The sequence below is a fragment of the Xiphophorus maculatus genome, chromosome 21, assembly GCF_002775205.1.
Source record: "Xiphophorus maculatus strain JP 163 A chromosome 21, X_maculatus-5.0-male, whole genome shotgun sequence".
Classification (NCBI taxonomy): domain Eukaryota; kingdom Metazoa; phylum Chordata; class Actinopteri; order Cyprinodontiformes; family Poeciliidae; genus Xiphophorus; species Xiphophorus maculatus.
Genome location: NC_036463.1, coordinates 17,035,509 through 17,149,412, shown reverse-complemented (window position 1 = coordinate 17,149,412; position 113,904 = coordinate 17,035,509). Strand labels below are relative to the sequence as shown.

Here is a 113,904-nt window from a genome sequence, read left to right as displayed (position 1 = left end):
TATCAGAAGCGACTGTGTGGAGGCAAAGAAAAGTTGAGCCAAGAAAAGTGAAGAAGGCTGATGTCATCCAGCCATCTGTCAGGCCGGCGGTCCGCGGCTCAGCTGGAGGCGCTGGTGTGATTCCCGCCGACCGGGCCGAGGCGAGGCACGCCTGGTGGGCTTTCGGAGCAGCACCCCTCCTCGGCCTCGGTAGATCTCCGAGGCTCCGGGGGAAGGTAAGCCGGGCAGCAGATGGCCGGGGGAGACGGCAACCCCACACATGGGCACAAACACATTTTACACCTGATTCGGATCAGCTTTGCAGAGGAACACGCAGCAATAGTTCACCGCCTTGTGCCACGGACTGTGACTTCAACACGTGTTCTTCCCTGCTTTTCCACCTTTACTTTAATCAACCCAGTGTTTTTAGAAGTCAGGTTTACTTGGCTCATTATCGACGAGGCCGCGGCAACAGGGCGCACAAGTCTATCCCCACATTCGTTCACACTTATTAGCCAATCAGCTGGTGAGAAACAGCCCCCCTACCGGCTCTGGGTTATTTAAAGTCCTGTGGAGGGGAGCAGCCGCACAACGCTGTCGCTTCTCTCCCAATTTGGGCCCTAATGGCCACGAGGCGCTCAGTAGAGACGGGGCTGACCACAATGAAGCTGAGAGGCTTTTTGTTTCATTTCTTTATGACTTACCTGCGTGTTTCTTAAGCTGCTTCACATAGAATCAGAATCGTAACGTGGATTAGCCTTGGAGTTTTCAGAGTCTCAAAGGTTTCTTTAAAAATGTTCATTACTTAAAAATTATCCATTCATTTCTATTGCAGGTATGCCTAAAGAAACAGAGGATTTTTATTTTGATTTATTTAAAATACAAGGGGAATTTCCTAATGACTGCAGACATTAAACCAGCAGGGGATTTGCTGGTCCTGTAAAGGAAGATTTTGTTAATTAAATGCTGTTAATATTGTTGGTAATGTGTTTAAAATGAACTCAAATTTTGTCATGTTTGTTTTAAAGAGGCAAATCTGCACAGAACCTTTTTCATTACGAAATAAAAGCATGTATTTAGTATTTCTGGATGCAGCATTGATACAGGGTTTGTAAAAAGTTCACAAGTCTGTGTGAAAATCTATAGTTTGTCAAAAATAAAAATCTAACACTGCAAGGCAACCCGACCCACTAACCTGTTTACTTAAAGCTACCAGGATACAAAAATGAGGCAGAAATTAAATAAAGTTGAACATCTTTGAGATGCCCATTTCCATGGTTCATAAGTTCATCCACTAGTTACAAGTTAGCAAAAGTCATCCAAGAGCATGATGCTGCCACTGCAGTTTTCTGTGGCTCAGATGTATCCTGTTGTTTCTGTGCCAAACTGCAGTAGCTGCGACCTAAAACACCGCCGTGCCTCAGGAGAATTTGACATGGCAAAGTTGTTTATTTGGAAAACAAAAACCTTGCATGCCTGCTCTTTTAAAATAGAGCTTAAGAAAGCAAATTTTCTAAAACTCCTATGGTGACTTTTCAGGCTCCCTTCACAGTTTTCGTCTCGTCTTTTCTAAAAAAAAATTCAAGAATGAAATATTTTCAATGACCTCATCGTGACAGAAATGCATTGGGATGACTTGCAGCGGCGACTACAAGCAAGGCCTTCTCGTCCAACATTAGTGACTGATCTCGGATATGCACTTTATGCACCGACTATTAAACCCGTTGGAATGTTTCCCAACTTTGTTGCAGCTGAATTAAACTACAGATTAAGAATGAAATGTCACTGTAGTTCATGCCTGTGAAAGCTAATATATAGAATATATAAATTTGTATGTTCTTACAATATTTTTCTGAATGCACTTAAAAAAAAGACGTTTTTCCCCCATGAGCTGTCTGTACATTTTCAACATACCACCAGGTCTAAAAGTCACTTCCGAACTAATTTAAACACACAGTTTCACACAATTCACAGCAAAGAAGAAAACCGAAGCGTCAAGACATTAGAAGAAGCAGTGTATATCTTTATTCCGCTCTATGTACATCATTTACAGTATAATACAGCAACAATACAGGGTTCTGCTACACAGTCAGGATTGCACCGCTTTAGAGTCAGGCCTCAGTGGTTGGGTACCGTGGTTACGAGAGACAGCAGATACAGCATACATCTTTGGCTTTACTGGCGTAACAAAACACACACACACACACACGACACATGTGAACGCAAACGTCCATCACGACGGACCTGAAGGTGAAAGAAATTACAGGAGTCTACATGGTCACTCTGAAGTCCTTTCTGCACATGCAGAGATCATCTCCGATAATTGGCATGAAGTTCGTTTGAGGTCAAGTTAAAACCGGTCGACGCTTTGCGCAGAGGAACATCTCCGCGAGAGATTGGACGAGAGACGGGCGGGGAAGGAGGGGAGGGGAAAACGGAGACAGAGAGGTGACACGGAGAGACGGAGGCGGGAGCCGACGGAGAGATGAATGCGGCGGGGTCGCCGAGGTGAGGAGATGGTGTAATGATTAGATCACAGATACCCTTGAGCCTCCTACCAATCCCTCCTGCGCTCCAAAAAGGAAAAAAAAAGAGGAGAGGAAGGCCTGCAGCTTTAAATGGCCCTGCTGTCAGAGGTCAACTAGGCCGAGGAAGAGGAGGAGGAAGAGCGGGAGTGGATTACTGGAGTCTGTGATTAGAGAACCGGCTCCATTTTTTTCTTTTTTTTCAAAAGGAAGGTGTGATCTATCTATATAAGGAAGGTCTCCAATAGTTTTCCTGGCGATATTATTGGAGGAAGATTTTCAGAGTTAATAATCAACATAGCAGAAATTCATCAATTAAATTTTAAGCCAAAACAGAACTATGATTTACTGAGAAATTCAAACCTTCTGTTTTTTTTGCCTCCACAGTTTCCTCCTCCTCCTAATCATATGATGTCATCTCCAGACTTTAAGAGCTGCGCTTAGGATGCTTCCATCTGGTGGTCACTTATTAAAATTGTTGATTTGAAACCCATTTAAAAAAGAAGAAAATGAAGAACTCATTAAAGTGACTCGTTCTTGACGGAGAACAAAAAAAAAGAAAACATGATAAAAGCAGCGAGTGTCAGATGTGACAGGGTGTTATTCGTGACTTTCACACGTAATGGACCCATTAAGTCCACAAAACAGTCACAACCATTAACCGACACTGTGGCACAATACGAATTGGCGTCGACACAATGAAAATGTGACAGTGGGGTGGATTGGGTGGGAGATGAGGAGGGAAAGCATCGCCTCGGGGCTGATTTTCGAACGTGACAGCTGCCTTGATCTCGGTTAAATTTCAATCTGAGCTCCGAAACTTCATCTTCAAACGCACTTTCCTACATCTACACGTACAGCCGCTGGTGTGGCGGGCTGCTAGAGAGGCAGAACGCAAAGATCCAAATATGTCAGGAAAAGAAGTTATAGAGCAAAGTAAAAATAATAACTTTTTTTTTTCTCTTTAAATTCAACATAGTGTTCTGGTTGCCTGAACAGAAATTAGACCGACTCGTGATTGGTCGACTACCGCTTGACCTCCAGAGAGGATTGTAAATGATGTTGAAAATGGAAGAAAAGTACAAGTTTTGCTTGGAAAAGGCTTTCGTGTTGAAGATAAATTGGGACAATATAGGACAAATGTGCAAAGGTATTCACACCCATTCAACTATTCCACATGTAAAGTTCAACATGAAACTCTAAAACAGGATTTCCACACATCCTTAAAAAGTCTTAGTGGTAAGACTTTTTGAAATTAAGGCCTTAAAATGTTTTAAACTCATTGGAAAAATGCAAAGTTGGCAATAAAATAAAACTATTTTTAAAAATTTGTACTGTATGTAGTTTATTTTTTGTCTGACTTCTCAGGTTGAGCCGCATTCAGACGTCTTCATTGGGTTCTGTGACTCCAAGCCGTTGAGTCACAGAACCCAACCGCTAACTAGCTGCTAATTTGCCTGGGCTAGCTAGCTAGCTTTTTTTGTGTCCATCAGGTTCGAGAGTAAATTCATCTCCAACATCCATCTTTGCCACCGGCTCACTTCTGTTGCCCACACACGTTATGCTACATTCATTCTGTGCAAAAAAAGAAAGAAAAGCTCGGTAGTATTACTATATAAAATATGAATACTGTAATGTAATATGATATACCGGTAATATACAAAGTAGACTTTTTTTTTTAACATTTCTGTCAAGATACAAGTCTTAAATTTAAATTTGGTCTCCAAAAGTCTTACATGTGAGTTAGTGGAACCAACTCAAGATAAGGACCTGCAATTTTATTGAGGGATTTCAGAGTAAATGGGGCAAAACAAGTTTATTACTTTGTTTGCGATGTCTCAAAAATGTGGAGAAGTTCAAGGGGTGTGAACACCTTTGGCAGACAGCGGACAGCGAGTCAGCCGTTGCCCCTGGCGAGGACGAAGCTGAAGAAACCATTCGTGAGCGCGGGCCTTCCAGGCGGCTCGGCTGTCTCCTCCCGACAGGCCGCTAATGCCCGTAATAAGATAAACCCCCGGCGGACGGGCTCCTGTTGACAGAAGCCGCCACCGATAAGAGCAGGAGGATCGTTCACAGCCAGAACGACGAACAACACGAGAGGCCCGGCTTGTAGATAAAGCGTGAAGAAAATGGGAATAGCGGCGATCAATCGCTGGCAGCTGTGTGGCGACTCTATCCGACATCGTCGCCACCACCCCCGCTCGCGCCCCGCCTTTCCTGGAGCTTTTCGCTGGCCTCCAGTAAGACCTCGACGACGCCATGATCGCAATCTGAAGGAGGAAGGAGGGAGGTGCGAATGAATCCGAGCCGTCGAGTCGTCAATAACGGCCCGAGTTTGTAGAACAAACATATGAGCAAGGTCATAACTGGCTGGAATCCATCCAGAGTGAAATCAAAGCCAAACAAAACAAAAAAAGCAAGAAAGCAAAACTTCACATAGAGGGACTCCTTAGAGAGGCTGTAGTTGATGGCTTCCAAGTCTTCACTTGTGGGAGAAAGTGGGAGCTGAGACGGGCGGATGGCGGCAGGCTGGTGGGGAAGAAACGAAGTGACCGTCGTTTCCCCTCGACGGTCAGGCTGCTCCGCCGCACCGAGTCAAGCAGAAATGATGGGGCTTGTTTGCGTCCTGTAGCCCTTTCTCTTAGCCGAAGGCTGCTGGGGCGGTTTGAGGCAGCAGGGCGTCGTGTAGGAGAATCAAGCGACCGCGCCGCTCTGTCTTCTCTTTCTCTTTTTCCTTTTTCCAATCCAGCTCGTCGGTCGGCTCACTCCTCGCCCTCCTCCACGTACGTAGACGGAAACCAACCGACCTGAGGGAGAAAGGGAGGAGAATAAGTGACGGATTGAGAACCCCCTTCCTTTCATTCAGCTTTTAACACGAGCCAACAGGCTGATGGCCGTCACCACCGCGCCGGTGTTTTAAATTAAAACTCGAACCCAGCAGTAGAGAGGTGAAGCTGCTTAAGCCGCAGATAAATCAGAACCGCAAAAATCCAAAGATCAAAAGTCGATTTTGCAGAGCGAGATTGGCCATGCAGCCACTGACAAAGATACGGAATATCATTCTGAAAATTGCTTTCCTACGACGGCGCTAAGATGAGAAGCTACAATTTCATTCTGAGATCCTGTCATTTTTTTCCCCTCTCTCTTTCCTTCCTGTGAAACGGCCGGCGAGCTTCCTTGGCTGCTGCGTGAGCTAAAAAGGTAACATGGTTATTTCATGAATCATCATTTCTAACAATGATTCATAAAATACTGTACATGCAGTTGCTTCCAAAAGTATTCATTTTTCTCACATTTAATATGTCACAACTATAAACTCACGTGCATTTTACAGATTTTTTTTTTTTGAGACAACATAGAGCTGAAACGATAACTGTGAAACTCAACGAGTTTAAATACTTCGGATTTTGGAAGAATGCACCTTAAATATCGTGTTAACTCTTCAAAAGTCTAATATGATAAACTATTAGATCTTAAAAAAAAAAAAGAAGCAATTTATGACTTTTTGTTTAAAAGCTCAATATATCTATATTCTATGAGCAGATGCTTCTCAAGTCTGAATTATTGCATTTACAGCAAGCTCTGCCTTAGTAATGTGAAATTTATTACAGTTCATATGCTGCACTATAAAAAAGCAGAGATTTCAGAAGGGCACTCTTTTGTCCAGAAGAAAAAGGGGAGGTGCTCTAGCACCACCTAGTGTCTATCTGTGCCTACAGTTGACACTGTTGAGTAAAAACAACTAATTATCAACATGTTGTTTTGATCACATTTTAATCTGTCTTATAATTTACAGAAAAGCTTCTAAAATAGAGAGATGCATCTGTTTGTCGCAGCGAGTTCCACCAGCTGGTTTCCACTGCCTTTACTGGGACAAATGGCTCTCTTTAGGTTCCCTTCACTGTAAACACTCGACATCTGGCTGAGCGGAGGATTGAAACGCAAACACAGCAACACTTCTAGACACTCCGAGCTGAAATGCAGAGAGAGTCGGCACACATTGTGGGGGAGGAGGGGTTTGTTTCTGCATCCTGACCCTGACGTCTCTCGGTAACGTGTGTGGAGAGCTCTGCCGGGATTGGCTTTTACGGATTTAAGCGTAAACAACAACACACTAAAGAATGAGCCGTGAAATGTTTTCTGGGTCCTCGCAGAGTAAAATATTCACCAAAATATCTTCTCGAATCAATGCTAGAGTAAAGAGTTCATTAACGGGGAACTCGACAGTGAGTTTTAGAGACATTTAAACTTCATTAAGGACTCCAATTTAAAGCCCCAAATGCTGGATACAGAAAAAAAAACCCAAAAAACAACAAAAAAAACCAGCATGAACGCTCACGCAAGTCCAACTTTCTTCTCCTCTGGTTTATCAATCAGCGTTGCCGGGGCGACACTCACCCGGCCGTTGACCTCGCCCCGCCACCAGCCGTTGGCTCCGGACTTGGTGTAGATCTTCACCACGTCGCCCTCCTGCAGCGACAGCTCCCGGGTGTCTCTGGAGCTGAAGTCGTACCGCGCTATGGCCACGCCGATCACTTTGGGCGTCAGCACTTGGGGCGAAAAACAGAAAGAAATGAAGAAAAAAAAACCAACAACCACATTTCAGAACAGACGTTCAAACGTGCTGACATCTCCACAACAGGTATGAACAAACACGTACAGGCAGTCTGACTGATGTAGACGCAAAAGTGGAGACAAGCTTAAGATAAAGTCAAAGAACTGAAAAGATTCAAGAAAAACTTTTCCCCCCTTTACTGCCCCACCCCTGGGAAACGTGTTAATTGCTTTAAAATAAGTATTTTCATTAATAATTTTGTTGCAGCAGAGGAACACCTCATGAAAATAGAGGGAACAATCCAAGTACATTTGTGAATAAAAGAGCCAATCAAATTAAACAACTTTTGACACAATTAATGGAGATAACAGAAGCATTTCTATAATTTAGAATGAAAAAGAAATTAAAGGTGCCACAAGCTTTAGGTGATCAGACACATTTATTTAGAATTACTTTTAGCATTTTGCCATTTTTATGCTTCTACTAATATTTCATTTTTAATCCCTGAATCAACGGAAAGCACTTTGCTGCTGTACTCACTGTTGTACTGTGCTACATGAAGAAAATTTGACTGACTAAATAAATACATTTGATCAGTATTTAGTTCTTTATAATAATCTTAGACATTGTTACTAGATACATACCAATACTTGGTATCGGACTTGAAAACCTCCTTTAGAAAACACTATCTTGAGTTCTAATTAGTTTTCACAGACAAAGACCAGCTCCGGTGTTTTGACGTAGGGGTGTGTGTGTGCGTGTGTGTGTGAGAGAGAGAGAGAGAGAGAGAGAGAGAATAAATGTCTCCTGTTGAGGGGAAAACAGTGCGAGACACATGTGGAGCAGGTGGAGCTAGATACCAAAGCTCCATCCCACCCTGCCGCCTCTCCTCTTGTCCAGACCGCGCGCTCCGCCCGGGCTAAGCTGACAGGTTGAAATGGAATGTCAGACCTCTACAACCTGGCTGTGGGGATAGAATATCTAATATAGAGAAGCTCTGTGAACTTGGACACTTCCACCTTTTCTTTGACGGACGGACCCACAGGCGCACACAGACACTCACACACAGCTACATGAAAGCTAAATAAATAAATAAATAAAATGCCTCACATGCCAGGTCTTTTTCCTTTCTTTATTTTTTCCAAAAGCAATATAACGTGCAAAAACAAAGCACACGAACCTCACATACTGTACATGCAGTAGTCAAACGAACACGTAGGATGACGGGTGTGCACGCACGACGACGCGAGTGTCGAAGCGGTGCAACGGGAGGCCAGATGAAAGGGTGCAAAAGCCGAGGTTCGTGCGATGATGCGAAGGCGCCGGGCTGCGGGACAGCATGCTAAGCAGCCTTCGGCGGCGTTGAGAGGAGCGGAGAAGAGAGAGAGAGAGAAATGGAGTGAAGCTGTACCTGTACCTGACCAGAAGGGAGCAGAGGAAGGAGGCACAAAGCTGTAGCCGGCAGGAGTTACGAGAGAGAGGCCGCAGAGCAATGGAGCTATGGCGGGGCGGGGCCAGGCAGGAGGTGGGGAGGGGTGGGGGGTCGCAGAGATGCAGGGGAAAGGGGGGGGGGGTGAAGGGGTGGCAGAAAGAAAGAGAAGCAAAGGAGATAAATGAAACATGTTTTCAAAACACTCCAAACCTGGATTTTTCTATTTCAAATGCATGTTTGGTAGAAACTAGTGCATGCCCTTCACAGTATTTACTCTCTTTTTAACCCCGTGCACAGACTTTAGCCAGTCATCGACTGTTCAACTCAGATATTGGGAACCCGAATGCTTAACGTTGCACTGCTCTGTACGTGTGCTCGTGATTTCTCGTCGTTTTGCCTGATTTCAGCCCTTAAACACATGAAGCGGAGCGAAGACAAACTGTACAGAACGCCCACCAGAAGACATCCAGGAGGTGTTATAATTGAAAACCTTAAGGAAAGAATAGTGCAGATCCAGAACATTGAGGGCTGAGGGGGTAAAATGAAGTTCAAAGGCTGATCCCCGCTGAGCTCCTGTTGCTGCAGTTCATCCGGCTTTTATACCCGATTTATTGTACAATACCCGGCAATCTGTGGGCCCGTTTCTCTTTTAAAGGTCACGAGAGCCATTGTTAGACTATAATCTTTTTTGAAATGCCAGAAGATTACAAAATATCGAACTTGGACTTGGAAGTCAGTTAAAAATGTTCAATCGGACCAATTTTAAGTCAAAGAAATACACACGTATCTTCATTAGGAACAGCGTTTCTCATTTAAATCTAAGAACTTTAACGGATTTGTGATTAAAGTACTACACAGTTAGTGAAAAAAAAAAACTTGATAAAAACTTGCTTTTTCACCTGTAGTAATTTCAAGACAGTTACAGACAAACTCGTTAAATATAATTTCCATTGACAAAGGAGCTGACGGACAGCAGTGTACATACAGGCAACCAGTTTCAGGAGCAGAATCTCTCTTCAACAACTTTATTGTCTTTCTGCATCATGGGGTTAGTAGTTTTGTTACAGCAGCTCAATTTTCTCTGGCAGGAAAACCAATTACAAACCACATGGACTTTCTGATCATTTGGGCTGGGATTTTAACATAATAATTACAAATTATTATTATTTTACATACAAAAGACCTGAGCCAGAACCTTGGCACCGTATTTCTGGTACGCCCTTGAATCTGACGCACAAGCGACATCTGCTTCTCTTGACCCATTCTGGGTCGATTTTTTCCCTTCGATAAATGTACTGATGAGATGCCGGAAAAGACGATTGTTGTCTGCAAGTTGTTCCAAAAGGAAGTTGGCCAATCACAGAAGTTATTCAAGACTAAAATACAATCTCAAAACAAAATATTTAACAGCGGTACAGACGTCTCCCATGCTAATGTCCACAGAAGTTACATAAACAATCAGGTGTTCATTAAACACTTCAAGGCTAAATGGGTATAAAACGTCTCTGACCCAATCTGATGGCTGTATAACCTTAAAAAAGCTAATTAAAAGCAGATAATGTCTTTGTTGTTGAGATCATATGTCTATTTATTCAATAATTTAGCAGCAAAATAGAAACATCAGACTACTGGTCACTAATGATGAAACGACACAAACCCAAAGCAGCTCAGCACCACAGATAGCGACTGGATCATTTGATCAACTTCAATTGAGAGCCTGGAGCAACGAGCAACTGCAGAAGGTAGGTTTATTGTTGACGCGTTGAACCAGGTGGAGACGCAGTGACACGCTTGCAATTTGGCTTGTCAAAGTTAAATGCAAGAGTGAAAATAAAGCCAGTCATGTAGCATAAGATTTTATTCCATATTTTACACCTATTACATCACTAAAATCAGTCGGTCTTGTAAAGTTTTTAGCAATCATGAGGTCCACCGCCCTCCCACAAACCCCTGGGAGTTCTGCCCCTGTACCTATACACTGTACCAAAGGCTATATGGGCTTTAGCTATATAGCCAAAGGCTATATAGCAGAGTGGCAGAGCTTTATCTACGTAAAACTGTAATTCCCACTGCGGCAGATAAATGCCCCAACTTTGTGAAAAATGTTCCACTGTGAACAATGCAATAGGCGAGTTAACCGGCCCAAGTTATTGATATGCTGTAAGGAGAGCAGGGCTCTAGTGGTTTTTAAAATGAATTCTAATCAAGGCGCTTAGAGACAGCTCAGCAAGGGCTGATGATTTCGGGGTGCGAGCGATATGAAGAGGGATCACACAGCCGCCGAGACGCCAGCTGAATTTCACAGGCTTTATTTTTGAACAATCTGATTTGTGTGACTGCTGAGATTCAGCACACACATACACACACACACACACACACACACACATCATTTCGTGGGAGAGAGAGAGAGAGAGGGAAAGTGAAGATGAGTGTAAGAATCCAATCATGAGCCAAGAGTGCCCACACAGACTGCGAGCTGAAGCCGCTCCATGGCGTCCTGTTTGTTTATGTTCTAAGTTAACACTGACGGTGTCGCGTTATCAATCAGCTGTCACTCGCCGAAAGCCGTCCAAAGAGCGCAAGAGAAAGCGCGAGCGTTAATTAGGAAGTACTCCAGCGGCGCTCTGGGAATGACGGCAATCATAAACAGAAGTCATTTAAATGTGAAAGAGAGGAAATGAATTCTGCGCTGCAGGAGTGGGGAAGGGAGTGGGAGGGAGGGGCGGCCTGCCTTGTAAAGACGGAGGACTTTGGCAGAACAAAACAAAACCCATTTGGACCGGAGCGGCCTCCACTTGAAGCTTTGAAGCCGAGATTGAACCGCGGGAACGGAGAAACCCAGCAGCCGCGCGCAATCTGTTCGCATTTCCGACGCACCCCTGAACGCGACCGGCGGCGAGCGCGCAGCGGCACGCGGGCTTTCAGATGGGATCTTATTTACGGCTCGTCGTGATGTCAGATTTTTCATTACCCACTGATGGGCAGCTCACACAACGGGTTTGATGGCGTTTCTCAGATTGCGCGACATGAACATGGAAACAGCAGGCTCTGATAAGGCAAGCTGCTTCCTGCTCGTCGGTTCACTGGTAGCAATTCTTCCCTTTTTTCCGACCCAGAAAACATTCATCCAAGCTAATGAGACAGAAAATAAAAGTGACTTGACACGGAAAAGCGTCCCGAAAACGTCGCTCCTTGCGTGTCCGCGCCACGGGAACCTCCTTTTTTATTTCGTCTGATAATCACTCCTGAGGTGAAAGTCTGAGAATGCATTCGCCTCTAAACAGGGTCTCATTAAAATGCTGCGTTCACGCTCACACGCCAGCTACACCTGTTAACTTCCACATCGGCGACGGTGTCTCCTTTCATTCAGCTCGGGATAAATAAAAGCTTGCTGCTTAGAGAAAATCGGGGTTAGCCGCAGTAATGACACAGACGCAAGGGTTGCGGCGGCTGAATGCATAAATAATCAACAGCGGTTTTTTTTATGTTGTGCGTTTGGTACAGTTTGACGCGTCTGAAGTGCTCGCTTTTGTTCGGGGGGTGATGCTGGGTTCGTTCGCGAAAGGAACAAGCGTTTCTTTCTTGTGAAGATGGAAAGGGGAAAAAAAAAAGGAAATCCACCTCCTTAAATCATCAGCTCAGCCGCTGACAGACGGAACACAACAACCTTCAGTGATGCCGACAGTCTCTGGGCTGCTTGACGGAGTAAAACTGTTTGTAGAAACATCAGATGGTTCATGAACTTTACAAACACCCCTGTCTGTGCTTTATAGAGAGTCGTGCAACAAAAACAATATCCAGGAGCTCAGAGCTTATTCACATTGTGTTACTTTGCCACATTCAAACACTCCACTGTACTTTAACGGGGATTTTATGCCACACATCAGCAGAACGTAGTGAATGATTCCGCTATGCTAGTGGTGAAGTGGACAGTTGCAACTAAATATATATTTTAAAGAAAGAGTGGTGTCTACTGGTGCTCAGCTCACTTTAGATGGATGCCCGCTAAATAAAAATCCAGTGCACCCACTAAAGGGGTGAAGGTTTTACGGTGCATTCACACCAGCCATGTTTGGTCCAGTTTATTCGAACTCTGGTTCGTTTGTTTAGAAAGTCCAGTTCGTTTGAAGAGGTGTGAATTCAATCGAACTCTGAAGTCAACTCAGGTCTACCTAAAAACCTAAGTCTCAGCTCGGTTGAAGTGAACTCTGGTGCGGTTCGAATGCATATATGATATATGAAAGCCGAGTCACTCCAAAAGTCACTGTAGCGCCGGGCATTCTGGGTAAATATGAGCACAATGTGCGTGCGTGTCTTGCGCAAGGGGCAGAAATGGTTCACAGTCTTTTGCTGAAGACAGAAGAGAAATCTTACAATTGTTAATGTCTGATGCCACTGCGTTTTGTGAAGAAGTTATGCGCATTGTCTTCTTCTGTGGTTTTCTTGTCTCTTCAGTGGTTCTTGGTGTAGTGCCCCCACAGGCACTGGGGTGAACAGGTATTTCAATTAGTTTGGATCATTTGAAACGGTGTGACAGCCAACCGCAGCAGCTGAAAACGTAGCAAACGTTGCAATTGAACTGGGACTCCTGCACTTTCAGATGTGAAAACATCCTTAGTTTATGGCTGACTAAAGCCGGGAGAGACTGAGCCCAACAGAGCGGCTATATACAAATATACACCGCTCTATGCTGTGTTGGTCTATCACATCAAATACTAATAAAATACATCGAAGTCTGTGGCTGTAATGTGAAAAAGTTCAAAGGGTATAAATACCACTGCAATGCACCATCAAGACATGCTTCCAATCCAAAAGACTAAACAATATGATAGATTTAAGTAGTTGCACATATCAAATGACATAACGTTGGATTAGACATTTACGAATGAATGTTAATTTATTGAGATTATCCCGCTCCCATGAAACTAATTGATTTGATCTTCAGTAATCAGCCAGGGAGCGTTATCAAATCCAATACCATGCTCAGGGAATTCTCCCACCGCCGTCTGACAGCGAGTCAAAACCGATTAGCATCACAGGAGGCCGGGCTGCCGGTAACAGCGAATCGCTGTGAAGCTCTTAAAAAGCCGCCAAGGCGTTCCCATCTGAATGAAGGCAGCGTTTAGGAGGCAGCGCTATCTGCAGACAACCTATCGCGTGGGTAAGTGTTTTAACTTCTTCCCCCCCCCCACCCTTCGTCACCTGGCTTTGGTGCAAGGCGATTAAAGACGTCCTTGGTATTTATTCTTTCTCACAAGAATCTAAACATAACAGGGTCTGTTCCATTTTTAACGAGAATCAGGATGAAGCATCAAGTGAAATAATGTTTTTTTGTCATTTTCTAATCATAATTTATGAAGACAAACCTATACATGAACCATATTTTTTAGGTATATCAGGGCCAGCTGTCATTCAGTTGTGTATAATTCCTAAGCCAAACTGAAGAAAATAGAACAGCATAGAATGCTTTAGTTGTGGTTTATATTCAAGCGAAGCAGCAGTCATTGGTCTCTTTTCACATTGATAATTAGCATCTGTCAGCCCAAGCTGTGTAGTAACCAGCTACATTTAATCAACTGCATTTACTTAAGTAACATTTTTGAGAAAAAAAAACATTTTGTTGAGTTGAGTAATTTTATTATGAAGTATCGCTAGTCTTGGTAAAGTAATATTCCTGTAGCTTCTGGCCACTGTGGGAAATGAAGACCAACCTTGTTTTAACCAAACAGTCAACAGACACACAACTGCAGTTTCTGTTAAAGTGTCATACGTTTTACATTGAAAGAAATTGATTTGGAAAAATGTGTCTTTTTTCCTGATTTTGTTATTTTGTAACTATGATATCCATATGAATTATTTCCGTTTTGGTCTTTAAATGCCTCATATTTTGGTTCGTCTGATGATGTCAGTATTAGATATTAAATGGTTGCCGTTTGGAGTAGCCTTTTTACCAAATACTCTTTCACTCTTCTTGCTTTTTCTTGAGTAAAAATGTGCTGGAGATAGACGAGTGCAATTTTCGGGTACTCTGCCCACCTCTGCTGTCAGCACAAAAAACCAGCCGGTTTGCGGCAAACTATTTCTGGTATTGAGGTAATTCCACTGTCTTAAAAAAAGACAAATGGAAAAAATAATAATAATAATATTCCCACACGTGAACTGTCAGTCAGCTGTGTATTATGGCTGAACTGGGATAAATATCTTAACTACTTTAGCCTCAGTGATACTAATTTGTAGCAGCTGGATCTTGTTTTTTTTAAATAACTTTCATTTTAATGTCATGATACTGTGAAACGGTGATATTAACTTACTGTAAAGAGTATCACATTGGATCATTTGTGTGTTGTACTCACTGTTGCTGCCTGATCGGTTGAAGCGGTGCACGGCCGCGTTCTCCGGTTCCCGGTAGGGGAACTGCAGGGTGGTGTCCAGACTCTTAAAGCCTTCTCTCAGAGAGTGGTGTTTGTAGTACTCGATCAGCTCCTTTACGCAAAAGAGGCACACGGTCACATTTACAATCAACGTAAACAGAAGTAATATGCCCTTTAACTTTTTTGTTTTTACAGAAAACCCAGAGTCTACCATTAAAAAAAAAGGTCAGTTTCCACATCTCTAATTAGAGCCATCTTAGTGCATATTGTTAGACTAAAACCAGTTGTTGACACTTCATTACACGAACAGTATGGTAACGTTAATAAGAAAAAGAAAGAAAAAGTGAACAGAAGGAAAAGACTCACTAATATGCTCCTGAACTTCTTGTTCTCTGCAATGTAGTAGAAGCCCTCCTTGGTCAGGATCTTTATGTGCTTCACGTCGTTGTTGTACCTGTGGGCCATTGAATAAGTTATGAGTGTAATTTCCCTCTCTGATCACCGCCATCGATCGGTTGCCGGCCTCTGGCCCCGCGTGGAGAGCCCGGGCCATCCCTCTAATGCATCTGGGTCCCAGAAGTTTGTGACACTGTGAGAATGATGAGTGTCGGGTAAACGCTTCCCCAAGTCGCATGTTTGTGTTTGCATTAACAGTCTGATGGAATAGAAAGCTTTGTGCGCAAATAAACGACGTCGGTCATCCACTGTGTTGCTTTGTAAGCAACAATGTCGATGGTTTGACTTTGTCCCGCAATTTTGTTGAAAGATCCAGGTGATTTAATCGGCGGACTGTATTAGAGGTGTCCCACCACATACTGTACTCTGTTCTCTTTTATAAACAGGATTTAATCCAGCCTAATGAACTGTGCTGACGTCCAACGTCTTGTAAACTCAGATCGACTCGCACGCGGTCTCAAAGGCAACAAGATCGGATTCTCAGCAACGTTAACCCTCAACGACAATGTTGTGCATTACAGCTGCAGAAACAGAACCAAGGTTCTACCAGTGACAAGCGGTTACAACCTCAAACCTCAGTTTCTTCACCGCTTCCTGTAAGCCAATGAAGAAACATGCATCCACATTCAGGCAATAAAAGCAGTTAAAGTCCATCCAACTGACCAAATATATGGTTGGTATTTAAAATGCGAGTGTGTGACACTTTCAAGAGGTTTTTGGTGGAGGTGTTTAGTTTCTATGCTTCTATAATATGGAAAAAATCTTCCAGAAAACTGTTGAAACACTGATTTCCTCTAAATCAAGGCTAAAAACACACCTGTTCAAGTTTGTCTTTGATTAATAACAACTGGAACATTGATCTGATGTTTTTACTTGATTTTGTAAAAGTAATGCTTATTGCTCGTTTCATAATTGGTTCCTGTATGATGCTGTTATGGTGTAAAACGTGCCTTGACGCTAAAATGTGCTGTACAAATAAACCTGACTCTTTGCGATATTGCACACGCTGATGTTACGATGGCAATAAATCCAATTATAATGTGGCAAGACTTGAAGCTTTAGTTCAACATCCAATCAAATCTGAACTATTTCTGCAAAAGTGGTGCAGATCTGCACACTGAACAAGAGTCATAGCTGGAACTGCACCAGAAGGCGGATCGACAACGTTCTAAAGACGGAGGTTCTAAGATAAAATGGGACTGGAACATCAGTACGCTTTTAATTTAAAACCAAAGAGTCTGTTTCTGTGGCTCTTATGTCGAGTCATGATGATTGCGTTTGAGCTGAGCGAGGTGTCGACATGCTGCTCTGTGGTTAACCGCAGGCTTGGCCTGGAGAACGGCGATCGCCACGTCGCCCTTCGGACAAGGTGCAAATTAGTCTGTCAAGTTCTGCGGCGTGGATGAAAGCTACAGCTGGTCAATACTGTGGTTTGGCTAAATAAAAATAACAGTGCAACCACGGAGATGCGGAAAACCTGTCAACTAACAGCGGGTAAAAGAAAAAAAAAAAAAAGACAATAATCATCTTGGTCTTTGGAAAGACAGGCTGGCTAATCTGAACATCAACAGCGTTCCAGATAACTCAGCAACAGAGAACTCTCAAACAAATATCCAGTTCATGCGGAATGTTTTAAGTATGATCTGATTGCAGACTTACTTTATGCTGATGGCGTACTCTGTGAACTCTTTGCTGCGATGGCGGACCAGATAGGTGCTGTTGACCCTGTTGATGAGCTCTGCTTCTGCCTGAAATCTCTCTATCGGACCTGCAAACCTACAGCAGTAAAACAGAAAAAAAAAAAAACCTTTAATCATTTACCTTTAGCTCAATGGAGCGTTTGGCTGTCATCATCTAACATTCAATGCCTTGTAAATAGTATTCCTATTGTTTTTACCTTTTTACATTTAGTCATGTTGCGACGACAAGCTAGTGTTGGTCGTTCAGGATTTAAGTACCAGCTTTGCACATTAGGTGTTTGGCAAAGAAGCTCAAGATTAGTCCGACTGAAAGTCGGGGAGAAAAAGTCCAACTAGAAGTTGTAATAGTGTTTTGAAGTCATAATTACAAGAACAAGAGTCATAATTTCATATTCTTAAGTCATCACTATGAGTTTTCAAGTCATAATTAGCAGAATAAACATCATAATTATGAGATTTAAAGTTATAAATACAAGAAGAAAAGTCGTAGTTATAAGTTGAAGTCCAATGCAAGTCTTTAAGTCATAAATAAGTAAAAGTCTGAATTACGGGTTTGAAAAGTTGTCTCTTTCCGACAAATGAACCGTTTTTTACCTAAACCATTCAATTGTGGCAGTAATTGTGTGTTTTCTGTTGTAAACCCATCCTTCCATAAAAAATACCTGTCCTGTCTACAGATTCTCCCATCCACAATGCAAATGCATGCCACACTTTTCAGATTTTTACTTAAAAGAAAAAGGCTCTACTTCATTACAGCACGTAATGCAAAGCCTTTCTAAAATGTGCTGAAGTTTGTTTATGTAACATAACCAAAAAAGTTCAATAGTTTTGAAACCGCATATCATGGCTGGCAAATTCTCAAAAGCCAAAGGTATCCCTTACACATCTGCATGATGTAACGATTTTGTTCTCAGTCGCATAATGTAGGAATAAAGGCTTTTACATTTGAGCCTTCTAACAAACCCAAAGGACGGCAGCTGTTTGTGAACTCACCATAGCTGTGAGGAGTAATCGACAGGCTTCGGTACCTGCAGCAAGAGGGGAAAAAGCAGAGACGTGAGTCTGTGGCAGGTCAACACACACACGCGCGCGCACACACACCCCTTTGCTCCCATAAAACGACATAACTTCAGTTCTGTTTCCAACTTGACATGGTGCTGCTCCACAAGCAAAACTGCTCAATGCTCTCCTTATCTTTACGGCACCGAGATACGGCGATAAAACGGTTATCTGCAGCGGACCTCATGTTTCTGATGCAGCCTGAACCCGAGCAAATGGAAAGCAACAGTCCGTGTGTGGCGTACGCAAAACAAGCAGCTGCAAAGAAAGATATAAATCTGAGATAAGTCAATTTTACATTCACCAAAACGGTGTCTGCAAAAACTTTGGTTTTTACAGCAATGTGAAAAAATGAAGACACTTCTCATACATTTGTTTGTTTATTAAGAAAAATTCACAAATTGATGTCTACTCTTATGTTTTTTCTCTTCCAGAAAGAAAGTGATTTATTTAATTAACCCTGTTTGCCCTCTCAAAAGGCCAATAAGCTTAAAATGTTGTACCAAACATTCCACACTGGAACTAGAAGACATTTTAAATATACCAAATAAAACAAATAAACAAAACCATAAATAAAATGGATTATGCTGTCTCTCTAAACAAAGTTTCCCTTCAAAGAAATGGAGCGCTGCAATGGAAACTATCATTTTAATTTATCATTAGATTAATTACTTGTCGTGACAGGACTAGTCGACGCTTGTAGGGTTTTCCCAATTGCTTCACATGACTGTATTTCATCACATAACACGTCAAACATGCTAATCGTCCTTAAAACAGAAAAACCCAGTGGCCATCCCTCCCAGCAGTCCCTGGGAGGATTGCGGCCCGCTATGTGAATCGCTACCGGCAGGACTGGAAGTAAAAGCTTGCTTACACACGGACACGGCCGCACGGCGTCGCTTGGAAAGAAGCCAGCCTCTTTCGTCGACAGGATCCTGCCCTGAAAGCACGCAGAGATAATTGTGTTACATACATCTGGCTGGATCGTGTCTCCGTAACTCAAGAACAATTAGGCGACAGCACGAATGTACAGCTGCGGTTAGATGTGGCTGAAATGACTCCTGACGGGAAAAGAGGAAGAGGATGAGTTTTTTTATTCTTATTTTTAATTCCTCCCTTGGTGATAAAACTCAAAAGTTCATCGTCATGACGTGTGCGCAACGTAGAGACTTGTCTGTTGTAGCAGCTACATGCAGGTTTCTGCTCCCTCTGACAGACACGGACACTGTGAGTTGGTTCGATTTGACTTTGATTAACTGATAAGTATTTATAGATAATGGAAATTGCAGTCACAGAAATTACATTCAGTGTCAGAACTTTACATGCAGTCAAAATGGTATTTTTCCAACCGACTACTTGAATTGTTCTGACAAACAATAATGGATGCACAAGGCACAAAGCATACATTAAGCCTCGGTTATATTTGTTTAGAACAGCAAGTTAAACTTTCAAAAAGCTACATTTCTTTCAGGTCCTGGAATATTTCTGGCTGAATTTTTGGCCACTCGTCTTGGCAGAGCTCATTTAAATAAGCCGGTTTCATGTCATGGACTTTGTTTTTAGGTAAAGTCTGCTACTTTTTAATTGAATTGAAGTCACTGAAGCCTAATGATGAGCCACTTTATCCCTTTCAAAACCAGCTTAAAGCCTTTTTGGGATTATTGTCCAGATAGAACACCAAAGTTTTAAATAAAGATGTCAGACTCACGTGAAAGGAAATTTACAAACGACCCAGAGATTTGCCAAGTGAGAAACAAGTGAGTGAAATAATAATAACTCGCTCCAAAATTCTTCAACTTTGCCACATTTCAACATCGCTTAGACACAAATAAGGCTTTCAACAAATCAATGATGGCAAAGAGATATCAAAAAGTGAAAAATGGACTTTTATCCAATAATTTAAAACGTCTGCACCCATTTCTTATTTTACACTGAACTTGTTATTATTCCACCCTGGAAAAGAAAAAAAATGTTCACATTTATTAATAAAACACAAAAGAATAATGTGAAATTTATGCTGCTGATGAGTGGATGTCCAGAACTATATAATGTACAACTAAGAAAAAAATGTATATATAAAAAAAAAACTTCCATATTCAGAATGGAAAAAAATCATAATTTGTGGCTTGAAATGTGCAAACTTTCTTAGAAAAAAGAAAATATATCCCTAAGTGTGTGAAAATGTACAAATTTTCTGTTTCACTGGATCACTGAAACTGCATCCCAGGCAGGACCAGGCCACTGTGGCCTGAAACTATTCATGCACACTACTGAATAAAACCTAAACATATGCTTTAGAGGCCTTCCTTCCAGGAGTTCAGGAACGTTAAAGAGTTTTTCTTTTCCTTTTGGAGACACACAAGCATGTGATCTTTGTCCTTTGCATATATTGTCCACACATCAGGTTTCTTTGAATACAAAGAGTGTGCTTTTCTGTAAAAGCTGCAAAAGCAATAAGGAGTTTGGCAGCTGGAGCAGCAGCACATTCGAGACTTCTTTTCCTAACTAGATTTAGACGTTTTAGGGATTTCTAGGTTTAGATAAGAAGCCAGAGGCAGCTTATATTTTGCACTCCAGGAACAAGTGGGTTTTTTTTTAAGGGACATTACCAGAAACATGCATGCTAACCCCATTTAGTTGCCCTCCTTTTCCTATCTGTGCAACCTCAGGACATCTTATCAGCACAGCGGGAAACTCTGCCGTCTCTCTGCGTACTCGCTCTGATAATGATTTCAGTCACGACTGTCAAAACAAACTCATAATTGCTGCTGAAAAAAATCTAATTACACAAACCCTGGAAACAAAAACAGCCAAAGTTTTTCCACACAATTAACTGATTTGTATTTTTTTATTTATTTGTTTTTGCAAAATGTAGTGAGATTTGCCAAGACTTCACAATGTGATGCAATCCTAACCCAGGCCTAAAAAGCTACATTTTCAGCCATCATGTAGTTATGACTCTGCCTGACTTCCACGCGGGTCGGCGACTGCTGCGCTAGAAAATTCCCAGGAAGGAGCTTATCTTGCCAGATCTAGAAAAGTTCAAACCTGATTCGCCTCCGCCTAACAGTAAGTGTGTGCAATAAACAAACATATCCAGCGTCTGGGAATCCGACTTCCTGCTGAGAAGTGTAGTGCGTTGTTTTTAATTGTCTGCTGGGGCAACAACTGTGCCTTGGAAATTCATTTGTATTTGCTGCTTGTTAGCAGAAAGTGTCAAAGTGCTAGCGAGTCTCGTCAGAGAGAAGAAGCGGAGAGATGTCGTGACTTTTGTGAAAGGCTGAATTTATTTCAGCCCAAGAGAACGTCTCTTTAACAGGTTGAATATGTCAGGCTGGTTTCACCAACTCAAATTTAAGACTTTTTAAGATACGTTTTAATACCATTATCAATGGAATTTAAGACCTGTATTCCACACACACACACACAAAAAAACATTGCCAATAAATAAATTATATGGGTTGGCAACAAAAGTGATCCAATGACAAAGACGTATGTCGTCCATCCAACTGTCGATAAATTTGCATGTAAAAAAGCTAGCCAGCAAGAGCATGTTAGCAGCTAGTTTTAGCTATGTAGTCTGTAAATCGATCAGAACATTTTCTTTTCTACACTTGAACTGTATTTCCTTTGCACTCATTATTATACCATTGGTAGACAAATTCTATGTTTGTATAACTGATGAAAACAAACAAAAAAATTCTTTAAAAACAAAAAATTAGCAGCTAGCTATAGCCGCAACCACCGTATATCACAGAATGCAGTGAAGATGGCAGAACTCAAACCTTCGCGTACCAGTAAAGTCCAGCAAGGAAAAAAAAGTAAACTACATAGAATATGCGAGATTAAATACTCCTGTCACAGCACAATTTGCAAGGCTTTCAATTTTAAACATATATGAGTTTAAGACTTTTTAAAGATGTTTGGACACCCTGGATGTAAAACGCTGACAATTAAACTCAAACTTCACAGAAGAGTAAACACTATGCATTTTCAAATGAATTAGTATCTGGGGATGGTTCTGACAGTGGATAAAATGAGCAATCAGGACATGAGAGAGATATCTGACCTGCCACCACGGGCTGTGCAGGTCGGCGCATATTAACTCGATGATGTCTCCGGTCTGGATGGTGAGTGCCGGACCAGAGGCAGGACTCGGCACGCCAAAGTAGTTCCTGATGACCAGCATCTTGGGCAGACCTGCAAGATGAAGACGATTAGCCGCTGTGTGGGATCAGTGAGTAGCAAGAGAAACACAAGGGCTTTCTTAAGTTTGACGCATGTAGATGGAAGAAACGGGCCTCGTTGGCTAATATTGCTTGAATAATACTTATAAAAAACACTTTTGCTCATATTTTTCTTTTTTTAACAGAAAAATTGCTGGTGCTGACAGTTTAATGGTCTACACAAAGTTTATACGTGAGCCCAAGCAGTCAATTAATTATAAGCTAAGTTATTCATAAATCTCCTCGGTTGGAGGAGCCACTTCAAGCATTCGGCATGCTGAGGTGAGTAAAGATTTATCGGTGCAAAGCATGAGATTAAGAAATGTAATTGCGCTATTCGCACCTTAAGACAGGTGACCAAAACAAGTCAATTAATTGAATTGAAATGTTGGTAAGTTAAGATGTAATATTTAGGGTATGGCCAGTGTCTCACATGACCAGCCTTAATGGCCAAATTAGTGACTCCACCAGTGAGATTGTTCTGAGTACAACGTATTAAGCCTGATGTTTCCAGTCCATGCACAAAACAGACACGTTTTAGAAAAGCAAAACACCTGTAAAAAACGAGAAGTCCAGTCGCTTTCTGTTTAAGCACTAAATAACCGTGCAATTTTTCAATGTGTTTCAATATTGTGTGGCAAAAAAGGGGATTTTGAAACGTAACACCGCATATTTTTGTACCCCATCGAAACTACGAGATAAACTACTTGTTTATTTTTATCGTTTGACAATTTCCTCAGATTTACTCTGCGTACCCCTGACATATTTGCATACATATCATCTCCAGATAATTTTATTTGGGTTACATGAGCTTTCTGTGCTACTTATTGCTTATTCTCTTCCCCTCTTCATTATGCCAACTAAAATAAGCTAATCTAAGGCGGTGTGGCGGCGATATCGGGGTATGTTTGCTTTGTTGAAATCTTCATGGTTTTCAAGGTGGATGTAAACGACGGGAAGAAAGAGCGAGTGCACCCCGTGCATACACACACACACAGGCGCGGGAAAGCTCTTGCTTTTCAGTCTGCTGGTGTTACAAGTCAGGTGGACCTATGATTCATTTGAATATTAAAGATAAGAAGCATTGCACCGTGGTGCATGACTGGCTGTTCTGCTTTCAGACAAAAAGATAAGTGGGAGTGAGCTTTGCTTTCTCGCTAACAACATGTTCCTGACTCCTTGCTGTGCTGTCTGAAAGAAAGTCCAATTAAAAGTAATAAGAATACAGTTTGTTCTATTTGCAATAGTAATTTTTGTACAATTGCAGAGTATTAGTGCCGAATACACCAAGTTGAAAGATTTGAAATATTTAAAAAAGCTTTATTAAAATAGTGTTTCTTCACTTTGAATTACTGTATATCAGTTAAAATTTTTAACCAAAAAGATACAAAATTTGCCATTGTGAAACATCCACTCATGCCAGCCTCACGTCTTATATGCACAATGGGAAGACTTCTACATGTCTTAATTTTGCATTCTGGAAAAAATTGAGTTTGGCAAAAAAAAAAGAGAGAATAAAACAAGTCCTGGCATGATGAAAGCCAAATAAACGAGAAGTCGGCATGGTTGCACTGTGAGCTAGCACAGCTATATCTGGTGTGCTTTTCTTTCAGCATCTGCTCTGTGGCTGGCAGCCTGGCATGTGCCATCCTGCCTGAATGGGACTTCTAAAGACACGGGGGCCATGGAGAATCGAGACTCGGGGCCACGAATTCCATTCCCGTCCACACAAACCCGAGCCACATGTTAGCGCGCCGTTTGAAAATAGACAAAGAACAGAGGCGGCAAAGTATCATAAAACGTCGAGGTGTCGGGGCAATCTAATGCCTATTGATTTTAATGCATCTTCAGCCAGAAATCATTTTCTGCAGCATAATGGATGGAGGGGTGGAAAAAGAGCCTGGTTTAGAAGTGATTAAAGGCACTGAGTGAAATGCAGGCATGCACACAAGCACTGTGCACACACTGATGCTTTGTGTTAGTCATGTCCTTTTGCAGAAAGGCACAAAGTGGGAACCAGACTTAAAAAAAACAGTTAAACTACACAATTTAGATATGCTGACAAAAGATTTACAGGTTTGGTTTCTACTAAAAACTGGTTGATATCTAGCAGCAGAGGTGGTCTGGGGATTTATGAGACCCTCACAAGAAAATGTGGTGACTGGTACATCCTTGCTACATTAGGTTCCTAAATCAGGGTTTGTGCAGGTTTCACAAGCTCAAATTTATGACTTTTTAGACCTTTTTAAGACCATTGTGAATAAAATTTAAGACCTGTCCCCTGACAGACTTTACAGCCTTTTAGCCCCCATTGTGACGTATTGTAGCATCTAGTTTTGGCATCCAACTGGAGATGCCAAGACTGTAGTTGGCATCTGCAGCATGGGTAGCTAGCACGTTTTTGTTTTTTTGCCCATGCTAACTAGGTAGCATGGGTAACATAGCTAGCAAGGATATATGAACTAGTTATTCACCCTAAAAACCGGGAGTAGTAGCCTTAGCGAGTCACAGAACGCAAAGATGATGTTGATGAGCAACTCAAACGTTTGCGTGCGAGGAAAACAAACATAAAAAACACTACATAGAATATATGTGATTAAAAAGGTCTTGTCACAACAAAATTTAAGACCTGTGATTATTGTATTTAAAGTCAACTTATACATTTTTTAAATGAATTTAAGACACCTATAGTGCTTTATATTAGATACATCAATAGAGACTTTAGGATGCCAGTCACCCTGTCACATTTTTTATTTAGTTTCCACATTTCATTTTATTATTTATCCAAACAAAATCTGTTTCTTAACATAACTAACTGTTTAATTTTTGAGTCAGATTCCTGCTGATTCCCATAAGAAATGCAACTGAGAAACACGTAAGAGCTGTGTTCACAGAATTAGTACAGTCAGTGGGGGAAGCCTCAATAGAACAGAAATAGCTCTAATGTAGAGCTTTCCCATAACTCTTAGATATTCGCCAGGCTGTCAAAATGAGTTTGAAAGCTTAATACAATAACATAAGTTTGTTAAACTTTTGTTTGTTTTGCCCCTTTTATAATCTGCTCAGTCTTGCTTTCTCTCGCTTACTTGCAGCCTGAATGAGCCACATAAATGTCTCAACATGTACAAAATACGTTGTGCTCTTAAATAATAATTGTAGCATGTTACATCTCTGTGCATCTTCTTCATTTGAAATAACTCAAAACTGAAAGTGGCTCAGTATTAGTTTGTTTGTAAATATGTAATTTCCCTTAAATCGTTTTGTGAGCTCATCCTGACAGCGCATAGCTTGGTGCATAAATTTCTCTGTGCATGTATAACTCTGTTTATTTAATAACTAAATATTTTTATTTAATAATATATATAATAATATTAGACAACATAGGCGTTGAATCAGAGGCACAACTACTGATGATATGCTTTGAAAGCAACAGGTTTGAATCCTTTTTTGTTGCGTGCTAACAAGCACAAACAGTGCAACGTTGATAATTAACTCATTTTTAATGATCTTAAAAAAGATAATTTTTCTTATAGGGAACGGCCTGTGCTTAAAAACATTCCCTCGTAAGGGAAGGAACGTGCTGGAACGATGTGTGCAGAGTGGGAGGGTACCTTCGCTTTAACTCGCTTACCTGGATCTCGATGTTTGCTCTGCGGAAACACAAGAACACAAACACAACTCAGAACAAAGCAACCTCGCATGTTGATTCTCATCGCAAGCACACGGCATAAAACACAACATCGGATCAATTTTTCATTTGCCCTAAAAACCGGGATCAAAATCTTTAGCTGGGGTGCACGAGTCGAACACAAGTTATTAATATTTAAAAAGCTGGCCTGCTCTTACCCACAGTCCAATGTAGCAATTCTGCAACATGAACTGCTGCAGGAAGAGTCGCAGAGAGCAAAGCATCTTTATTCATCCAGTAAAGCTCACACTTTTGCATACTTCTCGTGTGCACAGGTTTTTGTTTTGTTTTGTTTTTTTTTCCTTTCCAGTTCCATAGCAGTTAAAGTGAGAATCAAACACTTCTCATTAGCGCAGCAGCTGACAGCGAGAAAGCAGAGTCTGATTTGCAGCACGCAGCAAGTTGAAAACGTTGTAAAGGTAAAAACATACAGCAGTTTCACAAGCAGCGACTCGGGTTAAAGCTACAGAAAACACTCAATTTCCTGGCGTCGGGTATTGCTGCAGTAACTGAAGTCAATTGGAGTCTCCTTGGCAAATAGCTGCAGAGGAGAGCAGCCTTCAAAGCTTTGCAGACACACACACACAAAAGCGCACGCTCGCAGATCGGCACGGACACACACACACGCAAAGCTCACCTGAGTTCTGACGGAGCCGGAATCTGAAAGAAGTTTGAGAACAGGCATAGTGAATGACGGGTTGGTGGGTGCACGCAAACACTTGCACACACTCATCGGCACAAGGCAACACTCCCTCATTAGTGGAAAAGGCGGACGCTCGCGTCTGACCGCGCTTCGCTTTGTTTTGTTGCGCTGCCGCTACCTGACAGCCGGGATAGAGGAGGTAACGAGGCAGAGGGAGGAGGAGAGGGGAGGGCAGACCTGTGGTTTTTGCTCCACCGCTTTCTTTCATTGGCTCCCTTAGGGACGGATTACCAACCTTCCTCCCCCAGACACACGCAACCACGGTCAGCACACACACACACACACGCACCTGAGGGCGTGTGTGTGTGTGTGCATACCTGCGCAGGAGACACACGCCAGCTGGCGAAGCGCCACCGATCTGAGCGCGACTTTGGCGCCATCGCGTACGCCTCCCTCGGCAGGCCTGTTGTTCCCTAAGCTTGAACCTTGACCTGCTGTGCAGACAAGCAGCGCCGGCGCTAATAAGAGAGACAAACGCAGGCTAACAAACCTTATCGCTCCGTGACACAAACAAGCCAATGTAGGCTTTTAATGCCATGTTGTTTGGCTCTGCGTGACGCAACGCCCCGCTGTCCAATCTGTGCTACGCAGTGAAATAATCCCGAGGCCAATAAGCAAAAAAGGCAACCAATCAAGTCAAATTCTGGGCAAATTTGCAGATACAGGAAAGTGTGCTGCAAACACATTCATGCTTCTTGGATGTTTTTTGGTTTTTTTGCATTTTGTCACTTTACAGCCACATTACTTAAGCGCATTTCATTGGGTTTTGATGTGATCGAGAGCCTCTGTGAAAAGCAAAAAAAAAAAAAAAATAAATAAACAGCTGCCACAGATTCTGGACTTTGTTTATTTAGAAAACAATGCATGTAAATTTGCTTTGTTTTTCTATTGTTTCTGTTTTCTGTTATCGTGTTAGTATGACATTCAAGTACTTTGTAGACACCTGCAAACTTGATCTAATTTCTGCGCCAGGTTTTAACAAAGACATTCTAAGGAAAAACCACAAAAGTGCCTATAGGTCAGAAGCTTGATGATTTTATCTTACTTGAATGTCAAAAATCAGTGTTGGTATCGGTATTGGTATTTACTTGCTATCGGATCAATACCAATACATGCATTATTGCACGCCTCCAAACAAATAATGCACTGTAAGAAGCTCAAAGTTTGAAATATTAACAAACCAAGGCCTTCACAGAAGAACTGGATTAATACCTTAATCACTAATTAGACGACTTGGGGATATTAAGAAACCGAGGGAAGCTGAATAAAAATGAACATTGCCGATTTTACTTATAAAAATGTATTTAAAAAAAACACGCATGAGTTTTCCTTCCACTTCCCAGTCGTTGACTGCTTTGTGTTGACCCATCACATAAAATCCCAGAAAAATCTACTGAAATTCGTGGCTGTGACGGAGCAAAATGTTAAAAAGTTCATAGGCTACGCAAACATTTGCAAGGAAAAGTTTCCGAAATAGTGAAAAATGCTTGGACGGGATCAGGTTCTCTGTCTGAGAAACCCGAAGTAATGAGAGGGCAAATTCAAACAAGCGTCTCGGCGCCTTCTGACCAACGGCGTTGCCCCAATCTCCTTCGGCAAACCACGGCACCCAAGGTGGGCCTGGCAGCGCCGTTATTGCCACTGCGCGCCTGATGGCGCCGTGACGGTCGCAGAAAGACAACTGGACACTTTAAGTAGCAATAAATAAATAAATAGTTTCAGTTTTCAGCTCTTCCTGTCACAGACACGCCGCCTCACGTAAAAACTCGCTCGGCGGACATGCTGAGCTGGGTTCTGAAGGCCTGTTTTTTCTTTTTGCTTTTTGTCTGAAGTGTTCCCTCCACCTCGCTCAAAGCTGTCATTGTGCCTGCACAGGGAGCTGAGTGACAGACACGCAGGGACGTCATGAAAAGTTTTAGAAAACTCCTCTGTAAAAGTGTTGTTAGGCATCGGGAGCTATATGCAGTGACAGAGAGTGACGTTCCCTTTAAAAAACAAACAAACACACACACACACAAAAACACCTAGGGAAGCAGAGAAGCTGCAGAATAAATATCTGTTACGCGCCAAAAAAACAATAAAATATTTGGACCTTAGATTAGAAAAAAAAAGGCAGGTATAAAGTTCTTATCTTTTTTTTAATCTTCACACTACAGTTTTACGTGGAATGTGTTACTGCTCTCATGTCCTGCAATAAAACTGCACTTCAGGTTATAAAATTCAGTTTAAGGGGCTCCCCCAGAACGTACGCAGGGATGTGAGAGGACGACTTACCTGTTTTTCCGCAGCAGCCAAAGCGTCCCAGGCATTCTTTGTGGGCACCTAAGCCACATTTGGAGCACAGGTAGCCCTGGTAAAAGACCCCCCTGCAGAGACAAGGGGAACAGCAGCAGATGATCATGCAGAAAGAGTAAACACCTTTCAGCACACTGAGGAGGGTAAGGCAGAGGAGGGTGAATGTAAGATTTAGCACCGTGCCGCGCTCTCTGTCAGGTTTAAGGAGACGGGCTGTGAAACAGCCTGGAAAGTTAATTCCTCTTGTTTACAGGTGCAGCACTGCGCTCGGTTAGCTCGCCGCGCCGCTCTGTCTGGTGCCATTTTTGGGCTGCGATTGAGCAGTCAGGCAGATTTCCTTGGGATAAAGCTCAAATTCTCACTTTGTTTGTTTGTGTTTTTTTTTTTTTTTTGGGGGGGGGGGGGGGGGGGTTCCCCCCGACAAATATGAATCTCGAAAGTGTGCGAATTCAGTTTCTGAGTTTACAAAAGCGCGTTTAGCCAGAGCTTTAGCGTCCTTCATCTCTCCTCAAAAAAAGAACTATTGCAAGCTTGGAATGTTGTTGGAAAACCACACTGCAAAAAACACACAATCTCACCAAATGTACAAGTAACCTTTTCGCAAGATATGAACTCTTTAAGTCAATAATTTCTTAATACTGATAAAAAAGTAATAGTTGACATTAAAAAGCGGACATTTTTCCTATGCTATAATTAAGAAAACGTGCTAGTGGAACAAGTATTTTATCAATGATAAGGGATTATTGACTTTAAATAAGCTCCTCTTGCTCAAACGTTGCTTGCAAGTTACTTTTGTTTTATTCCAAGTGGAATAAAAACGTTCACACTAGAAATAAGACCAAAAAAGATCTTGTTTTTGCAGCGCAAACCCTGTGTTAAGGGTTGGTGTTTGTTCACTAATGTTCCCCAACAAACCTCTGGAGCGTTCACGCATCAGTTAGCACTGTTAAACCGTCAGAGTAAAAACAGTGCAATGAACCCTTTTTGTTTTGCATAACAACTCCAGAAGCCCCCTAATAAATGACAAAAAGTAAGTCCTACGCTCGGGCTAATTATCTCTCTAATCTCTCTAAAAGAAAAGTTTAAATCGTCGTCTTTGAGCTGCTGCTTTGGAACAAAAAAGAACACGGCTTATGTGTTAAATTACAATGTTTTGCTCCGTCTGACCTTAATTAAGCACCATTTCTGGCCCCCGGCGATCCTTGGAAGCTTGCAAACACAAATATTTGTTGGTTTTATTTCCTAGAGAAAGTATTAATGGCTCGGTGGTTTTGTGAAATCGCTCCTAATATTGTGTGCAAGTCCAGCTTGTTTGTATAGCACATTTCAACAACAAGGTAGTTCAAAATGCTTTACATCATAAAAAAACAGTTGATTGTGAAACAAGCAAACGTTACATTTTGTCAAATGCCATTGGCAAGATCGATAATACACATTCCCTTATTTCAATCATAGAAATCATAGCCTGGAATAGGTTCTCGAGTGTCAAATTGTGCCTCTGTTCTGGACGGAGCTGTTAACTAGTTAACTAGTTTTGCTGACAACTTCCTCCATAAATACTTCCCTATAAGAAGTACAAATTCTTTTGCTTCTGTATTTAGCTCCGTGTCTTTTCTGGAAGAAGTCATTTACGGAACTGCTACTGCCAAAAGAAAAAAAAAAAAAAAGACTTCTCTCTACATCGATTTATTTTTCATAAAACAAACTTGGAGATGCTTTATGTGAAGGGGTGTGCATAAGACTGACATGACGCTGCCAAACATGACTTGACACCTGTTATGAACATGAAGGAGTCTTCATGAATGTTGTCATGGAGTGTCATTCGGTAAACAATGGCGCCGTTAATGCAAAATTGTTCTAACAGTTGCATCAAAAGTACACCAAAAGTGTCAGCTCTGAATTATTTGGTAAATAATTGCACTGTTAATGCAAAGTTGACACTTTAGTGGACTTTTAATGCAAGTTTTCAACGAAAATTTGCATTAAAAGTGCCATTATTTACCGAACAGTCATAAACATTCATGAAGACTCCTTCATGTTCATAAGAGGTGCTATGTCTGGTTTATGACAGTGTCATGTCCGTCTTACGCACACCCTTTCTGTTGCCAGATACTTCTAATTTGACTCTTCTGTGATTATTTGACCCATTGCTGAAATTAAGTAATTTCCCTATTTCTCAGCATACAGAGATAAAGTAACCAGGCAAAACTAGATGTCACAAAAAGGTGATAATTCTAGATATACAGCAATTTTTCTCTTAATAAAACGGAACCCGGATATGAGTTTTACTAATTGGCATTTTATGATGACAGTAACATCTTCTTGTAACTAAATTGAATTATTTGTATTGACATGAATTAAATTTATATCAAATTGATTACTATATATTTTGATATGAGTTGGAGAGGCTCGACTTGTGTTGTGCCTTGAGGTGAGATTTGTGAATTGACACTGTTATATGAAATAAAAATCCCATAAACAAACAGAATCAGAAGTACAGATTGCTATACTGACAAGGCACCGATGTTTCAAAAAGTCTAAAAAAAAAACGCACTCTGGGAAAAGTTGCGTTAAAAGCCCAGCGCTTGTAAACTCTGATGTTTTTCTCTGTCACCAAGGATTTTTAAGAACCACTCAAACTGAATTACCGCGAGCTTAAATCCACAGGAAAGTGTTCTTTTTCTTATCCAGGTCAAAATATGGGGTTACATTTAAAATCAGCCTGATGCTATAATAAGTCATAATCCAAATTTGGCTTGGAACTCACAAACACAACCTAACATTTCCCTCAGATTATTAATTCAAGTCAGGTGGAGAAACCAGAGCTCTTTGGAATATATGGAACTTTTTCCTGCAGCGTAATATGTCAGTAAATATACTAAAGGTTTTTGCAGCATTTTTTTTTTTTGAGCCACAACATATATTCTATTAGGGAATAATCTTTCTACTGCCTAACTTTCTACCCAAAACAAATAAGAGCAAAAGTGTGACTTGAGCCTGTCCTAAGAGCCTCTAAAACAGATTTAAGAGAGGCTCCGTCTGAAGAGGTGAGTGAATATTAAATCAGCTGTCAAAACAATGACTCTAAACTTTGTGATGTGGGTGGGGAATTCAGATGAACGCAGAAATAAAACACCGGAGGGAAGACTACTTGCGCATGGTGCGTTGCAAAAGAGTTCGTAGGCCTCGATCTTTTTCACATTTTGTCACATTGCAACCTCATTTAGGCCAACATATATTTGTGCGTTAATGGTAAGTGAAAGGAAACTGAAATGAATTAAATAAATTCATTTTTGTTCAATATTATACACAGACAAAGAAAACAAAAACAAAAAAAACATGAGAAAGTAAAGTTGGGACCACTCTGCACACATCGGACAACTTGTAGGACTGGAAATGATTTTGCTTCCAGGAGCGAGACGGCGATCGGTGGTTTATCATAAATACGCTTGGATCTAGACCATTCTGTTGTAGCTCTACCTTCTAGAACTGCTCTAGAAAATCCTTTAGCCTCGTCCATCTCCAGTCATCAATAGCCAGTTTCCATTCCCCCACTGGCAAAATAACCCGTCCCCTCAGCATGATGCTGCTACTACCATATTTCAATTCAAAATCAATTCTGAAGTACTTTATCCCTCTCAAATGGAAGTTAAATGTTGTAACTCATATCATCCAAGTATCTTTGAAGAATCGTTGCAGATTGCGATGATGTGGAAAGGAAGGGTCTCCGGTAGCAGTTGGTCTCGCAACCAGTCTGAAGACACCTCTGACTGAAGACTGTTGCTGTGTGGTAGTCTGACATGCTAACAGCTGAATGTCCAGACAGAAGAGACAATATTTCGACAGTGACATGTCTACGGTATAGGCAAACTCTGCTAATCCACCTCATTTGCTTTTGCTGTCCCTCCTTAAATCTGTCTGGGCATAGGGTTAGGAAGAAGGGCAACTTTGGAGTCTGAGATGTGATTCCTACCTATTGTAATAAATGGGAAAGATGGTTTCTTCTTCTCTTTCTGCTCTGTGGTTCAGCTCTGCACCCATTAAGTCTCTATTTTAACTTCTTTGCGTATCACTTCAGCTTTTCAGATGCTAACCAGCTGCTTCCAGTTGTAAAAACAACACCTCGTTGCCACGGGTTTTTTAACTAGCTAGTATGAAAAAAGTTATGGCTAAGAAAAGCTACAAGTATGCCGAACAGAAAAGAAAAGAAAACAGCCTCCCTCCGTCGCCTCCCTCTCTGTTACAGAGCAATAATCTCGTCCCCATTCTCCATCCGTCGCCTTGAAGAAGTGCTGGAGTGTGACAGACATTTTTTTTTCGCTGCCTGTCTTCTGTAGGTGAAACCACTCAGTCGTCCCTGCTGCGGGGAGAGACGGCCAGGCGCCGTCCTCTGGGTCGCCGATAGCATTCAGCGAACTCAAAAGGAGTTCTGTACAGGCGAAGCCGAGGAAGGAGAGGGAGAAAAAGGCGAAGCGGCGAATGGATTGTTGGGGTACACTGGAGAGGAACGGGGGAAGAGTCCAGGCCTTTCTTGGAGGTCTTGTGTGACAGCAGTTTTAAAGCGCCTTTATGCCTGACGATGTTTTGTGCCGCCCCGGCTTCGTCTTTTTTTTTGGTGTGCATGCGTGTGAAGAATGGCGAGCCTCTTACCTCAGCAGCATGTGGCAAGAGTTGCAGGAGGTGATCCTCTCGAAGGTGTGCATCCGGAACTCGTGGAAATTGTTGGTTGCGTTCTCAGGACGGATGTTTGATCTACAAAAAAAGGAGCAAAGGCATAAATGTTAAACCTCTCATAAAACTAGTCCGCTTTAGGAAGGCTCAAATTTATATATGTAGATATAAAATTAACTGAATGAACAAAAATAACTTTGTGCTTGTTAGGTCGGTTTGTTTCAGTGCTGCAAACTGTCAGGCTGCTGGATAAAGATGTCAAATTTGAAAGCAGAGAGCAACACTTTGTTTTTTTTTGTTTGTTTTGTTTTGCTTTTTTTCCTTTTACTTCTAATTGCGGCAGACAAACCCTTCCGCAGCTGCGGCAGCATTTCAACCGATACGCTTCTTTGAAGTGGGAAGGGGAGGATTGTGAGTAGACAGGCGAGGTCTGCTCCCAAAATGAACACAAGAGGCTTCCTCCGCCCCTGGGGACGAGGAAGCAAGTGTGTCTGTGCAGTGTGCAGAAAGGATAAAGACAAACAAAGGCAGAAGAAAGAAAGAAAGAAAGAATGAGAGTGAGTGAGTGAGAAGGAGAGAACAGAAATGCCCAGGTTTTCACGAATAAGAGTTTTTGCAGTTCCGGTATTCAGGCATGATCTGACCGCCTTACATATGTGCAGCTGCTTTCCTGGATGCTGGAATAATTAGTCAAACTGACCTTTTCTGTGGAAAATAGGACGAAGGCGGCCATGATGGAAAATGCTTTTAATGCACATAGTTGGCATTTTTATGACCAAGTTCTTTCAGCCTTCCCTTTTCTGTCAACTTGGCTTCTATTGCTGTGTAACGACACAGGTGCAACTAAACTTCAAAAACCAGCTGCCCCTTAAAAATGACCAACTACATTAAGACCATCTTTTATGAAATGGCAAGATATATTTTGTGAATATATCTTGCCATCCAGCTGTCGGCTGTGATAGCCTCATATTATTGCATTCAGAAGATGTATAGTCCAAGTTCCCGGTCAGAAAGACAACACAGACGACACGCAGGTTTTAATAAATCTCTTAAGATAGAAAATTAATATTAAATTTACAACTGAAAACATTTTAGCAGCAAATTAAAAGCTCAAATGAAGTTATTTTTGAAAAATACAGACTTAATATGAGTTTAATTTAATACAAAGATGAATTATTAAGCTGCATATGTTGTTTTTTGGGGTTTTTTTCTGTTTCTCCTGGCCACAATCCAGTTTAATAGGTGGTGGCAATGCACCACCACAGATGGTCTGCCAGCCACCGTAAAACAAAAGAAGAAGAAATGCAACATAATGCCTCCTGAAGCCAGGATTTCAACTGAATACTGGCAAGTAGCTCTGTATTTAGTATTCAACGTGGCTTCTAATGCTAGTAAAAGTGACGGGTGTCATTCATAAGTTAGCATTTTTGATGGTTTGCATCTTATTAAATTATGTGCTGAGAAATGTCTACATGTGGACATGAGTTTGAACACGTAGGATAGAGAGAAACATTGCTAGCTTGTGATGCAGTTAGCACTGACTTGGAACTAGAAGGTGCTCAACACAGGTGTTTGATTCCCATTTCTGAGCTCAAGCTAACTAATAAAGACTATTTCTCAACAACGTTCAGTTATAAAAGGATTTACAATAAGGGAAGTACAAAGTAATTGTTGACAACATGAGACAAACGTTACTGCCTAACTACTAATGACAGTAAATTTGGGTTATGGCTTCCAGCTTTTTATTAGCGCTATGCTAAGAGTTTTCTTTTTTTTTTGAGTCCGGACTGCATTGGATCATCTGTTCAAACTCTAAAATTGATTTAATATGAAATCACACTCAAATGATGAGAAAAAGTCAAGAACAAAGACTTTAATATACTAAAGGAATAAAATCTGGGCTGGTAATATTCTACACAGATTACACATTTTTAAACACAGTCTATGTCTTGTAATACATTTAAATTGGTCATTTTTTTCAGTACTGACAAAATATCTTATTGTCAAGACAACATTGTGTCTCCTTCAAAGAAGAAACATTAAACCGGTGTGATTTCTCTTTTAGTAACTTGCAATCCACGTATTATGTGACTAAATGCTCCAAACATGGACTGGTCTGAAAATGAAGAGCGTGAGAGAGAACATGTGATTGTTCTGTAACACCTCTCTGTTCCTGCAGCTTGTTAATTTAGCCTCACGAGCTAAATCATATAGCTCCTGTTTTCTCAGTCTCGCATCAACACGTCGGCTTCTTCATCCTCACTTCCTCTGGGTGCTTTTCTTGTTACTTATAAAATGTTATTTCGCTCATTTCGTTTTCCTGCACCTATTTTGAATGCAAGTAGACCTGTTTCATAGCTAGAAGTAGCAACAAGATAAACTGTTATTAACACGTACCTCAGTTATCAGCGAGGACTAGGATTTTACCTTTAATTTTTCCTTTTCTATTATTCTGTGTTTTTAGCTCAGTAACCTTATCAGATAGGTTAGAAACATACATTTTTCCCTTGGTACTTCTATTTCTCCCAGCGACTGTGTCAAAAGGATAGTCTGCTCTGCTATTGAATACAATAGAAGTGAATGGAAGCAGCTAAAAATCTTGCCCTCCATACATAATCATTTACAACAACTAATAAACTCTGTCATGTACAGTTAGTTTTCTCACAACATGCAGCTTGCCTCTAAAAAGACACTTCAAACTAAGCCTAAATGGCTAATTGTTGCTATCGAAGGGAAAGATTATTGATTTCATTAAATTAGCGAATCACATGGCTGTCAGCAGACGTTAGGATTTCTTCATTTTTCTACAAACTTACAGCAAGTGTAAGTAAGGAAACTAATCAACACTTCTCAAAACCTTACTTTTAAACCTATCTACTCTCTATTTAAAATATGCAAGCAAATGAGCTACCCAAGCCTAAACAAGAGTTGGAGAGATAATGTTAACGGCATTGGAAAAGAGCTAAACAAACACTGAAGAAAAGGAAGTTAGAATCAAGTATTCAGACCGAACGTAGACAAAGGAACAGTGAATATCTATCAACTGCATGAACATGCTGTTCACCCAGACATGGCTGCACAAATAATACTCCTACTTCTTTCTGTACATTCTGTCACGGGGACAATAATAGCGAGGGGGGGATTGCAGTGCTTGTCAACAACAGATGGCGTAATCCTGGGAAAGTTACCGACAAGGTGCATGTCTGCGCCTGGAATAATAAACTGTTGCCTGCTGGTTGTGTCTGTCAGTAGTATGTACAGACAGAGTTCACCTGTGTTACCTGCAAATGCAGGCTAATTTTGCTGTATTTGATCTGTTCAAAGTTAAGGCCGTCGTTTACGTCGGATTTGTTTTAGAAAGAAGGCCTAAGAACCATGGATTGGGCTTTTCTCTGGAAAACGGAACAATGTGGTGAACTGGATCTCCCTCGGCTCTACGACCGAAGTGCGGATTATTGTTTCCCTTCACCTATTGTTTACTTTTGGAATGAGTCACTTTTGTAGCGTTTGGATCCCGTCCAGGACAAGAACCGGTCGATGCGGTTCGACAACACGCAGCGAGAGATTCGTCTCTCTGAATGCAATGTTCAGTATGAGCGTGTCTCCCGGCCGACTCCCCTTTGTGTCACTTTCATTTTTGTCATCCTTTAATCACAACAGACCAGAATAACAGGGTGAGCAACGCGTTGTGCCGTGAGATCACCGCGTCGTCGCACTTGCACAGAAGGCACACTCACATGGCCATGCCGAACTGCTCCAGCCACTTCTTTTTCAGCTCTTTGGTCTTGAAGAAAAACTCAAAGCCGTTCTGGCCCTGGTTGTGAGTGAGGTAGAATCCGTAGGACCACTGCAACAGAAACAGACGAAAACAAAAACAAAAATGTTTGAGACAGGAGATGAAACAACGGCAGGCAAAACACACTGAGGGAGAGGAGGCAGAAAAGACAGATGGGGACAAAGAGATGCAAAATGAAGGAGGGATGCCTTGGGGAGAGCAAGCACAAAGACAGAGAAGGAGGAGAGCAAATGAAGTGATGCAGAGGTAGAGGGTGGGGAAAGTGTGAGTTAACTGTGGCGCATTGCTGCTGGGTTTCAGACGGCCTGCAAAGACCCAAGCAGCGAGCAGGTCTGCAATCGGCTACAATTATCCACTTTAAAGGCTAAATATCAGCCCGTTAGCTTCCGTGTCGACTCGGGCGTCCGCGTTTTTAGACGCCGTGGCGAAAGCAGGTGCTTTTGCGCGACGCGCTTCTCACGACTGCCGGTCGTGGTTTTAGAAACTCCTCGCACTCGGCTGTGAAGGTCAAGCTGCTCCAGGTTCACCGTGCGGTTAGGAAAGAGCAGCGGTGCATTTCCTCGACCGGATGGATAGAGGAAAGGAAAAAGCGCCGCTCCACGCTGGCAGTCCCAGTGGACGCCGTGGCCTATGATGTAGGGTGAGAGCGTCGTCCTGCCAATTTGTAAAGGAGAAAAACAATGTTGTTGTTTTTTTTTTTTTATGAGAGCTGTTTTATCTTTTTTGTTTTAAAGAGGTCTGCTGACTGCTATTAAAATGCTATTAGCCTTCATTATAAAGTCATGGGAAGACTAAGTAAACACCAGGATTCGATAGAATTTTTTTTTTCAGTGTTACTGAGGAACACAGTAGGGCTTCAGTTCCTTTCAAAGCTCTCTTTAGGTGCCACCACAGGATATCAATCAGGTTGAAGTGTGAACTTTGACTGGATCATCTCAACCTCGATTCGTTTCATAATCAGCCATTCTGTCATTTTCTGTAGAGTGTCATCCTCTCGTTTGTATGACAAAATATTGGACATGCTTTAATGTAATGAGAAAATATATCACACGGTGCTGAAGGCCTCTGGCTACAAGACAAGCCCAGATAATCACTCCTCCACCACTGTGCTCGACAACTAGGATGAGGGATTTAAGGGGTGTGTGATTTTCTCCAACCAAAGCTTTAAATGACCTTATAATTTTCCCAGATGGAAGATATTATTCTTAAATCTTATTTGTAAATCTATGTATTTATTTACCGTGTGTTTTACTTGCTAATTGCTAGCTTGCGGCTATTGTTTATGTACATGGAAACTCTTCCATTTATTTTATCTCAAAGGGTGGACCAGGATTCATTGAAATATTTAGTTTTGAATATTAAAGCCAGAATGATGGCCTTTACATGGTTTAACTTAGCTTAGATACAAATTAGCAACAATTTGGAGTTCTTTGTTAGCTTTGCTGATAATATTTAGCTAGTAGTTTTGCCAGCTTGATAGCAAGCTACCAAGCATTAGCATAAAGCTGTTTGTTTGTAGTGTTTGTAATGAAAGAAATGAAAAGTAGCAATAGCAAGGAGTTGATGAGAAAGGTTTTAGCTTGACGTTTTGCTAGCTAGCTGTTGAAGGAAGGCGTTCAGGATGTTCGCAGCCGTTCCTGTGACCCTCGACTACAAACTAATTTGAATACTTCCGGACTGATACCAAATGAAGCTGATGCATTTACTTTTAGGACATTTTCAAATTCTTATCTTTTTAACTGAAAAATGTTCCAACACAAAGCATTTTCCTCTTTGCAATACTAAGTTGGGTCTCAAAACACAGCAACTTTTTTAATGAAAACAGACTTGGGCATGCCCGCTTGTTAAACTTGGATAAATAGAGCAAGAGTTTTCCTAGAAACTTCTCATTTGTGCCGGCGAGTATGTACTAAGAACATAGACAAAACAAAACAGAAAATATTCCACCCAAAAAGTCAGGGAACTGAAAATCTTGCTTATTTTTTTTAAGGCAAAAACCTCCGAGACTCTCAACCGACAATAATTTATTTCTACTTTGCTTCATTTAAATATTTCATATTAAAGCTATTGCTAAGCAAGAGAAATTACAATAAAAGCATCTGTGTGGTTTTAATAGGAAAATGATATGACCTGATTACCTTTAACTTGGCATCTTTGGCTGAAATAATGCTTGATCTGAAAGCATTTAAACATACTTTATAAAAACAAAAAAAGAAAAGCTTAGGTTTTGTTGACTGTCTTTGGTCTCTGAATACTTTATGCAGAACCGTTTTACCTCCAGATAATCTGCATACAAACATTTCTTTTATGATGGAGGTTCTCATCTTCGCTACCTTCAAGCAGACGCGTTCATTTCCATCACGGCTAGTGCAAATATAGCACCGAAGAAAACGCGTTACATTCTTCATGTCGGAGGTGAACGACGCCGAAACGGCTGCAACCTTCATAAATGTAATCCTGTAAGCCCATATGGGCCTAAGCCCACTAATGTCTGCTATTACTGCATCATTATTACCCAAATCAATGTTTCCTGGCACGCCTTGGATATCATTCTTCATTATGATTGGCAATATTTTCCCCCAGTTGGCACTTTGTATTCACTGTGTGTACAAGAGTAGTCAGGCCCAAAGCGAGGTTTAATGATAGCACCATCTGGGAAGAGGCAGGCTGTTCCAGTCTGACACTGTTTCAGAAGGATGCGGAGGGAAAAAAAAAAAAAAATGAATAAGGGAATGTAAAACAAGAGCAGGAACAAGCATGTAGCAAATTATTTAGGACTGCTTTCTGTTAATTATTTTGTTGTTCCTGTTATGAGCCTGAAAGGTTTTTGCGTGTAGCTCATTTTCGGAGCACGCCGGGGGATTTACGGCACAGAAGGCGGCAGCGGGGTAGAGAGACTGTTACAGGTGCTTATAAGACCCTATAAAGAAGCATGCGAAGTTCATTTTCATTCAGTTTTATGAACCCGGGTGTATCTGACAAATGGTTATGGTCGTTCATTACGCAGAAATAGCTCCGCTAATTGGTTTGTCAGGACTCCAACGTGTTCTCCGAGCTTTGCTGACTCAGTCATAAAGAGGCAATAACGGGCCTGACGTCGCAGAGCTCGCCTCCATTACAGCGGACGACTCGTTAGGTGGGGCTTGTTTTATTCGTGTCATTTAACGGCATGTTAATAGAGCAATTTTGTTATTGTTTTATCTATTTTAGAAGCTAAACATTACAGCAGAATTGTAAAACGGACTACAGGGCTGCATCCTGCTGGGACAGCCTACACGGCGAGAAGCTGCTTGTGAGATTTAATACCATCCAAAGCTCTTCAGTAAATCACAGTTAAAGTGGGAGAGAGACTTCGTGAAGTACTGCAGTATAAAATTTAAAGCGAAGTCTCCCAGACATACGGTATTTTGTATTCAATACCCTTTGACCAATAGATCCATACAGAAGCATTCTTAATAATAAGTAGAACAAATGTGCAGATACAAACTGCAGGTTTTCAGGAACATGTTCAAAAAAATAATCACGTTTTTTACGGTTTTGAAAAGCTTTTAAAAGCTCTCCAAAGGGAAAGTCGCGGAAAGATTCGTCTGTCTGCTTTGCCAAAGTGTAACCGATTTACTATCTTAGAATTGGAATAAGTTTTCTCATCACCGTGTTTTACTTTTGCAATAAGCAAAGTGAGAGAAAGAGAGAGAAAAAAAACAACCTACAATTGATTGACAGAAAGATCTTGAGCCAAATTGAAAAGTAGACTGACTTGTTTCAGAGCAGATTTATGACAATTGCCTACAGGCTCTTGGCAACGTGTTCACACCTCTTGAACTTTTTTCCATATTTTGTCAAGTTGCAACCACAAACTTTTTTTGTGAGGTTGGGGCGCACTTATGTCCATTTCGCACATCTAATGTGACATTTTTGCCCATTTTTCTTTGCAAAGTGCTCCAACTCAGTGAGATTGACTGGAATATGAAATTACTTTAAAGGCAATTCATTGCACAGGATTTGATTTAGAGGTATTTCAATATTTGGTGCTGAATACATATTAACAGCCCCACTTTTCAGATTTTATTAGTAAAAAAGAAAATATTGAAAAACATGCATTGTTTTCCTGATGCTTTCCAACTCTGCATCGCATTGGGTTGGTCTAATATAAATCCCAGTAAAATAACCTAACTTTATGGTTGTAATGGGACAAAATGCAAATATGTTAGGGGTGTGAATAACTTTAGTAGGCTCTGTGTGCAGGTTAGAGAGCTGCACACCTTGCAGTGATGCAACATGCATTACACCTAATATGAGAGGCAAAACATAAACTCTCAATATGAATGCAGTGCAGCAAATTGGGTATCATTTCTCAAACTTTCATGACGTTCTAAGACAGCAGCGTGAACTATTGCGTCTTCGGCACCCAGACCTTCCTGTTCTCCTTGTCGGACGTCGGGTTGTTGGTGATCTTGAAGAGGTGCAGGTCAATCACTTCTTTCATCTCGTAGTTGTCCCCTCGGCGCTTGCAAACGATCACGGCAGCGTCGAACAGGAAGATGTGTCTGCGGAGGGAATCAAAGCGACGGCCAAATGAAAATCTGTCTCGCAGGTGGGTTTTGTGTGTGTTTTCTCTTGAGTCAGACTTGCATAAGCTCTGTAGTTATTTGACAAAACGATTACCCTGTATAGTTCATATTACATAATGCAGCCGATTGTATCCTAGAGCTTACAGAGTGGGAGGAAGATTCCCTTAATGACATTCATTTGCTACGGTGCAGTTCACCCAATTACATCAGTTAGCGGGGAATAACAGGTTTGGTTTCATCGACACTTCGTCCTGAGCTACTGCGTTCTGTGGAAGGCTTCCAGCAGCATCGCCCCTCCTTCTGTCTGGATTCACTTGACATCCTACCTGTCCTGCTTAGCTCGTTTGTCCACTGAGGTCACCCGCACCTCCCCATCGCCTTTGGGTCTCCCGTAGTTGCTCAAAGGCTGGTTCTGGGGAAGCAGATAAAGAGAAAGACAGATCACTTTTCGACTGGCGGTCCAAACCCAGAGCACTAAATCACCACCGCGGCATTATTTGGACTTACCAGGTTTTCAATGGATCTCTGGTACTGCTCTATTTCTCGCAACGTCTCATTGTCCCGTTTGACTTCGTTGACGTACTGAGCCAAATCCTGCACACACACACATCATCAAAAAGGCGATGAGTATACTTCAACTTTAGTCCACAAAGAAAAGTTTGGAAAGTTGCGTGGAGGATTTAATGTTCGTACATTTTTCCCACGGTAAAAGTTTTCAAACTTTTCCAGCACCAAACTTTGGAGATAAAAACAATACAAGGAAAAAAAGAAGACAGTTTCAATTCACTATTATATGAGATTACTTTTTTCCCAGAGTTTCCAGGGTAGTAACTAGTTACATTTACTCATTTACATTTACTTGAGTAACATTTTCGGAAAAAAAAAAGACTTCTAGGAGTATTTTTACTGTGCTGTACTTTTTACTTTTACTTGAGTAATTTTATTATGACGTATCGCTACTCTTACTCGAGTAAAATTTCTGGATACTGCACCCACTTTACAGAAAGAACAAGCTTGTTTCAACTAAAAAGTCACCAGTTTTTTTAGCTTTGTATTGAAATAAACTTATGTTTTACTTTTATTTGAATGAAATATGTTAAAGTAGTGCTACTCTTACTTGGCCACTCTGCCACTTCTGTTTATTACTGTTACTAAAAATGTCTTGTAAGAGTATTCTAACAAGAAGGGACAATGTAAACCTAAAACCTTATAAAATTTTATGTTTTGAAAATTCTCATACACACACTCTAATAAATTTCCCCGTTTCAATAAGACCACCTTAATTTCATAACACAGATCAACAATAAATACTCATTACATTGAACAGATCGATTAATGTTAAGTTAAATTACCTTCCTGCTGAAATTAATTTATTAAACACCATAAAAATGATCACTTGACTTTCTGTAGGGAGTCCTTTCTGCTAGCAGTTTACTCCAACTTTCATACAAAACTGCAGATGGAATATCAAGAACTTTCCAAACCTCAAAAACACATTATTGAAATTCATGCATTTCAAAGATCCTCAAAGGTATTCCCCACTCTTTCAGCTTACATGTTTACATTTTGTCGGATTGCAGCCACAAGTTTTAATGCATTTTACTGGGGTTTATGTGAGCAGATCAACATCAGGTTGATGCATAAAAGCTCTAAATTTGTAAAGTTGGTGGGTAAATTTTTTCGTTATTCCCAGCTTCAAAGATTGAATACTTTATCAACGCCTAAAAAAGATCATTGTCCATTAATTTATTAAATGGCTTTAGTAACAAAACTTCTATATTCTCAGCGAATGTTGGGATAGGATTATAGAAATACCTTCATCGCATCCAGCGCTGTCCGTAGATTATTTTTTTCAGAGGCGTCATGGGTGTGTTTTACCAGTTCCTGTTGAACAAAGCAAAAAAAATATATAAAACAAAGTAAAATAATCACACACAGAAAAGAACAAAACCGATGAAGGCGAATAAAAGATAGCATACACAAAAACATTGATAAAGAGTCAGTCCATGCGACATAAAAACTTAAAGTTTCTGCTCTGGAAATAAAATCCAAAAAGTCAGACCGGTCCTAAAATAAATCTGATACAGTGTGTGTGCGTTCGTGTGCACTTATCTATAGGAGGTTGTGTGCATGCGCGTCAGTTTATATCTGAAATTATTTGCCAGTGCGGCAGTGCTACGTAAACAAGACATCTAGACTTCGGCGGTGAAGGATAAGAACAGATGTCATGCATGAGGCCACACTGAGGGAGATGGGGTGTGTGCGCGTGTGGGCATGTGTGTTTGTTTGTCCTGCCTGGCGTTTCTCAAATCCCCGTTGTCACTCAAGCTCAACCTGGGCATTATTATCACGAGCAAGACGACAGAGGCCTATTTATCAAGCCTGTGCTCCGACCTCCCCGCATCCACAGAGATACAGAGGCTGGGAGTGGTCTTGCTGATAGCAGGCGGCCAAACATGATGGACTTATTGAGGGAATTCAAACAGGGGAGAGAAGGAAGGACGAGCGCGGGGCGAGCCAATGGCTGATGACAAAAAAAGTGGGGGGAAAAAGAAGACAAAGAAAGGAAGTGGCGGTGGGTGAAAGAGAGAGGAAGTGACGAGGCATTAGTTGGAGAGATTCTAGATGTCACCATGTGAAGAAGTAGAGACTTTATTCAGCTAAGCTAGCTGTTACTCAGCTGTTCTACAGAGATTTGGCCCCATGTTGACACAAGACGATGTGCTTTGTATCTACGCACATTTCTCCTTTTTTTAAATATCATTTTTACTTTTTGGCAGGGGTGCTACAAAAAGGTGGGCAAAATGTTTTTTGGGGGTTTTTTTTATCTTTCATGTAAATTTTTGGTTGTTTATCTTTGGTTCACACAGTGAACTCTCAAAATTATTTGTGTTGGCCGGTTTGAAGGTGCTTTAATGAGTGACCAGACTGAGACAGGGCTGCCCCAACTAATCTTGCAGCACTGCTAGTCAGCTGGCTTTAAGTAGGCCAACTGCGATTTTAACAACAGTGTTATCTAAAAAAAAAAAAAAATCCTGGGTGAAGCTCTGCAAATTTCCATACCACATCTTTCTGGGTCTGTCCATCATCCTGAATTACTGCCTTTGTAAGTGAGGGAAACCATAACTCAGGGTGATTAAATGACAAAGAAAGTTTTGGTGTGGGAACTTGGGAAGCTTCACCCCTCCCACTATTGCGATAAAACTACAGTTCATCTGAGACAACTGTCCTTTATGTTTTATACCAGACTCTGCTCCAGCATGCCATCAAATTTACAGAATTTTGTATAAAAACGTGACAATAGATGAAATAAGTATTTGAAGATATACCGCAAAATTTAGTAGGCCAATGCTGAAGAACTCTGCAAGTCTAATTTATGATTTTTGGATCTAAAATCTGCAGAGATCTTAAGTTCTCCTGTTTGATTATTTTCTTTGCAGATAATACCAAAGAAATCTCTATTGTTAATATGTGTCTTATTATTAAAGTACTACTAATGTGCGAAATGTGCAGAGGAGTGTTATTTTCTGAGAAAATGCTGAAAAAGGACTTCCAGTCCTTGTTTGTCTCTGCTGTTGCTCAGCCCTCCTTTCATCGCCTTACTTTATTTATTTTCTTCTTTCTACTTTGTCCTCGATCGTCTGTATCGAATGACAATTACACTGCGGTCATTCTCAACTCAGTCATAAACTAGATGCACAAACAGTCAGGATGAGCTGCAGAGCCTGAAGGACAAATGCAGGGAGGAGGATGGGAAAACGCAGTCAATGCTGCCTCTGGTGGACACATGGTGTAATAACAGCTGTCTTAGAATGAATTTACTGAGTTTTGTTTTGTTTGTTTTTTTAGATCAAAAACTTACTGATTTAGCTGAGAATGTCCTGTTGAAAGTCTGTTGAGACACCGTTGTTTACAGTGTGACACTGACATCTCAAATATCTGACTAATGAGAGGTTTGTAAGAAACTTAGATGCTGATTTTTGTAGACAACTTCATTACTCGGATGATTTGCAGAAGGCTTATGAAAAACCTTCCCATTGCTTCTCAGTCTCACAGAAAATCAGAAGTAGTCCTTTTTCTTTTTTTTTACTAACTTATCAGAAAAACATATATGTGAAATCAACTGATGCGTAGTATGTGAATAAATTTCTGTGTTTTTTTTTTTTATGCTGTACCTGCAAAAGGAGATGATACTTCAACACCCGCTGCATGGGAACCACAAGCAGGTCTCTCAAGGTGAACTTGCCATAATTGGCTCTTTTAGAACATTCCTGCAGAAAGATTTAATAATAATAATAGCGAAAATAAAATCATTAATTAGGTACATTGTACTATATATTAATCCCTTTGGTAATACTATTTTGCATTTTTCCAGAAAGAAATTTGTTTATTTTCTAACTTATACACATGTACTGATCCATATGCTTCCAGTTTTATAGCAAAATGTAATGCTTAATGAATCATCACCATCTCCTGCAATGCCTCATTTGCTCACTTGAGGGCATCCTCTTTTCACTCTGCGCAGCTTAGAAACTGCAAACGTGTCATCCTGCACTGTGGGACATCGATTGATCTCTTTGTCACTTTAAAGCAGCCAGGAAGCTGTTCACCTCTAGCTTCATGCGCACGTCCTCTCTGTTTTTGCAGATGTCGTCCAGGGTGGTGATGGCCGTCTCCACGTGACTGCAGTATTTCCCGTAGATCAACAACCTGCGTCCGGTCAGAGCAGAAGGACCCAACCGATCAGTCGACACAACTTTACACAGATTTTCATAGTTTGATTGTGATCTTACGATTGATATGAGATCACAAAATTATAAACACTCGTTTTTTTCCTGTTAAACTAGAAAACAAACACAGTAGGGCTGCAACTAACAATTATTTTAGTAATTGCTTAATCTATCAATTACTATAACGATTAATCAGATTTTTAAAAATGGCACATTCTAAATAATTTTCATTTAGCTATGTAAGCCTTTATTTTAAAAAAAGCAATTCAGTTCTTTTTGTAAATAAGAAAAAAAAAAGCATGACCTAAAATGCAATAATGGCACTAATTTAATACATTTGAATCAGATTACACAAAATTTATATATATATTTTAACAGTTTTTGGGTTAATTACTGCCCTGATTATATTTTTATATTTCAGCAAATGGCTGTGTACTCGAGTTTATTAATCAATTACCAAATTAGTTGACAATTATTTTAATAATTGATTAATCTGATTAAGTACAGCAAAATAAAAATGAAATCTGAGCACGTTTTGTCACAAAATGAAGTTAAGAGAGGCTGTAAAATTGCATGATCTTGTCCTGTTTTCATGAGGAAGCGGGGACAAGAACCCAGTAAAAAATTAGATGCTCCTGATGTTGCTTCTTACCTTTCTTTAAAACTTATGAAGATCTGGTAAAGGTTTTGGGAACCTCTCTGGTGGACCGACTCTTGGATTTCCAGCAATAAGCCCTTGTGAACCTTAACCAGTTCCTAAAAGAAGCAGGCAGAAAATTAAATGAATCAGTGCTGACCGTAAAACATTTGTTATGATTATTTCCCCCTATCCTGAGCTCTAAAGGTTTTGTAGCAGGTACATTTCATTAAAAATGAAGGCCTTTTAGTCTCAACGGACATACCTGCAACCTAACAACAACACTCAACTGAGCTTTAAATGTGGCAAGAATTTCAGATGCACTTTGTTTCAACAGCAGAAAAATTCACAGAGCAAAACCTGAAGGAATTTAAAAGCCCCAGATCCCACGGTCAGACTCGAAGCAGCATGTATCAATACATTTTGTAGGGCAAAAAAAACAAACTTGAGTGGATGTTTTGGTTGTCAGCAGAGAGATTCGCACAATCAGGTTTTGCTGGCATTTTGTGCACATCTGAAATTGTAAATCCAGCAAATAGAACATATATTGGTATATTACATTTCTGCCCTTTTTTAAAAAAAGATTGGTTCTCTCTCCAAATTTCCTCAGGAGCTAATTTAGAACCTAGCTAAACAAAATCTAACTTTTTAGCAGCTAACCATTAGCTGCAAACTACTTGTCTACCAGTAAGCTTTTTATCATTTTATGTAACCTGTATTTATTCTGTACTACTAACAAACAGTTGCTATGATGCTACTCTGCAAAGAAACAGAAAACACAGAAAATGTTTACCCGTTTTACCTCTGAAAAACTAGCACTGTCACTGGTAGCATGCTAGCATGCTACCAGTGGATTTTAGCTACTAGCATGACTGCTGCTAAACACAATATCAAAAAAAAGTTGTTATAATATTTTTTATAAATACATGGCTGTTTTCAGAGTAACATCGCAGAAATTGTTTACTCCTAATAAACAACTGCTATCATATTACTCTGGAAAGCAACAAAAAAACAGAAAATTAGCACTGTCACTGTTAGCATGTAGCACATTAGCTTCCAGCAGGACTGCTGCCAGTCAAGACCACTAAAATAACTGCAATATTAAAAAAAAGAGAGTTATTGCAAAATTAAAAATATATTACATACAAATAAGTAAAACTGAATAACAGAAAATACATTTGGAAATATATGTTTATCAGTAGTTGGTGTGATTTCAAACTTTACTTAACTTCCAGTTGACCGCATTCAAAGACAATAACTCACCGGAATATTCACAAACACCTTCTCCATCTCAACCGTAGAAAAAAACACGGTGAGGGGCATCATAAAGTGCTGCGGGAGAAACAGAAAGAGAAAAGAACGCATGGGAATGAAAGCTCGTTCCTCCAGTGAAAGTGGGGGAGTCATTTTGAACGAGACGCTGTTACATTATGGAGGCCAAGCTGCAAGGAGCTGCAGTAAGCAGAAACAACCAGGCCTGTCCGGGTCACGGCAATAATCTCATTTTCAGAGTGTGCAATTTAATGATTTCCCCTCTCCGAAAACTCCCACCACAGTCAATTCTGCATCTCAATGGAGTGGGGGAGCGCAAACAAAATTTCACCATAACAAAAGTCATCTACTGAGGCTCTCCGCTGGGAAATCAGGCAAGGGCCTTTTTTGTGGACGTTAACATACACAAGGGGAAGAAGACAAGTAGTTTTGGCTAGGGGTCTGGAACCAGTGGGTCTCCAATAGTCCTGGAAAAATGCAGAGGAAAATGGAAAAGATGTAGTTTTGGCAAAAACAAATAGTAACTGTATTGTTCCAGACTCCACTTTCCAAAGTTCATCTGCCTTTACGTCCATTTTAGAAAATAAAACACTGAGTGGAAAAATACAAAATCTTGGTCCTTCTTAAACTCATTCTACTGTTTGACAGCAAATTTCTTCCCCCCCCCATTTGGAGTGAGTTTGTTTCAATTTCACACTATACAGCAGTGAAGGAGATTCAGTTGATTTTCAGTGCTCTTGAAAATGTTTGAAAATAACCATTAGGGGGTGTACTGTTATCTAACAAATTTCCATTTTTTCCATCAAAGCAGCTGAATGAGACTTTGGTTAATGGAAAATTATTATATTATGCTATAAGTGACAAATAGCAATAATTTATCCCTTTTATAAAGATTATTTAGGTGCAAATTGTTTTAATTGTGATATCTTGTAGTTACTGTAATAATTCTTTTTGAAAGAAAAAGTATTTTTGTAGCTGTCATATATAAAGCAAACTACTTTTTGCTTACATTCAGATCTTTATTTCAAATATTCTTGTGTTTTAAATAGTTTTTATGGTTTTGTGCGATTCAATTATGACATGCGATAATGGGAACAACTTCAAAAGTTGCAGTTTCTCGTATATTTTTTATATAGCCTTGTGTTTAGCCTTGTTGTCTCGCAGCAAGAAGATTCTCAAAAGAGTCCTGGATCCAATATTTAGTGGGGGAAATGCTGATTTTCATGCTTTTTTTTCCCTGGTGTACCTTACTCTCTACCAGTTGGGATACAAATAGATTTTATTGATCATTCTAGATGCTTGGTGCAACCCTCTGTTTCAGTTTTCAGGTGGTGTGTTTTGGAGATTTTTGTTCGTCTCCCTTTCCATTGTCCTCATTAGAAACAGCACAAAGATAACCTTAGGTTCTTGTCAAAGCTTGGTTTTCACAATTCTCATTTTAGTTTTTTTTTTCTCTTTTTTTCCAGTTTGTTTGCAGGTACAGCCAAGTTTATTCATTTGATTTTTGTCAAACAAGGTTAACTCTCTTTCCCAATAGAGAAAGGGGCCTCAGCGTCAGGCCACATTAATGCAAAAGGGAAACAAGAAGACAAATTAAAAGTTTATATTAATACTATAAATGACAAATTGTACATTATACTCTGTTAAAGTGTTCAAAGCCGTCAGTAAACAGCAGTAGCTATTATGATAGAATGAGTGTACTTTAGAGTCTTATGAAGAGATGAATACTTGTTGGACTGATCAGAAAATACATTTTCTAAATAATTCATACAGACAATATTTTCAAAGGTGTTTTTTCTCCCCCCCCCTCCATGATTTGAAACTCTGACCACCTTCAGTTTGAACTTCCAACAATGAAAAATCATCCAGAAAGTGAGAAACTCAATACACCTTCCTTAACTACACGCATAAACACTTCCATGTGTTTCCAAGGAACATTACCGACGTGAACTCTTTGGGTCCAGTAAATGCAAAGTATATCACCAGTGTCGTGTTATGGCTCGTCCAGAGCAGCGTAATGACTTCCATTTGTCAGTGCGAGCGTACCTTCTCTATAGACTCCAGGGTCTCGGTGTATTTCTCCTCTGTCTGCTTGATCTCTGTTAAGCAGCAACTCCTGATGTCGATCTCTGCCTGCTTCTGGAACGCCTACACACACACACACACACACACACACACGCACACACACACACACACACACACACACACACACACACACACACACCAACATGCACGCATACAGAGGCCGGTTACTGTGTGTCGGCGCTGTGGGCTTACAAACCGTCCAACCAGATGTAGTTGAGCCAAGCCTCAGAGTGAGGTCAGGGGTTACACATGCTCACTAAAGTGTCTGCCAAATATGAAAGAACTTTTTTTTTTTTTTGCTAAACCAGAGGGAGAAAATGTGGCAAATTAACTAAGCATGAAATTAGATGTACTGTTTCTACCTGTTTTCATTTTGAAGACTAATTAGGTGGAAAATTGAGATATTTAGCTGAAATTTAGTCTGATCTGCAAAAGCAGGAGTGCTTTTTTTTTTTTTTTTTAACTGTTTTACCATCTGGACGTGAGATGGAGGTTACAGACGGAACACAAACCGGAGGGGGGATGGCTTCCGTCTTCATCAGGTCCTCGTAGATCTCGCCGCCTTCCTCGTCCTCGTACACGCAGGCGTACAGGTCCTCCTCGTCCTCCACGCCGTTCTCACTGTGGACGCACGCAGAGTGTGTGAGCGGGACCGCACGGCGTCACGCTACTGACGAAAAATGGCTTCCGCCATCCGCAACGACCACAACTCACGCAAAGTTCTGCTTTTTACAGCTGTGGCCTGTGATGCCGTGCGGCAAAATCCAGCCAGAAGAGGATGCTGGGTAATTTGGGAGTGTGAAGGCGGTTCGGGTTTCTTAACGCTCACATCTAAGTTCATGAGGGTAAGTCGGAGGGAAAGCTTAGACTTAAATTTTAGTATAAAATGTTTCTTTCTCGAAGAACAAAAGGTCCACGTGTACAGTGGGAGGCACATGCAGTGGGATTCTTATTAAAAATGAATAAAAAGCTTCCAAATCAATTCATCTTTAGTTGTAGTAACGCAATTTCAAATCCGACTCATAATTTAAGTACAGTTGAAACCAGAGATTTACATATAATGAAAAAAAAAAGACTCGTACATCTTTTTTTCTACCTCTTTCCTAGCTTTCCTCTGAAGCTAGATCAGAGCAAAACTCTGTTGTTTTATGTCCGAATTACCTAAATTATTTCTGATTGATAAACGCCTCTTTAATGAAAGAAAGAATATGTCAGACTTATGTTTCAATGTCTTCAAAATCAGAGGTTTACTTACAGAATTATTACCATCTCTTTAAACAATGGCGGATAGACCGGATCCGTCATTGGACCTGGTCTATCCAATGACGGGTCGTTGGATGGACCAGTATGTAAACTTCTGGTTTCGACTGCATCTAGATTATCTGACTGCTCAGTGAGATTTCATATAGGACTATAGTATCCCTTTATCACAAACTATGTCAAACGAATTCAGAACATACAGAACAAAAATTATCAATCATTCCTCCAGCTTAATGTTTTAGCAATACCTCAGCCACTTTTAATTTTGCCAACATGTTTCTTCTCACTGGAAGTAACCTTAATGTTTTGTAGTGGTCCAGTCAAAGGCCAGACTTGAATCTGATAGAGAATCCGTGGACACACCAGTGGAAACACATAAAAGCTGGTCAGTATTCATAAACAGTACAAATCTGCCAGTAAAAATCAGTTATTGAACGCAACGTTTTAGTAAAATCTTAATTGGTTTATAAAACTGATATTCCTTTTGTGTTCTTTTACCATCTTTTGACAGATTTTTGTCTCATTTCCCATCAGGCTCAGCCTTCCTGAAATGAATTTTACGCCCCAACATGGCAGGGGTATGAATAACATTGGACTTCGCTACGGCTCACCTTGCCAAAAAGATTTACAACATACATTATTATTAACTGACTCGTCATATAAAACCGCACAGGAAATTTCGGGCCAATCCAACTACAAGAAAGATGCTGTGCATAAAATGGATATTTTCTGCTGCCTGTGCAAGTCTCATTCACATGAAAATGGAGATTCTGATGAGAAAAGCAGAAGTGTAAGGCTACGTTTCGGGTTTTTAAAGATCTAGAAAGTTTTCCTTTGCAGATCAGATGGATTTTTTCTGCAAAGTCAGCAGTCTACGTGCTTTTCTTTTTTTTTTTTTTTTGCAAGTAAATTTCTGGATCTGGCTTATACGTTTGGAAAGCTTTAAATGTGTCCGACCTCATCCTGCAGCTGGCTGGCTGGTTTATCTCTGCTGCTGCTTCCTGTGCAAATGGAGCTGTCAGCGCTAAACATAGAGCAGATCACTGCGAGGCGTCCCGACATCTTTATTACTGTGGACTCGTCTGCCCCCGCAGGCTTCAGTTACAATCCTAAAACGTCTTTATAGTGCAACTGAAGAATTTCACTGCACACAAAAGGTACCATTTCAAAGTTTAGTGTATTTAATGGGGGATTTTATGTAATAGACCAACACAGGTTCTGGAAGAAAATTAAGAGCCCACTGCACTGAACCTCATGATTATTCCACCAAATTTTGATTTCTGAACTCTTCATGAGTTAAAACATTAGTATTGTCGTTTCTAAATGAATATGAACTTGTTTTCTTTGCATTCTTTGTGGTCTGAAAGCACAGCATCTTTTTCGTTATTTTGACAACTGATTATCTCATTCTCTGCAAATAAATAAACAGTTTTGCTTGGAATTTCGGAGACATGTCGTCTATAGTTCATAGAATAAACGAACAATGTTCATTTTACTCAAACATATACATATGAAAAATAAAAATCAGAGAAATTGATCATTTGAAATGCTCTATTTTTTTTCCAAAGCTGTAATTGTGAAATAAAAAACAAACGTTGAGTTTTCAAACCATTTACAGATAAAAGTCGCCGAAGCGCATTGTGCGTTTGGATTTAGATCCCTTTACTCTAATACTTCTAATAGCTCAGGGAGAAATTTGTGGAGATGTTTAAACCAGGGTTTCTGTTACGAAACAATATCCGAGGCTTGGAACGTCTCACGGAGGAAACGGGGCGCACTGATTTCTCTTTTCTGGCCGATGCAAAAAAGTTGAATAGTTTTTGCAGCGTTGCGACCGAAAATAGAACGGTGGATGAGCTGACAGCTCAAATTCAGTCCAAAACAATTCTCAGAAGAAAATCAATAACAAAAAGGCCACTGTGTTGTCTGGCTATGTTTAGATAAAGGCGTAACTGCACCCGCTGACCTATTTGCAGTTAGAGTGGATTATATTGTACGACTATTTTCTTGGGACTTTAAGCCCAAAAGTTCAGAAGTCTCAAAATGTGTCAGCATGAAGTTAGAAATTTAATGATTTAATTGTTTCAATCTCCTACTCTCTCTGATCCCGGGACATTAACCTCATGAGTAAAAAAATAATGTCAGGATGATCTGGATAGCACAAGTTGTAACGTTTCAAAATAATTAAAATAAAATCTATTATTCAACAAAAATCTGCAAAACCTCGCACTAAATGGGGCCTGAATAACGAATGACGAAAGTCCAGTCCCACACAACTTGTGGTAAACTGAGAAAAAGCTGTGTGTGTGTGTGTGTGGGGGGGGACTGAGCGCACGCTGGGAGCAGTGGAGGAGGTGGCTGCCTTCCAGTCGACACCCAGGGAACAAATGCTGCCCTCGTCAGCAAAATGCTCTTTTGTTTTAAAGCGGCAGGAAGCGGAGACGTTTGTGCTAGAGGAGGAAACGTACTCGATCAGGTCCTCCAGGTGGTTGTAGATGTCCTCGTCTTCCACGCGCTCCTCTGTGGGAAAATGTCTGTGAGAGGAAACACACATTTATTTATTTGTCAAATAATCAGAAGGCGTTTTACTGCGTGCTAGGTGCGCAGTTCTCTCTTTTTTTAAAAACAACATACCTGACTCCCATTTGTTGTGCAATGCTTGTGTGGGAAAGTTTGGACAGCGTGTCCATAACCTGGGACAAAAGGAGAGAGATTTATTTAGTTTTTAATATTGCTTTTTGTTTTTTTACATTACAGGACAGAAACTGAATGTTCTCCATTTATATGTGGGACCACAAGAGGGCAGCATTTTCTAATACTTCTGAAAAACCTGAGCTGTTATCACAGTAAAATTTTATATTCAAACCTTTTCACAGTAAATCCAGTTAAAGGAAGATTATTGGTCGTACACCTTCACCTCCACAATTTTAGCCACATAAATGTATTTTTTGGTGACTTTAAAAGGACAAAACCACTTCAAATGGCAAATAACTACTGAAGGAGAAAAGTGGCATGTGATTTTTATTTTGTGTGCAGCTCCTCTGCTTTTATATATTTGTAGAAAAACCTGCATGTCCTTTGAGACAAGGCTAACTGTATAGCAGGTTTTCCTGCGGCCATCTTCAACAATGTTTACGTCTAAACGTTTTCCTGCCATACCATTTTTCAGGGGAAAAAAAGTGATACTATTATCTAATTAAATTTGGTAGTCAGTTGGTATTCCCAGAGTGAGAGGGAATACACACCACACCCTTTTTAGATATTTTTCTTGCACAAAGTTTAAAAAAAAAAAAAAAAAAGTTTAAAATGCATCTTTTGTTTCACTTTCTAAACCTGAACCCCTTTGTGTTGTTCTATCTCATAAAATTCTAACAAAATTCATGAAGATTTCAAGAAGCAACAGGGCAAAATTCAGGTATTTCAAGCAGAAACAGTAGTAGGACACAGAAAGAAAACATTACCTAACCCTCAAGAGAAATTGATCACTAGGTTTGTATGATTACTAATATACGGTCTATTCTTTAACGCCGCTGTGCTCAGGCCTTCACCCTTACTGTGCACATGTGGGAGCTAGTGATGAATCATCCCTGATCTCACCTTTTACATAAAGCTTACTGTCGCTCATTCATGCCTGACGACCCCTTCCACACCACGCTTCCCTTCGCAGGTCACGGCCGCACACTTTCATCCACACCAAACACATCACATGTGTAACATGGATAAATCTGAACTGCAGCCAGCTCTCCGCGATCAATACCGGTAACACAGCCGGCCTGTCCCTCCCCTCACATCCCCCGCTCTGTCCAGTAAATGGAGTAAACAGTGGCACGGTGAGGACAGACCCAGGGATCAAGTTGTCCCAGCCAACATCCTTCCCCCAGCTCCGAACTCTCAGAGCTCTGGCAGCTGCTGCTTTTTAAATCAGCATCTGTGGCTTTTGCCATCAGAAAAGCCTGTTAGGTAAGCTGGCTTCTGTGGGTTGCAAGGTGGGGTCGTGAAAAAGAAAACGAGTGACATTCCACGATTCGTCGTCGTCGCATCCGAAAACATTTCCGACCTCTGGGAAGAAGTTGCCGTTCGGCTACGTGACGTCAGAGCAGAGAGAGTTTGTTTGTTTGCCGGCCGCAGCTTACGATGAAAGAGAAATATCAGTAGGGAGCAGATGAGTGGTGGGAGGTGGTGACTCCGTGTGGCTTCGCAGCAGTGGGCGACTGCAGATCATCAGGAGAATGTTAATTAACTTGTATGCACTGACTTTAAACCGTCATAAAAAATTTTAAAAATCTCCAAAAACTGAAAAGAGAGCTTTGCGTAACTGCAACACATCAGTGTGTCTCTATGCGTTCTTTAAAATGTTTCATACAAATAAACATGACAGCTTCAAGCCTGGTAGACTAAATCCAGGGTTAAAAAAAAAAAACAAATAACAAAAAAACTCATCAAACGCTCTTGGATGTATCCTAATCCAATTGCTTTGGGTGCCAGTTGTGTGTACAATTACTAATCAGATTGTGTTCCTCAGCAGTAACTTATCTGCTGCCTGATTACAATGCTCCAAAGTCGCTCCAAAAATAAACAGAAGTGAATGACTTCAACCTGAGTTTTCTGCTGAAACTGTATTATATATGGTGTTGTGCAAAATGAGTTAAAAAAAAAAAACTAAGTAAAGGTAGTGAACAAAAAGGACTGCCGTTTGCCGGTAGCAATGCTAACCATGCTTGTGAGGTGGTGTCGTCAAGGGGTCAGAAAAAAAAAAAAAGGTGAGAAGAAAGCAGAATCAGCAGCCGGTTCCAAGTCCTTCTCATGGATTTTCTGACATCCACCTCAAGTTGCCAAACCCTCTTACTGGTTTTATGCAGAATTTTCAACACACCTGCACTTCGTTAGACTGCACCATGAGAGGACAGGACGCACCATGCAAGAAAATCTAAACAAAGAATCAGGAATAAGGTTATTAACCTAATTTACAAACAAAATGATCTGCAAACTAGAAAGGGTTACTTTCAAGAAAACAAACAATGCAAAAAGAAAGAAAAGCCTCCATTCGGTTGTATCCAGTGATGCAAGCAGTGACATCATACAATTTGACCAGGAAGTGCTGGGCTGGCCCCTCCCACATATATGTTGTGGCTATCGCATCTGAAGGGACAAACAATGGTGAGGACAAAAGATGCTAAATGTCGACTCTTCAAGCATTTTGTCTCTGTAATATTATTAAAAACATTTTTTATTTTGGACACAGACCACTTTCTCAAACACACGGTGTGACGTCACCCCTGCTCCTAATGTAAATAATTACTGACCGCTCGCGACGGGAAGACCGACATCTGTCAAAACTTTACAAGATCCGGAGACGGAAAACTATAATGGATGCAGCTCTTAAAGAGAGTAGTTATATAAAAGCTATTTGAGACGGACATCTTTTTAAAGTCAAGCAAGCAAATTATTACAATGTGATTGTTCCCAGTTGATTTTATTAGTCATCTATTGTTGATCACTAAACCTAATTTTAACATAACCTTGTAGCATAATAGCTTTAAAAAGACAAAAAAAAAGCTAAATAAATGACACAAGCGTGCACACACAGATAACCTTTAGGCTTAATTTATTAGTATTCTTTTCAGTGCTGCAGCCTAAAACATGTGAACGACCCATTTATGGATCAGAGGTTCTCCCGTCTTTCCAGCTGTGGCTTTCAGGAGACTCTCGAGGGTGAAGGGCGGGAGAAGCAAGTGAGGCGCTGCAATATTTTGGCTTCGCTGACTTTATGAGTCACAGTTTCACAAACTCAAACGACCATCTGTAGAAAACAAGGGAATTTTTTTTTTTTCCTTCTGACTCACATGAATTAGATTTGTCAATACTCATAGGAGTGAGCTCAGCATATGGGAGTGTCAGACTCTAAGAGGATATTTGGGTGTTTACCCCTTAACAACCAGGAAAGGAAAACATACGGCATCACCTACAGTGGTGCATACTGGGATTTTGGGGGGCGGGTATAAAAAAGGGCACTTTGTGTGAGATTTTTTTTACAGGTCACTACACTGTGAATGTTTTCAAAAAGCTGTTTCAGAAGGGCACTTTTTGTCCAGAGGAAAAGGGGCAACCCCTCTAGCACCACCTAGTGTCTATCTGTGCATGTCCCTAAGTCACCTAAGTCAAAGACAGCAACGAAAGCAGCTGAGATCCTCTCACACCATTTCTTGAAGAAAGTGTTTCATAGAAACTGTCATCAGGGATGGAAGCGGTTTGCTCAGTTCTCTTTTTGGATTTTCTCTTCCATAGAAAGTACTCCTCTTCTTGTACTTATGTGTCTTACTGCGTCCTTCCTTGTCCTCCGTGGACAACATCAGATTGTTGCTCATTATCCACTGCAAAAACACAAAATATTATAAAGTGTTTTTGATCTAGTTCCTAGTGCAACTATTTTTGTACTCTTGAAACAAGACAAAACTAACTTACAAGAAACTTTTCAGCAAGAGATAAGTTATAAGTGAAATTATTTGGCAGTGGAGCTAGTAGATTTTAATCAACATTAAGAAATTATCTACTATCTACTTGAAACAAACTCCTATATCTTGCAGGAAAGTTATTTGTAAGTCAGTTTTGTCTTCTTTCAAGTGCACTAAGATATTTGCACTAGAAACTAGACCAAAAACACTTGGTAAGATTTGGTGTTTTAACAGTGTGGCCTTGGTTTTGTTGAAGGTTTCGTTCTTGCGCGCTCAGAATGATGGAGTGCAAAATCAACAAGTCGATGCAATTGGCTGGACTCACACAGCTAGATGGGATGGCTTGAATTGGATTGCATGTAATTTGACAATGTGATTGGATTACATTTGAAAGAATGCATTAGAACTGAATAAAACGCTGCGCTTTTCTCTATACAGAGCCAATAAAGAGAACCAAAACTGACACGTAGAGTCCGCAGTCAATTTTAAGCACGGAAATCATCCGTTTCACATGCAGCTTTGGTCACTCGGCTTCTGGATGCTGTCCCAGCAATAACACTGCATATGTATTTATATTGATAATTGAAAATCCTTCACTGTCTTATCTGATCACAACCTTTCGTGTTCAAAAGTTTGAGTAATCCATATTGCATGTACAGCATGTTCAGAAGCTGAGGAACCACTGACATACTTCCCAGTTGCAGCTTCCAGGAGATTTTCAGGGACAAGCAGTGAAGCTTGTCCCGTTTTTTTTTTTTGCTCCGCTGACTTTATTAGTCACACATGTACTAACCTAAATTAGGAAGACTTAATGTACTTTGCAAGTATTCATTTTCACTGAGCTTTTTACACACTTTGTCACATTACGACCGCACACATTAAAATGTTTTATTAGAACAGAGCAACAGAAAGTAGGTCAATAATGTGAAGTGGCAGTAAGTTACGCAAAGTTTTTAACTGTTTCAAGAAATGAAAATCTAAAAAGAGCGGCGTGTGTGTAACTTAATCTCAGTAAAAATACAGTTGTTCTTAAAGTTAGGAGAACATTACCCTAAAACCAGCAACATATGGCGGAAAGCAAACACCATACATCCTGCTGAACCCAACAAACCCATTAGGAAATATGGTGGTGGCATCATTATGCTGTGGGCGGTGCTTTTCTTTAGCAGGGACAGGTGAGCTGTGGTCAGATTTGACTCGCCTAAACATGCAGCCGGAGCTACAATGCAGTGGTTTAGACCAGTGGTTCTCAAACTTTTTTCAGTGATGTACCCCCTTAAAAATATAGTTTTAGTCAAGTACCCCCTGACACGGGCAAAACATTTTTGGAATAAAAAAGAGGTGCAGTGCTGTAAAATCACTGTCTGATTTATTAAAGCCAAACAACTTATATCAGTGAACCTGACAAATACATCCATATTGCAAACATTGCATGGTTAAACAAAAAAGAAAAACAGAAGGCGGTGACCACCAGGAAGGTATAAAACCAGTCAAAAATGAAATATGCAAAACGCTGCTAATTTATATTGGTCTCTGTAATGGTACAAAATTAAATATATACATAAATAATAATTCAGTGCATGAACACACATTTATATTTTAACGAACTTTTTACAAAATAATTTTTCCCAAGACTTATTATGAGGAGCCTACTGATTTTTTAAAGATATTTTGAAAAGCTTCACGTACCCCCTGCAGTACCTCCACGTACCCCCAGGGGTACGCGTACCCCCATTTGAGAACCACTGGTTTAGACTAAATAAACTAAATAAGTACGCCATGTATTACTGGGTTCTAGTCAAAGTCCAGTTCCTAAATCGAATTGAGTTTTTATTTGTAGGAAGAAAAACACTTAAAACCAAGTCACATTTTCCTTCCACTTCACAATTATGTGCTAATTTGCTTTGTTCTAACATATATTTATGCATCTATAGACGTTGCTGTAATGGGACAAAATATGAATATTGTTGGGATCTGGGGAAGGCTGGCTGGGGTTCTTTCCCACTTTTTCCACCAGGGGGCTTCCTGGAGGTTCCTGGAGGTTCCTGGAGGGGCGTGGTTTCGCGGCTGCACACCTGACACATATCTGACTCATTTGGAGGAGTATATCTGGATGGAGCTGCCGACACTCCAGTGCCAGAGTGTTAGCCAGTTATGGTATCTGTTGTTACTAGCCATCCTCTGACCAACCTGTTTCTTGAAGTAACTAATTTCGTGTAACCTCTTCCCAGGTTGCCCCTCCGTGACGCCTTGGCCGCCTGACCCGAGTTACTGGCTGGAAGGTTTTTCCACCCTGGATTCCTGTTCTTCCGCTTACCAGCCCACCTCCCTTCCCTGAGCCCCGGCCTGGCGGGCCCACCAGTCCCAGATCTCCAGCCAAGCTTTCCCCTGTAAATCCTCAAGTAAGACCATAGCCGGGTTAGCGACTGAGGGCTCCCACGCCCCTGTACTCACCCTATTCTGTTCTCACTAGATCCCAGAGATCCAGCCCCTGCCAGAGAGAATAAGAGAGAGACCTCTCACCTTCACCTGTACATATCTGCACGTTGTTTTTCTAATAAATTTCCCTACCTGATCTGCCTCCGGAGTGTGTTCTGCACATGTGGGTTCAGAGAATTGATCACACCATGACAAATATAAAGGGATGTGGACAGGCCTGCCACAATAAGTAATTTTGCTGGACCATAAATTGTCCTTTTAAGTGCTATAATAAATGATAATATTGGTGTCTTGAGACCTCCTTCAAATAATGTATAAGACAAATAAACTACAATTTGTAAAGAACATTTAGAATTGGAACTGGAAGACATTTTAAATATCCAACATAAAACACAGCAACCAAAAACAGTAAACAAAACAAAAATTAAATCCACTTACAACCAAAACCATGAATAAAATGAATTATGATGTCTCTCCAAACAAAATTACCCTTCAAAAAAGATTAAAATTCAGATAAGAAATTATCAAGCTTATTTTAACTTATCACGCAATTAACTGAGGCCATCATACCACCGCTGTGATCTTCTGTTATGCAAAAAGACACCTTGATTTCAGCCACAATTGGTTAGGAAAGCAAAAGAACACAGACTGTAGAAAGACGCACAGCGGCTCATGCAGGCCACAAAACGGAAAAATGAATATAAGAATCAGAAACCATGTCTGAGGATGTAGTATCCACCACGGGCGCGCAGATCAGAGGTGAAACGCTCTGCAGGAGTCGTGTACCGCCATGTAACCTCAGATGATCAAGGCTGACAGGGCCTCTTTGATGGAGGCTAATAAACCTGCCCCGGCTGGCCGCGCTCCGCTCCTCCGGATCAACCAAACCACTACAGTCCAATTAAAGCCCGACGAGGGACGTGTCTGTGCAGCAGAAACCGAGCCAAGAGCACAACATGTGGATGTGTGCTAACGTCTGTTTGAAGCCGCGCAGCTGCTCGGCGTCTCGATGTAATTACATAACAGAAAGGTAACCGAAAAAGAAACAAAAATCATGTATGTACTGTATAATGTGAGCGTTCCTAGTCATATCAGGCTGAGGGTTTTGAAAGAGGCGCACAAGTGACATCAAAGATCAGTAGCGGCGGATCTACTGATACACATCTACTGATCATCTATTCTTTATTTATCCTGACAAATCATTCACTCTTATCTAAATATAGAGGGCACCTCCTTTTTTTGTGTGTGTAGTATGCCAGCAGTCTTATTGGTTTCAGATACGACACAGAGTGCTGTCCCAGTTTCCTGCTTTCAGCTTTTATGCCGCCTTTCTATAGGTCCTTTTATTTTCTATTTTCTTTCCTCTCCTCCTCCGCCCCCCCATCTAAATTAGTGATTACCGGCTAAAAATAGAGTCCAGTTAGGTACTCCACTAGAATCCATAAGCTGATTGTATTGAAGGTTTTACAGAAGGAATATTCTCTGGTAGCTAAAAATGATTTGGTTACAGATACCAAAACATGTCCTGTAACAATGCTGTCAAAATTCCAGATCTGGCCAACCCAGTTTCCAGAATCCTGCAAGCTTTGTTTTCTTTTTTTTCTCTCTCTCTCTCTCAAATTTGTGACAAATATTTCTACAGTGAAAAATCTTCAAATATGGATCCTTCAAAAAAAAAAGAAAAGCTGGATGGACATGTGGAATGCTGGACTGATAAAACTTTTAGAAAATGTGATAAGGAAAAAGTCTCAAAACATTTTTCCAACAAAATCAAACTTCAACTCACAAGCAATGTTGAAACGACCTTGAACGTAGGCTCACTCTCCTTATGTTCTTTGACATGAATCTTAATCAGCATGACGGCTTTGAATAAATTACTGTTGAACTGAATACACAGATTCAAGAAAAGTACCATCTTTTCTTCTCCCATCTTACACATCTTTTATGCCAATGTATTGAAAAACATTGCATCTAAGCGTATGTCAATGAATTTATGGGTTTATTCAACACTGACACAGTCATGACTTTGAAGTATATGTCCTGCTTTTGATTCACTCCTTAAATAGAGCATGTGTATCAGAATCGATGGTGTGGAATTCACAGTGTTGAACTGATTCGAGACAGAATGCATAACTTGTTTTATGACATTCCTGCCTTTTTTCTTTATTTAAAAATCTTAAAAATCCATTGGAAGTCTGCGAATGAAATTTCAAAGCTTAACGAGAGCCCTCAAGTTGTCAGTTTCGAGCGTGTTGTATGCCAGGGTGAGTGAAGCATCTGGTTAGCAAACAGTGAGATTGAGTAGTGTTACGATTGGGTCCTTACTGTGATATCTGTGACAAAGTTATGTCTGTGTATTCTTCAGTAGTGACGCACATTTTTAGATATAATGTTTAAGAGCATCAGATGTTCTGACTGACCAGGCATACATATACATGTATATACATATACATGTATATGTATATACATATACATGTATACACACATATATCTATGTATATATACATATATACATGTATATGTATATACATGTATATAGATGTTCTGCTTTTTTTTTTTTTGCCAAGTATAATTTTATGGTTTTGACACCTCATCCCATTCGAGAGAAAATATAGCTGAGTCAACCTCACCACACTAACCAGAAGGTGTTGGGACCTTCTGTTCACTGTTGTGTGTTGAACTGATTCCACGTTGGTGGTTATAGCAACTGCCGTTTTTAGTCACAAAGCGTGTGATTTGCAGCTATCTGCGTTCGGAGCTGCTTTAGTTTATTTACTTGCATGAGGACCAACACGCGTTTTTTTTCTTTATTTGACGGGTTGTGAATAAGACTGTGTCGTGTCAGATCATGATTTCTTGGTTAATGTCAGGTTGTCATAACGAAGGCCTTTTTGAATAATGTCAACTTTGTATTAAAAGTGTCATGATTTACCGAATGACACTTTATGACAGCAGTCATACATATTCATGAAGACTTACTCATGTTCATGACAGGTGTTACGTCATGTTTATGACGGTGTCATGACAGTCTCATTCACAACCCGTGAAACAAAAACAACCCGTTTTTTTTTTTATGAAGGTGGATTCATAACATTAGCTGATGTGCCTCTGTGTGAAGAGAGCTTCTTTTAACGTATTTTAATGTAAAATGACAATAAAGGAAGCTTGAATCTTTAGATGAACTAAACACAATTGAGCCTTCATGCTGGATTTAGCAAAAAAAAATTAAAAATTGTTGACATTACTCAAACCTTTTAAAGAAACAGTGTCCATAAAGTGGTGGTGTGTACTGGAACCACAGAAAACATCCCACCTGACACTTTTTTTTTTTTAAGAATTCACAAGTACAGCTGGTGTTGAAACCAAAACGCAGTTTCTTTGTTTAGAGTTACAGTGGTGCAGCTACGCTGCCGGGCTCTTTGAAACTAGACCTGGTCCCTGTATACATATTAACAGGTCATTTCGATTCCATTTGAAGTAAGTGATCCCCTGAAAATCCCTCGCGCTGGAGCTGCATCGACAGTGTCTCTCTCTGTTTGCCGTTGCCTGATAAAACATTCATGAAACGCCGGAAGCTTCCGGTAAGTCTCTACGATCCCCTTTTACGTTGTCAGAAAGCAAACCACAAGAGGTGATCGGGCGGTTTCCTGAGTTTTTCGCCATGGTTTGCACATGAAATTGATTAATGCTACTTGTCCGTAAACGTTTGAGTGTGTTTGCTAAATTGCGAAGCACGGATTTCTTACAGAAGCAGCCGGTGCATTAATTCCAACCCACAAAGAGCAAATGAAAAGTTGATTGGCTCAGAGGGAGATGAGTTAATGTTTGACAATCAGTGCCATCCCTCATTAAGGACTATAATACATAATTAGTGTGTTTAGATACACACACACACCCACACAAATACAGCTGATTAGAATGCTGAAGGAGTCTCTGCCATTTGTCGTTTGACTTTGTTCGCCGCAATCCTAATCAAACATGTTTCTCGTAAACCTGTTTACGGGATACATGACATTTATGCAAAACTTTATGTGCAAAATGTTTTTATTTGAAGGGTTTCAGGCACGAGACTGAATTAAAATTAAATTAATCTCAAACTTTTTTTTTTTTTTATTAATAGTTTTACTGATAAAAACACACTTTGGACACAAAAAGAACCCGCATCAGGTGTCGTTTGTGAGCATAAAGTTTACTGACATGCTCTACTGCGGTTCTGTTTTTGTCTTTTCCTGTCCTCTGCAAGTACAAAAGGTTTTTAGAGTACGTGAGCAGTTTGACAACTGTCCTCTCAACCAACAAACTAATTTTACTAAACATCTAAATTTATATTTGTTGTTTGCACTATGTGCAACTCTACTTAATATAGAATGTTCTTGACAGCAAAGACACAATTTATTTTGTATCTAACCATAAATAATTGCAGGCACTAACCCTAACAAGTAGAACAATTTGACTTTCAGCTGTTTCTATTCGCTGCTGCTATGTTGTTAGCCACGAACAGCTAAAAGAAGCTACAAAGGTGGCATGTTCATATGAGTTGATCCTATTTTAAAGGGTGTAAACTACAACAAAACATAACCTCAGAGTGTCTGCGGGCTGCTTGCTAAGGTTTTTTCATTTTTCTAAGGTGTTACTTTGTACAACGAGCGGTTTCAAACATTCTACACACACCTTCTACCAGCTTTCATGTCTAATAATACAGTCATAGCCAATAGGGAAAATTAGAAAACGAAGCTTTGAGTATCTTTTTTTTCTTATTATTTTTTCTAGACGTCATAACAACGTCTCAACAGGAAACGGGTCAGAAGTGAGGTTATTCTTGCTGTCCAGGTAAATCACATCAACCTCGGACAGGGAGCCCCGCAGGACCCACACTCATCAGACATCCTCACACATGGATTCACGCCCTCGCTACCAGCTCTTCAAAAACCCTTCACCCTGACCCTTCCTGTGCGCTTTAAGTTCACTTTATTAGGCCAGACTTTTGCTCGTGCGATCGCACATTCGCTCGGTTTGCTCCTTGAACACGCCGATGCTACGACACACACATCCGATCCGTGAAATTTTTACTCCACAGCGTTTGATTCAGCAGGACACCGCTCAAGAGACACACACCAGCACACACACATCCTGCTGTCACATAACTCTGTGTGACAGATGAGTGGAAAATAAAACTGCTCTAGGTATTTAAAAAAAAATGTTTCAGCTCTTTAAGCAGGTCTAACCAGTCTGATACTTATCAAAATGACATTTTAACAATTCATTTTTATATATCTTTTAATTACAGTTTCAATTTAAATTAAAAAAAATTGAAAGTTGAAATTATTTCAAGAGTAACTTGAACTATTCAAGCCTTTTCCCGGTATACCCTGGTAGTGATAGAGTATTTATAGAGAGTATTGGTAAAGTATTGGTATTGGCAGGAATTCTCAAGACTTTTACTTATTATTCCATCACGTTAGCATGACAACGCTGTTTAGTTAGACAAAAGTTTAAGAAAAAAGATTTTAAAAAACCAAAATGCAGAGATGAAGTCCATTTAGAAAGTTTGAAAATAAATTCGAAACTCTTTTCTCAACCACTACAAGTAGCTTTGTAATTGAATTAAACAATTCCCATTAATTTAAATAAGAAAATGATTACACACCTTCATGAGGTGCATAATCTCAAAACAAAACAGGTGATAAACTTGTGAAAAGTCAGGGGTATAACAACATTCTTATGTTGATGAATGTTGCTGATGATATCAGTTAGCTGATGACATCAGCTAACTGAGCTGATGACATCACATTCAACGAGCGGTCAATAGACAAAATGGAAAAAGGCTCGCAGCCAGAGGTTAAGTGTCTGCAGAGAAGGAGCGCTCAATCTTAGCAGCAGGCAGACAACAACCTGAACTAATGAGCAATGAAATCTCCACTTTTATGGGTCTCATGTGCAGTCTAACGCATTTAGTGGGGAAACCAGCCTTAGAAGAGGCTGGAGTCTGGGATTTGTTCTGGCAATCGTAGTGGCAGTATCAACAAGATATAAAAACTTTCATACCTTCAGCCTTCGAGAGCTGAAGTTTGACACCCTGCTCTAACAGAGCTACACTGTACTTTGCTCTATCCATTTACCCATTAAGAGCACCTTCGGTTAGCTTGTGGCAAGCTCAATAATGGGTACCTGTTGTTCTTTAAACAATTGCTTTACTCTTGCCCCAATTGTGTAAAGCACAGAGCTATTTTTAGCTCTGTTTGCACAAAACCACTGCCTAGAAACTTTGTCAAATTGGCAAAAAGTTTCCCGTTTAGACAGCGCCACCGACACACCAAGAGTCAAATGCAGTTGTTATGCCAAGCCACTAGACGGCACTGCATGTTGTAGAACATGCAGGCCCTCAAGGACAGACTTTGGGCACCCCTGGTCTAAACTATTGCCCAATTAAGTCTCTTGACTTGTCCTTAGTGTTTTAGGACAAGTCTTTTTTTTACATATATGCAGGCATTTTGTGGTGCAACTTCTTTTGTCTTTTTACAGTACGGTACTTACAGAGGTATCGGCTAGGCCAGTGGTTCCCAAAGTGTGGGGCGCGCCCCCTAGAGGGGGCGCATTGCCATTGCAGGGGGGGGACGGGAAGCGTTATGGATGAATAATAAAAAAAAAACAGTTACACAAAAGTGTTTCACTGTAAAGATGGTTTGTAGTTTGTTTTGTTGCAACCTGAAGTGTGAAATAAACTTCAGTGGAGCTTGAAAACAAAATATGTGTATAGGTTTTTGTCTGGTTGAACGATGTGTGTGCCCAGTTGATTCTTTTTTCTTTTTTGGGGAGATTTTATTGTAATCCATAGGGGTGCCAGAAGAAAATCTTTGGGAGCCACTGGGCTAGGCATACAGCAAACGTTTTATGTTCGGGAATCGAACGCCACACAGCTGTGTCTTGAAAAACTACAAACACAACTTCTTATGGCATTTCACCTCCTTAATCGTTCTCTTACTGCCACTCGTCCTATTGAAGTTACTGTATGCATCATGTGAAATTGTCTACACAGTATGCAATCATCAGTGGGATCATAATTACAAAAGACTGTAAATGATTCACAGTCAACAATCACGACCTTAACAGCTTCCTCATAGGAACTGAGGTAGTGATGGGTGTAATCAAGTTACTGGAAAGCCAAATAAGCCTGGCTCTACGGTGCTGGGGTCCAACTGACTACCACTCCCGAGGAGAAAACCTACATGTTATACAAATGAAAGACTTATACATGCATTCAAACTGGCTAATAAAGTGGATTCTGAATTAAGGTCTCCAGTTCCTCAAATATAGAGGTTGAGTTTAAAATGAAGGATGGTGCTTTTTTTTATTATTTACAACCATTCTGGGTGTAAACAAAAGCTCGAGCATGGGCTATCCATCTTGCTACACCTTGCAGCACAATTCATTGTGGTGCTTTACATGTCAAGCATTTTACTGGCTCCTTCTGTCGTTGCTGGATTACAGTGCTGAGCAGAGCCATAAGAGGTGAGCCTTGAATGAGATGGTCCCAATAAATCCAGATCTCAGTGGAATAAGGGATACATGATCAAATGTCAAGGCAGAAAATGCCTGGAAGGGAAATAATTTTTAAAAAATCCCATTTTCCAATCCAGTAAATAGAGGCAGTCTATCTAGTGTGCTGCTTTTGGATCCAACATTGACATCTTTATTGCCTGTTCTTCTCGTTCTGCTGGGCAGCGTGGACATTGGAGAACATGATAGGCTGGATGTACGTCGAAAATACTACAAAACTAACCAGCCCAAATCCCAAAAGTCGAACCACAACAGAGTCGCTCGCCCACTCTGTTAAATTCTGATGTAAGTTATGGTAATGCGAGAGGTCTTCATGATGTTGATAACGTGACACATCACACCGAGTGATGAAATCCCACTCTGGGTCTGAGTGTGCAGCAGAAAAGCGAAAAGACAAAACAAGCAGCAATAAACTCCTCCGTAAAGCAGCAAACATGTCTTTTTTTCACTTCGGGATCTGAGCTGGTAAAAAATCTCTCGCCTCAAATAGCCAGCTTGTCAAATCCATAAAGGCATAAGTGGGTTAGCATCAATTAGCATACCCTAAGGACTCCCCATTGTAATCATGAGCACTTAAATACTCTCTGTTTCAATTCTGAAGGGTGGTTTCCACACATTAGTCATGCGTCAATGTGCAGTCGGAGTTGCTTCTCAGGGACCGACTTGTATAATTGAAAAACACAAAGTAAAATACGATTGCTTATTCAAAACAAAGTCTTGGATTAACTTAAAGATAAGATCACCACATTACGTTTTTTTAATTCCAATTAGATCGCCTTAATTTTGTATCTAGTCTTTATTTTAGTGACGTGAACCAGTTCTCATTTCCATGCAAAAGTAGTAACGCATCAAGACTTTTATTGGAATGTCGCTACCGACTTGAACATTCATCATCTTAGGCTTGATCCTTCATGTTCACATTCAGTTATGAACCCAATCCTACCTGTGCAGATACTCTGAATGTAATCTTTTTTGGGGATAGTAATTTCCAAAGATTAGAAGTGGTATTATAAGATACAGTTTTAAATTAAAACTACAAGAATCTCTTGACATCCTGGCACTATGAAAACAATTTCAGGATTTCAGTTTTGCGGTACAGAAACATGGAGCTACCGTGTTGCGATGATTATAAAATCACTTGAAACTAAAATTAAATGGAAGTACACATATAAAGGCTAGATGGTTTACCAGGATCCATGAGAAACTAATATTCTTTCTAGATTATTGTTCTCATTTACATAACTCCTAAATAGCTTGTGTTTTGAGTGCTTGTGATGACCTTAGACATCAAACATAAACCCCTGTCCTCTGTCAGAGCGAAGAATGTCTTATTTTCGGCCTTATAAAAACAAATATCTCCGCCATACTGTTTAAAAAATAATATTATACACAGGTATCATTTCAGAAAGGCTTCCATCCACAACCCACATGAACGTTGTTTCAAACACGCCAAACCCGTAGGGGGCAGTGTAGCGCAAAGCAACAATCTGCTTTGCCAACCAGACTGCTTCAAAACAACCACAACTTCCTGTTGGGAATTAAACAAAGCGCTAGGACATTTATTTGTATTGACAAATATATTGGTCGAATTACTTTTAAATAGTGTATCAGAATAATTATTAAAACACGAGGCGATGTTCATTGAGAATTGTGGTTATATTGGCGCATTATGTGTTGCAGACTGGACCCCAAGTCTGTGTTTTCCCCATGTATACACACAAACATGGGGAATGATTTGAGAAAAATGTTAGTTTTCTCAAATCTCCACCCTGGTTGGAGTTTTGTATAAATAATTAGTTTTAGTGATATTTAATAGAGTTTTCATGTGGACGACAGACCAAAACACATAAAAACATATTCCTTTTCCCAGACATCCAACTACATGCAGATTAGGCCTCATAGGTCTCTTTTAATCAGAATTTTATTTTTATGAAATATTTCTTAGCTGTATGATACGTACAAATGCTGTCAAAGTGCATCTTATGGCAAATCAGAAATTCTCCCACTGCCAACGTTAGAAGCAGCCTCCTAAATCTCCTCGTTTTGGCTCTTCCTCTTATTAGAATATTTAATAGTCACTTGTGGATAGTTCTCATTCACTAACTGCACACTCATAAATACTGTATTACCCCGATTCCCTTCAGAATGCTTCCCTCCCTCTTCCAGGGAAATTAGAAACCAAACTTTGGCTTTTCATGTAAGATGGATGACCAGGCTGACTCCATGTATTATTTCATTCATTGAATTAATTTCAGCTCCCCTTCCCCCTCCACACTGGTGTGCTATTTCAAAACTGCTTTTTCCTGGGCGTTATGTAACTCGAACGAGCCCCTTTATTCTGAGGTGAGCATAGATTTTTTTTGTGTGTGTGTGGAGGATGGAGATTAGCTTCTAAAACTGTCCCCCCCCATTTTCAATAGCAGCGCAACCACCCACTCCACCTTCATCTTTAGAGAGCAATGCAAACCCCTCCCCACCAGCCTCGAGCATCTGGAAGAAACACTGTTGACTCGGATGTACGCACGGTACTCCACGCGGCCTCGGCAGGAGCCTTCCATTACAGAAACAAAACTGAGGCAGATCAGAAGAGCATTTACGTCCCTGTGAAATCCCAAACGGCGCCGCTTAACGCTCAGGGACTCCGGGCACCTCATCAAAAGATTTTACGAGAAAGTTTTGCCGAAAAAGCGTCAGACAGGAATTGCACTTGTTGAAAATAAAAACTCACTCGTTAGCCCTCCTCCTGATCAAAACAGCAGGTGCCTTAGGGAAACAGAGGGGGGAGGGAGAGAGAGAGGACTGAATACACACGCAGACGCTTACGCACAGCTCCATCTGAGCGGCATGGTTGCCCATCCGGAAGAGAAAACTGACCACAGGCGATTCGCGATGTCGAAAGATTCACCTTACATAGTCGTCCATACGCGGGATCAAAGCGCTGTGGCTTAGCTCTGATGTTTAAACCACAGAGAGGAGCGCCTAGAACATTTCTGAGCACTGTTTGTACAGCAAATTTTGGTCTTTTATTTTTTATCTTGAGAAGAGAAAATAAAAAGTTGTCAGAGAGAGAGAGAGAGAGTTCTAGATTATAAGGCCCTATAAGGTTTGTGAAGCATATTTATTTTTGCAACGAGATGTTGCAAGACTGATACTCTACCTATTTTCTTAAACACCTTTAGGTTTTTATGAGGTTGACGTTTGTCAGAAATGAAAGCTCCACTAATCCATGATCAGTGGTTTGTCTGGTAACTGAGGTAAGGTTATTCTCCAAACCAATAGCTTGCTGACTGCTTTCCATGGTACAAAACAACTGAACTAGTCATTACAACTTCACACAAGCCCTGACCTTATTAAACAATAACTATTTTTATCAAATAAGATAAGAAAGTATTCTATAAATAAACTGAATTGGATTTATTTTAATCTAATACAAGAGAAAATAAAGAAAATACAAAAAAGTGCCGTACAGTATGCACTGGCTAGGCTCTGGTATTAAGCTACACAATGGTTACCATGGTCACAGCATCTACGCCTCTAAAAGTTGGTTCAAAATTATCATTTTTGATCATTTTTAACCTTTAACTATCTTCCATACCTAGGATACACTGAGTTGGTGTTTTGCTTTTTAAATTAAACCATCTAAATAGTTTTACACTTTTACGAAGCAGCAAAAATGTTAGATTTCTATGGCCTGTGTCTGAATTTTACCGCAACAAATGGGGAAAAAAAAACTGTCTGAAGATGAAGTACTGAGAATGCAAGAAGCTGTATCAACAGAAGACGAATCCTGACAAACCAAAAAGGATCCAGCAACCTGTGTTGAACATTCCTGCAACAAATGTCAAATTTTCGGAGTGACGTTCCGGACAAACAGTCACCATCAGAGCCAGAAGAAGGGAGGTCTTGGTCCCCCGCCAAAGGCGCTCTTCTCCCTCCTTCTGTTCTGCTTAGTCGGTACCAGACAGGAGAGAGGAGCCGCACAAAATGCGTTTGCACATGTCGTTCATGAGGTTACCCAGACTGGTAGCTGTGAGATACGTGAGGGAAAGGAAAGAAGATGGAAAAAAGGAAAAACGAAATGCCCAATCTGTTTTTACTTGTGATTTTTTTCTTAATCTAGCAGTATTTACATTTCTGGCAAAGAAGCAATCCAGCACGTCAAGCGAGCATCGGCGTTCACACACAAACGTTCCCTCTTTCAATCAGCACGGGTGAACGGGCATTGAATCCAGCAGCTCAGATAACTCACTACCTTTTATCTAAATCAAACGGCATACGCTTTGGCTCGCTATGAAAGTTTTGGTTGAACCAGGTCATTTTTTGAAACGGAGAGCAACTGCGTCACTGTGTTTCCGTGCATCTACAAGGAGATGTGGGTCTTTGCCCATAGTTCCACATTGATACACTCACTGTTAAAGCTGGAGGGGGGGTAAAGCTCTCAGAAAGTAGGACAGTGAATATTGAGATGGTTCGTTCGAAGGCTTGCACATCAGTCTTTCTGGTCTTTGATCTCAACAACGGTTGTTCGTAAAAGCTCTCCGGTTCACACTCACTAGTGCCATTTAAATTCACAGAATTTATCTGAGCCAAGTCACTCAAACCTTTCTATTTATATATCTAAAGGCTAATTGTTGATGGTTAACCACTTCCCGGATACACTTACTCTGTAATAGTTGGAGTGATATTAGGAAAACCTGTGACTGCAGTATTATAGTGCATAAATGTCAAATCCAGGCCAAATTTGGCCCTGCAGTGTAATTATATTTGGCTCACAAGATAATTCTGACTGTGGCTGGCCTGCTGCTAGACGGCACACATGCATCACTAATACTGAAAAATCTCCGAGTGCTCTGCAGGTGTGTTGGCACCTCAATCAGGACCCTCAAACCATCCTTCCTCTGTCGGCATTCAAAGTTGACGTCATTATGCCAGGTATCTGGTCCAAGCCAGATACCAATGCTACATTATTGCTGAATTAATTATTATTACTAGCCTTTGGGGGGGGGGAAAAGGCTAACACTGAAATTTGACCTGTAATGCGACAAACAGGGGACGAGGCATAATATTTATTTTTAAATTAGCAAACACCTGGTGGAAGTGCGCGTCTGCTGATGCCGAATTTCAACATCATGCGATCTACTTCTCAGGGCAACGCTGGTAAAAACGTTTTGTAAGGGTTAATATTTGTGACGATTTCCTGGAGGCGGAGTTTCAGAGAGAGCAGGAGTTTTTAAAGAGACAGGGCCGTTAAATTACAAAATCAAATTTCTTTTAAGTCAAATTTGACATACACAGCATTTTTAGAGCAACTGAAGTTAACATAGTTACTTCATTGTGCTATAAAATGGAAAATACATAATGCTGCCCCTTGAATATGTACGAATATGTACCTTATAAACCAACGTTGTACAATAGCAGGAGCTAGCGTCTAGGTGCAGCTCCTATGATTTGCAAATGCCAGCCATAACTTTGAGGCTATAGGGATTTCAGCTTCCCAAGCTGCATTTTCTTTCAAATATTTTATATTTTATAGTGCAATAAAAAAAAAATCTCCAAAAGGATTTTTCAGGAATAACTTGGAGTGACTCGCCGAAAAATCTGCAAATAGAATACTGAATCGTAATGAGGCGGGAGTCCACTGCATTTCAATTAATTCCAGTTATCTGTCTTGAGACAGGGAAAACTTTTTTAGCCATTTTATAGCTAGCTAGACAACAGGTCTGGAAGGGGAAACTTCATTACAGACACCCAAAAACAAAAAACACCAGTCATTTGCGTTTGCTTGAATTTTATTAAAAATACCTTAAACCATGAGATTTTATATAAAAATTTTGGCCAGATTGAGAACTTCTGAAAACCTTGATAACAATCAGTGGCCCATTTGTGATTTGGTTGGTATGAAAAAGTTCCCACCTTTCTGTAGATGTGGTGTGTATTTTTTAATCATTGATACTTTGTCTTTTAGTTTTTTATACTTGCTGCAATATCAATTGCCCAAATCGGGATACGAATAAAATGAATCTGAATCTATTTGTGTGTTCATTTTCTAACTTTTTGAGAGGCTGCCTTTCAGCTGGTATGAAGCAAAGCTGGAACAAAAAAATAATAATAACAACTTCCCTTATTATGATTTCCCAGGCAACACAGGCGGCTTTTTTTATTTTTTATTTTTGGGGTTGGGGGGGTGGTCTTAAACTTTGACACGTTTACGCAATATGCTTCAACTTCCCGGTCCCCGTGACCAGTAACAGGAACAGAGAGGACGGCTTGGAAGTTCAATTGTTTTGGCCTTACATGCCCACAAAATATCTACACGGAACATAGATTTTATACACGAGGCCACAAAGCCTCGTGTATAAAACGTTTAAGATCCACTGGGAATAGAGTTTTTTTCTTACGACATGAATGCACCTTTTATTCTCCCGTTACACATTAAATAATATTAGAATTTTCAGACAGAGAACAGCCGGTGTGATGTTGATGTGACTGTTTCCTCTTCCTGTTTCCTGCTGCTGAATCTGGAGATGAGTCAGTTCCCACGAGACTCCCCTCTACACACACTAGCAACAGAAAACAGCACAAACACATGGAAAAACCTCTTATATCCATGATTTTGAAAAAGACATGAATGTTGCATTTTGAATGTTGCAAAATATGCTGTCAGAAGAGGGTTTTTTTTGTTTTTTTTTTACCTTTGTGTGAGAACTTTATGTGGGAAAATGGAGGTTATCTTTGTTTTTTCCAATTCCTACATGACTCCCTACACACCGCTGCCTTTACACCAGTTAAGATCAGTTCATGCATTTATTTGAATGTTTATGAACTGTGAACACTGCAGAGACTTTGCAAGAACTGACTTCAGCTAAACCGTTTTGTTAAGTTCAGCTGGTACTGAACTACCAAAAACCAGGTCGTTAACCTGGTTTTTGGTATAGTTCTTCCAGAGGTTTTGAAAAAGAAAAATGCATTTCAGTACTGTCGTTAGCAATGGCTGTTTGCAAACCAGTACAAGTCAACTGGTTCATTTTCTCAAGGAATAGAGAAAAAAAAAACATGGCTTTGGAACTGATGTTTTGTTCAACAGAACGCAAAATTTATAGATTAGTAGATACATGTTTTAAAGTTATGTTTCTGTGTGTTAAACTTGTATGAAGAGAAAAAATAAATAAGTAAGTGCTTTTTTCTGTATTTAGCAGACAATCATCAACAATCATTTTTGAAAAAAAATAAATTAAAAAAAATCAGTTTGCGTTTCTTGTAGAACATTAAAAGGTGGGCCGTATTTGGATTGACTGGAGAATTGGCCAAGCCCTGGATGTAGACAGATTATGCAATTTAGGGATAAAAACAACACTTTAAAAGGGTCAATTTAGTTTTTTAGTACATTTTTTAAATAGGATTGTACCATTATTTAAAAAAAAAACAAAAAAAAAAAACGTTAAATCACTTTTGAGTTGTTTTGATGTATAGAGAATCTAGTGTACCTGTTGTACCTTATTGCTGTTGAAAATGCCATTCAGTAACTTTAGTTTTTAAGTCAAAATTAGCTAAATTGCTAATGATAGCTACCTTTAATCTACTATATGGAAAACGCTTGGAACAGAAATAATCTGAATCTATTTCTTCCCTATTCTGAAATGACCTGAGTGATAAAACCATTTCTGTGACCAGCAACCTCAGAGCCAGGAGGCCCCGGTGCCCCCCCCCCCCCCCGAGTGATTGTAGGCAAGCTGTGATTGTGCATGGTCAGTGCATTAATGTTAGTGTGTTTGCCTTCACACATGGGCAAACCTAAGTGCGTTTCCAGTGGGAGCAGCTGACACGTAGCCACTGGAAGCCCATGAATTATCCACAGAGCTTTCAGCACAGCGGCTTTGCAGCGAGTCCTGGCAAACAGTTTTGAGCCGAATTCAAAGCAAATTGGAGCCGAGGTGAAGTGAAGCGTCACAGACGAGTCAGACAAAGACACAAAATAAAGAGTTTCAAACGTATGACCATTGCTGTGCTCTTCTAGAAGATAAAAAAAAAAAAAATCTGACAACGAGCAGGCTGTTGAGACTCCGTATTAGAAACATCTGAAATAACATCACAAATCAAAGTTGTTCTACGACAACAAAGACGCAGCATAGATTTAAAGCCGAGATGTTCACAAGCCATTTTTCACAAGTTCTAGTCCGTCTATATTCTCTCATTAAATCACCCAGTGGGCCCAATACACAGAACTGATGTCGGATAAAAATCCATATCCTGAAGCATAATTTAACACATGCACATTTAACAACTTTACTTATCAGAACAACCATTTCAACACGTTGAACAAATTAACAGTTGTGGATTCATTTAAAAATGAACAAGGTACAATGTTTACTGACCTAAAATATAAACAGCTGTTGCTGATCAAAGTTCAACTGTAAAATGAATCAAACAGGAAATGCTTATATTTTGAAGGATCGTCAGAGTCTCCTTAGTTGAGGATAACTCCTGTTAGTAACGATGCATACATTGTCGACACATTTTCTATATAGTGCAATGTAACAAATTAAGAATATGTTAGATTCTTAATTTAAGTCACAGGATTTGCACAAGATGTCAAAGGTAAATCTTTTTTTTTTGTTATATTTTATTTTATTAGTTATTTTATTAGATACTCGGTTTTGTTTAAGAAACATACTGGTTGTCCTTATTATGACGCTACAAAAAGGTTTGAAATATTGTAATGATTTGTTATTAGCGACGCAGTCCACAAATATCCTTGGCAAACAAATCAAACACACCCTTTAACATAAGAATATATGACTCTCTGGGTCAAAGCTCCAGTGTGCTGTTTATTCAATGGCAGCACTAATTAAAAAAAAAAGAGACTTACTGCTGTTAACTCTTTCTACTAGAAAACACTGTCAAAAGCCATCACAGGGTCCCGATACATGTTGAGGATGTTACCGCTAACATCTGTCATTTGAATAGGCTATAGCAACTCTGAGTTTTGTGACTTGACTCGTAAATCTAACACTTTAGTCCACATGAGTCAAACTCAAGGCCCAGGGGCCAAATGTGGCCCGCCGTAGCTTTTTATGTGGCCCTCTACACTCCAAATTGCATCAATAAGTCCCTCCAGTTTTTCACAATTCTTCAAAATTCACACAAAATCAACAACTCCACACAATTCTTCCGGTTTTACTGCATTTTTTTCCTCAAAATTGGTCAAAAACATTGGTTTTAATTGACTGCTGCCTCAGCCTTGCTTGATGTCAAGTTATAGCCCAATACGGCGATTAATAAAATGTCACATTTAGCCTCATACATTCCTCGAAAAAACGCAAAAAAATTACTTACAACTATATCTAAATTAGCACCACAACATCTGTGAATTTGATTGCAAAAAAAAAATAATCACAAAATCCTTGAGGGACTGATTAGTGTGAAAAAATGTTCGATATTATTTAATTTTAAGAAACACTTATTGAATGCTGAAACAAATAGCTATTTATTAGTATTTTAACAGCTTAATGGGTTTTATCAATAAATTCTGGCAGAACCGGCCCTTTAAGAACACAATGACCCACAATGAAAATGAGTTTGACACTCCTACTTCACTCATATGTGTGACTTCAGTCAATTCAGTCTCTACAACAGTACATTTTCATTTGTTCTCCCACATACTGTCTTTTCATTAATTTGTTCTTAATTGGAAAACGCACTTTATTTTGCATGTATTTCTGCAACTAAAACCTACGGTAATTGAAAGCAGGAAATCCATCAACAACATCAGATGTTGTGTTTGGATAAAAAGCCATAAGTTCCAAAAAGTAACGCTTTATAAAACTCATTCTAAGTAAGACAGCTGTAGGCGGGTCACGGCTCCATAGGTCTGGCAATCTAATTGAAGGTTTAAGAGACAAGACACCTTCAAAATTAAATGGTGAAACCTCCCGCACCAACCTGTAAAGGTTCTTCTGCTAATCTACTCCGCTGCTGTAATGATGACCTACTTCTGTAAATAAAAGGCCAAGATCAACCAATATGAACACGTAATTCTGAATTCAGTTTTCTAAAAGGTTCCTTTAATGTCCAGAGTGCAAGACTGTTCCTGCAGTTCAGCTCTATGGTGTGACGATAAACTCAGAGTATCCATTAGCAAATAGCAGACACATGATATCTGACCAAACAGATCTGCTGCAGAGAGCACAGCTGAAGGACAATGGAAAGAGACTCGGGGTGGGGGGAATAACAGGGTGGATAGGCAGGAGGTGAATCAGCCTTTGGTGGGTTTCCACTTAAATTTATCACAGTCGACTGAGGAAGAAGGCACCATCAATAACCTCTCTCACTTCTGCTTTCCTTTAAACACCATTTTCACCCCTCGCTTTGAAAAGGAAAGAAAAGAAAAATCATCTTAACATTGTGCATATCTTGCTCTATCTAAATAAACTCCCACTTAACTATCCACGTGTGTTGATACAGATACGAATAAGTGAGTCTGCTGCCCCCTGCCAAAACAGCATGCCGCGCTAAATTCTTATCAGGAGACTGTTTACATTTTTCAAACATACGAGTGGAGAGGTTAAAGGAAGCTGCGGCGTTGTCTGGAACTACTCCTGTATCACCAATAAGGCAATAAAGATAATAACTGTCTATATATGTCTAATTTATTTCATAAATAAACAGGCGACAGTATTATTTTGTCAAAAGATGGTTGCAAAAATCAAAGCACTCCTTAAGCTCAAGTTGTTGGCTTCACCTTTACATCTGACAATGATGAGTCATTTTCCTTAAGAACAGGAAAACTGTCCGTCATATGACAGTGAGGATGGACAGCTCATGTCAGCACTTTGGTTCTATTTTGAAACAAGCTGGGCTTTGCAGGAAAAAGGGAATGGAGACACTTAGTTACTCACTGTCAGAAAATGTGACTGCAGTGGATTTTTCACTGGGTGTCACAACACATGGACGGACTTTACATTTCTGTTCCACAATTCAAGCTCACACACCAAGACACGATGAAGAAATGTTTACATTTTGCAATTTTAACGCCACCATGATAATATTTAACTGTATTTAAAAACACATTTGCCCAATGTCAATGTATTTTTGAGCCAAATTTCTTTTAAAGAATCTGAAAGTCAATATAGCGGTTTTAAAGCTGGTCGAAATCTAAGGTGGTCAATATATTTTAGTGTTTTTAAAGAGCATTGAATACACTTCCTGTTAGTGTTTTCATAAATAGCGTAAGAATTATGCATTTTGTACAGCAGCAATAGAAGCTGCTAGCGGCTAGCAGTTAGCTAGTCAGAGCAGGCTACAAACTAGTAGCTAACAGTTGACTAGTCAGAGCATGCTACAAACTAGAAGCTAGCAGTTGACTAGTCAGAGCATGCTACAAACTAGAAGCTAGCAGTTGACTAGTCAGAGCATGCTACAAACTAGTAGCTAACAGTTGACTAGTCAGAGCATGCTACAAACTAGAAGCTAGCAGTTGACTAGTCAGAGCATGCTACAAACTAGAAGCTAGCAGTTGACTAGTCAGAACAAGCTACGAACTAGCGGTAAGCAGTTCGATAGTCAGAGCACAAGTAGTATTTTAAAAATGATGGAGGCTTCGACGTTGTTGCTTTTGTTAACAACATGTTTGCAATAAACAATGTGATGTCCTCCAATCATGTTTTGATTTTTCTTGCTTATTGTTTTGTAAGCTGAAAGTTTTTCCAAGAATTCTTTAGCTTGAAAAGGCTAAAGAAAAGCCAGAACTGATCATGATTGATCCTTAGCAAGCAGCCGCAGACAGTGTCATTTAGTAACTGAAGGCGTAGGATGTGACGCGAGCAAAAAGGCTTAAAGTACAAAACGGGTGAGAGGAACACTTTCCAGCACCATGCGCGTAACAGCGACGGTGTAGATGAGGAAACTTGGAGAGCAGATCACTTTTAATATGGGAACCAAATACTTTCACAGATTTAAGAAATGCATGATAATAATACCTTAATGTGGCTTTTCATTGGCTCTAAATAGTCTGCGCCACATGTATGATGTTCTCCCACACATCCTCTTTCTGCCAGGTGTGGATTAGCGTGGGTCTAAATCTGCATGGCCTCTGAAAGCCAATTCTCTCTGCTCCCTAAAGAACCCAGAACCCCTCAAAACAGATGTCCAAACCAGATGTTTTGCACTGAGGCAACAGTTCAGACCTGCTCAGTCTGTTTTGATGTTCTCCAAATGCAGAGTATTGCACCCACAGCTTCCCTCAGAAACACTCCAAGGCTGCTACATTTCCCTAGGGTTGACTTTTTTTGAGCCTAATTAATAATCACGCTTTTTTATTTATTTCTGTTGCTCCGTTCTAACAACTAAATTGAAGAAGTCATAACTCTAAGATTAAACAGTCACAGTCACCACTGAAGCCAACAGAGCAGTTGTTTCCTCACATCGCATTTCCTTAAACAGACTCTATCAAGACCATAAAACAAACACTAAAACAAACAGGGGCTGCTTATGTTTTATTCAAGAGCAGTCCGGCAGCTATTTTTAAAACAAAAAGCCGAGGAAAAGGCGCTGAACAGCAGTAAGAGTGACGGTGAATGGCAGCTTTGCCCATTCCCCTCCTCTCCTCTCTCCATTAGCCTGTGCAGAACCAGCCGAGCGAGCGTTGCCAACAAGCAGGCACTATGATTTCGGTATGTTTCATTCACTTTGGGCAACGTGTTGACTTCAAATCATCAAAGTGCTCAGCAGCAGCCGAGTGAAATTGCCGTTCAGTCCAAAACTCAAAATTGATCGTTCAGAGTATAATGGCTCAGAGACGCTGAAAACCACGTCGTTGAAAAAGAAATCACTCTCACATGATTTATTAAGAAGTGACATACAGTTGTGTGGTGTGCATTTGTATTTATCCACCCTGAGTCAATAGTTTGTAGAGCTAAATGTCACCACAGACTGAACGTATTTTAGGTTTTTAGCAGGCACTTCAAGGAACTGAAATGCTCAAGTATCTCCAAAGATTTTCAACTGTATTTAGGTCAGAATTTTGAGTTGTACACTTAATATTCTCCGTGTCATTTTATGTGGACGGCCATGTCTCGATGATGCTCTGCGAGATGTTTTGAAAGCATTTATTTCACGTTTCACAGCTATGTGCTAGCTTTCCTCAGCCTGCCACGTTAACAATTCAGAAAAACACAATTGAGTTGGTAGCTGTTCCGTGACAAACTGTGAAAAGTGAAGTACTTTATGACAATTGTATCGGTTTTAAGTAGAACTGAACAGAATAGGTGGAGGAGAAAACCTCATCTCCCCGTGCTGAGTGCCCAGCTTGATAGCGTACTCAAAAGACTCAAGCTAAAGAAAAGGTTTCAAAATTTACTTACTCATTAAATGCAGCTTTTATTTATTGAGCTAAATAAACACACTATTTCCACAGAACCTTTCTTCAATCTATTGTTTTTCAGGCTGGGCTAAGCTAGCAGGCTTTAATTTTTCTGTTCAAATTAACCACTGAAAAACATGAGACGAGCCGGTACCTTCTCGAAAACAAAGCACCAGACTTGGGCAGGAATGTCAATGGAAAAACATAGAAAGACTAAAACATTGCAAAGAGCAAAAAACTGTAAAGCAATGAAAAGCAACTTTCTGTTTGTTCTTTTCCCCAAGAGCAAGGATAAAGATCCGCATTTGCATATTCTCACTCAGCAACACGGCAAACGCAGAAAGAAACTTGCCAGAGGTCCAGAAATGTTTTAATTATAAATGACTGAATTAAGAAAAAGGACGCCTTTAATTCTTTCAGCTGCCTATTCAGCCGTGTGCGCCAATGGAGATTAAAAAAAAAAAAGTGCTGCTGTCTGTGTCTAGAGCCTTTCTCATTTCACATCTTTATTCCTTCCAGAATTGTATTTTTTTTTAACCATCTACTCATTTTACATTATTAACGAGTGATAAAAAAAATAGCGCTTCCTTAATTACACCAACCAAAGGTTTAGTGTTAGATATTGGCTAATTTGTCATCTTACATTTTTAGCTAACGTGTGAGTCTTCCACGCCGACAAAACCTGGTTCTGCTCAGCATGTTCCAACCGAAAAGCTGAAAAGTTGAAAAGCAGACACAGTTTCACAATGTTGGCCAACGAGTGCTGTTGCCGACAACGAAACGGTGCAGCTCTTTCACAGGCCTGCTTTACACAAGCTGCTGTCTTTCATAAACCTTTCGCTGGAACAGTGTTGCCACCTGACTTGCACATTTGCCCTAAAAAAGGGGAAGTTCGGTGACACAAGAGTAACTAACGCATACGCAAGTCATGCAGCCGCTTTAGCTAAATTCGTTTCTTTTAACAGGAGAAATAAATTGTTATAGGAAAAATCACTTTGCTCAGGTGGCACTTGCTTAACTTATCCAATATAGGCTGCATATGAAGTAGCAGGCCTAGTCCTTTGATTCGCAAGTCAAACATGGATGCTGGTTAGTGGGGATAAACATGAGGAAGAAAAGGGGGATTTTTGTGACACATGAAGTCCTGTCACGTCTTTGAGTGTGAATTTTTATAAGTGCAGGGAACATAGACCGAGATAAAGTAAATTTTTTATAAGGTCTTTGCTCTGATATTTGAGTTACATCAATTCTCTAGCAGTGCAGCTAAATCTTTGCCTTTCTGTGCTTCACAAATAGATTGAAGGTTTCATAAATATCAATTCTCTCTTCAGTACAGAATTAGCAGGTTCAGTTTAGGCCACTAAACATAGTTTAGATTTTGAACAAGAGGCACACAACTGTAGTCCATTAGCAGTGCGCTGCTGACAATGAGCTCCGAACTAAATGTTGGTGGCTAAAGGTAAGCTAATGGTTAGCCAGTCACGATATTGCAACGTTTTTGTTTATTTCTACCAAAACCAGTACCCAAAAGGCTTCCACTATTGAACATATAAGGAGCTTATTGAAAGCTTTTGTAGCTGAATGTCGTCTGTCAGGCTGCCGGCATATTTATTTGTCACGTTCAACATCCAAACAGACAAGAACTACTTCCTGTCTTCCTTCGAACAATAGTCTCAAACACAGGCACGAGAAATGTGTGCTAAAAATAACACTACAAAACGAACCCAAAGTCCTTCTGAATGCCATCCTATTTAACATGTACATAGATATTTAAAGCCGTAGAAAGCTGTTGTGTCCGACCATCCGCATCGGAGAAGCCTGTAGCATGGTATCGTCAGCTAAAGGCTGCTATTTCTAATTAAACCTCAGGGGAACTTCTTGTGGCCAGCATCAGGGCTGTCGGAGAGCCACAGACACTTTCTCAGCCCTGCAAATCAAGGATAAGAGCCTTTTACAAGTAAAGAACCAGAGGGCCCACTTTTTAAACCCTTGTAAAGCCAGCAGGCTGGGGCATTTTCACTTTAATGAGAGGAAGCGATTGAACTGCTGGGTCTCGCTGTTGCTTTTTCAGTTTTCGGATTAGAGCTCAGGTGTGGGAAGAACGCTGCAACACGGCCTCGGCCAGTGTCTACCGGTAGAAGTAGGAAACGCCGAGTGCCACAATTGAATAGCTATGATATTGTATCGTACTGGTGTTTGCTAAACAAGCACATAAGGTGGTGCTGGGCGATGTGGCTTAAAAATAAAATCAGACTCTTTTTTTTCATATGAGACACCATTTCCGACTTTAATTGACTTTCTCTCTCCCTTTCTTTTCTAAAAAAGAAATTACAAATGACAGAAAATATTGAGAAAGTGGCTTTTGTTTCAGTCATCCCTTCATGGGGTTGTACGATGGAGTTTTAGGGACAGATTGCAAGAATTTGTCTTTGATAATGAGGATATTGTCACAACATAAGCAGAATAAAAATGAAATTTTACCAGTAGAATGTAAAATTACAAGAAAAAGTTGAGGAGAAAAAGCTTGAATAATATTTTTTTTTGTTATTTTTCATGTTGGTGTTTTCATAAAATTATTCCTTAGTTCTCCAAATATTATGACTTTATTCTGCTAGACTCTTTTGTATTATTTTGTCTTTATTCTCTTTTTGCTATGACTGTACTCCTGTAGCATCATGACTTTATTTTTGTTTTCTAAAACAAGAAACTTAGCCTGACCCTTATATTTATTTCATTGTAATGTCGAGTTGACCTGAATTGAAAGCCCAGATAAATAGAAGCTGTTAAAAACTCTTGCCAAACAAGATGGTGGGATCTGGGCTTGCTGACATGACTCTGAACTATGAAAACCTCAGGAGTGCATTGGCGGAAAAACAAAGTCCAGATTTTCCAAAAATCAAAATTTTGATTAACTGATCAAATTAATTTATCACCCAGACCTAATGGACGGCATGTTTTTACACATCAACACTTTCACTGTAAATTCAAATCTGAAATTACACGGTGAAAGAGCTCTTTTACCTATTAGTAATGCTAAAGCTGCTTTTCTGCTTCCACACACACATAGAGGCTTGCTTGTCTTATGCAGCGCATCTTTGGGGACAGCTGGCGTGCACGGCGGGGAAGGAGGCCGCCTTCATTTACCAAAAACCGAGCCAAAATGTCACCGCATGACTGCCGGCAAGTGCCTCCCTTACCTTGCCAAAGTTCCTGACATCAAAAAGGTCAAAGGCGTCAAACAGTTCGCTCTTCTTCATTCCGAATGAGTCGCTGCACGCCAACAGGAACGTCCGGATATTCTTCAGGCACAGGAACTGCATTTGGAGGACGAAAAAAAAAAAAAGAAACAAAAAACGATTAATTGTTGTGTGGCTCCCAATCAACAAAGGAGCTGCGCGGCATTAATAAATGATCTAGACCATTATTATTCTATTATATCTCACTTTCTTCTCTAAAGGGTGTTCACATGTGGTGGAGCTGCTCTGCTAGCTTTGCCTGTGAGCTTCAGTGTGACTGTCTAATTAGACAACGTAAAAAGACGGTGCCTCTGAAAGCTCTTGGGTTAAGTGTTTATAGCCAACATGAGAGCATTTTGTTTTATTAGAATAATAAAACAAAACGTCATATGAAGGCACTGGAGTGGTGCGGTACTATAAGAAGAGTCTAAATGCATTCAAATGATTGACGCATAACCCCAATTTAAAGTTTAAAAGCATAAAACAATGGATGCAAATGAGCTTGATCTGTGTCTGTCATTAGAAATATTTCTATTGGCTTTAAAAAAGAAGTGTGAAGTTTACGACTGTGTAATGGACCAATTGTTTAGCAGCCGACAGCTCTTAGACTGACTTGCTGATCTGTCGTTCAAACAGTTTAATGTAAATGAAGTAATGAGGTGAATTTTTAGATTAGCTTTGGTGTTTGGATTGTTCTGACTGTGTGCAGTTTCAAAGGCACTGCTAAAAATAACACAAAAAATTACAGTAGCATCTTTATCAGAATAAGTATCTCCCCACCGCACTCTGCCACTGTATAGGCGGTCAACGTGAAAGGACAAAAACGTTAGGTTCTCCAAATTCTCCTCAGTAAAAAAGCTTGTGAAAAAAAAATCTGTTCTTGCAAATACTAAAAATACAAACACGTCTGACACTGATTGCAAAAGGTGAAAATGAGATAAGTCTGTAAAAGAAATCCAATATTTCCTCTTTTCAATCAGATCAGAGGCCTTCCAAGGATATTAGTGTTTAGTTTCGTTATAACGTAGTCAGATATTTGAGAGGAGGAGACTGTAAATGTTTTATAATCAAACACAAAAGGACAGAATCAACTGAGCTGATTCGTTTACAAAGCTTTTATTGCTTTGAGCTAAAAGCAATAAAAACAATGCTGTGCTTACACGTGCTAAGCTGTTAACACCTAAATAATATCTACCTCTAACATAAAGAGGATAACTCAGCAAAGATGCTTCCCGGTGCCGCTTGGCAACCTAAAACTTTGACTCTAAACGCGGCCGAGAGCTGGCCATGTTAAACCAGAAGCATCAGCAGTAAAGCCAAGCACACACACCAGGGCCTAAACCCACGCTCTCTGAGCTAATTCACATTCTTTAGAGCTGCAGCCAGGGTTAACAGGAATGTAGCAACAGTGTGCAGTTGGCCAACACGCCGCGTGTCTGCGACTTCCCGTAAAATAAAAGGCCAGAAGTGCGCCTCTGCTGATGGACTGGTCTGAGGGGAGTCGTGTTTTTTTGCTCCACTTCGCTGCCTCTGCTGGATCGCCTTTGACGGATGACTTCATCTTTGGGTGTAACCAACCAACAATGTGTTTGTGGCATTTTCCCCTCTGCTTGACGTCTCTGCGTTTGCTAAGGCCGTTTTAGACTGCGCCCTAATAAAACAGAGTATTGTGGGGAGCAAAGAGAGAGGATGTCGCTGTAAAGCCTTACAGCTTATCAGCTGCGGTTCGATGGCTATGGCTCTGTGGGGAGCAGTTCATTTTCCTGGCTCTCCACTGTACCTAGAACACATCTGAATAATAGGAAGGACTTACAATTTTGGCCACATCGTGCTGTTTTAATGCAGATATTAGTTCCATTTCATATCTTATTAAAAGTGGAAGCAGTTCGGCTCCAAATTAGGTGCTTCAAAATGTGATTAGGGACTACTTTCAGAGTCCGAGGGGTTTTTAGGGACTCGTAGTAGAGGAATTATCCCCCCATCTCCTAAGCAGCTCCATTTTTTTCTGTTCCTGCGCCATCACAACAATCTTTAGAGATCTAAGCCCGTATCGACTTTTTTTGGACATAATTTCTCTCACTGGGAACTCTCCAATTAGCTTCCTTCTGATGACAGTTCCTCAGGATTGTTCGTTAGCAAGAAAAAAGGAGAGGAAAAAAAAAAGGTCTTCCAGGAAATAGATTTCATTGGCAATTTCCTGTTTCTCAAGCGAGAGCTCACGCTGAGGTGTCCATATTTAGAGAACTGATTAGGTTTGACTGTTTAGCAGGAAAATAAGTCAGCAAGTGTCAAATCAGGAAGCAGCCACGCCTATTTTATTACACACTGGAGCAGAATTTTTTTTTTTTTTTTTTTTTTACTTTGGGGGTAGAGTGGTTAACGTTTTCATGATAAATGTAAAATACTTCCCAAAAACAATTGAATTGCACTTTAGCAGACAGATAGGAACCCCCCTCCCCCTTGAGACACCAGATAAGCGTGAATAAGCAAACAAAAAGTCAAGCGGATATTATTGAATGTTTACACTTGTAAACATCACTTGCTTTTATCAGACAAGCACATCTTGTCTGCCCGGAGCCTCCGGAGTGTCCCAAAGGACGCCGGTGTATTATCTGAGGGAAGCAGCTTCTCGGAGCGCAACAAATATGAAAGACAGCGTGTCATCTGCACCGAGCCAAAGACTGAAGAATGGGGGTGGAAGGGGGGGGATCACATTAAAAAGGGATGTTGCAGCGTGAGGCAAACCTCTAACTGTTTCACATGCAGCTTGTCTTTGACGTGAGGGACTCTCTGGGGCTCACCAGCTGAACGGCCGAGTGGGTAGTGTGGACGTGCGAAGGCACTATTGGCACGAACCAAATCTGTCGGAAGTAGAATCTAATGTTGAAGAGATTTCTTGATTTTACTTTTCTTTCCTTTTCTTGGATAAACTTAAAAATTCTGACGGAAGCTGGAACATTCATATACACAGCTGAAACCAGAATTTTATACCGAGTAAAAAGACACATGGGCTTTTATTTTCTCACCATCTAAAGTTAAATCAGACCAGGCATCTCCTGTTTCATGTACGTGAAGATGACCAAACTTATTTCGTCTTGCAAACTGCCACAATAATCAGAGAGAGAATATGTCAGACATTGTTTATCCTTTTCCAAGATCGGAAGTCTTGCAGATCATTTTCGATGAAACTGGTTGACAGCGGGCACTTTTGCAAAAACAAAAGAACAATAAATAACAGTAATAGACATTATTCCAAAAGAAAATAATAATAATAATAATAATAATAGTAATAATAATAATAATATGGTGGAGGTGAGATTTAAGATTAAGATTTCCCCTCGAATAGCTAGAATCTGAAAATGCTAAACACCCTCTCGAAAAATGTGTGTGTTAGTACGCACAGTGGAAGCCATCTTGGCACTAAGCTAACGTGTACATACAGCATCTCCAGCAGCATTGCATCTAAGTATTTCAGCTTCCCAAGCTGCATTTTCTTTTGAGTATTTTAGAAAAACGATTTCTAAAAACGAGAATTTTCCAACGCTACGTCCATTAGGTGAATCTGGAAATACTGAACGCTAGTGCTACTTTTAGCAATAGCATTAATAATGTTTGAAATGGTTGTATAAATACTTTGTATCTATGGTATTTTTACTCAAGGATATCACACCATGAGAATATCATAGCATTCCATGCTTATTAAGATAAGATCCATAACTGAGTTACTAATATGAGAACTATAGAAACCTGACAAGGATTTTAGTGAAGTCATGAAGGCAAAACAATGGGGAACTTTTCCATTTTAGAAACGAACGCCTTTAACCCTGTGCTACACAATATGAGACTGATTGGTTTTTTTTTTTTTTTTCAGGTCTCAAGCTCTTTATGCAAAACCATCCCATCAAGCGATGTTTGGAGACCTCAAAACAACCTTAACCACAATTATTGGCCGGTGATCCGAGAAAAGCCATCGGAACAGAAACCGCACCCCATCCGATGCGAACGCAGCCAACGGTGTGAACGGACCCGTTTTTGGCTTCCGATGCAACCAGCCTTCTTCGTGCACAAGGAGGAACTGAAGATTTTGGATTTTATTTAGATAATAGCGTTAACGTCCCAGCTGGAGTCTGCAGAACCCAAACTGAGATGTACCCAATGAAAAAGAAGGGAGCGTTTATGAAAGGACAAACGTGTGCAGGAACCCCCCCAAAAAAAATCTCACCTGCAGCACATTTCATTTTCAAACCCAACCACGCGCGATAAGAGAACAGTCCTGTAAGGGGAGCTATCTCGCCTCTTGCGTTGGATACGAGGCCGTGCTCTGTTTCTGCAATATCCATAATAAGCATCCCAGTTTCTGCTTGTGTATTCTTTGACACAAGTCAAAGCTCCATAGCAACAAGCTGGGAGCTTTTTATGGCCCCTGTGTGTGTTGCAGGGCATAATGAAATCATGTCCTCTGGCGGATGTGTGCTTGTGAAAAACAGCAAAGGCAGTTTGGCCATCTCACTGCTCGAATCTCGTTGAGAATTAATTAATGAGCATGAATGGATGCGAAGGGATTTAAAAGCTTGAAACTTAAATTTGATTTGCCGAGGCTTTCAGTCTCACTACAGATCCCGGTGACGTTGCGAGCCAGCTGCGATACAAAAGTTGGATGTTTACGTTCTGCTCTTAAACGCCACGAGCGAACACTGCTCATGATGGAGCTTTTTTTTTTTTTTATAATGACATATCGCAGGCCGGTCACATCCATGTCATGTAGGAGCTTTTGTCGGCCGTGTAACCAGGAAACGGGAGGTGGAGGGTGAGAGAGGTTCTGCTGACGCCGACGAAAACGCTGCCCGCTGCCCTCTCGCTGAAGACACTCGTCATCTCACTTATCTTAATAGAATAATGTCAACATGAAGCATCAGTCAGCAGCTTTTTCACTCCAAAAATATACTGTGGCAACTGATTTCACGCATCATTCTGAGGAAAAACCCACAGACTTGAGACACTGCAGCAGCAGCAGCAGCAGCACATGACTGGAAAGCAGTCAACAGCTGCTTGTTTGAGTCACTTTTTCCATTCATTCACAACTGCTTGTATGCACAGTTCCTGACACCTTTCTTTTTTCTTCTTCTTTCTTTCTTTTTTTTTTTGTGGCTTATCACAATTCCTGTAAGTGGCCATTTTTCTTAAGAGTTTCATGCTCCGGTTATCGGCCGCTTTAGGAATAGAAAATAATTGGCTCCCAAAGGCGATCTGTGTACGGTTAAGCTCAAAATTATTCATACCGTTGGGAGGATTTACAGTTTTAGTTGTTATAATTCAACCCAGGCGTTTGTGTGCGGGAGGAAGCAAAATTTCTCAAAAGATGATAAAACGGGGATCATTTCTGTTTAGATGTGCATGTTTGCTTAAATTTGCAATGTCAAAAATGATTTATGTGCTTTTTTTGGAAATGGTTGAAAAAATATTATAAAAACAATATCCTCTTGCATAGCCTACGCCACTGTTTACAACACAAAAACTAGATTAGGTTACAAAGGTATATCATAGGTAAAGATCCAATGTAAACTACATTTTTTTTTTAATTGTTTAAATTTTTTTTTCTTTACTGAAATAAATGTCCTAAGATCCTCGGCAGAAGTGAAATGTGAACATGTTTTGTAGCCATATTCCTTTATAAAATGAATAATATTAATATTAAGGAAATTAGGAACTTTCCAGAAACTCAGAGGGGAACAAAACACTGGTCACCATCAGATAAAAAATAAATAAATAAAACTCTCTATTGCTTTGTAATAATGAATTTTTAGTTTATTACTTGACTATCAACACAACAGTCCTACGTCCTTTCTTACTTCGAAATAAGAGCCTCAAACTCTTACCAAGCTTCCACCCGTTACCTTCATATTTTATTTATCTCTCTGGGCAAAGTCACATGCTGCCAGTGGCTAAATAGTGATTTACAGGACAGAAATGTCCATCGTTGGAAATGCTGTGGTGTTTTACTTCTAGAAGATCTCAACACTTAGTCAAGGACAGCACAGTGAGCAATGTTACATGATAAAAGCAAAGCAACCATTGTTTTGTACGAAGCTTTCCTAGCCACAGGCTAATTCCTCGTTTGGTTATTTTGTGTTATTTAGCTAAAGTGAGAGACTGTCCTGCAGTGCCTACAGCTCTGTACAATGATGAGCCAGTGAATAGCAAATTAGATCTGACAGTTGACCTAAATTGATAATTAATAAGATATTATCGATTTGTTTGTCGTAATAGCGTGTCTACAGCTGGCCAGTGTTATCAGCAATGCTGAATCCTCTAATCAGCTAACAGGGCGCATCCTCAGTCAGTTGTGGTCAACAAAGTACTTTATAATATGATTTAACGTTGCTTGTTCTTGTATGGGTTAGGTATGATGTCCTCCTAAGTTTCCAAAAGCAAGTGTTATTATGAGAGATGCATTCATCAAATGGACAGATAGCAAAAAATGTTCTCTCCTCAGCTTTGATTTTTTTTTTTCAAACTTACAAAATGCATCATAACTGCAAACTCACACTATTTTCCATCAAACCTAACTTGATGCACTTCTGTTAACTTTAATAAAAAATTGGGGCATAGCTTAGCAACAAACGCTGAAGTGAAACTCAGAATTTCTTACTTTTCTGTTAGATTCGTGCATATTTTATCAGGAAACTGCAGCACATCTTCTTTCTTTTATGGAATTTAGTCCAAAGGGGGGAGAAAAACTGGAATTGATTAAAACTGGAATTGTCATGTCCAACCTAAAATAAATCCAGAAGCACATATCAACCAGAAAAATATTTTTTGTCTATGCCTAAATGATTTAGTTTACATATGGTTAATAATTCCCACACTGACACTTAAGAGAGCATTCGGAGGAAGGAGTGAGGATGACAGCTTAGGTCCTGTTAGCATTTTTTGCTTTGGATTCTCCATCAACACTTTCTGAGCCTTAAGATGAAGGGCAAAAACACACACTTGCTCCCTTTCCTCCATGTTCATTTCATGTTCTGACACTAAGGCAAAAAGGAGAGAAAAAAAATCCTGTACCTCCTCCATAACACTAATAAGTGTCCCAGGAGCCATTTTCCCATTAAATCTTGACTTTAACCTCAGTGACCCCCTATATACACAAACCTTACTCCCTCCCCCCTCTATCTACAGGGTTTGCATTAGTATTACTGTCTGAGATGTGAATTCTCCCGACGATGGCAACACAGGTCAAGCTGTTTGGCTGAACAGTGGGTTAGTACGTGGCTCAAAAGAAGGATTAGAGGAAATTGGTGTGGAGGGAAAGTGGGTAATTGAATATCACTGAAACCAACTCTAAGACCAGCACTAAACGGCATGTACGTCACGTCAAGAGAGAGAAAGCCAGAATTGTGAGCAAACACCGAGCAAGCTCCCTCTCCTCCCCCCTTCGGTTCTCTTGGAAAATTGTGTTAAAGGAGTGTGAATGATGTTTTTGTGCTAAATGACAAAGAGGGGTCAAGTGCCGACTGACCTCTATAAGTGCATTTTGTGTGTGGACACACGGTGATGTTCACTGGGACAGATTGAGGTTTCAGGAGGGTAAAAGAATACAAATAAGGGATGTGACTTTGAGTCATATTTAACGACACCCTGACTTTTCTTTCTCCTCCACCTCTATAAAACTATGTTAGGCTCTGCAAAAATATGTGTGCACAATATATGTCAATGTACCAAATCGTCACTGTACAAATGTAAGATAAAGAGACACAAGTAAGTTGTTTTTTTAAGCACTCCACTCCAAATTAATGCAAAAATGGCTGGTAGGAATGACTAAGAATGTGGAATATTGTATTGTTCACTTTAAATCAGGATATTATAACAAATCATCATCTCATGACTATCTTGATAAACCCTAGCTGATCATTTTTGAGCAATTGTTGAGGTTTTTCTTTCTTGGCCTAGAAAAAAAATTATATTTTAAGCAAGAAAAGACAGGATCTTAGTTACTCTTTTTAAAAAAAACAACCTTTGTGTGCACTAAAGTCTGCTCTTAGTAAAAATCGCTGCATATTTGTGGTCATATTTATTATAAAATAAACTGTACGATTATTAAATATGGTTAATTAAAACTAAGACTTTTCCACTTAGTAAGATTTTAATGTGTTACTAAAAACATTGCTCTAGCAGAAAAAGAAACATGGAGCGTAAATGGCTTTAGTAAGGAGTGCAGAAACCCTCAAAACCATTGTAAGCTAACATGCTAGCTAGACAGACCCTCTGTTTGATTTAAACGTCTCCCATAACAATACAAACTTAAAATGTTTACACCCGTGTGCAACAAACAACTATGAGATCCGAAAAGCATAACAACATACCATTTTTGATGGGTGACCTGAGATAAAACCTAAGAGATTACTCTCTTCTTGGCCGGACAGACTAATGAGTCACAGCTGGTGCTACCTTTTAATAGCAGCACAGATGTTGTTACACTCAGAAAACACAAACAGTTTCTTCAATAATTGCTAATGTCACCAATATAGCATAATTTACATCGAATATATAATTTTTTTTGCTTGAGTGGTTTTAAAAGGCAAAGTTAGCCAAAACAGAAGGTCTGTTAGGCTAGCTGTTAGCTTCTAGTCTACATACTCACAACAAAACAACATCTTACTACAAGTTAATCTTTAAATGTTTTTCATTTTAAAGTGAATGAATCAGGACATGAATTTTGAGTTTCTGTATTCTTCTTGTTACTACAAAACCCCTCAAAAGCAAGAGTTATTTGTTCTTCTGTTGTGGTTTCTGAGAGTTTATTTCCCATTAATCGGTGAAAGCATTTGGCATTTTCTTTTTGCTGTTTTACCGTACCCATACCCAACTGTGACCCAAAACCCGAGGTACACACCGAACCCAGGCTTAGGTATCCTGTTACATCTCTAAAAAACGCATAGGCAAAAATAGGTATGTCCTTGCCCCCATTCCTTACACTGTACAATACATGTATCAGGTCACGGCTATTCATGATCATTGGAGGGATTTTTTCTTTTTTAACATTTTTTTATTACACAGTGACGCGCCTTCTCGTTTCTAAACAGATAGTCGACTCGTTCGGAACAGGACACCTGACACATAAATGACCCAGCTGGAAAAGTCATGAACTCCTTAATCTCCTGAACTGCACAGGGCCTTATCCGTGTCTATTCTGGGTCCAGGCTCGGAGATAGATGGGCCTCATTCACCCACAAGGTACCGTCTAGGCAGCACAATTAATTTCTCCCCAGTCAGAGGAGGTTTAGTTTGTCATCACTCCATGGTCAGAGTTTATCGCTACTGTGACTCTGATAGCAAAAACGGCAGACGAATGCAGCTGGTTATGAATGTGAAATCGGCATTCTGTCTTCTGTTGTTTTAGCTAAATAGTAGTAAATTTGCTCACATTTATTATTTACTGCACACAAAACGGACTTAAAAAATACATCTTATAGGCCCAGTAATCTGTAAATTCTCATAAGCATAACGTACGTTGAGATTCTCCTCTGATGTCAGGAATAAGTTACCAACTTGTCACTTCTGATGAAGCTCGTTGTCAGGAAAAACACAATAGCAATATTGACTTTTTTTTAAGAGCTTGAAGAACACTTAGTGATTAACTGTAGCATCCAACAAAGCAACAAAATAAAAAAAATCAATTTAAAGACACCAGCTCTGAATGTTTCCTAATAAAATCATCACATGCACAATCTATAATTTGATGCGCAGTGAAATTTACTTAGATGGCTCCAGTTCAGGGTTGTTACCTTTGTGACGGACTGAAAGGTCAGCTTGCCCTGAGCAAATGTGCATAAACAACTAAGATGCAATATGGCCACAAAAGCTGGTGAATAAACTGCGGTGACACGGCTTCGCTCCGCCGTGTCACCGCATTATGCCGTGCTGGAATTGTAAAATTGGAAGGCTGCGGAGCATGGCACCAGTGCGGGGCATGCATGGCTGCGGTAACGTGGTGTTTACACGCTGACAGGTGCAAACCTTTCAACAAAGTGAATCAAGAGGGCAGCGGCGCTACTGCAGCTCTGACAGGCTGAGCCCTACGCGTGTCCACTGCATACCAATGCCCTGCCGCACATAGACTGCATACGGTACACTGTAGTGGAAAATAATCGGTACGTGGTTTGATAACCGAAGTCTGACTGTGAATGCCTAACAGGCCTTCTCGAACCAGCAGAAACAAATCAGAAGATGAAGGAAGTAGCAGAGCAGAAACGTAAGCAGCTTGGAGAGGTTTTAAGATTTTATGATGTCTCTGAAGCGAAATGGGTTAACTGGGAAGTTCCTACAGCACTTTGTAAAGCACAATAACACATGGCACGGAGTCAAAAAGCTTGACTACATGAAGCTCCACAGCCTTCACTCAGTTGGGAGGCACACAGTCGTGAAAATTAGGCTTTAAATCTCAAATGCAACCTCCTTCCAACCAGAGTTGGGTGACATGATAATATCATGTCAAGGAAAATTTAAATGTGGATGAAATGTAGCCTAAGAAGAATGTACTTCTCCTATCACTCTTCTTCTCCTGCCATTTTCCAGCAGTACTAATTACAGTAATGTCCATTGTTTATGTAGGGGACTCCAACGGGCAAGTAGATTCTTGCAAGCAAAGAAAGAAAACGGAAGAAGAAAGCTAAACCTCAATAAATTGGGTAGTCTCATACATAAAAATCAACTGGCGACCATAATTGGCCAATTCAGAGTTTGAGCTACGCTGTTTGGTGACTAACCAGAAACCTGAAAAGCAGATGTTTCTCCAATCAGCAAATGCAACATACAAAGCTCCAACAGGCAACAAGCTTTAATGTGAAAGATGTTACTAATTGGCTCAACACACGGGGAGTGACCAACCACAGCGGAGGCGACAGTTTTCCACCATTCCGGGTGAACCCAAAACATGGGATGCGAAAGTGATAGAAGTGACAAAAGCTTAACGTTTTTCAACTTTCTTGTGTTGCATCTCTACAATTATAGACGCCTACTGTATGTGCACAAGCTTGAAATTTCACAGGCCCGAATTTTGCCGGTCGAAGGAGGAAAAAGCAATCGTCCCCTCATGGCACAAATTCCTTAGGAAATGAGCGAAGTGTGTCAAGCCCATGAGAGAAAGAAGACTCGATGTTAACAAAGAGACGCACAAAACGGCTTTAAATGAAACTAAATTCAGTGATGTGTCCGGAGATAGAGACAGAGCGCTAACAGCATGCTGACACTTTACAACACTCACTAAAATTTTTCCCATTAGCTGCGTTTCCTTTGACTGCATAATTCCGCAATTTGATATTTGGAAAATAAATCTGCTCAATGGAAATACGGTAATCAAAATAAACCTAATTTTTCAATACAATTTTTTGGATCGCAAAACTGCTATGGAAATTGTTTGTTTTTTTCCTCCGCATCACACGAGTCACGTGATCAACAGCCGAATGTTGCCACTGGAGCAAACCAACGGAGAACAATCACTCCTTCACTTATGATTTCAATTTCATTTCTTATTTCGTGGAAACAATTGCAAAATTGTGTTTCTTTGACATTATCACAATATCGACAGAGATTTGCGCACATTTGTAAAGAAAACGCAGACACTGTCTGAAATAACGTGAAATTTTAACACTCCACATGATCTCCACAACGACAGTGCTACTTTTGTAATGTTAGCCATGCTCACTGAGCCAATCGCTAATATAAGCTGTTGAAGACAACTTAAAATATTGCGCTATTATTATTTTTTGCATTAAAACTTTTGTCTTTTTTTTTTTAAAACAAAGATCAGAAACGGAGCACCAAACTGGAATCGGTTTCTCGAGTCTTTCCTTGTAGAACAGTGACAGGTCACACGAAGGAAGAATGAGCAGAAGCAGAACTGACAGACTAAGCAGATCAACATAACAATCTAATAAATTTAGTGCTACGAAAGTCCAAGCCTACTTTTTTTTTTTTTTTTTTTTTTGCAAATCGGCCTATTTCTAACAAAATAAAAATGTAGTTTATTTACTGTATTTATATTTATTTACGGTAACTTCACCCATTTGTGACGAGTCAGCCACAAGAAATATCTATGGCTATAACTGAAAAATAACTGAATCTCTAATGTAAGAAAAGAAGGTGAAACGATTCAATGTCACTATGAAAACGACACAGAATCCACATTTTTGTGAAGATTTGGGCTTTTAAATGCTGTGGTCTTAAACTTTTGACCAGCTCAACATCTTATTTGCAGTTTAGTTGTGTGCAATGAATTGCTTATTCAATTTTTTTTTTTTTTGTCTCCGTCCCATTTCTCCTTTATGCATTTTGAAGTTGTACTCACGACTTTCTTAATATCCCACAGTGCAAAACTCTTGCCCTTTTCAACTTGTCTGAAAATTTTGATCAGTATGCCAAACTAAGTACTAAATATAATGATAATATGCCCCTGAAAAATCCTCCTTATTCCACCATAAGTGTATTTTAATACTTAATTAATACCACAAATTTAATATTTCAAAACACTGAGTCTTTTAAAAAAAAATCTAAAAAACATGGTAATCAGAATGTGTAGTGCAGAGCCCACTCTGGCTTATAGATCCTTATAGGGCTTTCCTTCTTCTACTAAACCCAAAAAGCAAATTAAGTCATCTCCTCTTTGTTTTTCTCATCCTCCCACTCTAACTTTTGTGCCTCTGCTGCAGGAGAATGACGAGGGCGTCTCAGAGGCTTTGATGCTCGCCGTGTACGCTCTGTGAAACCGGCTTTTCTCTTCTCGCTTTCACATCGCAAAATCTTTGTCTCAGTTCAATAAATTAAACGCAAGCGGCTGCGTTACGCAGAGCATTTGGGATACAGCCGCTTCGGCCTTCAAGAGTCAAGTCAAGAGCTGAAATCATGCATTTGCAGCGACACAGTTCGGCGGAAAACAAACCAAAAAAAAATGTATGAATTATGGATTAATTCACAGAGTAGACTCTGGTGGACTAAAGGAAAGTTGCATTTGTAGTGCAGCTATGAATGAGTTCGGTTTTGTTGAGGTTCTCAAGTCACATCTGTGTTGAAATTTGGAATTCCAATGCTTGTGTCATTTGTTGCTAGCCTAAACACAATGTGTTGCCAGGAGTTTGTTTGACACCCGACTCTAACTCAGACGCTTTCTCTCACTTTCACTTCGAAATCGTCGCGGTTGACTCGATAGAGCAAAGAGCAAATTTTTTTTTTTTTTTTCTTTCTGGTGCCTGAGAATAGTGAGGAGTGTTTTTATGTTCTTTTTCTTTTCATTGTGCCTGACGTTTTTGGTCTTAATTTGATCGAGGGTATGTTTTAGTTTCACTTCCTTCCTCTATTCCATTTCCTGATTTCCTGATCTTGTTGAACCTCGAGGCTGCACCGTTCGAGGGGCTTGGGCGACGGGGGCCGGGGGGCGATTGCTGCTGCGCTTTCCCCCTTTTTCCTGTGTCATGGAAAAACTAGGTAACACTGAGGAGAAACAGGGCTCCAATTGAAAGTTTTCAATTCCAAAGTCACCCAAAGAGCTCCTTTGTAGCTCTACTTTATGGCTGCTTTATAAGAATCGCTTTATTTGAAAAGAGACTTTGTACACTGTTATGACTTACACGCACGCAAATAACGTTCCCTTTCTTGCAAAAACGAAAAAAGAAACCCAGCACGTGTGCCTTGTTCACCATGCGGTCTGCTAGTTGCACCATGACAAGCATTCCCCCAGTTCCTCTAAAAGCTAAACCTCTGTTTTCGACTCAGCTGAGACAGAAAGCAACTGCTGATTATGTGGCGCTTTTCGCTGCCAGCGAAGCAAGGGCTTGAGCACGCTGTGGTCGGGCTTTGTCTAGACTTTGTAATTGGGCTCATAACAGCGCCGTAAACTTCTGATCAAAAGAGGCTGAATGAGGATTTTTTTTTTTTTATTAAACTGGAACTTTGAGCTCTGTCTTGCAAGCAACAAGTGTTGAAACAATGTCAGGAATTCGCATATGCAAAGCACGTGGAGTTCAGTCAGCAATTAAGCATGTTGTGTATTTCTAACAAGAGGAAGAGTATGTTCAATACTTCCTAGAGTATTCATTATCCAATTGACGTGTGTGGAGGCAAACTAACTCAGTCTGCAAATAGCTCTACACACGACAGTGGCTGCATGGTGCTGTGGGCATGCTTTTCTTTTGCAGGAAGCAGAAAGCTGGTCAGAGTTAATTGGTTAATTGCTACACTTAGAAACAGGACAATGTTAGAGGAAATCATGTTTGAGGTTCAGTCGAAGTTCAACTACCTTCACCGTACAGCCACATCTGCAGTGAAATGCGTTAGCTCAAAGAAATGCGTGCCACACTCTCCACTTTTGTTTTGTATTTGTAAAAAAGCCATTCGTCATTTTCTTTCCGCTTTACTGTAGTAGCGTAGTGCGCAAATCTTTGTCTATTTTCTGCTAATGTCGAAAAGACACAATTTCGCAATTGCGGTTTCCTTTAAATAAGAAATGAAATGAAAATCACACGTGAATAGGCTTGTTCACGTGATGAGCCATTAAAGATTATGGCGGCAGCAGATGCAAACAGTCACATGGGACCACACTGATAATCCAGCGATGACGCCACCATTCAACATCTATCAGACAATCAGAGGATGTTGGCGTCAAATTCAGGGGCTGGAGAGACAAGCCTCTTATAGGTTGGGGGAAATTGTAGTAGACGATTTCACAGAAGAGCTATGGATTCAACACGTTCAAGTGACACACAACTTTTTATGAACTGTGTGATGCTGGGAGAGCTCTGGTAGCCTTATCTGCAAAAATAAAAAAAAAGACAAAATACAACTTCCTGTCGTCGTCTTCTTCGTGGTTTTTGAGAGTAGTAACATCCGGATGTCGCCCCCGTCAATTGCGTAATGCAGAAAAAACCCATCTCTATTCCATTTTTGCGATTTCGATTCAGCTGAAAAACTACAGTATTGGTACCGTATCTGTAGCTTTTCAGCCGAAAAAGCGCAAAGATATTTTAAACTAAAAATCTGAGGGGTTTTTATCTTTTTCAAAATTGCAGTGTCTCCATCCATCCATTTTCTCTACACCTTTTTCCCTAGTGGGGTCGGGAGGGATGCTGGTGCCTATCTCCAGCGAACGTTTCAGGCGAGAGGCGGGGCTCACCCTGGACAGGTCGTTAGTCTATCACAGTGCAGTGTTTCCATTAAGCAAATTTATTGTCATAAAAATTCTATGGTCAATAAAAATGCACCTAATAATGCACTCCAGCCTATCACAGACAGTGACAAAAAGCGACATCACAGTTAAATGGTTTTTGCATGACAAAATGTTGAAAAAGATCATCTCATTGGTAGACTTAAGTAATGCTGAAAAGGTTGTTACTACCACCAGGGAGAGAACTAAAACATGCAGGATGCTGGCCCTTGAGGACCAACTTTGGGCACCTCTGTTTTAATCCCAATCAACGCACCACGAATGAGAAGCAGCGCATCCCGATTCCAGCACTCCACATGTGAAGTCTCCGGAGCTTCATATGCATTGTACTTTAATTAAGCAGCCCACCCCAGCGAAGCACACAAAACCCCCTCCAGGTCCCTTTATGTCCTCTGAGGTGCCTCAGTGGAGGACCAGACACACTCTTCTTTTTTCTTTTTTCTTTCACTGCCTTTTGTCTTCTCCATCTCACGACTCCCACTGGTGAGGCCACGGTAGCGTCCCATGTGTTATTATCGGCCAATGATAAAGTAGCTGCCACAGCCCTCATGCATTATGCAGGATGAAAGGGAAGGAACTCCTCCCCCAGTTATGTAAATCAAACTTATTTTGTAAGAGGGTGGGGGGCTGTGGCTCTTGACATCAATTTCTCTCCCCCCACCCCACAATGATTTGCTCACTGGAGGAGTCGGTACCACAAAGGCAGTGTGTCAGTATGTGAAAGAAGATAAAACAAAAGCAAACCCTAACTATGCTGAGCTACTGATACACATTTAGCTTGAGGAAGTATATGAAATCTTATGAAAAATAATCTAAAGTAATCCTGGAATTTATAAATAAGGACTGCTATGACATACTGTCTGATCTGTACACTACAGCTAGCAAAAAAAAAAAAAAAAAGTCTAGTAGCATCACCTGCAGCAAAAACTTTTATATTCTATTTTCAAATCTCTTAAAAGGTTCTTGGGCCTTCTGCTCAAACTGTAGCTCCTTCATGTTCTCAATAAAGGAATAATTGAATTGTTATTAGTGAACAATTAATATCATACATAGAGTAGCTATAGCTCTTTGGCTAACAGCTAGCATGGGGGTGCATAAAATTCAAAGCGGACTTGTACCGTCCAATCTTATGCAAGTCTGTAAAAACATTATTTATTCTTCTACACTTGAACAAACCATTACAGAGTTTCCATTGAGTGGCTATTTACGCATAAAGCAAGGATTATTTACACTGGAACTGGAGGTCAGAGGCTGTGCACCACCAGCGATCTTCCTGAGTGAAACATGTGCTGAGAGTGGAACATGTGAAGCATTTTCGGTAAAAGCAACGTCCGACATAAGAAGTATCGTGCAGAAATGAAAAATAAACTTTGTAAATAGCAAGAAAATTGTGCTTGATTATTTCTTTGTTGTAAAAATACTTTTTGTGAATTAATATTATGACATTGGAAACTTGAAACTTTGCTAAATCCTCTAAATGTCAATACCAGGCAACTTATTTTGCTGTTGACTCTTGCTTGGTGTTCTTCATTGGTTTAGAAGATTAAAGTCTGAAGAAACAAAACTTTTCGATTAACAAAGAGCAACTGCCTTAGTTGTGTGTGAGAGAACTGCACACTGCTCCTCCTGGTTCTGGAGACAGGCTTGGTCAAACCCTTCTGTGGGATAGCAACCCATTCTTCAACCAGCCTTTGCTGCAAGTCAGCCAATGTGATGGTGCCGGTCATTCTAGCTTTAACAGCACACTCCAGACTGATTCCACAAGTGCTCACTAACTTTGAGGTGAGGTCTCCCAAAAGGCTGTAGATATAGTCACTGCTAAACATCGCTATAGATAGATGCACATCAATATCCTGAGGAATAGAGTAATGCTCCCCAAGACTGGCGATTTGAGATTGCCACGAGCTGCAAAATTTCATTTTGATACTGTACGTCTCTGCAAAGGGATTGCCTCCAGCAAAGACAGGTCTTGTTTTCCCAATGAAGGAGAGACTGTGCCAAACCTTCACCTGTTTTCACCTGAAGCTGTTTACCACTGTCAGACAGGATTTGGCAAGTTTTTCACGGACACAACCCACAGACTCAACTCTGCTGCTGAATCCACAAACGAATCTCCATGCAGTTGTGGCACGACTTCAAGGGAATTTAGCAGGTTTTCCAGTGGTCTAAGATTGACTTACGGGAAGAAATAGTTCAGAAAAGCTAAAGGAAAAGCTTTACGTTCCATTTTCAGTACCGGTTTCACTCAGGAGGGCAGACCACCTCCTACCTTCACTCTCCGTAAAAACTAATCCCTGTTTTTAAGATTGGAGTTGTTTTAAAAAGGTAGAAGTCCAGTTTGTTTGGCCACTTGTGGACTAGCTGCAACCTTAGATAATCTGAATTAATACCACATGAAGACACAAAGAACAATGACTACGGCAGGTAAGAGATTATAATAAGTCTGTACCACCCTGCCATGAGTGAAACAAACTCTGTCTGCATCTATAAATAACCCATTCTGGGTCTAGATAGGCCTTGTTCATAAACCACACCACCGATGAAAACTCTACTGCATTTCCTGATGTTATGGTTGACACGAAACACCGTATGCCTCTTTACTGGCACAGACATTGTCTCTATAATACCTTTTACATTACCACCAAATGGGCTTAATAGACTCCAATCTGGTTTTGACTGAAATCTCCCGAGTAAACATTCTCAGATGGACACAGACATCCACGGCTCCCCAGTGACACTTAAAACCTCCGTGCAATCTTAAATTGCCCACTCATCCCGCACGCTGCAGTCAAACAGCAGCCACGCAATTTGATTGTGAATGACCGTGCCACCGAGGTTAATGCGCTTCTTTCCAGGAAGCAAGCCAGATGTCCCGTTTGATCCCGCATGAGATACATCACAATACTGTATTCATGATTTGATTAGCTGCTTTGAATAAAATTTGAACCTTGCCTGGTACAAGGCAACACACTGCGGTCAGTGTGTGGGGTGTTTTCCTCCTCTACTGGGTAATGCTCTTAGAGCAGGTCTGCAGGCTCAGTAGGTGAGTGTCTATGACACTGCGTGCTGTCACTGAGCCAGACGGACAGATTCACCGTTAGAAAGACGAATATTAATCAGGTCTCGGCTCAGGCTGTCCTGATATTGAGGCAGATGGTATCTGACAAACAGGGCCATGTGGCAATGACTCACTCTATCTATCTATCTATCTATCTATCTATCTATCTATCTATCTATCTATCTATCTATCTATCTATCTATCTATCTATCTATCTATCTATCTATCTATCTATCTATCTATCTATCTATCTATCTATCTATCTATTTTTGTTTCCAACAATCAAAAATAGTTTTTAAATAATTTACTCCAGCTGATTTTATAAGGAGTGGTCAGAGATGGCACACCACAATCAAGTCAATTTCAGGAGTCATAATAAAGCAATATTAATAATATTTGCAGCTCGCTATAGTTTGTCCACTTCGGTTTTATCATTCATGCTAATAAACTTTTTTTCATCTTGGTTACAGCAAGAAATCTGTGGGGGGTCGATGGGGGTGTTGTCCCCTGTTCCCTCTTTGGAGGCACCGGTTCACTCAGTTTCTTGCTGTTTCGTAAAAGTATGTCAACTCTCTGCTAGTGACTTTAAACACATCAAGTTAAATAAAAATAATAATCATTTAAAAACAAGAAGGGAAATTTGAGTGTTTCACTTGGATGTTGTTTGTTATGCTAACTTTGAGAATATGAGTTTGATAAAGCTCACACCGTACTCCATGCAATTTTTCTCAAGTTCATGGTTTTGCACTTACTGCAAGCGACAGTAAAGTGAAAAAACAGCTACTACTTGCTTGCAGTAATGTTTAAGCGACAGTCCTTCCTTCGGGAATGGATTTGCACGCCAAAATTATGTGGAATTGATCCGAAAAACCCCTCCTAGGTAGCTCACAGGCGGCTATTTTCAGATGTTTTCCGGCAACAGACCGCACACTGTAAGAATCTGTAAAAGTGTGAGTAGAAATAAAAACGTTTGTAAATCCGTAGGAATTCGTGAGCCGGACTCTATAAACAAATCACTTAAACACCAATTAACTCGAACTATAATGTTGCCTTGCGGTAAAAATGGGTAAAACTGGACAAAATGTATAAATGAGCATAATCCCTATGGAGTCTGGCCATGTTGCCTTCATAGTGGCTACAGCGGAGAAACGGGAGTCGGGGAGGTAAGGAGAAGACGGGGACGGCGGGGGGTAACGTGTCTTTCTTTTTATTTCATTTTATTATTATTATTATTTTTTACCTGTGACATTTGCGGCCGGAGGTTGATCTCCTTCAGGTTGATGCACTGGGGCTTCAGGTTGTTGAGCAGATGGCACAGGAGGACTCCATCCCGGAGGGTCTGAGCCAAGTCAAATACCTGCGCTGACTCCCATGTCACCCTGTGGTTAGTGGGGAGCACCTTGCAGTTGATCAGCCACAGCGCGCACTGCCTCCAATACTCCATCATTATTCTGTCTTCGGCCGGAGAGCGAGTTCTCACGGGTCTCTCCGCGCGCGCGCGTGTGTGTGTGTGTGTGTGTGTGTCCGCGCGCGCGTCTATAGACTCAAAGTGCTAACGGTTCGGCAACACCTCTCGCGCCTTTCAGCAGACCGGACCCATGCCGGATGCGTCCCAGCGTAAAACCCGACGAGGAGAGTAAAGGGAAGCGCGCGGCAGAAAGCTCCTGGGAGATGCGTGGCGGGCGCTCCGCGGATGACGGGGTCCGGCGTGGCGAGGCTGAAGCGAGACTGTAGATGGAGTGCGTCCTGCGCCCTTCCTTTCTCTCTCTCTCTCTCTCTGTTTGTTTCTCTTCCCTCCCCCTCACCCTGTTCACCTCTTCCGCTTGCCACACGGGCTCACTGAACAGTACTGTGACAAGAAATAGCATGACTTCACACCTCGTAAGCTTCAAAAGTGGGGTAAAGACAACTTTGGGGTTTTTTTTTTGTTTGTTTGTTTGTTTGTTTTTTTAAATTAGGTTGTATTGCTGCTAGTTTTATTAAGGAGTCACAAAAGAACTTGAGTGCAGGCAAATATTCCAGCAGCTCAGAGAGCTTATTTACAGTGCTGAGCAATTCATCACTGAGCAAGCCAAGCACAGAGCCACTTTCACTTAGCTGAACACTATTCAAAGTGCATCTTAGGGATTTCATTATGTAGTGCAATTCAAAAAGTGGAAGACATATTTGATACACAAGATTATGGCAACTTGTGTGTCTTGCAACTAACAAAATGACAAAATAGGTTTCATAGAAAATTGGAAATATTAGGCTATGTATATATATATAAAAAAAGATTAACCTGCATCTTAACTCGAGTCGAGCAAATCTCAATCTCGTTGTAATCTGTTGATGACACTGACAAATAAATCTTATCTTATCTTATTTTTAATAAATGTTCTTCTGTGGATGCATGGTCGACATGATTTTGGAAAGATTACTGACTTAGACAGTCGCTGAGACCTTGTACAAGGAGGGTAAGCCACAAAACGTCTTGACGAATTAGAAGCTGTCTTTAAAGAGTACTGTGTCCAAACACATAAACGTAAAGTTGAGTGGAAGGGAAAAGAGTTGCTGAAAAAGACTTTCATTACATAAAAATTAGCTTACTAAAATGTATTTCCATATACCGTGCAGTGTATGGACTTAATCCTTGGTTGAGACTCTTTTTTTATGAACTATTGCATCAGAGAATCATGAAGTCCTCTAAAATTAATTTTTTTGGAAGTAAAGCTACAAGAGTCCCCAAGTGTCCATGAAAACCATTTGAGTAAATCTATAATCCAAAGGATTTCTAGAGAGACGGCTGTTAATATCCTTGTTTTCACGTCACAAATGTCGACGTGTGGAGTCAGTTGAGATTTGACAAAGTGGCTCAATTAACGTGTTGCATTTGAAGAAAACATATCAACTTTTTCCCACTGCCAAAATGCAGATCAACAAATGCACAATATCTACTGACCTGATGATTTTTAGGGGGAGTATAAACAGCAAATGTCTGATTTTTGTGTTATATTTTTAACATTTAGTAACTCTTCCTCATTGGCTTGCTAATGAGTCTGCAACACCTTAATTGTTTCTCCTTTGTAGGGTATAAAAACAGTGACTTCTGCTTTTGTTGCCTCCACTATTTCATTGGCAACAGACAACAGTTGCAAACATGGCGCTTGGATGTTTCCGTAACTGACCAGAAGTGGAAAAAGACAGTCGTGGTTTCTTTAGCAACAATGTCGACTTAGAATTTCACCAAAAAGTTCACTAGCTTTAGTTTTTGGATTCAAAAGGTGAAGCTCATATACAGAGTCATCACATAAAGTGTTTGTAAAACAAAAGATTGACTGAAATTAGCCTGTGTATGTATATTTTATGATATATTGCACTCTGTGCCAAGTCTAGCTTAGTGAATTTCTGCGGTTCACTGTGGCATAGGGACAATCATCCTTTAGCATTTCTGAGACATTATAGAAGCACATGTAAAACTTGCTCTAAATATCGGCCTTCAGCTCAACAGTTTGCTCATCAATCAAATATAGTCATTCAAATTCAAAAATACTTTATTGATCCCAATCGGTAGTTAAATATATTGACCATACCGTGGTCAATAAAAATGTTAAGAGAAGACTACACACACACAAAAAACCCCTAACTAACCAAAAGTTACTTGACATAAACAACAGTCCCATTGGAGTAGAGATAGATTCATATTTACAAGAAACATGAGTAAAAATCATCTCAGCTCTCTGGCATAATGCAGAGAGAAAACAATATTGTATCTAAAGAAGAAATGGGGAACAAAACTTAAAATAACAGTTGAAGAATTATCCCAAACGTGAGAAATGCAGGAAAGCATAATAAACTCATTTGTTCATTTTGCTGGAAGACTTGAACAAGGTTTCTCAAATCAAAAGTAAACAGACATCTGCATTACAAGAACGCCAGGGGGGTCGGGGGGGGCAGTATGTGAACCCAATCAGTCACATATTTTTTGGAGCTGAACAAAAATACCTGGATATTGGGAGCAAGTTGAATCAACATTGATTGAAATTCTGGGCTATACAATCCCACATTCTTGAAATATGATGGGATTCGGGAAATATGACAATGTTGAGTAAAGAAGATTTGCTTCTGTCAAAGGTAATGATGAGCAAAAACAAAAGGGCAATAACAAAAATGTGGTTAAGATGACTGAATCAGGATTGTGGAAAGAATCTGAATAATGGAAAAAATGACAAATAATCTTTGATTGAAACAAAAAGTGAGGAAAATGGACGCCACTCCAACGTGGCACATGCAAGACTGTAGATAAAACTGAATGAATAATAAATATTATTAGAACTATACAGACTGTTGGTCACTTTTTTGTTTCTGTGCTTTGTTTTGTTTTGGAGGGGTTTTTTTTTCAAAGATTTGGTAAAAATTAAAGCATACATAAAAGAAACTAAGGTTCTTACAGACTGGCTTGTTTTTAGAGCTGAGTCTGTGTTTTTTCTCTGGAAATACAGACGACATGACAATTTATTTGCATGCTTGTTATTATTTTTGATATAAATGTTACAGACAGCATTGACAGTTGTCTCCGTAGTGATGGAAGGCCGGAGGAGAGAAAGAAGTTTCCTCACAGTTCCAGATGTTTCTGTTTTTTATGTGGATCAGGCTTTTTCTCCACTGTGGATTCGCTGATGACTCTTTAGGACAGAGGAATGTTTGAACCTCTTCTCACACTGACCACAGCCATAAGGCTTTTCACTAGCGTGGATTCGCTGATGACTCTTCAGGCCATAGGAATCTTTGAACCTCTTCTCACACTGACTGCAGCTATAAGGCTTTTCACCATTGTGGATTCGCTGATGACTCTTTAGGCCAGGGGAATCTTTGAACCTCTTCTCACACTGACCGCAGCTATAAGGCTTTTCACCACTGTGGTTTTGCTGATGACTCTTTAGGCCAGAAGAATCTTTGAACCTCTTCTCACACTGACCGCAGCTATAAGGCTTTTCACCACTGTGGATTCGCTGATGACTCTTTAGGCCAGGGGAACCTTTGAACCTCTTCTCACACTGACCGCAGCTATAAGGCTTTTCACCGCTGTGGATTAGCTGATGACTTTTCAGCGATGAGGAATCTTTGAACGTCTTCTCACACTGACCGCAGCTGTAAGGCTTTTCACCAGTGTGGATTTGCTGATGACTCTTTAGGCCAGAGGAATCCTTGAACCTCTTCTCACACTGACCGCAGCTATAAGGCTTTTCACCAGTGTGGTTTTGCTGATGACTCTTTAGGCCAGAGGAATCTTTGAACCTCTTCTCACACTGACCGCAGCTATAAGGCTTTTCACCAGTGTGGATTCGCTGATGACTCTTTAGGCCAGAGGAACCTTTGAACCGCTTCTCACACTGACCGCAGCTGTAAGGCTTTTCACCAGTGTGGATTCGCTGATGACTCTTTAGGCCATAGGAACCTTTGAACCTCTTCTCACACTGACCGCAGCTATAAGGCTTTTCACTGCTGTGAATTAGCTGATGACGCTTTAGGCCAGAGGAATCTTTGAACCTCTTTTCACACTGACTGCAGCTATAAGGCTTTTCACCGCTGTGGATTAGCTGATGACGCTTTAGGCCGGAGGAATCTTTGAACCTCTTCTCACACTGACCGCAGGTATAAGGCTTTTCACCGCTGTGGATTAGCTGATGACGCTTTAGGCCGGAGTAATCTTTGAACCTCTTCTCACACTGACCACAGCTATAAGGCTTTTCACTGCTGTGGATTAGCTGATGACGCTTTAGGCCAGAGTAATCTTTGAACCTCTTCTCACACTGACCGCAGCTATAAGGCTTTTCACAGCTGTGGATTAACTGATGACGCTTTAGGCCAGAGGAATCTTTGAACCTCTTCTCACACTGACCGCAGGTATAAGGCTTTTCACCGCTGTGGATTAGCTGATGACGCTTTAGGCCGGAGTAATCTTTGAACCTCTTCTCACACTGACCGCAGGTATAAGGCTTTTCACTGCTGTGGATTAGCTGATGACGCTTTAGGCCAGAGTAATCTTTGAACCTCTTCTCACACTGACCGCAGCTATAAGGCTTTTCACCACTGTGGATTAGCTGATGACTTTTCAGCGATGAGGAATCTTTGAACGTCTTCTCACACTGACCGCAGCTGTAAGGCTTTTCACCAGTGTGGTTGTGCTGATGAAGTTTCTGTGTTGAGGAATTTCTGAATCTCTTCTCACCCGGGGTCGTGCAGATTTGGTTCTACGAATAGAAGTACAGTAATTATAACAGAGTGTCACTATGACGTACAAACACTCTGATAGTCAACAGTTTGACTTTATGGCAAACTTTAAAAAAAATCAGAATACATCTCTCAGTTTGGCTTATTCAAGTGCAAAGCTGTGTATTTGTCTTTCTGTTAGATAGGCCAGGGGTTTGAAACCTGTGTCCCACAAGTGGCTCTTTGGATATTTCACTACGGCACTTAATCATATTGTTAAAAATGCTGAAAAACCAGCCGGTGGTCTATAATCACAAATCACAAAAGTATATTTAATAGTATTCAACAGAAAATTGCTTTGAATTTTCACAACAGAATGACAAGAAAAATACCAGTAATCTTTTTTTTATCTGTTTTTCTTGTCATTGAGTCCAAAGCTATCCTATATTTTCACTGAATTCTCCACAAATATTTACATGCCATGACTGAAAATATATCCCTTCTCTTTTAGTAGGATATTCTGTCTTTTAGACAGAATACAAATGAAATGGGGTTTCTTTAAAAATGACGACAAATTTTCTATAGTTAGATGTTCATCATAATTACAAGTCATGTAATATTTGCAACTCTAAAATGGTGGTGTTGATTTTTTATCTGGATTGAAGGCAAGAATGCTTCTTTGGACTGAAAGGTTGCAGACCCTTGTGGTAGGCTAACATGAAAAGTTTTAGCTAGGTCACGTAGGGTCACCAGTCACAAGGCAACAAAGAGACACACAGGAAAAAGAACCATGTGCACACACGACCATACTTACAGCAATTAAGATAACCCACATTAAAATAATTGTTTTGTTTTTGAAGTGTGGTATGAAGCCGGGGTACCCAGGGAAACCCCACACATGCAAAGGCAGAACATTCAAACTAAATGCAGAAACACTATGACAAACCAAACAGGAGCACTCTGTTTCCCACACGTCTTAATAACTAACCTCTTCCAGTGATGCCACCGTGTCGCTAACACCAGCCTTCTCTTCCACACAAAGTTTCTCCATTTCAGTTCTGGATAAAACAAACATTTATAATATGTAAGACAGATGTGAATTGATGGTATTTGCACAGCAGTGGCAACCTTTTCAGATATTGATCCTTTGCACGTGATGTCATGCTCTTCAGAAATCTGCTGGCTTCGCCATGACAGACGTCAACGCAACTAATCCGCTACTTTAAAGCCTGTTTAAAAAAAAGCATACAGCCGGTAGTCTAATATCACTTCTGTTTAGTCGATTTCATTTTAGAAATGGTCAGAGTGTTGTGTGGGCGGCTGCATAAACAGACAAGGATAGAAGCCAAACTTGTCATTTTATTCTACTGACAAAAGACAGGGCGGTGACAGTGACAAAACGTTTTTAATGCTTCTCCTGTATAAGGGGAAATGCTGTTTATGACATAGTGATATAACTCATGTGGTGTGAAGTCAATATGTGAAGACTGCAATTTGATCAACATGTCAGGAGAGAGGAGGCAAGGGTAGAAGGATAGAAGCCTGTTAAAAAAAACATACAGCCGGTAGTCTAATATCACTTCTGTTTAGTCAATTTCATTTTAGAAATTGTCACAGATTTTTAAAATCTATGATCTAGATTTTGTTGTCTAGATAATACTGTATCTAGACAATACTACAGCCATTACTGTCACCATTACTTACAATCTCTTTGAGCGACCTCTGCAGATTTACCTTTGTCAAATTTTATTGTCATAAATCTAAAATCTATGACCTAAAATTATTAAATCAGATTTCTGCAGATTTACCTTTGTCAAAAATATTTACGTTTGACAGGATGCTTTTATGGCTTCCATGGTAACATCGTTCAAAGGATGACTGCTCCATATGTTTTTCGAAGCTAGCTCTTTCAAACCTTTGTAATTACCAAACCCCAACCAAATGTTATGTTCACAGACACATCAGCTTGACTCAAACAAGTAGAGTCAAAACAACTTTGGGCAACTATTTCAGTTGCTGTGTTCAATACTGTCCCTCACTTCCGACATCCATCATGACGCTTCGAATGATTAAGCAAAGGGTCAATAGTTGAAACCAAATATTTATACACCATATAAGAGACGACCTGATTTCTTATCATATTATTTTCAGACAATCTTAACTTCCTGCTTTAGGTCAGCTGGGATTACCAAAATCAAATAAATTCCCTAATTTCACAGAGAATTTTTTTTAATCGCCGTTTTAAAATGTGAATTTTTCTTAAGCTAAGCTAACTATGCATATAAACATATGCTTTTTCAACTTAATAGTCTTAATCAACTTAAGTTAGTCAACTTAACTTAATAATCTTAATAGTCATGATAAAGTAAACGAGAAACACGAGACACAAGGATTACTTCTGTTTGGCACATTCAAGTGATGACATACTGTAATTCTACATATATTGCAAAGTGAATTATTAAACATTGGTATGAATTATTACAAACATATGTGACAAATAAATAAGCCTTTACTTACAACCTCTGAGCGACCTCTGCAGATTTACCTTTGTCAAAAATATTTACGTTTGACAGGATGCTTTTATGGTTTCCATGGTAACATTGTTCAGAAGATGACAGCTCCATAAACATTAGGCTCTGTATGTATTATTTTTTAAACCACTCAATCTGGAGAACTCGTTATGGTGCTTACAATCTTGTTTCCATGGAGATTAGTTGTTTTGATGTTTTAGGTGTCAGTATCAATCATAGTTGAAACAAATGACTACATTTATTTATGACTTTATTTATTATTATTTCTTTCTTTTTTGCCCAAACCAACTTACTATGTATGAAAAGATAACCGTGCCTCAAAGTACAATATCTGGTGACTGTCAATGACAAAGCAAGGAAGAGTGTGAAACCATGGGATGCTACATGGGATACTTCTGGTGAATTGTTAAGTTATCAAAAAAGAATGCAGTGCAGAACAGTAGAAAAAAAAAATACAGCATGTGCACCAGTTATCAGTTGAACTTACTGTCACAGACAGAGGCAACTAACACGGTTTGTTTTATCTTCATTTCAAGTTTGCATGAATTGCGCAGCCCGGACAAAGACTGCAAGAGATGGAGACACCCAATATGTGAAAACTAATCCAAACCTGGAAGAGGAAAGTGCTGGTAATCACATTAGCAGTCGCAGAGGATGCTTTTTACAGTCTTAGAAGCGTAGATGGAAATGATGGAAGGCTGGAATAGGGGAACCGCGCACCTTCGAGACTCATTTAATCTCCGCATTCCCCGATATCACGAGGAGGAACCTTGACAACAGAATGAGGCTGTAAAGCGTGTGTGCTGGAGAGTGCTGCTCTGAGGATTTACATACAATAATAACCCGACACAAAAGGCTGTGCAAACAGAGCAGTGAAGATTAATCTTCAACAGCATGCAGCTGTTGAAGCGGAGTCGCTCGCCTCCACTTCTTCTCATCATCATTGGAGAGAAGATGGTGGTAAAAGGAAAAGGTCGCCAACAGGAATGTCTGCTTCGTATTTTACTTTGTTCTACCTGGGCTAAAAAAAAAAAAGAGAAAAGAAAGGTGGTCAAATGGTTCAGCTTCCACCTTTTCCACTGGAGTGACTCTGGATGCCGTGGCTAACATCGCACACATGACTCCAGGGGTGGCTCCTGAAGGCGGATGCTGGCAAACCTTGCTGCAACCCTTCTCTTGTTTCAACTTCCTCTTCCACGCTGGGCGCCTGTGAAGTCTGGCAATTATCACCATAAATGTGGCTAATGTTACGGGGAGGCTGCTGGCAAAACAAGCAGCCACATAGGGTTTGGATGGCAGGATGTTGTTCCATTAAAATTTCCAATAACTAATCAATTGCTGGTGGCAATAACACTCACCCGCTTGGGAAGCCTTTTAAGCACAAAGCTGCAGCAAAACCTAATAAGCAAAAGAGGCTGTAAAGTTAGCTTTTGTTTTTATGGCGCCATAGCATTTGCATAAAAACATCCTTATTTTTCCATTAAAGTGTTGAATAACCTTGTAATGAGTAACCATGTGAGCTTCCCATGCATGATAACGTACATGACGTGACCTGACATCATCTTGAACAACTAACTAAAAGTCACTGTTTAAACATGACATAAAAATTCCCAGTGTCACTGTAAGCAAAATGATGAGCAAAATGAGAAGTCGTGTCTATTTGAACTGTTAGAGGAGCGTTTTAGTTCCGCTCCTCTAACTAAAGCCGTTGTTAAAGACTTTAACCTACCTGTATTTAAGTTTTTGTCCAATTAAGATGAATAATTTTGCTTAAAATGCAAGCAAAGCTATGAGTGAGACGTTTTGTGTCATCGTGAGTCACAATTAGAGGTGTCTCAACACTGGCCTTTTCTACAAAGA

At 40.2% G+C, this 113,904-nt stretch overlaps 2 protein-coding genes across 4 annotated transcripts; both read right to left on the bottom strand.

Annotated features, from left to right (window-relative positions):
* Positions 1–1,981: 1,981 nt before the first annotated feature.
* Positions 1,982–105,064, bottom strand: vav3 (vav guanine nucleotide exchange factor 3). 3 transcript variants are annotated; one of them, XM_023325884.1, is made up of 28 exons: positions 104,562–105,064; positions 85,014–85,130; positions 54,646–54,704; positions 54,480–54,545; positions 51,264–51,372; positions 50,713–50,814; positions 48,658–48,726; positions 47,410–47,513; positions 46,638–46,737; positions 46,203–46,298; positions 43,843–43,911; positions 42,535–42,621; positions 42,354–42,439; positions 41,871–42,003; positions 37,398–37,507; positions 33,640–33,741; positions 28,969–29,060; positions 26,629–26,651; positions 25,935–25,953; positions 22,147–22,277; positions 18,952–19,017; positions 18,012–18,046; positions 16,978–17,094; positions 15,229–15,316; positions 14,845–14,974; positions 8,471–8,557; positions 6,903–7,054; positions 1,982–5,311 (listed from the first exon to the last, which is right to left on the bottom strand). In XM_023325884.1, exons 1-28 carry the CDS (start codon positions 104,766–104,768, stop codon positions 5,267–5,269), a joined length of 2,601 nt encoding a protein of 866 aa, XP_023181652.1. In that variant the 5' UTR covers positions 104,769–105,064; the 3' UTR covers positions 1,982–5,266. The 3 variants fall into 3 exon arrangements, with proteins under 3 accessions (XP_023181652.1, XP_023181653.1, XP_023181654.1); XM_023325885.1 differs by having other exon boundaries at positions 8,477–8,557; XM_023325886.1 differs by lacking the exon at positions 8,471–8,557 and having other exon boundaries at positions 104,562–105,063.
* Positions 105,065–107,898: 2,834 nt separating this feature from the next.
* On the bottom strand, positions 107,899–112,045 carry LOC111606247 (zinc finger protein 271-like). Its single transcript, XM_023326573.1, has 3 exons — positions 112,031–112,045; positions 110,502–110,571; positions 107,899–109,554 (listed from the first exon to the last, which is right to left on the bottom strand). The coding sequence occupies exons 2-3, from the start codon at positions 110,562–110,564 to the stop codon at positions 107,950–107,952; spliced, it is 1,668 nt and encodes a 555-aa protein (XP_023182341.1). The 5' UTR covers positions 110,565–110,571; positions 112,031–112,045; the 3' UTR covers positions 107,899–107,949.
* Between the last annotated feature and the right edge of the window lie 1,859 nt (positions 112,046–113,904).

Coding starts and splice junctions, on each gene's coding strand:
- LOC111606247 (XM_023326573.1), bottom strand. CDS start 110,564: ATGGAGAAACTTTGTGTGGAAGAGAAGGCTGGTGTTAGCGACACGGTG. Junction 109,555..110,501: donor CGGTGGCATCACTGGAAGAG/GTTAGTTATTAA, acceptor TTCTATTCGTAG/AACCAAATCTGCACGACCCC.
- vav3 (XM_023325884.1), bottom strand. CDS start 104,768: ATGATGGAGTATTGGAGGCAGTGCGCGCTGTGGCTGATCAACTGCAAG. Junction 50,815..51,263: donor CGGAAGCCATCCCCCCTCCG/GTTTGTGTTCCG, acceptor GTGTGTGTGTAG/GCGTTCCAGAAGCAGGCAGA. Junction 14,975..15,228: donor AGAAGTTCAGGAGCATATTA/GTGAGTCTTTTC, acceptor TTTTGCGTAAAG/GAGCTGATCGAGTACTACAA.